At 32.7% G+C, this 144,179-nt stretch overlaps 5 protein-coding genes across 5 annotated transcripts in view; all 5 read left to right on the top strand.

The window, feature by feature from the left end:
• The first annotated feature begins 11,349 nt into the window (after positions 1-11,349).
• Positions 11,350-13,862, top strand: LOC132750955 (uncharacterized). The gene is made up of 3 exons (XM_060741050.1): positions 11,350-12,481; positions 12,699-12,809; positions 13,268-13,862. The coding sequence occupies exons 1-3, from the start codon at positions 11,857-11,859 to the stop codon at positions 13,729-13,731; spliced, it is 1,200 nt and encodes a 399-aa protein (XP_060597033.1). The 5' UTR covers positions 11,350-11,856; the 3' UTR covers positions 13,732-13,862.
• Positions 13,863-47,286: 33,424 nt separating this feature from the next.
• LOC132750917 (mucolipin-3-like) lies at positions 47,287-92,589 on the top strand. The gene is made up of 20 exons (XM_060740988.1): positions 47,287-47,383; positions 53,722-53,756; positions 56,116-56,146; positions 56,579-56,662; positions 73,907-74,002; positions 75,669-75,752; positions 77,756-77,851; positions 78,299-78,438; positions 78,993-79,089; positions 82,293-82,387; positions 82,819-82,951; positions 83,929-84,052; positions 85,239-85,329; positions 85,732-85,831; positions 88,332-88,447; positions 89,131-89,295; positions 90,198-90,326; positions 90,855-90,977; positions 91,251-91,469; positions 91,760-92,589. Exons 2-20 carry the CDS (start codon positions 53,727-53,729, stop codon positions 92,015-92,017), a joined length of 2,211 nt encoding a protein of 736 aa, XP_060596971.1. The 5' UTR covers positions 47,287-47,383; positions 53,722-53,726; the 3' UTR covers positions 92,018-92,589.
• A 5,737-nt stretch (positions 92,590-98,326) lies between these two features.
• LOC132750916 (uncharacterized) lies at positions 98,327-104,785 on the top strand. Its single transcript, XM_060740987.1, has 3 exons — positions 98,327-98,406; positions 100,481-100,910; positions 103,110-104,785. Exons 2-3 carry the CDS (start codon positions 100,481-100,483, stop codon positions 104,108-104,110), a joined length of 1,431 nt encoding a protein of 476 aa, XP_060596970.1. The 5' UTR covers positions 98,327-98,406; the 3' UTR covers positions 104,111-104,785.
• A 9,954-nt stretch (positions 104,786-114,739) lies between these two features.
• LOC132750954 (uncharacterized) lies at positions 114,740-116,700 on the top strand. The gene is made up of 2 exons (XM_060741048.1): positions 114,740-115,211; positions 115,838-116,700. The coding sequence occupies exons 1-2, from the start codon at positions 114,935-114,937 to the stop codon at positions 116,698-116,700; spliced, it is 1,140 nt and encodes a 379-aa protein (XP_060597031.1). The 5' UTR covers positions 114,740-114,934.
• A 24,755-nt stretch (positions 116,701-141,455) lies between these two features.
• LOC132750915 (mucolipin-1-like) overlaps positions 141,456-144,179 on the top strand; it is an 8,312-nt gene continuing 5,588 nt past the window's right edge. Inside the window, exons 1-2 of the mRNA XM_060740986.1 lie at positions 141,456-141,631; positions 143,173-143,296. The gene's annotated coding sequence lies outside the window, so the exon portion shown is untranslated. The remainder of the gene's footprint in view (positions 141,632-143,172; positions 143,297-144,179) is intronic.

Below are 144,179 nucleotides of genomic sequence, written 5' to 3'. Positions count from 1 at the left end.
CAGTGCACAAGAACCGCAACTCTGCCTTGCCTTATTTTGAAATATTCCCCTTTGTTTATTTTTACACTTTTAACTTTGCCCAGGACATTACTCTAAAACTATAAGAGGTATCAACATGAAACCTTGTAGGTAGATAGATCTCATTCAGTAAGTGTGCAGTGCACAAGAACCGTAACTCTGCCTTGCCTAATTTTTTAATAATTCCCCTTTGTTTATTTTCACACTTTAAACTTTGTCCAGAACATAACTCTAAAACTATAAGAGGTATCAACATGAAACTTTGTAGGTAGATAGATCTCATTAAGAAGGTTTGCAGTGCACAAGAACTGTTACACTGTCTTGCCTACTATTGGAGTTATTGCCCTTTGTTCATTTTGACACTTTGAACTTTGTCCGGGACATTACTCTAAAATTATAAGAGATATCAACATGAAACTTTGTAATAACATAATCATTGTATGACGTATTCATTATATAAATGTTTTACAAAATGAACTTAACTTAACAGCACCAATACTTATTCTAAAAAGACCGTTCTTTCAGAAAGAGATATTGTGATCAGTCATATTTCTAGTATTTCTAACTTTAAAGTACGTGTTGATGAGAAAGAGCTTAAACTTCCTATCATGTACTGGATTTCAAAATTGCATAAACATCCATATAAAGCTCGCTTTATTGCTAATTCTATATCTTGTACTACCAGTAATTTTTCTATTTTATTGACTTCTTGTCTTACTTCCATCAAGACACATGTAATTAGATACTGTGAAACAGTTTATGAAAATACGGGCAAAAATCTTTTTTGGTCTATTAAAAATTCAACTGAAATTTTAGATAAGTTTAAACTTCATCTGTAAGTACTTACGATTTCTCTACCTTATATACAACATTGCCACATAATATTATAAATGATAAATTAGTATCTTTAATTTAAAAAAAACATTTGCAAGAAAACAGGTCGCGTTTCTTGGTTGCTTTTCAAAGAAGGCTTTCTTTACCAATGTTATCATTAAACAATATACAATCTGGACCTGTGACGAAGTTTGTAAAGCACTTTCTTTTTTTTTATTAGATATATTTTTTGTCAGGTTTGGTAATACAGTTTTCAAACAGGTAATAGGCATTCCAATGGGAACTAATTGTGCCCCCCCCCCCCAATAGCTGATTTATTTCTTTATTGCTATGAGGGGGATTTTATGTTAAGTCTTTCCCCTACTTCAGACGTTATTACATCTTTTTTAGATTTAAATATTTCTATCATTAACAATACTATAGTTACTAAATTCTACGATAAAAAAGATGATTTTGATTTTAATATTGTTAACTACCCACATATAGATGGAGATGTACCTCATGCTACATCATATTGGGTGTATATTTCTCAATTAATTAGATTTGCTAGGGCGTGCAGTCGTGTTGATTTATTTATTACTTACAAACTTCTTAAACAAGGATATCGCTATCATAAATTGCGTAAATATTTTACTAAGTTTTACCATCGTAATTCAGACTTAGTTTTAAAATTTAATAGTAAATTGAAAACTCTTTTACGACAAGGTATTAGCAAACCTGACTTCTATGGAGATGTGGATTACAAACTTCGTAGGATCATGGGTCATAGTAATTTTTCTGCCGTCTTCATTAAACTTATCAAACGGTTTATTAAAAGAGGTTATGACCCAATTATTTTAAGGCATACCGCATGCTTGGTGTTCAACCCTCCCTTTTACAGTACAGTTGGACGCTACGCTTTCCTCTTTTGATTACATCTGACGGACCAAGTGGGAGACTCTATGAAAGCCCTTTGGGACTGAATTGTCTTAATGCTCGTCTTCTGCCTTGCTTCGTCGGGCCCTTGTACGTGATTTTCTTGTTGCTCTGCCTTCCTTTAAGGCATCGAGTACTTTGGTAATGGTCGTTAGGCTGTAACTTTTTCTACATATTTACATAATTTCGTATGTGTTTTATTTATTTCGTCCAAATTAACCTTGACCATTGTTAGAATTTCACTTGGCGGGGATTAATTTTATATACATTTTCGTGTCATTCAGGAACATATTGGGGCTAAGAGTGAGGTTTGGCGCGCCTAAAACCGGTTTAAACTCCCCAGTGGTTTAACTACCACTGACCGTTCCAAGGCGGTACCCCTTTGTGTTCCTTCACGTGTTTTTCTTTTCTGTATTGTTACTTGTTTTTGGATGTTTACATGTTTTGTGATGTCTGTCTTGTTGGATTGTTGTTGACGGTAGGTATTTTCTCTTCCCCCCTCTTCCATTTTTAACCCCCCCACCTTTTCACCCGTACAACCCTTTTCCCTTTAATTCCCTTATGGGCCCGTTTTTGTTTATATTATTTCACATTACATGTCCCACTCCTTTCGCCCTTATGTCCACTCCAGGTTTTTGTTTGGTGCCTTCTGGGTGTCCTGCTTGGGTGTGTTCGGGGGCAGCCTCCTGTGAACGTTGCCTTTGCCTTGTTGATCTTTATTCTTGTTATTTTGTAGATAGATAGGTCTCATTGGATAGAAGTGCAGTGCTTAAGAATCATTACTCTGCCTTGCCTTATTTTGAAGTTATTGCCCTTTGTTTATTTTTACTTTTTGACCTTTGTCCGGGACATAACTTTAAAACTATTAAAGATATCAGCATGAAACTTTGTAGGTAGCTAGATATCATTGGATAGAACTGCAATGTTTAAAGAACCTGAACAAAGCCTGGTAATTTTTGGGGTTATTGCCCTTTGTTCATTTTTACACTTTGAATTTTACCCGGGACACTCTGAACTCTGAAACTATAAGAGATATCATCAGGAAACTTTATAGATAGATAAATCTCATTGAATAGAAGTGCAGTGCAAAAGACATAACTCCGCTTTGCCTCATTTTTGAGTTTTTGCCCTTTGTTCATTTTTTTATACTTTCCTGTGTCCAGAACCTTCTCGGGGAGCATCACCCGGTTCAACCGCTTCTTGTTTACAATGCCTCATTTAAGGGAACATGGTTGGGCTAAAAATGAGGTTTGGTGTCGGTTTAAACTCCCCAGCAATGCCTATGCTATTGACCGTTCCAAGGCGGCACCCCTCTGTGATTCTCAAATGTTTGTCTTTTGTTGTTTCATAGGCTATTGGTGACACTTTTATTTAAGTCCCTTGATGTTTTCTCGCCTACGGTAATTATCTTCCCTTTTGCACCTAGTTTATTTTGCCCCTCCCTTCCCCGAATAAGTCCCCTTTCCCCTGTGCCCTTTTACTTTGTGTGCCTTAAATCTATCAATTATTTGTTTTCTTTTATTTCCTTGTCGGTAACTATTATTTCTCTTTAAGTGTCCTTTATGTGATTATCCTGTTCGTGTCCTGCCTTTTGCCCTGTCCTACTTTTGTTTGGGGTCCATGAGGGCTCCTTACCGCTGTTTCTTGTTGCTAGGTCGTTTGTGATGTTTATAGTTTTATATACAGAAAATGTTTCGTTTAGATGTTTATACCAAATTGATGTTTTATCATAAATAGGTCGTGCTTAATATAGCTACATATGATGGTAAAGAAATTTAATACTACAAAATTACAAGACAACACTTACAAGGGCAAAGTTTAACAATATACAATGGGCTCTTTGTTAAAGACTAGTTATCAATAATTTGTATTTGTAAACGGTAAGCGTATTCTTTTACAAAAAGAGGTATTTCTTATGAAATTAATGTTTCGCCTTCCTGGTTCCATTATACAAAAGTTATTCATATAACACTTAATTATAAATAAGAAAGATCAAAATAATGGAAATACGATAATAAAAAAATAATTTACAGGCTAAACCCGTGAATGTAAACTGAAACAGCCATGGTTAAGCGGCAATGTCAGTCGTCTTTACGTGTCAGTTTACATATTATTTTGAAAAGTGTTAAAGGATTATATTGATTGATAATAAATAGTTTACATTATTCAACTTAGTTGCCTTAAACTTTAACAAATGTTGGGAAATGGCAGTAGGTTTTCGTGTACTACATATTATTGTGTGGTTGTACGAGTGCTGTCAATTTAATTGACTCCATGTGGATTTCCTCCACTAATTATGAATTTACTTCTGCTAATGTTAAATTCGTTATTGGTAAGGCCTTCAATAAGTTATGTACTCTTAAGCAATACTAATAAATTTGAATTATCAATACCTATTTTTTGACGCTTCATTGGTCCTATTCTAAAATATGCGGCGTGTTCGATATTGGAATTTTCATTGACAAAAAAAAGAGATAGAGCGTATAAAATCAAATGTTTGTCGACTTTTTGAGATCAAGAAAGAACTAGCTATAAATCAGTATCCGTTGTATATTTCGTCGGAAACATTTTTAGAACAATAGAACTTAGACATTAGAACTTAGAAATTAGAACTTAGACATTAGAATTTAGTTATTTGAGTCAGTGATTAGAAAAAAATTCGTATTTGAAATAACGTAAAGAAGGAAATGTAACTATTCTCATAGTTCTTTATTCAAGTAACAGTAAACTACAAAACAAGATACAAAATACTTAATTCATTTATCGCTAAGAATATCACAATCTCAACAAGAACTTTTCGATGGCATACCGCCTTGCAGCACTTAAGAAATAGTTAATATTTAAGCTTTATTAAAATTATTTTTTTACGATGAATATCAATGTTATCGTTAGGTCAACATTTTTGGTAAAGCCTATAATTAAAAGGTCAAAAGAATTTCTTACCACTAGGATGGTTATATGTGAATATGAGCAAAATGGTAATTTCACATAAACTTATGTTTAAATTATTATAGTAAAATGTTGCATATTGTTGAATGGAAAATGCAAATATCAATTTCTCATGCTCAAGTTTGTTATTCATGTTTCAAAAGTTTATTCTTATAGATTAAACTCAAACGAAATAGAGTAGAGACATAAAAGACGGATATTCTAAGAATTATTGTAAAGAATAAAGGTTAAAAATACAGTACTTTTGTAATGATTGGCTCCTTACGAAATCTACACGCATCGTCATACCGAAAAAAACTTTCAAAACCTTTAAAATACACACCAAACGAATTATATGAACTAAAATTGAAACAGTCAAATCTTTTCTACATTGAATCAATATAATATAACAAAATGAAATGTCATATTATTTTTTAAATCCTTAAACACATCATATTCATTTTGTAAACCTGTACATTAAAGTAATTTTAAACATAAAAATCTTATCAAAATGAACTTTTCAAACATGTGCATTTTTAAAAAAAAATCCTTTATATAGAAGAAACTCAAAACATAAGCTGATAAGCGACGATGAGTATTCTTCTTTGTATGGTTCATAAAAAAAATGAGTAAAGATAATACAAAAAAATGTAGTTACTTATTTTTAAACGTTTTGTTAAAACTACAAGAAATGGCCCTGTTGATTAAATAAGTTTTTGATTAAGGGGGTCATGTTGACTTAGGTTTGCTTCTGCGTAACATTTTGATAATTTTATGATTGTTTCCATCATAAAAAATAGCTGTCTTCTCTCTCTGAATGATGGGGATTTTTTACCATATTTTTCCGGGCGTGAGGGTGTATCTCAAACATGAATGGACCGAATATCACCGAATATCTTTAAAATAGCTATACAGCAATGAATATTATCATGCTTTAAGTTGACTTCAATTCATTTGCCCCTCACCGCCGTAGGTTCGAATCCCGACAGGGACTTTGGATTTCTTCATGTGAGGAAGCTAACCAGCTATCTTACGGAATGTCGGTGGTTCTACTCAGGTGCCCGTTCGTGCCTGAAATAATGCACGAAAAAAGATAATATCTTTAAAAAGGCAGGTTCAATATAAAATGAATATTGTACGAATGTGGGTTTAATACGACATTTATTCAACAAGTTCAATGTATTCACTATTGAATGTAAACGGTAATAATATTCTATTTTTCGCATACCTAAACCCGGTGAAAAAGACTAACGTTTTTCCTTGATGCGCATATTGTGTAACACTAACATTTACAGCGTCTTTACATTATAAGTCCTCTAGCAGAGTAGATTATTTCTTATGTAATTTGAATATTTTTAAATATATATTAACAACATGCAGGTATTAGAATTTTATCCATTGTTATCTGATGCTCATAACCCTTTAAGTTTAACATTTCTTAAGTTCATTACTTTGCTCAGTTGTTTTGGAAAATTATTTACTTGCATTATGAACACATGTTACAGACTGACAAAATACGTTAAATCAAATGCTCTTTCAAATAATTCTCAGGCTTGTTTTCGTAAAGGTTTTCAACTCTAGAAAATAGGTTCATTCTTAAACATTTGATTCAATGTAATAATACCAGCAAGAAATTATTTTGCTCATTTATCAACCTTAAACAAACTTTTAATACATTGTGGTAAATATGCCTTTTGAAGGAATTGGGTAGTGATAATATAAATGGAAAAAGTTTTAACTTGATTAAAACCATGTTTAATGCTATTAAATCATGCGTTAAATCAATTTTTTACTACATCAAGTTTTCTTTTCCATGTAATATTGATTTAAGACAAGGTATAAATCGTTCGCATTTGAAAATTAGTAACAAAACATACTTTATTTATATGAAGAACATTGTGATACTTGGAAGCTAACCGTTAACAATGTTATAGGAATAATGCCCTAATATCACTTTACATTTAAGAAAACAATAGTTGGAAATAGAGCAAGAATGTAAGAGACATTTATCCACACAAGCAACTTTCGCTTTTGTATAGTCTCATTAAAATCTTCAACTTAGTTAACCTATTGATTTACAGATTTATATGTTAAATAAAACAATCAATCTATTTTTTTTTCGGATCTGAAATATTGTAATCTTAATATAACTGAACGTGTACGAGGGGTGTTCAATATATATGCGGAAAAGTGCTGTCATATATTAGTACTCATGGAAGATTCACGTTCTCTTTGCATGTTGTAAATAAACAAAGAATTAATGTATACACAAAAATTCAACTTTCACCCCTAATGGGCACTATAAGGAACTGTAAAATTGACAACATAGGACAGTTATATGCCTTAAATGTCACCTGTATGCAAAATTTAAACAAAATTTACCGTGTGGTTTATGAGTTATGGACATTTTTCTGGACTAAAACTTTGCCATTAGAAGGGCTTTTTTAGAAATGAGGAAACTCTAAATAATCTATAATATCATCATTATGAAAAATGTTTTCCTATTACTCATTGTTAAGAAACAAATAATAACATTTAGGTAACAAATTAGACAAACAAAATAATTGTTTTTAAACAAAATGTTTTTAGAATGTATAAAAATGTAACCCTACCCAAGCCATTTTTAACACTTATTTGACCATTTCCCTGCGTAAAAAGCCTTATTTAAAATATCCCTAAAATTTTCCACAATGAGGGGCTGTTTTCAAAGTTTGCCTAAGTTTTCTTAAATGTATATTGGTTGGTGTTGCAAAATATAAAATACTTTTATCGTGTATTTTTTATTTTATTAAACTTTGAAAATATGTGGTATCATATTTTCTATTAAATTTGGCATTATTTACTAATAGTAAATAAATGCCTACAAAAATCATATAATTAAAATGAAACACTTTTTTCTTCCATTATGAATCGGAGAGATTAATAAAAAATGTTAAAAAGAAAAAAAAAGCAAGAAAAAAAAAGTTGCCCCTTCTGGGGTTTGAACCCGCGCTCCTCAGTTTCGTGATTCAAGCAAATTTGAATACTCTTCAAAGTGGAGATAGTGCATTATGGGTGTATTACCTTAATTAGAAAACTACATGTATTTCTAAAAGTTATTCCAGATACACCCAGTCAACGCCGTAACGACGCCATGTTCAATGCATATGCTAGTGTTACCCAGAACACCCACCAAGTCCTACTCTAAATAAAGTTTCTGTGAAAGGAACGCACTCATTACAACGGTAGACTCATGACACGAAACTGTTAAAGTAGGAATCGCAATTTATCTCCGAAATTGTAACTTAACCGCGTAAGACAGCTCGTCCACGTCATTGAGGTGTTCTCCTCGCAGAACGTTCTTCAGTGTCGGGAACAGAAAAAATCGCACGATGCAAGGTCGTGACTGTAGGCCGGATGTTCGAGTACTTCGAAGACGAGTTTCCGGATTGTGACCCGTCTTTTAGCCGCACGATGACAGGGTGAGTTGTCGTGATGGAATATCGTCGGCGATTTTCATTCCCCGCTTCTTTCTCAGTGCCCTCATAAAAAAAGAGTCTCAGAACCTGAAAGCATAAAGGAATGCAATCATAAGTAAATTGCTGTTATGATTGATTTTAATAACTAACAAAAATATTAATAATTATTAGGTAATGTATTGCCTTTGGAATGAATATTGAATCTGATCTCATAAATTTATCTATATTAGAATAATACTTCGCTGTCACCGTCTGACCCGGGGGTAACCTATGGCCCAGTACCACGCCGTCGACGTTAGAAAAAGACGACGAACGTCATTTTCTTTGTAAATGGGCCGACTTTACATCTTTATGTTGAAGGCAATCATGTGGTTTTCCACAAAAAAACTGTGATTTCGTTTCAGATTTGTATAATGTCTCTTCAACAGTCACTTTCCGTCGCAAGAAACGTTCACCTTCCCTTCGAAATCGTTTGGAAAACTAAAAACACCACAACCGTTAAAATTTGTGTTTATCCGTCAGCATTTCTCGAATTGATCAGGCACTGCGTCTCATATTTAGCACTTCATGTATAATTCGACCGATACTCCAATCCGATCGTTCGTGTATTATTCAAATTGTAATGCGTCGATCACTGTCGAGATGCTAGCTCCTTAAATTCATTTTTGTAAATTGACGTTACAATATTCGGATGTCAACTGCGCTTGTCGTCATAGATGCTTTGCTGGCCGTCTCGAAATCGTGCGTTCCACTTGTACATTGCCGATTTCTTCCTCACCTGATCACAATTTGCCTTTTTGTAACGTTAGCACCGTGTCTTCCATTTTAACGCATACACACGAACATGGAACAAATTTTATGAAACTGAATAGAACTGTTTACCACCATTAAATGTATTGCTTCATATATTATACAGTTCAAAGGTCAAGGTCACACTAAGAGCTAATTGCATATCTTTAATGCCCACATGTCCATCAAAATATTTTATGACTTGCGACAATGTTGTCCTTGTTTCCTATGTGAAAACTATTATTTTATGTATTTTTTTCTTAATAGTATTATAACATAGTGTATGTTAAGCATTTTAATATAACTACTTGCTGATTATTTCATGTCTTTCTATCTTAATTAACGTTATTTCTCTTTAATGTTATATAACAAAAGATGCAGTCCTGTATTCTCATTCCTTGTTTTGTATATATTTTTGATTTACATTATAACTAAATGTTAGAAACAATTTTGACTTTAACTTTTTAAAAACAATATCTTAAAATCAGATATATTTCGAGCAAGTCACATATACTGTCATAGTGTATTTTATGCATTGTAAATCTATAAGGAGAAGGCCTTTATTAGCTCAGCTTTCGGACCCAATCCTTTTTCAACATATCATGTTTGTATTGTGTACATTATTGTCTGTATATATATTGTGAATTTGTTCAAAATAAACTATGTTTAAACTTAACTTCTTGCTGATTATCGCAAGGGGTTATTGAGTTTTACACATATGTTTAATTGAACTGAATTGGGCATGTTGATTAAACAAGCCTTTGAATAAGGGATAATGTTCAGTTGTGTTTGCTTTTGCTATTTTTAAGACTGTGATCATAAAAATGGCTTTTTATCTCCTTGAATATTGGGGAATTGTTTGCCATTTTTGGGGAAGGGAGGGAGAATGTATAGTCAAAAGGTGGAAATGGGACCGAAAATTGCCAAAACTATGGTTAAAAGACTTAAAATCATATGACACTCTTAAAGGTGCATGCCCCCCAGATGAGCCAAAATAATTTTAAAAAATCAAACTTGGAATTTTTAGAAAAGTAAAAAGATTGAAAAGAAAGATAATAATGAACATATTATTTTGCGATTAATGGCCGATTTTGCAGTAATTTTCACCATGTTCCTACTGCATTACTAACGCAGAAAGGGCTATTTTTGCATATTTTGACCACTTCTTGGTAATTTACATGGGCTGTAAGTGCCGTTTACAATGTGCGTATTACTTTCTTTATCAGCTCCACAATATTTTACTTTTAATACATTTTCGAAATTTTCAGGAATCTGGAGGCGTGCAGCTCTGAGGTCAAAAAGCCTAAAAACATAAAATTTAACATTCTTGCTTAAATCAAGGAATGTACTGAAAATGGGAAAATTGCAAAAGAAAAGAAAGAAATATACTATAAGTGCTATTGAAATTTTTTTTTATCAGGATTTTAAGTGCAGTTTTAGTGAAAAGCGCGCAATGCTTTTCATTATTTAATCCATTTGCACAATAAAAAATATTATTCTATGAAAACGGCGGGATGGAATCGTCTGAAATTTTGCACACAAGTTACTTATGTACACCTTGATCAAATTTTTAATCCCTGTCAAAAAACCTCAGTAGAGTTTTTTTTTTAATATTTGTGAAATAATGAGATACCTATAAAATGGAAGCTTAAGTGGTGATTTTTAGTTTTAAATCAACAATTATGTCGAGTAACTATTTATTCAATTATTTTAGAGGGTCAGTACTTTTAATCAATAACATGTTTTGCTCTTTGCATTGAAACACACATATATATCTGATAGGGTGATAAAGTAAAGTAACTGTTATAACAATCAATCAAAATAAAAGGTCAGAGACTGTCTTTAGACTATTATATATTTAGAAAATTCTTTTAATTTTTTTAATCTATTCATTTTTAGCTCGACTATTCGATAAGAATAAGTAGAGCTATTGTAGTCATCCGAACGTCGGTGTCGGCGTCAGCGTAGCCACTTACATTAAAGTTTTTGTAATACCTCAAATATTTTCAAAGTCCATTGACATATGGCTTTGAAACTTTGCACACTTGTTAATCATCTAGACACCAAACTTTAGATAGGAGGGGGTAACTCTATCAAGCACTTTAACAGAATTATGTCCCTTTTTCGACTTAATATTTAGTTAAAGTTTTTGCAATACCTCAAATATTTTCAAAGTCAATTGACATATGGCTTTGATACTTTGCGCACTTGTTCACCATAATGACCCCAACCTGTAGACAGGAGAAGGTAACTGTATCAAGCATTTTGACAGAATTATGGTTCTTTTTCGACTTAGAATTTATGTTAATGTTTTTGTAATACCTCAAATATTTTCAAAGTCCATTAACATATGGCTTTAAAACTTTTACCACTTGTTCACCATCAATCCCCAACATGTAGACATGAGGAGGTAACTGTATCAAGCATTTTGACAGAATTAAGCCCCTTCTTTGAATTAGAATTTTCGTTAAAGTTTTTGTAATACCTCAAATATTTTCAAAGTCCATTGACATATGGCTTTGAAACAAGTTGAAATATTATACTCTTCTTTGAGAGCATAATAGGACTCTCTGCTAGGCCTTAAACTGTAACATGGTTTGAAAGAAAAAAAATGTCCTTTTGTTAACTAAGAAAATTTTACATTATCAAGTCTTTTTTACTATCAAGCACTAAGAATAGTCGAGCGTTGCTGTCCTAACCGACAGCTCTTGTTAATGTTTTCACTGACTTTATCAATTTCAAATGTCTAAATGTGTGTAATAATGATGCATTTTAAGACCATTTGAGCTTTTAAGTCACAGTCGTATAAAATAAATATCAACTTGGCCGTTATGAATTTAATGTAAAGAGATATAAAAGTCAAATCATAATATGGACATAACATTTCTTTCTTTCTTCAAGAAACAGGTAAAAGATGACAACGACTGACGACGAAAGGCATTGTAGAATTTGCTTAATGTTGATGAATGGAGGCACGAAAATAAGTAAAGCATTATTTGAGAAATGTATGAAAGTTCAGACACCAGAAAACCATATTCCTCATCCTTGGTCCCTAGATGACTTTCTGAGGGCGAATGAGACGAAGATTTTGGGAACTGAAACAGGGAAAGCCAAGAAAAAGATCATTTTTTCTGCGCAAGGTGTAAGTTCACAAGTCGAAGAATGGGACCTATATATGTACTGTTTCTTTCTTATTGAGATAGTTGACGTTGAATGTCGTGTGCGAATGGATATTAAACAACTTCGAAAAATAAGAAATAAAATTTGTCATCTAAATGAGCCAAAAATTGGTATAGAAAAATACAACAGAACAGTTGATAAACTCGGAGTTATTTATGAAAGACTTCTCAAGGAAATTTGTGACGAAGAGCTTACAATTGAAGTGAATAGAATTATTAAGGCATCAAAAGAAGATCCTCTTTCTACCAAGGAAATAATATTTACTTTGCATAAATTTTACAAGACAGATTTAGAAACTAGAGAAATATTGACACAACAAAACGCAGAAACTAGAGAAATATTGACACAACAAAACGCAGGTAAAATACATATGCTTTTATTCATAAACTGTAGCAATGTTTTCTGAGATTATGATACTAATAATGTGTTTATATATTTCCACTTCAGCTATATTTCTTAAACTATGTTTACATATACAATGTACCTTAAGGTTGAAACTGTATAAGACTAAAATAATGATTTTCTTTGTTTAAATGACAAACGTTTGTTTTTATCATTCCAAAAATACAATTTCAGAACTTTCCTGCAATGTCAAAACATTGATGAAAAAAATGGATGATATTGAGAAGAAACAAAATTTGATGTTAAGTCGCGGGTTAGTTGATTGTGAATTCGAGAACTGTACAGGTAAAGTATAAAAATTAGGTGATATATGATATTTGGAAGCCTGTATTATTATCATTAATACCGGGATATTATTATTATTATTATTGTTTTTATTTTTATTAATTGTATTATTATTATCAGTCATTCGTTTTTTATCTTTCATGAATAGTTATTTAGAATATCTGATTGCACTAGAACAAATTGAATAAGCGACATTTGAGGTATAGAAATTTAGTAAAGCAAACAAGTTTTCCGACACGTTTTTCGTAAAAAACATTTTTATATCTCCTTGGTCAAGTGAATAATACAAATAAATCTGAATAATTCATGCTTTTGCGACCCACTTTTCAATTTTCTTCTATACATAAAATGATCAACTGTTTTTTCTCAATTGTTTCAAGATAAAATTTAATTTAGTACATTTGTGTCATAATCAATCTTTTCAACAATATTCATGTAGGCATATTGTTGTATTTTAGAGACCTGTGTGGAGTTGCGAATAAAGAATTGTCCTAGTTGTACGGAAAGATTTATTTCAAATGCCCTTGTTAGCATGTACAAAAAGGAAACTGGTCAGCCGTCAAACGAACAATTATATTTATCTGAAGAAACACGTACTGAAATGATGGCTGCTGTTAAAGACACAGTTGCTTCCTTTGCGTCAAAGAAACGGGCTATAATCGATGTTGAGCAAAACTGTGTCATTTTACTACTAAACTGTTCCACTGTTAATTCATTGCTGTCATTGTTTTATGACTGCATAAACGGGGATCTCAATAAAGAATTTCAAAAATTAGAGTCCGCAGTAAGACAGATAAAAGGACTAGAGGAAGTTTCCCTTGAAGCTGTTTTATACATGGACGAGTTCTATAGGACAATGCACAGAACAGGTATAGTAGTATATAAAAATGACTTGAGGCAAAAATTACAAGACGTTGGATAAGCATCGTCTAGTAAGGATTCCTATTTCCCGAATGTCTTTGATATGTAGGAATTATGATATTTTAATGGTTATACTTTCGAATTCATAGATATATTTCTAGCCAGCGTTTTACAGTTTTGCAAATCTTTAATGCAGACTATAAAATCCCTTAAAAGGACCAAAATAACTTTTGTTTGTTTCACAGTGCTGTAACTGACTTATTATTAAAATATTAGAATATTTTAATTTAAAATAGTACAGAAAAAGTAACGATCATTTCCCATATGTGATAAATATGTCATAAATTTATTACCTGATTAAAATTTTGCATTTAATCAGCGTTTCTAAAAATATCAGGGATTTGAAAATGGTTTCTTTTTCGTTTAAACAGTTTGTTGACAATAACGAATAAAAGTTATGAGTATTTGCGAATTCTTTTCTTCTTTGTGGAAGCTTAATTGTACCTTTAACTACAAAGCTGACATTTAAATGATTAAAATCTATGCAATTTTGTCATGGATTCTAACAACTTTCTGTCCGCAGTGATTAGTTATAAAAAGTTATATAAAGTTATATAAATTATGTATTTCATCGAACCCTTAACGTCACAAATAGTTTAAATATTTAGCATTTAAATGGCCTATTATATAAATACGGATATAAATTGCTAATTTCAAAGATGACTACACGCGTTGTGACCATGGCCTTGGACAGGCTTCAAGAAATTCTAAATTTTTATTAAATAAAGAGCTTCATTCCTCCTTTGATCTCTAAACATTTTATAACCTAGAATTTTGTATTTGGAATAACCCTTAACATAGAATTGCCTCAAACTGCAGTGACTGATCAATGTTTTGTTTTAATTTACCCTCACATTTGAATCTTGGGTACAGTTTATACATGCACATTTTATAAAACTTTAACTATTTATGTTGCTGAGAATCACAGTGCTGTCTACAGTTTAGTTGATAGAATAAAAAATTTTGCTTTTAATTTGTCTTAATTAGCTTCCAAATGACCTACTACTGTATTTTTTAACTATTAAGGAATACTCACAATTGTCTGTATGTTGAACTTTGAAATGACTTGTAAAAAGATCTATATACTTTTATGTGTTATTATAAAAAAGTAAACTTGTCCAAAACTGTGCGATTATTGTTCTGAAATATCAATGTTATCAAATTTCATAAATATGTTTTAAAGATTGATGTATTGTTTTATCTTTGTTTTTGTTATGTGAGTTCTTGATATTTTTAAAATGTTTGTAAATTTAAACGTACTAATAGAAGAAAACGCATTAATCCTTTTACACGGTATTTTTATAATAGCTTCAGCTCTTGATGAGTCTGTTACAAGGGCATATGGTAAACATCTGCAAAATCGTGGTCAAGGACAGACAGAGAATACTTACGGTATAACTGACGTTTGTTTAGTGGAAAGGCTGCTACCTGATTCTGACGACAAAATGCAATCGCAACACGCTGTTCGTTTAACAATAAAAACAGATGCTGATAGGAAAACGCAACTAAGGGACTCGATAAAATCTGGTTCCTTTGACAGCAGTTTTTGTCGTCTGAAAGAAGAAATTTGTAAACATTTCAACTTTACGGATTTTTTAATAGAAGCAAAACTTGTGGAGGAAGAATGTGGTTTATTTGAAGGTAAAATGTCATGGCATTTTAAAGTTTCATGAAAGTGATTTTTTTTAATTTTAGATACTGTCAAATGGTTTCAAATTAAATCTTTATAATCCATTAAGTAAGATAATTTTATTATCTATGTCATTTCATTAATCTAAGCTATCAGTTATTTAGAGACTTCTCACCAAAAAGGAGAAAAAAGCCAACCGAAAAATTAAAGTGATGACTAAAGTTCTTCAAATATTTTCTTGAAGATGATTATATCGTTGAAGACGATCAAAGGATTGAAGATGATCATAGAGTTGAAAAAATTAACAGTGATGAACTCGATCGAATTCTTGACGAAGTCAATACTGTTGAAGACAAACACATCGTCGGAGACTGTAATATCTTTGAAGACGACCATATTGTTGGAGATGATATTTCAGCTAAAGACGATTTATCTGATAACTGTAATGAAAGTAAAGATGAAGACCTTTCATCCAATAAGAGTGAAGTAAATATACGTAATTTGTAATTTGCACAATTTTTTCTTCCATTATTTCATTTACATTTTTACCCATTAAATGTTGTCTCAAAATAAAAAATAACCCGATTAGAAGAAAAATTCTTAAGGATACTATTTCCTAAAACAAAACATCTATAACAAATTACGCACAAATACATTCTTAATTGTTTAAGTGTGTTGAAAATATTTGATAAGATTTGAGTTTATTGTACATATCAAATATGGAATAACTTAATTTTAAGGTGCATTCGTCTCCTTACCTAAGTGATTCAAAATGTAAACAATTTGACGAAACTGGAGTGTCAAATCAAAATTGTTCTTTAAAGAAAGACCCAACTAGTGAAGCTGTTACCCAGCTTGAATATACCACGACAACGGACCAACAAGCAGAGAACAAGATTGAGGAGAATCTATGTGAAATTGGAGAAAATATATTAAAGTACAAACAACTCTCAGAGGTGAATCTGGTATCAAGCTGCATAACCTATAAGCTTAAAATTACTAGCGTGTTCTACTTTTCTTTCATTTATTGTTTCAGTGTCGATTAATACAACAAATTAGGTTATCATCCTGAACGAGAACATAGATATATCAAACATTAAAAAGAGTTTTTAACTATATAAGCACATTTTCCTTAATATACTTTATATATACGAGTTACTTGTGATGTTAAAACACACAGACACACGCACAAGTACACACTCACGCATACACACGCACGCACACACACACACGCGCACGCACACGCACGCACGCGCGCACACGCACACACACACACACACAGGTGAATCGCTGTATGACACCGCATCGCAGATGCAACGGTGACAAAAAAAAAGAAATGAATCAAAGCTTTTGATACAATCGTTTAATCAGCAACCAACTTTTACAAAATATTCTACGTACAGAGTAAAATGAAAACGAGTCCTAACAGACTTTTTCTGCAAATTAAAATACCTCAAACTACAGGAAAAATATAAGTATAACAAATATGACAAAGTGATTACAGTATAGCCCATTCTTCACTCTGTGGTAGGGATATGATTATGTTATGTCTCAATACATTTTTGACAAGTTTAAAGTATAAAAGTAAATGTAATGACGTCTTATAAAATGCATAAGCTTTACACTATTGTATACTACTGTAAAGGGAAGTAATTCAACTTTTATTGGAACAGGAGGAGGAAGTGAGTCATTCCCCTTTGTATCTCCATTCACAACCAAAAGTAAAAGTAGACAGCGAAATTTTCACCCATCCAGTCAGGTAATTAGAAACATGTTTTCTTATTTATTTTCTTGACATATCATTGAAGAGTCAGTACAAATTCATTTAATACACACAATTTAAAATTTATAGTAACATGAGTAAGAAAGTTAAAGTGAAGTGTTTAACTATATCGCCGTAACTGCTCTTATTTTGATTCAATATGCTGCTACTAGTTATAAAAACACTGAAGTATTTATCAAATTCATTACAACAAATAAACCAAATCCTTTTAACAATTCTGTAACAGTGAAATGGTAACTACTTTCAATAATTCAAAAGACAAAATGTAATTCACTTTTAAAAACATATTGAAAAGAAAGTATAATTTTTCATATTCATGAATTTTGTTTAAAACCAAAAAATGAAAATAGAATAACAACATTTTCAATATTTTTTCTATATAAAAGGAACTCCGGTCTGGTTATTTAAGAGTTAACATGCTCATAAATATTAAAAACATTTATGCAAAGATGATTTTTACAAGGCGTGTGTTTTTTTAGAGTTACTAAATATATCATTTGGCTTCTGAATTGTTGACTGTTGTATGATCTTTTTGTTGTATATATATATATATTAACATTGTATTTAATGTCTTCGAAATAAGCTGAAAATACTGTAAATGGTCAAAAGCACACTAGTTGCTGATTTCTAATAAACTGAACTGAAACGAACAAAATACTAGTATGTATTTTACATATTGATTTCACACTTTCTAAACTTAGTTACGCCACGTCAAGACGGATCTTCTGTTCTATCCTGCTCTATGACATGAAGAACAAAAAGTATAAGCCGAATAATTTTGCAAAAGAAACTGTGATGCCTACTTATAAAAGTTACCCTATCCTTACTTTACAGAATGTCCCAATCAACTGACGACAGAATACGAATATCAATTAGGTTATCAGAGGCTTTAGATGATATTGGTGTCAATGAAAGAATGATAATGAATGCAAGACGAAAATTAATGCTGATGGAGACTATGAATAATATCACATGGAAGTCACTTGGATACAATAGAGTTTCTTATTATATAGGGAGTCGATGTGAAGGAACAACCACTTTAGGACTTATGTCAGACATTGACCAGCTATTGTGTATAGGTTATTACAATGTAATACAGTACGTGTCAGAGTGGGAACATGGCAAATTAAACTATGCAATGATACAGGATGAGAACACTACCCCTGGCTATTGTTTTCTAATGCTAATCCAACACGATAAACCTCTCCCTGCCTCTGTCATTCAAAATAAACACCATATTATTGATACGAAAGGAAGAATATTACTTAGGAACTCAATGATTGGTGATATTATTCAATATGAAACACGAAATCAACCAGAAATCGCTATAAAGAACCAACACAAGCAACAACGACACATTTCTACAGACATCATTGCAGCGCTTCCTTGTAAATCATGGCCAAAGTCAGCAGCATCAGGATGGTTAGAGAGCCAAGGTATTGGAAAATGGCCAACACAAATGATTAGAAGTAAGGCAGCTAGTTTAGGGTGTTTGGTTGTTCCAACTGGAAGTAAGGTCAGTCTATACCCTGAATTGGAGTGGAGAATATCTACACCGCTGGCAGAAAGGTGTGTGATGTTTGATTTAAATATAACACAAATAAGGTGCTATGTTTTAATGAAGATGGTTCTTAAAACTTTTTTAAATCCTAAAGGGGAAATAAATATCTCCAGTTTCATTTGTAAAACAGTTTTATTACGTTGTATACAAAACAAAGAACCAGGATTATGGAAAGAGGACAATTTATTCGAATGTTTAAAATACTGCTTGATAGAATTACTCATTTGTGTACAGGAAAATCATCTCCCACATTTTATTATACCTTACAATAATTTGATTGCAGGACAATTTACAATTAAGACAAAATATCAACTTTTAAAAAATATAAGTGATGTTATACAGAATGATGTACAAAGTTTACTTAGCATCGATATTGATAATCTGGGACTAAGACTTCAAGTTAAACTGGGACTTGTAAAGCGGCAATACAATTTATCCTCTTCACTAGATATTTGTGAACAAATTTCTGCTTGTTATTACTTATCATTCTCAATGAATACGAGTAAAACCCATCTTTGTCTTTTAAAAACATTACATAGTAAAGATATTGGAATAATGAAGCAAACTGTAGAGAGGCTTATGACCTACAATAACAATGATAATAAATTAGAACATGCTGCATTCACGTTTCTAGCACCTATACTCTTTTCCACCTATGGATCTGCACTGGCTTCAGCAAGTATAGGTTTAAAACATCAGGTTTCACCTCAAGCATTGGTTTGGCTTCTAAATGGTTTTGAGTCAGACATCTCATCTGGCAGACTGAAATTGGCTTCAGTATTCTACAGTACAGGAGATATGGCGAAAACTGATCTTATTCTGAGACACACAGAAAGTCAGTATTACTCTTATACCGTCGTCCCTATCTGTGGATGCTGGGATCCAATGCATCTACCAAAAGTAACAGCAGGATTCGCGAGGGTATGTAATGAAAACATTTTGGACTGTGTAAAAGTTAATACAGCATTTTGTGTAAGATTTTTACAACAAGAGATCAACTGTGTTCCTTGTGAACTACAATATGAAATGTTCAGATCTACACAAGACGACTTGCAACACAGAAATCAAGATGAAGAGTTTTGGATGGATTTTGCTGTAGTTGATTCTCTAGTTCTCCTATATTTCCTACAATATAAAGTCTACAGGCATCTTCAAAGGTATCAGGATCAACAACAAGCTCTAAGTAAACTTGCACACACCATAGAGACAGATAAAACCCTAAGACATAAAGAAACAGCTCTCAATGTTTTAGGGCAATGTATGGAACAGGAAAACAGACCTAAACAGGCATTTCAATGTTACCTGCTTTCTCTGCAACAAAGAGCAAGAAACAATGTGGCGAAAATTCATATATGCCGCCTTCTCTCTAGTTTGTTAGTTGGCAAGGACACTTGACAAAACACAAACAGCATGAAATGTTTAATTATAATGTAATGCTTACTTGAATTGGACAGGACCTCCTGATAAAACTGGCTTATTTGTTTGTGTACCCTATTTGTTGTATAGTTTCATGATGAAATATACAGGATAATATAACTAGAATAAGACCAATATAACTTGACATGCTAGCTGATAGCAGAATACACTCAGATTAAGATCTATATGACTGCAGGTGCATGCTGATGGGAGAATATATCAAGATAAAAAACATACTATGCTAATCTTTGAGTATAATATTTTAATCAAAGAAATTTGTTAAAACCTATAAAATCCTTACTGAATATGTCTACTTCGAATAAAAAAATGAATTTACTATGTTTTGGAAGTCGCGTTCTCTTTTACAGAACAAGTAAACTTTTTCTTTTCTTAAAAAAAAACTGGAAGTTTTTGTAACGACACTATAAATTCATATTGTGACCACTTGTAGTGTGTAGAGTTTTAAACATGGAATATCCACAATTTTCTATTTAATGAGAGCATGTATCCAGAATGAGATTAATTTGACCTGAGGTATTAGTTGATTGGAAAAAATAACCAGTATGAGATATATATGACTTGAAGTGCTCGCTAATAGTAAAATATAACAAGATTGATATCTTAACGACTGGAGGTGTTAGCTAATATAAAAACATAACCGGATTAAGATCTTTATACTGGATGCCCTATCTGATTGGAGAATATAACCAAAATGAGATCTTAATGTTGATTTATAGATTGTATAGATAAGATTATAACCAGATTGAGATCTGTATGACCTCAGGTGTTAGCTGAGGGGAGAATAAAAACCAGATTAAGAAAAGACTAGAGGTGCTAGCTTGTGGAAAAAAACATGTATAACTAGATTGGAGGTGCCAGGTTTCAGGTTTCATTGAAAACAGAAGGTTATATCATGTTAGTAACTTATTCAACAGATTAATAACATTGACACTTCCTTTCATTGACTTTTTAAAACAGTTGATATTGTATTGTAGAATCTTGCTTAAAATTTTGTATGCTGATTATTAGTAATCATTTAATTGTAAAAAGAATTGCAGACTCGGTTTGATTGAGTCTGTACATGAGGGATAATGAATAAGTGCAAGTGTAAGTTGTTTCCGTTTATATCCCCTTTTGGCTTGTTTCTCTTACTTAATTTGTTAAAGTTATTTCGATTGGTGCTTGGTGCTTTCGGTTTAATTTATAGTTTTATTGGATGGCTTACTATTTTAAGACATACTGCATTGCATGCTTAGTGTTCAACCCTTTTACAGTTTGACACTACGCTTACCTCTTTTGATTACACCCTGAGGGAAACCAAATTTGGGAGCCTAAATAAATGGACAGTTTTTTAAAAGCCTTTTGGGGTCCCGAACTGTCTTAATGTTCTCTTTGCCTTGTTTTTGGTCCGGCCTTTATTTTAAAATTTCCTTGTTTTAAGGGGACATTAAATACTTTTGTTATGGCTTTGGGGTTTTATTTTTATAATGTTTCTACATTGTAAATTTTGGTTTTTTTATTATTTAACCTTTCTAAAACATAAAAAAAACTGTTAGAATATTTTTTTGGCGGAGTTTCATTTTTTTTAAACACTGTTTCGCCCTTTATGGGGGAAAAATAGGGGGGTAAAAAGGTGGGGTTTTGGGGGGCCACATTAAACCGGGTTTTTTTAAACTCCAAGCAAAAACTTTTGGGGAAAACCGTTCCCAAAGGCGGCCCCCCCTTTTAATTTTTCCTGAATGTTATTCTCAAAACGTTTTTTCATCTTTTTTTATGCCCATTTTTGTTTTTGGCCCCTTTTTGGGTTTTTTTCCTCGGTCTTTTGGGTAAGTTAATTTTTTCCCTTTTTGCCCCCCTAATTTTTAATTTCTTTATTTTATCCCCCTCTTCCTCGGATCTTTGCCCCCTTTTCCCCTTTTTGCCCTTTTGACTTTGTGGCCTTAATTAAAATCATTTTTTGGTTTTTCCTTTAATTTCCCTTTATCATTTTCCCAATTTTTTTATCTTTTTTATGCTCCCCGGGGACCCAATTTTTTTATTTCCCCCCCCTTTGTCTTGCTTCCGTCCGTCTTTCCCTGTCAGGTCGTCCCCTTTTCTTGTCCGGGACATAACTTTGAAGAAACAAAACAAAGAATGTATCAAAATGAAACTTTGTAGGTAGAATAAGATTCTATTTGAGTTAAGGTGTGCAGTGCACAAGAAACCGTAACTCTGCCTTGCTTAAATTTTTTGAATTATTCCCCTTTGTTTATTTTTAAACAACTTTGAAACTTTGTCCCCGGGACATAACTTGTAAAAAAGTATAAGAGGTATCCAACATGAAACTTTGTTTAAGGTAGATAGAGTCTCATTGAGTAGGTGCTGCATGTGCACAAGAACCGTAACTCGGCCATTTTTTTTATTTTTTTTTTTTTTGCCTAATTTTTGAATAATCCCCCCTTTGGGTTTATTTTACACTTTGAACTTTGTCCGCGACTTTAAACTCAAAAAAGTATAAAAAGGGGTTTTATAAACATGAAAACTTTGGGGTAATAAAACCCTCATTGATAGGGTGCAGTGCACAAAAACCCCCAACCCCCTTTTCCCCAAATTTTTTTAAATTTAAATTCCCCTTTTTGTTTTTTTTACCTTTGATTTTTGTCCGGGAAATTTAACCCCAAAAAACTAAAATTTTGGGTTTCAAAATGAAACTTGAAAGGGTAGATAGCCCTTTCTTTGAGTAGGGGGTTTTTTTAGTGAAAAGAATTGCCAAATTTTTTGATTGTCCCCCTATTTTTTTTTTTACTTTTTTGAATTTTTGTCCGGGAACATAACTTAAATTTTAAAAGGGGGGGTTTATCAACTAAAAACTTTGAAAGGTAATAGATCCCCATTTGGGGTAGGTTGCAGTGCAAAAAAAACCGAAACCCTGCCTTGTTTAAATTTTTTAAATTTAAATTCCCCTTTTTATTTTTACACTTTGGAAAACTTTGTCCGGGACATAACTGTAAAAAGTATAAGAGGTATCCAACATGAAAGACTTTGTAGGTAGATAGATCTCATTGAGTAGGTGTGCAGTTGCACAAGAACCGTAAACTCTGCCTTGCCTCAATTTTTTTGAATAATCCCCCTTTGTTTACTTTTAACACTTTGAACTTTGTCCGCCGACATAACTCTAAAAAGTATAAAGAGGTAATCAACATGAAACTTTTGTAGGTAGATAGATCTCATTGAGTAGGTGTGCAGTGACAAGAAACCGTAACTCTGCCTTGCCCTAAATTTTTTGAAAATTATTCTCCTTTGTTTATTTTAGTTTAACTACTAAATGTGTAAGAGGTAATCAACATGAAACTTTGTAGGTAGATAGATCTCATTGAGTCAGGTGTGGCAAGTGCACAAAAAACCGTAATCTCTCCTTGCCCTTTTTTTGAAATAATCCCCCTTTGTTTATATTACAACCTTGAACTTTGGCCGGGACATTAACTCTAAAACTTATAAAAACTGGTATTTCAACATTGAAATTTGTAGGTAGAAAGATCTCATTGAGTAGGTGTGCAGGCGCAAGAACCGTAACTCTGCCTTGCCTAATTTTTGAATTGTTCCCCTTTTGTTTATTTTTTACAATTTAAAAACTTTGTCCAGGACATCACTGTAAAAACTATAAAGGTATCAACATGAAACTTTTTGTAAGGTAATATATCTCATTAAGTAGGTTTTGCAGTGCACAAGAACTGTAACAACTGTCTTGCATACTTTTGGGAGGTTAAAATTCCCTTTTTGTTCATTTTGACAATTTTGAAACTTTGTCCGGGGACATTACTCCAAAATTAAATAAGAGATTCAAACATAAAACTTTGTAGATAGATAGGGGTCTCAATTGGGTGGAAGTGCAGTGCTTAAAGAAATCATTACTCTGCCTTGCCTTATTTGAAGTTATTGCCCTTTTGTTTATTTATACTTTTTGAACTTTTGTCAAAATGCTTAAATGCCTTAAAGAGCCTAAACAAAGCCTGGTCTAATTTCTTTGGAGTTATTGCCCTTTGTTCATTTTTGGGCACTTTTAATTTTACCCGGACAATAACCTGATATCATCAGGAAACTTTATAGATAGATAGATCTCATTGAATAGAAGTGCCAGTGCAAAAAAACATAAACTCCGCCTTGCCTAATTTTGGAGTTTTTGCCCTTTGTTCATTTTTTATAACCTTCCTGTGTCCAGAACCTTTTTTTTCCCCCGGGGAAGCAAAAAATCACCCGTTTCAACCGGTTCTTGTTATAATCAGTGATTAGCCTGTCCGTGCTCTGCCTTGTGCCCTGACCTTTTTTGTTCGTGGTCCACCTAGGCTCCTTGCCACTGGATCTTGTTGCTGGGCCGTGTGGGGGTTGCGTTCAGTGAACGCCGCCTTTCCTTATTGATCTTGTTTATCATATTTTGATCAAAAATATTCTCTTAGTTTAGAAGCTGTTATTAACTGTTTGGACCAATTATAGTTATCATTTCTATGACGAACATGTGAGTAAAATAACAGGTGATTTTCTGTATTTCTTGTCTTTGGAGCTTACTTTCATGTCAGTTCTCCACAAAGCTTCAGTGTTTTGACAATATTCTAAAGTTTATAGTTTTGATAATGTTACAAATCGTTTATATATCTATATATATAACTTAGGTTTCGTGGGCTACGTCCTGTGAACACAACTTTGTCTCGTTGGTCTTTGTTACGTTTATTTGATTACTTTGGTAATCAATCACTCAATTTATATGTGTTAGGTTAAAATCTAATTATTTTAATTGATACTGAACTCATATTACAAACATAAAATATCTTTGTGTGAATAAAAAAAACAGGGAATTAATCTGTTAATAAATCTCAGTCTGTTAAAGTTATAAAGTGTTGTGTTATTCTCCATTAATATCACCCCTTTTCTAACCACTGATTTTTTTGGCAAATAGCGATTGGAACTAGAATCTAGTTGAACCTGGCTATAAAGTGGCATATACAGTTAACAATATGATCAGTTTATTGAGACATTTCTGTATTACTTCAGAATCACTTGAGTTCTTGGTTATATTCAATTTTAACTTCAAATATCAAACAGGCACTAATACAATTGATCGGTTTGTATATATTTCCTTATCATGTAATAACATCACATGATTGTAATAATCTGTGTATGGGTATGTAACCTGATTGTACAATCAACGTTCAAATTGAAATTAATATATGACAGCATTCTGAACACTGAATCATGTGAGTGATGTTATCTTTTCTGTTATGTATAATTATTATTTATTCAAATTTGTGTATATTTCCTTAAATATAAATGATATCAAATAAGGTCATCAGCTAGTATCATCAATGCAAGGTGAGGAGCCAGTGCTTTTGTCAAGCGGCTAATGGTAATATTTATAAAAACATTAAATAACTTCATGATAACAAAAACAAATCATTTGTAAACACTTAATCATCATGAAACATACACATTTGATTTTGTATAATATTTGATTTTTGAATGATGAGATAATTGACTAAACTTTAAAAAAAAACACCTCATTTAGAGGAAAAAATTGTTGATTTCAATTCAAACTGGACTTTAACCTTTGTGTTACAAGCCTTATGTGCCAAACATTTATGTATTATTATTTCAAAATCCATCCATGAAAGACTAAGTAATTGACCAAACAAATCCATTTATACAAATTTATATTTTGATAAGGGACATACAAGTGTGACCTTGACTTTATTTGACTAAACTTGTTTATTTCATGTGACACGATGCCATCATGTCCGAAACATTTAATTATGCAAACTTACTTTCTAACAATGACTGAGTAATTGACATGATACAACTATTGATATTCTTTATGGAATGTGTTACACCTGGCATTAGAGACTGTAAAACCTTGCCATGTCTCAAAACACATTATTTCATAAAGTTCTATGGACGTTAGTTTCATAAAACAACATACATGTACTACTTTGGCTACATTATCAGTGTAAATTGTGATGTAAATGTTTGATTTTGTGTCTTAGGATTTTACTTTATAATTGGTTTCTTTTTTTTACTTTTGTTTGTTCTTTTTTTAACAATCTTATTTCGTACAAATCTTTAATAGGATTCTTTTTCTTTAATTGAGCCTTGATTTTAAACTTAATGCGTCTGTATTTTTACCATCCTTCACTGGTTTTAGATTATCATTATTGTTTAATAGGTTTACTTAATTAATATTGTACCTTATGTCATATATATGATAATGTTTTATCAGATTTATGTAAAGCACCACTCTTGAGCATTTATAATGAAAAGAATGCTATAGAAATGTGGTATATAATAATGAATAATAATAATAATATTTTTGGAAAAAATACATTGTGAAGTGTACCCTTGAGCTTTGAGCCGGATACCTGATTCTTGCCATCATTTTCAAACATTTTAAAGTCAAGTTTTTTTTCAAAAATATGTAAAGAGATTGAAATGGATCAAAAGGATACACTTTGAGGAAAAGTGAAAACACCACTTTCTGTCTCATTTAAAATAAAAACATGAATATTGCAGATTTATTTGAGTTTTCTTTCATAAATAACAATACAGTGAACATTAAACTGAATTCAACTTAATAGTAATAATCACATTTTTTCTTTATAAATATCAATTGCTTTCTTGTAACAAGAACCACATGAATTTTTAAAACAACAAAAAATCAATAGCCAGTTTTATTCATATTAAAGCTTGAAATTGGACATGGCTCAAAATTATTGTCTTCATGATATTGCCCCAAGTATTACTAAAATATTGCTTTAATGCATCTAGTTTTACATCTGTGCCTTGTCATGATGATCAAGCCGATTTTAATAGTTTTGAAATCATTAAGTAATTTTGACAAAACTTTTAATTTTAAAAGGGACATAACTCCAAAACTGTGTAACGAATTTGCCTTGTTATGCTGAACAATTATTCCAAGTTTCATTTTTTATATTTTCCAGACTTTGAAAATAATTCAACTGATCAGAAGTAAAAAAGGGGCATATGTCCCTGAAACTGCTCCTTGACATGATTAGCAATGTGATTTAAGGTTGGGTTAAGAAGTTTGAATATTGTTATTGGCTATATAAAGGATTCTTGCACGACTACAAAGATGACGAAAAAGATGACAATGACGCCACAGCGATCACCTATTTTCGAATCAAATCAGCATATAAAATGTCCAGATATATTTAAAAGCAACAGTTGTCTGCCGACAGTGTGTTCGACTTCACTCAGTGCTTGAAAGTAAATCAAGAGCCTATAAATTGTTAAATTCTAAATTAAAAAATATATTTTAAATTTAAGTACGTGTATTGGTTACTGGCCTAATTGTACAATAATCTTTCAAATGTGAGTTTACCAATAACAGCATTCTTCACAATAAGTCTTTTGACTGGTTTCGTCTATTTCCTATTTAAATTTGTTTATTCTTCCTTTTATGAACATGTTGTAGGATTGCATCATCATTGCAATTTCAGAAGCCAGTGATTTTGACATAAGAAGTACAATCGGCTGATGAAGGTATAATTTACTAACTCAATGAAACAATGACTTGCCCATGAAGGGTTCGAACCCATGTGCAGCCAAGAATACTTAACTTATCCAATGTGTTCACCACAAAGCTATGATTTGGTTATTGCTAAGACTGATATTGAGGGTTTTTGCAATCTTTGCAGTGTGAACAAACTTACCTTAGTTGATAGCTATAATCAAAGAATTTGGCATCCTCATTATTTTAATGGACATATCCAAATTCAATGAAGAGTCCATTATATGAATTCAGTGCTGTGCTGTGAGCATTAATTTTTATTTTTCTAAAAAAAATTATTTTGCCCAATTGACAAGTTACCTAAACCATTTTCATTTTTTTGCTTCTGTTGTATTTAGGCAAATAGTACAGTTAAAATGATAAACTGTTTTGTATGGAAGGGAAAATACTATTTTGTTTACATTTTGGTTGTTTCATGACAGATATTTGTACTTCTAGCACCACTTACCCTACTTTCTTCAGTTGACAAGCGTCAAACAAGCAATTAAGCCATTATCTTAAGATTATTTCTTAAGAAGGAAATATATATTTGTTTCTGATGCATAAAATGACTTTAAAACTTACCTGTAGCTTAAATGCAGTGGTTGTGGCACAGATAGAAATAATTCCAGACAAGGTTATTATTCTTGTTTATTTAATTTATTTAGTTTTCAGTGTTACAGTACAGTATTGGTTGTAATATGTTAAATAACTAATTTATAATGTGTACATAATGATTTTAAGCTAACTATCTTTCTGATGTTCATTTAGTTATTTCAGTGTTGCGTTGAACCCTCTATACAATAACATACACAATTAGAACTAGTGGAAACCACCTCTTTTCTAATAAGCAACAAAGAAATTTACAATACAAAAAAACTGGAAACAAAGTGATCCCTAGGAAGCATTAATCTCAACAAAATTACATGAACATTACAGACTCGGTTTGATTAAGGTCTCTCAAATAGAATGGCCTGGAGTCAGACCAATTTTACGAAATAATATGTCTCGGTTGAATCACGTTATCTGACACAGTACATTACCATTGAAAAATCAAATTATAAGATAATGTTTGGTTAAATCGAACAAACAATTACTGAAAACTAATTTTTGCTATATTTCATTTTCAGTTTTAACTTTAAAAAGTAACAGTTTTATAGATTTGCAATGAAGGTCCGAAATTCATAAGCATTTGTATTGTTCAATGACAAAATAGAAAATTAATTTTACATAGAAAATATGTTATTTAATTGTACAAATGTATCATCTAAAAGGTTTATAATATTTCACGGTGTTTTTTACAAATATTTGACGTTTAATTTTGTGCATTTTCAAAATGGTTCAATTTATCTGAAAGTATTCTGAACAAGCATTCTATGTTTTTCAACAGATATTGTTTTTCTAAAATATTTATCCTTTTTGCACAAGTTTAAAGATTTTAAAAGAACATCATGTCGTTAGAATTTCAGTCTTGCTCTTGTATTTAATTTTCGCCCTTTTCTTGAACACTTACATAATTTGTGTATAACAAGTTATATCGAGACATGTTTAATTGTAGCGAGAAGGGTTTACATAGCCCGTTTCCAAACCATTCTATTGGAAAAACCCTGGTTTGATTGAGTCTGTACATTAGGGATAATAAATAAGTGCAACATCCCTCACGCCAAGTTATATTAAACGGAGAAGACTATTATAGAATATGTAAATAAAGAGGCCAGTATGTCAGTCACAAACTAAGGACAACAAGCTGACATGGCAACCCAAGATCAAACAGAATAGTAAAATTAAAACAGTTGATAAAGTGAGTACTAGAAAAACACATACATTGTGTATATTCAATAGTCAACTACAGTTTCTTCTTTTGTAAGATGACAGTAACAATATTTAAAAAGCTGTATTTGTGTATCAAGATATCTTATATACGTACCAGTAATGTGTCAACTGTCAATGATAAAGGTTATTATTAGAAAAGCAAAATCAAGTTTTCAGGTTTTGAAAGGGTATAACGCCTTATCTTATCTATATCATATGAAATATTTTTATAAACTTCGTAAGTAGTAAAATTATGTTGTTCCCATATTATGGCAGATTCTGTGTAGCATTGTAACAAAGAATGGCTTTTGAAATATAACACACATTAATGTGTACGTTAACAGAATCAAATATCCGAAACTAAAAATTATGCTGCCATTTTAAGGCAGCACACGTCCAGAAGATGACAGAAAGAAACTCGTCTTATTATAACTTCAAAATCTCTCTTTAAAAACAATAAATAGTTAAAAGAAATCGAAAGACACCTTACAAATATTCATATTCAAATAGTTTTGCTCTGTACACAGACAGTTTTTTCATCAACGGGCATATACCTTCTTTTATTATACTACGGAATTCTTTATCCAACTTTCTTCTAGAAACTTGTGATGGTACAGGACAATATTGTGACCTGTGATCCGGAACGCACGAAATCCAGAATTGTATCAAACATAGAGGAAAACGAATACGCTGCTTTGGTTTTGATATTTGTCGTAAATTGTGGCACTTAATATGTTAAGATTTCTTTCATACAGGTAATTAAAGAGTATGACAACTCGTTTCATTGAACAACAAGTATGATAATTATTCGCCTCCTACGATTTGATGTATTTTGTTTTTGTTTTTTTTTTGTTAAAACAAAGTTTGATATATTTTAACTTAGATTTTCAAAAATTGGCATGCACTTGTCACACCAGTGGATATTTCTAAATGCTTTTCATGTTTAAAAGTTGCGATCTGCTTAAATCAAAGACAATAGACTGATTTTGCCACTGCTGTCAATGAGCAAGCCTAATTTATTCCAGTCAGCAGCATTTTAACCGTTTGTTTTGACACCTTTTCAGGTACCAGTTAAAATTTTTATTGCCAGTAAATAATGAATATTTATGTGTTGTAAACATGCATTATAATATAAGTATCATAGGACACAAGAAAGTGTATGCAGGTCTGTAGAATGTGATAGTGGGATGTATTTCGAACTCACAAAGGTACATCGGACCGCTAAAAAACTTGGAACTAGAATATCTTCGGGATTTTCTCAGCATCTTCATATAAAGTTGTTATATTTTTATAACTATATATGAATAATGTAAAAGTAATCCGGGTTGAAATATATGGACTGGGGCTTGTTCTTCTCATCTTTATTGGCTAATAATAAACAAATTTTCATTTTGACACAATCCTAAATTTTAAAATTGGTACAGACGCTTTATTACACCCGTTTGTGTATAAGACGGTATTGTTACATACGCAATCGCGGCCCAGGATGGCTGCAGGGCGAGGTTTGTATTGCTTTCTCATATATATTAAGTGATAAATTATGGTAAGTTATTGTATTTTGTAATTTTAAAGTGCTCTAAAAGACGGTCGTTAGTTGCGTGGTTTGGACACAGGTTTGACATTTGTTTATTGATTGACAATACATTATACTGACCAACAAATATTTTTGTTACACGTTTTGTACAATATGGGAAATAAAATGTTAATTACAAAAAAAATAATTAAACAACTTACATTTTAAAATTACCTTTCTAAAGCATGCCAGGAACCGGATGGAAATCTAGCATATGCCTCTTGCATTCCAATGTATAGTACTGATATTATTGTTCTAACGATTATACTAAAATTCAATTCAAAATTCTTATTATGGGATTTAAAGCATTATCTGAAATGTAACTAATCCTAATGGTCTTATAAGTTTAACACTATTATCAAAAAATTAAAATTTTCAACTAGTTACATTTAAGTACTGATATAGGCAGTGTCCTTATAAAAGTAAATCCGAAGTATGGCTATAAGATATATCTGAAGTACCTATATGGATAATTATCCTATGAAGTTTGAATACTGTGGGCCAAATGGAATAAAATGTCATCACTATATATATATATGGTGATGAAAAATGAAATTTTCAAATATACGTTGACATCGAATGAAATCACTTTTCTTACTTTAAAATCCCCCACAACCCTAAGCATTCCTGAACCCAAACAATTTGACTTGAAAAAGATGTTTGATTAAACTTTACCTATTGAAAATTTACTCAAGAATAAACTTGTTGAAGAATGTGAAAAAGGAAAAAAAGATATAAAATATATATTTTGGAGAATATGGAGAGAAGACTACACCATGAGTCTTTCTCTTTGTCTTAAATCAGGAAAAATGAAATATCTTTTGCAAGCAAATATATGAGACGCAGTTTTGATTAAAGATGTTTTACCTAGAGGATGCTGGAGACTCGGTTTGATTTTTGAACGTGTGATAAGCCATGATGGTAATATACGCTCCGTTAAAGTAAAATTAACTTCTGGTAAAGTTTTGAATAGACCATTGACCTTGCTTTACCCACAAGAATGTTCACATCAAGAACAGGATCAAACAAGGCTGGATACGACTATATGTGATAGAAAAACAAATGAAATACTAAGACCAGTACGCCGTGCGGCTATTCGAGCGAAACAGAAGATAACAATCGTTTATTTATGAACATTGTTTTGTGATTTAAATTGACACTTATCAGTAATATATGTATAATATTACAGAATATGTGTTCTTATTTGAAGACGGATGTTCGTATTGATATTTGTTATACGTTAAAATAGTGTTTAAATGCCTTGTATTAAAGCAATATTTAATTACAACATATCTGTTTTAAAATGCATTCATGCAATAATTTTTTATTTTTATCAATTGTTAAGTTTAATTTTACCGCGCTTTGAACAATTTCCCGCGCTTTTGATATGAGGAGCCAAGTATATAACATATACTGGATTATAGACCACGTTGTAAAAAAAGGCGGGAGAGCAGCAAACCTTTTTTTTAAATGATAAACCCATTAGTTACTAATGTAAGAGTCATGTGAATTTCGTGTTGTAGACGGTATAGCAAATTGTATATTTTTTATAATTGCTTACTTTTTCAGTAACCATGGCGTTATACACATGCGATACATGTAACAGCGTGTGTATTTAAAAGAAATTTAAAACGTCACATTATTAAGATATACATAAGAAGAACTAAATTATGGAATTATGGAAATGTCATCAGAAAGGGTGTTCAAAGGAATTCATGAGGAGTTTTTTATCCAGACATATACGGACTGTTCATCTTATAGCTACACATGAAGCCTCTGAACTTGCATTGTTCAGCATGATGAAAATTGACCAAAACCTTACAATCAACTTCTATTATGAAAATATCAGTTCAGAGGAAGAACTGTTTGAAAATGTGCAATGCCATCAAAAGGTATTTGATGAGTGTATTAATCAATTTAACGTGAAAACAAGAGCACCGCTAGGCGGAGCATTATATGCCCGAAAGTGTTTTTTTTTTTTTTAGTAAAGATGAAGCATTTGTAAGACATGGGACTAAAATAAAGTATTACCTCCTTCAAATAACAATCCTCCTTTGAAGTTTCAATATTGTGCGTCCAAATGGAACTTTTAATGTTTATGTCCCAGAAAACTGTTTTCAATTCTAAGGTAATAGTGACCTTGGACCTTTGACCTTGTGACCCCCAAAATCATAAGGGGTCTTTTATCCAATATGGAACAATCATACTATGAAGTTTTTGAATATTGTGGGGCTAAATGGAACTAAAGTTATGCTCAAGAAACTGTTTTCATTTCTAAGTAATAGTGACCTTGACCTTTGACCTTGTGACCCCAAAATCAATAGGGGGTCTTCCACCCAATATGGACAATCATCCTATGAAGTTTGAACACTGTGGGCCAAATAGTTATGCTCCGGAAACTGTTTTCAGTTCTAAGGTAATAGTGACCTTGACCTTTGACCTTGTGACCCCAAAATCAATAGGGGTCTTCTACCCAATATCGTCAATCATCCTATGAAGTTTGAACACTGTGGGCCAAATGGAACTTAAGTTATGCTCCGGAAACTGTTTTCAGTTTTAAGGTCATAGTGACCTTGACCTTTGACCTGTGACCCCAAAATCTACAGGGGTCTTCTACCAAATATGGACAATCATCCTATGAAGTTTGAACACTGTAGGACAAATGGAACTTAAGTTATGCTCCGGAAACTGTTTTCAGTTTTAAGGTCATAGTGACCTTGACCTTTGACCTTGTGACCCCAAAATCAATATGAATCTTCTACCAAATATGGACAATCATCTTATGAAGTTTGAACACTGTGGGCCAAATGGAACTTAAGTTATGCTCCAAAAACTGTTTTCAGTTTTAAGGTCATAGTGACCTTGACCTTTGACCTCATGACCCCAAAATCAATAGGGGTCTTCTACCCAATATGGACAATCATCCTATGAAGTTTGAATATTGTGGGCCAAATGGAACTTAAAGTTATGCTCCGGAAACCAAATTGCTAACGTTTTCAGTTTTAAAGGTCATAGTGACCTTGACCTTTGACCTTATGACCCCAAAATCAATAGGGGCTCTTCTACCCAATATGGACAATCATCCTATTGAAGTTTGAATATTGTGGGCCAAATGGAACTTCAGTTATGCTCCGGAAACCAAATTGCTAACGGACGGACGGACAGACGGACGGACGGACAGATGGACGGACGAAAGGGGGGTTTTAAACAAAATATGTCCCAAAATTTTTTGGGGCATAAAAAAATTAAATGCTGAAGTTTTTCAACTTAAATTTTAAGTTTGTTTGTAACGAAAAAAGCAATTCTTTTCCGGGGTTTTCAGTAAAAGTTTGGGAAAATTTTCCGATGAATTTTATTTAAGTGGGAAAAAAAAGTAAAAAGGTTTAAATTACAAAATGTAAAAAAGTAAAAAATAGTCTTAGGATGAAAGAGGGAATTAAGGGTTTCGAAAGGCAAAACAATTTAGAAATTAATTTTTCAAGAAGTGATGAATATTTGATTTTGATTTAAAGATATAGTATGAGAGAAAAATAAATTAAAATTAAAAAGAAAACAAGGGGCTGGTTAAACCGGGTAAATGCTCCCCGAAAGGGTTTTTAGGCACGGGAAAGGGTTTCCCTTTTTAATTGGGTTCGGGAAATTCACAGACAAAGTTCAAAGTGTAAAAACAACCCAAATGTTGTGCACGACACATTGTCTCAATATGGTGATCATTTCTGTGATATAGTTGTAAAATATGACTTCAAATAACGAAGTTATGGACCGGACACGATTTTGCTGCAAGGTCATGCTGTGACCTTGACCTTAAAGGTACCGACCAAAATGTTGCGCGCGACACATTGTCGTAATATGGTGATGATTTCTGTGAAATAGTTGTAAAATCCGACTTCAAATAAAGTTATGGGCCGGACACAATTTTGCTGCAAGGTCATACTGTGACCTTAACCTTCAAGGTAGCGACCCACATGTTGCGCGCGACACGTCATCTAAATATGATGATCATTTCTGTGAAATAGTTTTAAAATCCGACTTTAAATAACGAAGTTATTGTCCGGCCACTATTTTGCTGCAAGGTCATGCCGTGACCTTGACCTTCATGGAAGCGATCCAAATGTTGCGTACGACACGTTGTCTTAGTATGGTGATCATTTCAAAATCCGACTTCAAATAACGAAGTTATGGGCCGGACACAATTTTGCTGCAAGGTCATGCTGTGACCTTGACCTTCAAGGTAGCGACCAAAATGTTGCGCGAGACCCGTTGTCTCAATATGGTGATCATTTCTGTGAAATAGTTTTAAAATTCGACTTAAAATATCAAAGTAATGGGCCGGACACGAATTCGGGAAGTACGGACGGACATCCCGACGACTATATGCTCCCTCGAAATGTTTCGGGCAGCATAATTACTGATTGTCTAGATGAGGATAAGCAAGTTAGGGAGCCAAGATTTAAGAAGTGATGATGGAAAGAATTGTAATGAAGATGACAGTGATTGTAATGTAGATGAGTATGATGGTGATTGTGACGAATTTGATTGTGATGAAAATGAGTATGATTGTGATGAGGATGATGTTAACTTTAATGGTGATGACGATGAAGATAATAATAACGATGATGACTTTGATTCAATGAGAAGAGGAGAAAAATAGTCAAATAAAGATAACGGTATGAGATATGAAAGTGTCAAGAAGGTCGAAGAAGTAGAAAAAGGTGAATAACGTTATGATGAAAGAGAAAGAGATGATGAACTGATTGATGTTATAACAATAAGCGATGATGAAATGTCGGATCATGATAGCTGAAGTAATTCAAAAAAACTAGTAGAGCTAGCAATCAAGAAGAAAATAGTGATCAACTAAATAGATCCAACGACCAGACAAAGACATTTCAACAAAATATGAAGTGTATTCTGTAGCAGTAAAAAAAAGAATTAACTTTCGGGACGGTGAAGAAATATATAACTTTCCGAAGGTTGACCAAGAGAGAGTATTAAGTTTGTATTTCTGGTGGCCGGAGATTCTTGATTTTCATGTTATTTGTAATTTAAATATATATGACGAAAAACGCCTTATCACGAGAATTATGCTTTTTATTTTGTTTGCTCCTTGCCACGAGATTTGTGCTTTTCACGTCTTTTCTTAGACTCATGGCGGGAATAGAAACTTGTATATAAAGGTTGTACTTGGACTGATAAAAGACTGTTACGAAATACATTAAATAATTGGATTAAGTTTTGTAATACATAAATTTGGAATTAAATTATTTAAATAAAATGTTGAAATATTTTCGGTATTGGAGTTTTTAATTCTTTGGAAATAAGATGTATTCAAATCAAATATCAGTGTGGAATGGGCATTATTATTTAGTTTAATATAAAGGAAATATCAAAGTCAACTACAGACGGTGTCAGCGGCGCCGTCTCCTTAGGTGTGCCAGGAGAATAAATTATCACTATAATCGGATTAACTCCAAATTTAGTATGTATGCTTCCTTCAATGACCCGAAGTTCAGTGCACAATAATCGTTACTCTGCACTTTTTACTTTTTTTAAAGTTTCTGCCCTTTGTTAATGTTCATACCTTATTTTTGTCCGGGCATTTCTCCTAAACTATAAAAGACATGGACTTGAAACTTCAAAAGGTGATAGATCTTGTGAGAAGAAGTGCAGTGCACAAGAACCGGTACTCTGTACTTCCTGATTTTTTAGGTATTACCCTTTGATAATTTTTTAATATTCATTTTTAACCTGGCCATTTCCCCTACACTATAAAGCTATGGACTTGAAAGTTCATAGGATGATAGATCTCAATTAGTAGAAGTACATTGCACAAGAACCGTAACTCTGCATTTCTTTCCTATTTTTTGAGATATTGCTCTTTATTTTCATATTTATATTTGTCCGGGCCATTTCTCCAAAACTATAAAAGCTATTTTTATTTATGATCATATAGCATCCTTATGTAACATTGTTACAATCAGTTCAAATTCTAGGGTTAAAGGTACATGTGCACAGCAAGAGCAGTGCTTATAAATAACCAATATTTAAAAGGACAAAGTGACAACAAAACTGTTTACAAGGCGACGCATCCAATAAAATAATAAAATATGATAAACAAGATCAACAAGGAAAGGCGGCGTTCAACGAACGCAACCCCCATATGACCCAGCAACAAGAACCAGCGGCAAGGAGCCTGGCGGACCCAAAACAAAAACAGGACAGGACAAAACAGAGCACGGACAGGTTAATCACTAAATGATAAATAATTTGTAACTGATTAGGAATTCAAAGAAAACAAATAAATGATAGAATAATAGGCCCACAAGTCGCGGAGGTCTTGTTTGTGAGTAATACATCGTGATATTTCAATGACATTACAGAAGAGTATACAGAGACGGCTTCTTGGGAGTCACATGAAGGCTAGATCAATATGGGGATAGATAAAGGATGGGTTAATCCTAGTGTATTCCGTTATCAAATTACTAAATTGTTATCATCCACTTAATCTCTAGTCTGGAGGCTTGATTGAGAGTGTACTTGTCCGAGGCTTGATTGAGAATGTACTTGTCGATCAACAAAATTGACAGGACCGTTGGAACAGTGTATTTGATAGGCTGATCATTTAACAACCACCCAATGAACATAACAAATAAAAAAATTAGAAAAGTGTAGAAATTTGCACTTTGTTTACATGTGAAAATGTAGTTGCAATATTCCTTGAAACCGAAAGTTACTTGCCAGATTGCGGCAATTTCCAAAAGGTAAGTTGATAGCTGCTCATCACTTTATTAAAAAAATCTGTTAATGAAGCAAAAGTTATTAGAAGTGATTTTAAAATGAAACGCTCTGAAGCAACATTAGACACCAGCTGGGGTTAAATCAGGAAAGAACAAGAATCCGATAAGACATAAGACCGACAGTCTAGATGATACAAAAATGAGTTCCATATTTTCTATGTCAATAAAATTAAATGTATTCAGTTAACCATGGGCTGAATTTAAAGGCACACATTAGTATTATGCGGCAGTACTTAAATGTCAAACTTTCAAGTTGTCCAAAAAGTTGAAATTTTACTAGATGAACAGATTTTCATTGATTGGAATCAGATATGAATTATATCTGCTGTTTGTATTTTGTCTTATTGACGTCCTTCTGTGATTCGTTTCTTATTCTTTTTGTCTTGTGTATTTCAAGAATAAATTTCATGTCAAAACTATAAAATATGTAATATTAGGCTTGGCCCCTAAAAATAACTTGGCCAAATACATCTGTTCTGTATCCTAAACAAACAAACAATTCCTAATGCAGTCATTATTTATAAAAATATTCTTCAATTATTTTAGGTCAGACTCCGAGAGAGGCACTTAAGAAGATATACGTATATATTTCAAGCGACAATGGTCCCTGACTGATGCTGAAAAAATGCAGAGAAAGACTGGTCTCCTCCATTCAAATTCGAATTTCCACAGAGCCAATTCAATCGATCTTTTTAGAGAGCTTGGCTAACAAAGTTTCCAGGCCTCGTGTATATTGCAAATGAAGATTCTATATACCGTGTTATTTCAATGAATCAATCGGAAATGTGATCAGATGGCATCATAACCTTTCAGAAACTAGAATCGCGCTTGGGAGGTTTTCAGTGGCCATTTCAAAGAGCAAAAAAGAAACACGAAATTAATATAAAGCTCATATGGACAGCAACGCACGTGCTTAGTTATTTACAGCCTCTATGATTACAACATGCATGTGACCATGTTGATCGACAATGCCTTGAAGACCAAGGAAGATAAAAACTTCAGAGTTTTACAGTTCATCACTCAAACGTCTTTGTTTTGTGCCCCACAGAATATTGCCTTCTGGACAATCGTGACGATTCAACATATTTACATGAGGACATTTTCAAGCAATTTATCGAACTGTTTAATTTATTCAATTGTTCTTGTTGGGATTTGAACCTCCTTGAAATATGATAAACAAGATCAACAAGGAAAGGCGGCGTTCAATGAACGCAAGAAACCACATTGATATCAATATTTTATCATAAGTAGTATACTACTACTCAATTTATTTCATTTTTCAAACGGCATAAGAGAGGGATTCTTTATGTTTCTGACACCAGTTGTGAAAGGTTGTCTGATGACACTTCATGTGTTAGAAAGCGTAACCTTGGTCAACTATCAGATTAGGAGCCAATACTATGACGGTGCTGGTAAGTAACATGTAGCTTGAAATGTTTTTTTTCATACTTATATCTGCACATAACACAACTATTTCACTGGTTTTGTTAACAATAACAAGGAAATTAAAAACAGTTACTGTTAAAAGTTTTAAAGTTGTAATTTACTTAAAACAATCTCAAATTATGTCTGTTATAACCAGATCAACTACATCCACAGATACATCAGGATTTCTCTTCGCGATAACTTCATTCCAGTTTATCGAAGTATTGGTTGTTGTGACACGGCGTCTCAGTTACATCTACGCTCCCTTCGCAGCTTACTGAATGCACTCACGCTAGTACGAAGTGAGCGTTAGTGAAACATTCGGCCGATGCGCAGGAGAGAAAGTTACATCAAACCTCTCACAGTTTCCTTACAAGATAGAAAAATCTGTAAATAAAGTGATCAACTGTTTTCTAATCTGAATGAAATCAAAGCTATCAACGGCTTTCCTACAGTAAGCCCTGTAATTGTGTTATCTGTTGGTTTTTTATGCATCCTTGTTAATCATAGTTCTTATATCCTATATAATATATATAAACGCATAAAATTATAATTAACCTAACTTATTTCAAATCCACTTTGATTATTATACTTATTATTCACGTATGCTTATGTTCCAGGCAGGGAAGCATAAACAGGCTCAATCAAACCGAGCCTGCAACATTTTCAATTTTGTAGTGATTCTGGTTTACTCTATTTTATTGTCACATCCGTGTTTTTTGTGCGGTTTGGCGGCTGTAAAAAGTCTCCCCGTACATTTAATCAATGATGTTATATTTTCGATCCTTGAAGATCGTTCAACACAATATTATTGTCGTGTAAACATGTTATGTGGTACTTAAGTTTCTTCTTCTTGGCCATTTTGAACTTGGGTGGTTCCAGTATTCCTACTTGAATTGCCTGCTATTTAAATTTGTCTTCTGACGTCTTATCTCTGATATGCAGGCTTCATAACCTCAGACCCCCTTTCAAAATTCCATGTTATTTAGTTCCGCCCATTGTTTTTTCGTTTAGGGCAAAAACAGTTTGGGGTCCGCCTGGGCTCCTTGCCATTGGTTCTTGTTGCTGGGTCATATGGGGGTTGCGTTCATTGAACGCCGCCTTTCCTTGTTGATTTTGTTTATAATATTTTACTTGGGGATCATACGCCGCTTTTGATGGAATGGCAATACTGTTTCACATTGAAGGTTCCATGATAACCGCCGTATGAACACATCTGCGGATGTCTCTAAATTTCACCATTTTCGTGTTAAATGTTGAATTCTGCTTAAGCAGGTGCTAGGGGGCGTAGACGGTAGTTTGCACTTTACAGTACCGTCAATGAACAGGCTCAATCAAACCGAGCCTGCAACATTTTCACTTTTTTGTGTTGGAAGTTCTTTAGGGGTTCTGTTTTACACTTTTTTATTTTGACATTGTCAAAGTTACGACGGTGGTCAAGTTTGTTACTGAGACACTCTATTATGTCCGCACTAACATCAATGACTCAGAGATGGTAACAAGAAGCAGTGTTAAAGGCAGACAATTTAGGGACTGTACCTGTAAAATCTGGAATATGTGGACGACAAACTATTAGAGCAATTACAAAGATCTCTCCCCCACAGGATTACTTCATGAGAAACTTTACAACTGGATTTATTGACACTCTGCTATTGCAGATGAATAAACTTTTTAGTGACTGTCGTTGGACTTGCTTTAATTCCTTCCTATATGTGTGACTATCCCCAGAATCTAAATACCACTAACCTAGACTGGATCAGGAGAGATTTACCTTCAGTACAGTCCCTTCTTGACGCTGCACTTCCTCTATGGCAACAAAATGGGAAGATATTCAGTCTCCACCAGACACAATGCAAAAGCCATTAAAATGTGCCCGAAGCAGCTTTATCACAAAATTCACACAGTCCTTACATTCTCTAGTGTATTACAGGTCACATCCCGTGAAGGTGAAAGGGATGAAAAACGCTCGGCAATCTAATTTATACTCGGGAGCTATACATATACATGCACCATGCATTAACTGGAGTGCAGGTATAAGTTACCCGCACTCCAGAGCATGACCATTTTTGCTGGGGTTTACTTATTGTGACAGCAGAGAAAGTGAAAGTGACAGAAATATCATATTTAGATGCTCGTTCATTGATTACTTTTCTCCGGGGTTTTATATTGTGACAACAGGCAACGTGTTTTTATGTTTGACTGTGTTTCGAAAGAGAAAGAACATCAAAACACTTGGCAATCTGAATAATACTCGGGGGCTACACCCCCTCGTACAAATCAGATAGCCTCGTATATTGATGCTCTTTCTATTACTTAATCATTTATCGTATGTGATATTAAGTATTTTTTTAAATTTTGCTTTGCTTTTATATCAAAGCACAAAATAGAATAACAATCATCACAGAAATCACAGATTCACTCTTCTTGGTACAACTATGGCTTGCAAAGTCTGTAATACAAGCTGAAACTATCTCCAAGACTTTCAAGCACCCATACCATCTCCACAAGCCTTAAACAATCATCTTGGTACCAGCATTGACAGCTGTCTCTGCCGCCGCCATACCACACGATTATCGCTTGTCATCATAAGCTTCACCGCTTATTCCGCATACATCACAAATTAACAACATAGCATCAAAGTGCTCTGCTACATTAACCTACAACAGATCAAAATAATTCTTAATTGACAATAAACTTGTAGATACTGTATATTACTAAAAATCTTTCATCTTTTTTCTGTTAAAAAAGCCAATCAGTTTACGCGTTTGTTTCATCTTTGTTGGGATGAGGGGGCTAAGAAGACAATTTTCAGCACCAAGACACCAAGACAAAGCCTTATGAGTACTGCTCATAATGTTTTTTTTTACCGTCGAGTTTTGATTTCTTTTTTTTACATTTCGTTTTCGTATATGCGCAAAACTTACGCTTTATGAGAATGAATAGTTACGAATCCTATCTTAAAAGGATTTATCATCATGAGAAAATGTAAGTACCGGTATTTGTGACTTTTTAAAAAAAATGCCGCTCATCGGAAAGTCAAAATTCACGTAATGTAAAGCTAGCGTACGGCCAGTTATTTGTTAGCATCCTCCTTTGGATATAGGCTATGAATCCATAACATTAATTTACTCCAGCATAAATGGGATATGTTAAAATAAATGAATATTAAGCGTCCGTCAATTTTGTTTTTTACACCGATATGTATATACTAGTACAGCTGTAGATGGTTGAACGGTTGTCTGCACGTTTGATTTTACGGTGTTGGTGAGCGGTGATGTGGTCAATGGACAATATCTTTTTTCGAAACACATGCTTCCCATTCGGACAAAATGCTTTAGCTCTCGTCATTTCTTTACCGTAAACCCGGTTTCGTCACAATTGAAGATCTGCAAATAAGCAAAACTAATTGTAAGGAAAGAAAAAGCCTTATTATTGTGTGTCTGATGTATAAAACTGTAAGGTGGATGTGTTTTCATTATTGTTCATTTTTAAGACATAAAGTTGTTACGCATATCAATACTTGGCTAGGCTTATTTTAATGCAATATTTCCACAATATTCCTTCAGGAAATTCGAAGTAATTTCCAATGACTTTAACATTTGACATAGCTATGCGGCTCTGTCCAAATTTTCCGGCTTCCTTGGAGAGAGATTCGGCTGTATCGACAACCAGCTATCAGATTGACCCTTTTTCATGTCGTGCGACCTAAAAATAAAGTTTTTAACAGATATAACAGTATCCTAACTGATGCTTTGTTAGTTTTGTATAAAAACAGTATATAACTCAAAATATGTCGAATAAATTTTAAGTGTCATAGTTTGGAATTTTAAGATCATTTATCTACGTTTATTTTAACCAGAAGTATCTTTTTACGAGATAAACAATTTATGTACTGAAGAGGGGAATTAATTTTATGACGATGACCTTATATTATTTTTTTCAATTTAATGCGTCCCAGACTTTTTAATGATGTCAATGATAAACATCTAGTCATGGCTCTTGTCAAGGGAAATCCTTGACTGGTAACATAGATTAGATTATAAACAAGTGATTTCTCCTCATCAGTCAGTTCCGTCCTTGGCCCGGATTTCATACCCTTGTATCTGCCCTTCAACTTGTCAGACAGAGTGGACTTAACCTCTTGAAATTTCTTAGCAGCTTATCTTAATTTTATTGTTTTATGTTTAACAACAGTTGTAAGCATTTTGTACTTGTTGTTCTCCATACTTTTCAATACTGGCATTTCTTTGTTTAAAAAAAACGAAGATATATTGTCCCGACTAAATAAAAATAAACTTATCCTAATATGTAAAATAACGCATTACGGGCCTCAATATTTGCGCTTGCGCAGAATAGATCATTCCCCCACATGACAAGGTCATGAAATAACATACTTAAAAAGGGAATGTAAGTTAACCTCTGATCCCCTTTCAAAATAGTTCCGCCCATTGTTTTCTCGTTTAGGGCAAACGTATTTTGTTCACTTGGGGACCATATGCCGTTTTTTATGGAATGGCACTAAGGTGACACATTGACGGTTCCATGATAACCGCCATATGAACATCTGCGGATGTTTCAAAGTTCCAATTTTACCAGTTTATGTTAATGTTAGATACTGCTTAAGCCGCTGCTAGGGGGTGTGGACGGTATTTTGCATATTCCATTACCGTCCATGAACAGGTGCAATCAAACCGAGCCTGCAACATTTTTAATTTTGTCGTTTTATAAGTTCTTAAGGATTCTTTATTTCTCTCTATTTTAATATAAAATTTAATCAATATTATTTACATGGCAGCGGTTTTGTTGCAATTTACCTTGAAACGGAAAGCATCTGTGCGATTCAGACCAGATGATTTTATAATCGAAAAATAAAAAAAACGCTTATTTGATACGAAGGTAAATGGTTGTCTAGTAAATATGAAGGATCTCAGGAAGGTCACTGGAGCTGTGTTTATGAGTATAGTAGTTTAATTGTAAAAAGAGACAACAAATGCGTTAATATCAGCTTGTTTAAAGATAAAGACACTTTGAATAGAACCCATCTCAACTTTTAGATAAAAACATAATTATCTTCAAGCACAGATATCCTGACATACACATGTTTTGTAAGGCTATCAGATACGGGAGTATTGTGTTACATTTACCTGACTGGGTTGAAATAGAGTAGGGCGGAAAAAAATCCTCATTGCGTATAATTTTTATAGTGTCGATATTTTCATCTCTCATAGGATAGTGATAAACCTGTGACAACTTTGTCTGATAACTTTGAAAATGTGATATAATATGTTATGCGCCCAGATTGTTTCTGTAAGCACATCCTCTGTGAGTATTGTACAAACAGTTTTAGAGATATCAATTAGATAAAATTAAAATTACTTTCCGGTCAAGAACATTGATTATCTCCCCATGAGTGCGTATGTTATTTATGAACGCCTGAAGCCCGTCCTAACGAAAACCGTAAACACCACTGAAATCGATATTATTATGATTTTAACAAGATCACTAATGCTATTTATAAAAGCTGTCGAATTTCGTTTAACGTTATTCTATTTCACACTCTACTGTATAAAAATTAAAAATGAAATAAATGATAAGAAAGGAAATATCATTTCATTATTCAAGAATTATTTTGTCAAATTTTCAACAATATAAACTCACGGGGGAGTTCTTATGATAACTTGTCAGGAGTTCTTGTGATAACTGACACGAAGTTCGTCGGAAAACTTTTGTATAAACAACATAAACACTCGTCAAAAATGGTAATTTTCATCTTTAAAAAGTACGTTTTAGATGCTTAAGTAAACTTTAATGAGTTTAATGATTAAGAATGTCTTACTTATGATATTGTATGCCAAAGGCCATTTTTATCGCCTCTTGCTTAAAATCTAGTAGTTTTGAGTAAAATTTCCAAATTATTTGCCAATTCGCAAGCATTGACCTGTTTATTTCTGGTCTTTATTATAGCCATGTATAATTATCTAAATATAGTGCAAAATTGCAAACGTATAGCCCCGACTATCAAATTTATACCCGATTTTTAAAATGTCCTGAAGTTCTTATGAAAACTCTGAAGATATCTTCCAGTCCAACATTATATCCTCCACATTTATGTGCAAAAGGTGAGCGTTTTATATTTCATAATGAGATATAACCTTTTTAAATAATAAAAACCGCTAAAACGTGCCGTGATTCAGCACAAGAAACACACTGGCAGTAATAAAAGTTATCATATGTATTGTGTTTACACTAGCGCTCGATTAATCCACCCACACGGGGGAGGAACTGTAACACAAAACTACCAGATTGATGAAAAATGGTCTAAGAATTCGTTTTTGACACATAATACAGGATGTAAGGCAAGCTTTATCTTTCAAAGTTAATTATTAAGCATCTTAAACTCACTTTTTAAAGATGTAAATTACCATTTTTGACGAGTGTTTTTGTAGTATATACAAAAGTGTATCGACGAACTCCTTGACAGTAATCACAAGAACTCTGACAAGTCATCATTGGAACCCCATCCCTCGTGTAACAATTTCTCCCCGTTACTCATGTCAGTTTAAAATAAAATCATTTTGGCGCCTTTATGAATTGAATTGAATACTTCATTATGAGGCTTACACATTTCTTACATAAATTTTATCCACTGATATAGATACAACTTGTGGTGTTAGTGTGTGGGAGATATTATTTAAGCATCATCTGTAAAGGAAACATAAAAAAACTGAAAATTATATTAAAATTCAATATTAATGTTGTCTTAAAAAGGCTCTGTGAACTATCTTATCGAAGAAGAAAAAAATAACAGCTGCAAATACATGCAGTCCCTAACCGGTGTTTATTGGCAGGTAATTCAAGTAATATTATATAAATAACACATGGGTTTGTGGGTAACAGTAAAAATATCATCCCGAGGGAAATACTATTACCCGAGGCGTAGCCGAGGGTAACAGTATTTTTACGAGGGATGGTATTTTTACTGTTACTCACAAACCCATGTGTTATTTATTTTATTACCCCGTACAAAAATACTGTGATGATCTGAAATTGTCAATAACTAAACTGTCCTTACCTTTTAAGTTTTAAGTGTACTTTAGGCCTACTTAAGACGTTTTCTTTTTCTTTTATTCTTTAAGCAAGTGATGATATCTACAAGTCATAAACATGCAATAAGCTAGGTTTCATTTAGAAAACAAAACACTTACCCATTTATACGGTTATGATCTGTGAAATCTGATCCTTCTTTTTCCAAAATATTCTACGCATGGTTTTTGACAAAGTGCATTTAGAAAATAACGATGCTATCCTACAGATGTCTGTCCAACAACTCTTTCTGTAAGTTAAACGTTTCACTGGTTAAAATTGTTAAATAATCTTTTGTTGCATGCTTTAATTGTCTGCATGTTCCAGTTTGACACAAAATTATTCACATTACAATTACTTACGTTGAAAACGGATGTTTCCTTTTGACTAATCAACAAAAAAATATTTTATACGCGAAAGGAACTCTAAGGTGCAAGGAACTAAATTTTATGAGAGTAATAGTTACTTCGGCGATGTCCTATCGTCGAAAACAAGAATGAATCGAACCATTTTATTTCATTTTATTTAGAAAATAGACCACCCACGTGACCAGATTTTATACTGTTAAAAAATACTGTTACCTATGTAACAGTACAAAATTCTTAGTCACGTGGTACACTTGCATTAACAGTAAGAATAACTCCCAGAGGCCTACGGGAAAATTAACATTACGAAAAAAGTGAGGGGTAATAAAATATATTTTGTTTCATGGTACTTCTTTTTTTCAAAAATTGTATTTTTAGAGTTTACGTGACATTTATTTGCTTATAAAAAGTTCAGCTTAGTAGAACTTTTTATTTCGTTTGCTAAGATTATATGATTGTAAATGAATGAATTTAGATAGAGAAAGTACTTTAATATTGCAAGTTTTGCTTCAAAAGTATGTCAATAACAAGATAAATCTTATCTTTCTTTGTTCAGATATGATCATGTTTATACTGCGTCAAAATCTTTATTTGAAACATTTAAAAAGGTTTGAACGTTTAGAAATCTGAATAGGATTTGCAGAGCGGATTATAAAAAAAATCATACTGGATTTAATGTAAGTAAGTGTATAAGAAATGTTAGATTAATAATCTGATGTTTTCGTCAGTAAAAGGTGCATGTTAGAAGTCGAAAAATCATGTAGGTTGGAAAGAAAGTAGGTTGATAAGCAACACCTAAATCATTATACATTTTAGGAAAATAAATTTAAGTACTACACTTTTATAACGAAGAACCGTGTATAGATTTTGTAAACTGCTTCTTCTGCTTTTTTCTTAAGTTTCCATTTTTTAATAATATCTTATCGTTGTTTTTGTCCCTCAACGTTTTTTCTCATTTTTAATCACATGGACAAAAAAACCCACCTATAATGAAACTACCGATTACCATTCCTTTGCCAGTTTTATTGATAAAAACTTGTCAGTAATTTGAAAAAAAAAAAAAAAAAAACAACAAAAAACAACAAGATCAGCAACACATTTCTATGATTTTTTTTGATTTTAAGATTTTATGTTTATCACACTGTGCATATATGAAAGACCATCTTCGAAAATATGTACGATGGTATCAGGTTTATTTCAGTAACTTTTAACTTGGCGTAAATCATCTCTTGCATGTAGCTAGATTTTGGAAGGAATTGTAATTTGCTAACTTACATATTGATAGATGAAAATTTTAAATGGCCTGATGCAGAAAAAGGGGAGAGCAGACCTTGAACCTTGAACGAGGTGCACGTTCCTTATTACGCTTTGAATTGAGTCAATGTACACGCGTGTGAAATGTCTGATTCATGGGAAAGTTAGCACTTACTGCATGACGCTTAATAACTGAAATACTATCATCCAGCGGTGCTATATAAAATAATTTAATTCAAAATCATGAATTGATTATTCTATTTGATTAACTCAGTATTGTTTAAGGGGATGTATAGAAAGTAAAAAAAATAATAATAAAGCACACCGCATCAAGTTAACAAATGATTGCACACAAGGCGATTATTCTAAATCTGTAACACAAAGAAATCTGAATTAAATAGTACAAAATGTTTATGTATTAGGCGATTTAAATAAGATATGTTATATCACCTTTGTTTTCGAACGGATTAGCCTACGTGAATACGTGAACAAAGGAGTGATTTTATTATATGTCATCATCAGTGATTAGTTTCCATTTTATTGTTTATCTGCATATTGTTTCATCTCAGTTCATTCCGAAATAAATTCATGAGCAATCGTGCATTCGTTTTTCTACCAGCTGTTCGAATTTTTCTTACTGAAGCGACCACTTTATATTTCAATATCTAACTGACATCCACTGAACACATGGGTGAATTATTTGTACTATATATGATTCATACAAATTTATTAAAATAATTTAGCATTTTTTAAAAAACTTAACGGCATACAAATACTACAGTCATGGCTATTCGTTCGTCCAGACTTTGTCACGCATAAATGATAAAGGTCAATTTGTAGGAGGTAAAGATACAGAGGATAAAATTTACGAATTAATTTACGATTTATCTTATGTCTGGATTTTGTTTTATTTTATCAACCGACTTAATATTATAAGAGATGATTTTTCCTGAACAGCAACACTGTATAGCGTGGTACACGTTTAATTTGTACATTGGGAAGATACGATTATCATTTAAGAAACTCCTTTCAATCAACATTGGCAGTACTTCACTTCAGTGTTGTTTTATTTGTCTGGTCCTTCGGGATCATTGATGCAAACACTATTGAGTGTTGAGAATCAAGTACCGCTCAAGCCTATGAGAGATGTTGCACTTATTCATTATCCCTCATGTACTGACTCAATCAAACCGTGTCTGCAATTTTCATGTTATTTTGATGTGATTGTTGCTTCCTAGGGATTAAGATTTCAATAATGAGAATGAGGTTATCAGACTGCTCACACATGTACTCCATAAAGGAACAGTTCTTAATATCTGGAAAAAAGTGATCTTTCGGAGGCAATAAAATCAGCGAAATTCGGTTTGATCGAGGCTGTACATGAGCGATAATAAAAAAGCAACATTCTTCACGCCCCTAAGCAACGGCTTGAGTGGTACTTAGTCTAGAATCAACGGCCTCGAAGAACATAAAAAATATATGCAATTTTTTTACGGCTGGCTCACGGCATGACACTTGTTATGTCAGACACAGTTGAGGTATGAGGCTTTACCTTCCTTGAATACCTGAACAACACAAAAGTCATTTACATTCGTAATTTATTTCACAAAATCACTTTTTGTAATGTCCGTATCAATTATGCACTAGCGTTTGTCGGTTATTATCGGATTTGGATCGAAGTAAATAATACAACGGTAAGCATATCGCTTGGCGATAACTTGTAGGACTTTCAGTTTGTTGTCCGTTCGAATCAAATGAAAAATACTTTATTGTTTTCTTGCATGATCTTAAGCTTTTTATTATATTTTGCAAAAGTTGATCAATACATTTTATGCATCCGAGTCGCTCATTTATTGAAATTAATGAAATGAAAAGCTATGTATTTATCAATATGATAAAAGTGCTATAAATGAAACACACACTTTATCAACTCGTGTTTTAATATATATTTAAAAAGTCAGTTTATGAAAACTGTAAAATACGGTTTGTCCAAGATTCGAACTTGCAACTAGATGGCCACAATTCCGCGGTTCTTACCACTAGGCCATCGAACAGTATATTTTGTATTAAAGTATCGACATCTCTACTACCATTAAAATTGTAAGCATTATCCATAACACACTACGGAAACTAACAAAAAAAAAACACGAAAATTAATGAGTCTCAGGTCAATATTGCCAAACAATAAATCGCCTTATATTTAAGATAACATCGTTGGGTTTTAGCATACTAATGCTTTAATATTTAGATAAGCTCTTTCTCAAGGGCATTTTAATCTTTGAAAGTTGTACAAAACGAGAAACAAAATTGGTTATCTAATTGTATCCTCTCAAATTAGAGAAGAGTCCTCGATATTGAAGTGCACGTTATATCATTGTACAAACATGTATGCTTTGAACAGGAAATGAACCCTTGCGTTTTGTTAGGATTGATAAAACAGGTACGGATAAAAGTATTCATGCGGGCCGGCATCATACTCTACAGCACCACCACCGGACGCACAGTCTACCGTTCAAGGCGCGGGGCTCGATTTCGACAGACACCCATGTATACGTGCAGAGCCGGCGCACAGAGTGCGTAAAAGAAATGACGGCTTTCTGAGGTCTTTGCTTTACGACGTTCAATACATTGGGAACCTGTTAATATATTATCATAAAACGTAGATTTATGCTGATTTCTTTTTGTTAAGTTTGCCATGATATAAAAAACTTATTAAAAGAGAAAACGGAACCCCTTAAGAACACTTAAAATGTAAATAATAATTTCGTATCGTCATGGAAAAATGAAAACATGTCATGTAATTCCTCCTCTTCAAAGAACATACATTCAGAAAAGCTCACAGCGAATAATTTCCCCTTCTCACCCTCCAAAATTAAGATTTCAAAGTACATAATTTTGTGAGATTGGTAACAAGCGAATAATTTCCCCCTTTTCACCCTCCTAAACTAAGATTTTAAAGTACATAAATTTGTAGAAAACCACGCCGCCTTTGGTAACGAGCGGATAATTTTCCCTAGGTTACAGTGACTTGCTTGAGTACAAATTCATGAGGAATATTCAAGACTGTTATTAAATATTTCGAATATCTATCTTGAATTTGTATCAGGAAGATGAAAATACATTGATATTCCCTCGCTGTGCGTATAATTATATAAATTCCAAATCAAATGCTTGAAAAATGATCCTCACTCAAAGCGAAAGGAAGTGTTGTAACTATTGATATAAAAATTAATAAAGAAAAGTAACCCAACTCTTCTTCGGAAAGTATCAAAGTAATTGTTGTTATTCTATCCATTAACGAGGTGCATGTCTAATGTATGAACCGTATTTTCAACTTAAAAGTTAAAACATAAATATAATGGATTTTTAATATGACATCTAACTGACTAGTGCCCTTCTTGCTAACCTAAATATAGATGTACATCTACACGTAAATCCACAGCGCCAAAGTGGCCCCATTTCTGAAACCACTATATATATTATGCGAAGAACGGCGTATGGTACCATGATAAAGAATGCGCGTGCCCCTTTACTAAATAAAAAACAATGGGCGAAACTTAATAAATAAAATGGAATTTTGAACGGGAACCAATGACATTCAAAAAAATGACTAATGAAAATTGTTCGTATATTCAGTCCTTCTCTGTAAATTTTCAGGAAGTCAAACTGATTGCAAGAAACAAAAACTGAACGTATCATTTTTATTTGTTTGGGACGTCAGACCAAACAAATAATGGTAGCGAAATTTCAGACTCTAATGCTGTTAATTGCAAATGCCGAAAGTAGTCCGCTTTTTTGCAACGGTTACTTTCCTTTATATGTAACACTAAGGCCGAAAAATTCAGGGGAGATCACTGCGTAAATATGGTCACATGACAGGCGCATTAATTTTCAAGCAAAATAAATCCCGAATGGTCGAAGATTTCTAATATTGTTTTATTCTTTATAGATATACATGCTTATAGTAAGCGCCATGATTTTTTACACAAGTGTTGAAAAACAGTTAACGCCGTTTCAAAACCTTATTAAGAATAATATGGTTTTCTTCAGGCCGGAAACAAGTAAAGTCACCGTGGCCTAGGGGTTTGCGCGCTCGCTTAGGAAGTGAGAGGTCTCGAGTTCAATTCCCAGTAAAGCCAACTCATTTTTTTTAATTGTTTAAGTCAAATAAACATTGAATTGAATATCAGTGCTGTAATTGTCTTGCAAATGCAGTGTCTTATAGCCAAGCTACTACAATTAAAACGCTGGAAAGCATTGGTGGCACTATACAAAAAACAAATTGTTTAATAATCTCACAACCTTCACCTTTCTGAAATTCTGAGACCCAAACAAATTCAGCGCCTTCTGTGCTTTGATTTATAGTGTAGTTTTTTTGTATCCCAAAAGTTAAATCTTTCTGCATACCCGTTACTTAACAGCATCCAGAAACAATAGTCATGACTATTCGCTCGTCCAGACCTTTATGAAGTTGAAATTGTGAATTCATGAAGTCGACATTGTGATTTCATGAATCAAGTTGAAATCTTGAATTCATGAAGTTGAAATCTCACACATGTTCTTCTCATGATCCCACAACCCGTTTCTACGACTATGTGCGATCAAACATATAGAAGGGAAACTTAGCCTTTTAAAAAATAATCCTATATTTTATATTTCAAAAATTAGCCCGATCACCTATTTCCCATGAAATTGACTATTTATAAAGATAATAAAAAGCAGTAAAAAGTCGCTAGTGTGCCCAGTGAAGAGACATTTCTTGCCCTAATAGCGGGTTGGTAAGACAGAAAACAAGGAAGGACGTTTAAAGGATTTTATATACACTGTGCATGTATTTTCTGGTCCGATTCAGTTTTCATCGCCGATTACAACACTAGATCTTGATCATTACACGCTTGTGTTTGTTTAAACTATAGAACCAGCTGTGAGATAATATTAATGTTAGCGACAACATAACATGCTTTCCTAAAGATGTCTATTTACTATTTTAACATTCTAATCTAACAATCATAAGATTAAATGTGCAGAAGTATTACTAGTATAAATAAGTAAGTAGGAATTATCGGTATTTTCCGGGCACTTTTTCATTATACCTCATGTACAGACTTGATCAAACCGAGTCTGCAAATTTCATGTTATGTTGCTGTTTTAAATCCGATGGATCACTATTTTCCAGATATTTTTATACAAACTAACATTCACTTTCACCGTAAAGTGGTTGTCGTAAGACTAGGACATCTGTTGTTTACTTCAAGTGTCAAAAGAATTTTGACAATTTACATGCTAAAAATTACAATGAGAAAATGTGCATGCGGTCGGTCTCGGTTTTCATATCGCTGTCCGTGTCCGTAAATACTTTGCAGACCTACTCCTTGAACGATAACTATTACAAATACAAGAAAGTGGTTGCAAGCCGATGTTCTCTTTACAAACTCTTAAATCAACTCACCCTTAGTTTTTGACAAAGATTTCCATGTTAATAAATCACAGTATTGTATTGAGAGCCAGAATGAAAGATTCATTTCTGGTTGTCATATTTTGCTAATGTAGCTGTAAATAATTACATGTATATACAGTGGTTATCACTCATTGTAACAACGATTTTATCATATAGTCGTGTAGTAAGAAAGCTGGTACGATAGTTCTGTTTTACTATTTATCAATAAATTAAATGTTTACACCTGTAGTGTGATTATATATAGGTAACACGAACCATCATGTATGAGTAATTTTTGTCATACATTTTTTTTGCCCATTTCAGATAAAATGGCTGGCAACTTTGAACAATCCATGTCTGTATGTATTTATTTGCATAATTACACCCTTATTTTCATAGTTGTTCATTTCGGGTACTTTACAACATTTGTTTCTTCAATTTTGATTTTACTTAAATTTGATTCCTTGCTCGTGCATCTAAAACATCTAAAACAAATCTTCCGCCAAAGAATTGTTTTCGATCTAAATAACGAATGGCCATAAAACTCAAAATACTTATAAGTTACGGAAACACTGGACTTAACAGTCATGGGTTTGCATTTTACAAGAGAAATTCGAAAATTTTAACAAAGTTATCAATCAAAAGTTTATGGTATAAAACACTTTTATAAGAAATACTAATTCTTTATTTAAATGTCATTAAAGCTCATTTGTTGACTAAATAAGAGTTAACGACAAACCATGTAAAGCTGACTGATGTTTACATGCCGTTTTCAAACCTTTAACATTATTAAGAATCATTATGGACAATATGAGTTGTACATTTAAATAACTAATATTTGCACTTTTGCCCTAATTTAATTCAATTGAGGTCTCTGTGCAGATTTTGAGTTTTATTCCTTAATATGTGAACCTATGTTATGTCGATTTATTGGCAAATGGTGCCTGCTTGTTTTGAAAAATAAATTTGAAAATAATCATTTGCTTTTGTTTAGCACATAACGAACATAAATACGAGCTACGTTCGTCTTTTGTTGTGAAATCAAGAATTTTGTGTGTGCTTATGTCCCATTCAATAGAGAAAATAAGAATCTCTATAGAAAGCCCAACACGGCTAAATTGAAAATGTTGCAGGCTTGGTTTGATTGAGCCTGTTCATGGACGGTAGATCTCCACTGTCAAGGTGCAAATTACCGTCGACGCCCCCTAGCACCGACTTAAGCAGAATTCAATATTAAACATGAACTGGTACAATTTGGAATTTTGAAACATCCGCAGATGTGTTCATATGGCGGTTATCATGGAACCTTCAATGTAACACGTAAGTGCCATTCCATGAAAAGCGGCATATGGTCCTCAAGTACAAAAATGCGTGTGCCCTAAACGAGAAAACAATGGACGGAACTAAATTAATTCGAATTTTGAAAGGGGATCAGAGGTTATGAAGCCTGCATTTCTTTCTTAATAACTCGATTGATCAAAAACATGTCTTTCTTATAATCTATAAACATAGCTACATATTGCTTTATACAGTTTCAGTTTAATTCTGGCCATAAGAATTTGTAAGCAAATGCATTAAACTGGTGATTAAAGCATGTTTGTTACTTTTGTTCCATTGAAGTGGTATGGCGATAGTCTAAGTTTGAGTTGACATTCTTAGATTCATTACATTGTCAGTTTATGTACTCGTTACTAATGGGGCACATTTTTAATGAGTGCAAAGAAGTTGTTCTGGGGTTTCGTCAATTAAGGTAATAACGCCAGAAGTCAAATCAGTAGAAACGTCCATCAGTTTGTCTGTCCTTGCTTACGTTTGTGTTTAAAAAGTATTTACTATAGGAAAAATATGTAGCATCTAATTTGCTTTGATGTTATTCAATGTACAATAGGTTTCTGTAGCTAATATGATTTTATGTGGCTTAAACGAAAAATGTGATAGCCATAAAAACGAAAATGTTGGAATGTCCACCCGTCTGTCTGGTTGCCACATCAATGTCTGCTCAATGTATTGATAACCATAAGATATGCTGTCTGTATATTTTATAGGGAAGATGGTCATGGTCAATATTTAGGCTAATTGTCAAGGTCACAGTCATAAATAGTCTAATGCGGCCAATAGGCATTAGTATGGTGAAACTTTGTAGGACCATTGGCCATGTCCGATAGATGACCCTTTTGAGTTTAAGTTCAAAGGGTCCGGTTTTATGGTCACAGTTTTACGCAGTGTACAATAATGCTCTGATCAATGACTTCAGAAAGAAAAAGCCTACTATATATGTTTGTGAAAGTTGGTAGGGCCATTGCTCATGGTCACTCAATGACGCTTGTAACTTTAATGTCAAGGTCAACGTCAAAGGAACACAGAAGAAGTATAAAGCCCATATCCAAAATAACATGTTTAGTTCTTTTAAATGATGTTTTGAAAATTCTTTGATTCAGAAATACATGTATAATTAGGATTATAGGAAAATATTTATTACAAAATTGGACAAGCAGAAAAAAAGGATAGTTTATGGGTTGTATTGGGGTTGCGTTCATTGAACGCCGCCTTTCCTTGATGATCATGTTTATCATATTTTATATAAAACATGCTTTGAGAATTTTTTATGAATGAAGTTTAGTAGTATTTTATGACTTTTGATCTATTTATGATGAAAGATACAAATTCAACTACGTTTAACACCTACATAAGTCATAGTTTCCTCTTTCTTTTTTTCAGAATTCCATAAAAGAAGTCTCTACAAATAAAGGTAAAGTTAAACAAGAAACAGAGATATTCAAACTATATCTTCAAATTGTTATATTGAAAGTTGCGTCAAGTTCTATTCTTGTAATTTGGACTGTGGCACCAGTTCCGTATCGACAACTTTTTATTTGCCTCATCTTAACAAATGATCGCTATGATGATGATTTTCAATATTTTTATACGTATGCCTCATGATCAGCAGCGGATATGTCACATTGTCCTCTTGTTGCCTCAATAGCTCTTAAGTTTTTGTTTTAAAGGTTTTCATTTTTACCAGTATTTTCAAATAAACAAACGTAAAGGGCAACTAAAATATAATTTATTAAGTCAAAATATCAATGGAAATAATACATTGATATTGTTGTTAAGTATATAAAAAAGATAAAATATATACTCAACTTAACTTTAAACAATGTAGATAAAATTTATTCTGTAGATGAGAAAAGAAATTCTGAAAACAACGCCGATGAAGCTGATGATTCTACACAAGCAGATGGATCAAAACCGTCTAAGCCAAAAGGTAATTGATTTGCATTAGCAAAAATATAACGTCGAAAAATGAAGGTTTAATATTTAATTAAATTGATTTAAGTTAAACATTCAATTTGATGATTTTGTCGATTGGTTTTAGCAACTTGTCCCCATATTCATGCTGATTTTGATGACAATTTTGAAATTTCATTTTAAAGTAAAATATTTTGAAGTAAACAAAAAAAAATTATTACATCGCAAAAGACCACGTAAATTACAAAAGATGTGTGAAGTTGGCGACCCAGCGGCCTGGCGGCGTGAAGTTGGCGGCGTGCAATTAGCGGCCTGGCGGCGTGAAGTTGGCGGCCTAGCGGCCTGGCGGCGTGAAGTTGGCGGCCCAGCGGCCTGACGGCCAAAAATTTAATGTTGTAGAAATGTTATTTTAACACTAAAACGGCATTTAATGAAGTTTCACCTTATCAGAATGAAGTTTTAAAGATAATTATTGTTATTAAAAGGATAATTCAAAAGAAAAAATAACTTTTTTATTTTCTCATTTTTGTGAAGTTGGCGGTCTGGCAGCCCAGCGGCCTGACGGCCAAAAATTTTAATGTTGTAGAAATGTTATTTTAACAATAAAACGTCATTTTATGAAGTTTTAAAGATAACTAGTGTTATTTAAAGGATAATTCAAAAGAAAAAATCACTTTCAGAGAACTTTTTTATTTTGTCATTTTTGTGAAGTTGGCGGCCTGGCAGCCCAGCGGCCTGACGGCCAAAAATGTCAATGTTATAGAAATGTTATTTTAACAATAAAACGTCATTTAATGAAGTTTTAAAGATAACTAATGTTATTTAAAGGATAATTCAAAAGAAAAAATCACTTTCAGAGAACTTTTTTATTTTGTAATTTTTGTGAAGTTGGCGGCCTGGCAGCCCAGCGGCCTGACGGCCAAAAATGTCAATGTTATAGAAATGTTATTTTAACAATAAAACGGCATTTAATGAAGTTTTAAAGATAATTATTTGTTATTTAAAGGATATATCAAAAGAAAAAAAATCATTTTCAGAGAACTTTTTTATTTTGTCATTTTTGTGAAGTTGGCGGCCAAGCGGCCTGGCGGCCTGGTGGCCACAAATTTTAATGTTGTAGAAATGTTATTTTTAACAATAAAACGGCATTTAATGAAGTTTTGAAGATAATTATTGTTATTTAAAGGATATATCAAAAGAAAAAATCACTTTCAGAGAACTTTTTTATTTTCTCATTTTTGTGAAGTTGGCGGCCTGGCAGCCCAGCGGCCTGACGGCCAAAAATTTTAATGTTGTAGAAATGTTATTTTAACAATAAAACGGCATTTAATGAAGTTTTTAAGATAATTAGTGTTATTTAAAGGATATATCAAAAGAAAAAAATCACTTTCAAAGAACTTTTTTATTTTGTCATTTTTGTGAAGTTGGCGGCCTGGCAGCCCAGCGGCCTGACGGCCAAAAATTTTAATGTTGTAGAAATGTTATTTTAACAATAAAACGGCATTTTATGAAGTTTTAAAGACAATTCTTGTTATTTAAAGGATAAATAAAAAGAAAAAATCACTTTGAGATCACTTTTTTTCTTTATTTTATAATTTTTCTGAAGTTTTTGTTATTTAAAAGATATATAAGCAAAGGATCACTTTGAGAGATCTTTTATCATTTTTGTGAAGGTAGCGGCGTAAACTTGTTTTATGTATGGTACGCCTGGGATTCAGGCGTTGATATTTTTTGCTTATTCATTACATACATACGCGTTATTTCATACTTGTTCGTGTTTTTGATAATATCGATCAGCCGAACAGAAGCACATAAGAATGACAGACTGGAACGCAGGCTAATATATGGTGTACAATTTCTGTAACAAATATGAATGGTCCTTTATGAGGTTTTAAAACATTTTTTTTCGGGTCCCATCCAATTTATTATCCCCGTCCCAACCATAAGTATAAGTCAGGTAATCATCCTTTACTGACTTTACAAAATAACTTTTGCTTACACATTTATTAACAATAACTCATGATTATAGCATGGGTTATGGTCATACCCTAAATGATTTGGATGAAACTGAAAGGTTGAATGGTCCGGATTCCGATTGCTAGCACAAGTGTAAATTAGTCGTTATTCGGGTGAAAATGTATTAAATGTTTCCATGTTGTCATTTTAACGCTATTATTTGTTAAAGTTCAATATGTGAACTTGTAATTTTTAAACATTGATTTGTTTTAACATTTGTATATGTTGTATGTTGCTTGTAAATGTATGTAATTGTTTAAATTATTATCATGCATCACATGTTTATAAATATATCGTTCTTACTATTGCTGTAGTTCAACACTTCATTCTTATGGTGTTGTATATACAGATATTCCCAGAATAAATGTACAGTAACTTTGCTTTCTTATTAAAATTATTAAGGTTTTGCACCCATTTTCGATCTGTATCGCATAATAGTTATACCTAATCACCGCATGAATTATGGTAAAAATACATTTTGTTACAATGATGCCAATATTTAGAATAGAATCTTATTTTATAACGGTCATATTATTCTCTAACATATTTTGAAAATAAAAACATAACTTGTACACGAAATAAATATCTTTATAACCATATCATTACTATATTATAGTACTTATTATGCATGTATATTTATAATAAATAAATTAAAGTATTATTATGGCGAGTGGTTAGCGCGTCGGACTAGTCATCTATGTATCGCTCGCCGTGTTGGCACAAAGCCAGTTAGGGGCAAGCCGTTATTTTCTTGAACAAGACACGTAACACTTAATGAATAATAGAATATATCATCCAACTTTCTCCTCATAATCAGAACTCTCCAACCACTATGCTGCTCAGTTGTACGTATCCATCTTCTATATATCAATAAAAATGCAAAGTAAAATAACTGAATAACTTGCACAACCCATTATATCATAATGGTATGACCCGTTAATGTAAACGTTATCGAGTTCGATTTGAACCTTTGTTTACATAAGAGCGAAAAAAAATATGGAAAGCCATGGCTTTCTTATACTGTTCTTTTCCAATTTATTTAACCATTTGGATAATATATAAGTTCACTTCGACTATATATGAATTGAAAACACCTTATTTAACCGGAATCCATCATGTTAATCCACAGTTACAATATATGAAACCGTACCGTCAGTGTATGAAACCGAGTTAGCAATATATAACAAGGGGGAGAATCACGCCGTTCGTTACCCAAACAAACAAGATGGCGGATGCAGCCAAAAAGTAGGTTTTTTCCCTTTTTTCTCTGAAATTCGTGATGTTCTAAAGTAAAAGTACGCATAACAACCTTCTCCACAATTTTCCTGGCACACAGGATTTTATTTCATGATGTTTCGTCCCGTACTTCATCTGAAATGCGCGTCACCAGATTCGAAGCGAGAGAATTTTCCATCGGTTTGATCGTGGTAACGTACGGCTTTTTCTCTCAAATTCACCGTTTCTTTTACATATATGTATGTTAACTGAAACCACTGACTAATATGTCGTCATCTAAGCAGTCATGCCCATTCTGGCTAGATTTACTGCTGTAAATATTAATATCGGGGCATTTTCCGGAAATGATAACGTATGGCGCACAAAATATCAATGATAACGTACGGCGCATTTTACTACTGGGTCCAATCATCTGATAATGAATTATTCTTATGTAGGAAATGATAGATATCTGAAAAAAAGTTGTTCATGACAGAAATAATTAATTGAACAATGCTGTACCATCGGATATAAATATCTTTCTAGCTGGTGGCATAATAGATATCCGTTGTTAATATACCAGTAAAAATACACGTGTATAGTTTGAGAATATTTTTGTATAAAATGCAGAATGGAAAGAAAGCCTTCAATTTCAGGAAACATTTGTGTAGTGTTGTCTTCATATTAAATTTTGCCAGTGTTGTGCGATATTGATGGTCTTATCACCTTAACAGAAAGAAGAAACGCATTCAGCAGAGCAAAAATGTTAAAAAGGAACGGACGGCTTGATATATTTTCTTTTCCAAGAAAAAGTCTTAAATCATTCATAACAAATTTCTGATAAGGAAATCTTTATATTTGAACCCGTCAAACATTTACAAAACGAAAAGTGATTGCGACTAGCTTACAGCCAGATGAAATGAGCCCTGGTCGCTCATTGAAAGAAAAATACTTAACAGAAAATACTGAATGAGTGTAGGTTCTATATTGAATTTATTGAATAAGTTAGAAAATAATGTTATGCGAAAAACTTCAATGAATTTAGTAAATAAGAAATTTTCTGTTTATTTGACGGGCGGTTAATATTGAAACGCTACCATTTAGCGTGACGTTGTGCCACTGTGACGTCAGATATAGTCCAATTAAAGTAAAATTTAACGTCAAACAAATTGCAACACAAGCTTTTTTTACATTTTTAGTTTGTTATACACATCATATAAAACAGGTAAAAATCCTAAATAATTCTAACCATGGCAAACCATTAAAAAAAGCAATTCAAATTTTGCATTTGTTTCTAGTTTTTTTATGGCTCTGCATGTACACCATACACAGAGTTTTATACTGTAACCGGTGTCGAGGTAAACAAAAGTTATGAGGCCGCGCGATTTAAATATATCAAAATTTACACATTTACTACTTGGAGTTGGATTTAGAAGCTGTTGTGCAAAGTATGTATAAATTTTATTATATTTACTTGTTTTTACAACTTTTAGCCTCGTACATGCCCAAATATCAAATACAATGAATGAATTGTAATGGGTTTTCGCGTGTATATAAATCAGCGTTTGTCGTTTAAAACAGTAAAGATTTTGCAATTTTCATGAGATATAAATAATCATTAGCCTATATATTAACATTCCTTTTGATAATAAGATGTTTATTAAGTAGGAAAAATAAAAATAAACACATTTAAGTTTATCCTGGGTAGCTTCAAAATGTAACTACGGAAGCGTGTTCGGGTAAACAATGCACGAAATCTAGAATAAATTGTTATTAATTTTAGAATCATAAATGCATGATATTTATTCACAGATCATTAGTTTTTGGTAAAAATGTCATTGTGTATTCATTTTAATAACATTTGGAAGATAAGAATTGAAAGGTAATACTGAGTGTGATACGAGTATATTATCTTTTTTACATACTAGTGATATATGAGATGTCAGGGGAGTCAAAAACAGATACATAATTTACAATGATTATGTAATTTTAAAATTGTGATTCCAAAAAAGGGAGAAAACTTATTTTACAGTCACAGTAAGCAGTTCAAATTGTTGTTTAGCTCCATGGTTTAGCCACAGACATATATAACATGTTATCTGTGTCTCTGGTTTAACTAAATTGTGCTACAAATATTGATGAGCAGCTATATTCGGATTTAACTGTTGCTTTGCCAATGGTAATAGATCCCCATTTTGAGTGTTAAACTCGTTGTACAATTTTACAAACACATGAGATAAGATAGTTTCAATACAAACGTAATGAATCAGAGATGTTTGTGCTAATATAGATATCTGTATGTCCATCTGTCTTTCTGTTTAAAAACATGTCTATCTGCCTTTCTGTCCGTCTGGCTCTCTGTTTTTTGTCTTTACCAAAAAATAAAATTTGATAGTTGTAAAACTTGATTCTGAGATACTGTTAACATCTGCCTATCTTTAATAGGGTTTGTCTATCTGTTTGTTTTCCTTTCCTTATGCTTTTCGTCCTATATTTATGAAAACTACAGCATATGGTCTGTGAATCATATTGAAAGTATTGGCCTAAACGAACAGATAACTCATTTATATGAAGTGATTGATAAATAGTTCGGGTGCTTTTTTTGATAAGCCAAAAATGAAAGCCCTGTCATACCTACAACCATGTGACCACAGGGGAAATGCCTCCTATTTAATTCTGTTTCTCTCGTCAATAACAGTTACAGATGTAATTTAAATATCTGGTAAAAAAGTGATCCCTCAGATGCATTAAAAAGCAAATTCACATGAAAATTGCAGAGCCGGTTTGATTGAGTCTGTATATGACGGATAATGAAAAAGTGCAACATCCCTCATGCCCCCTAGCACCGGATTGAGCAGTACTAAATTCTCAACACTTTAAAGTGCTGGATTCAATGATCCCGAAAGACCAGAAAAATATAACAATACTGAAGTGAAGTACGGGGCAACTTTTTACGGCTGTCACACAGCACTTCACATCTATAAATACGTATCTGGTAAAATAAGTGATCCCTCGGAAGCCTTAAAAACAGCAAACTTACTGAAAATTACAGGCATGGTTTGATTGAGTCTGTGATCATGAAAGCTGTATTTGACGTTGAACATACGTTTTGCTCTATAGTGCACCCAAATTCATGCATTTCTCTGAAGAGGACTCCACTTTTTGGGTAAAATTTATTTAATAAATAGTATTATTTTTTTAAGACCAGACAATGCTTTTTTTAATTCCATTTTAGATGACTGGATGTAAAGTCGAAATGATAGAGAAGAGTATTGTTATCATGTACGACGAGAAGAGAAAACTGCAAGAGACCATAATATGATTAGAAGTTTAGAAACAAGAAAAAAATGTTGAACGTATATTTATTTAAGACAATAACTGTGTAAGTTGCAGAAAGAACATAAATTTCGTGGCGATGTTGTCAGTAAAGTTGAAACCTTCGACTTTCATGTTTAAATCAAGTCTTTGTGTAAAACAAGACACTTTAAGCGTGAAGTAAGGTCCTAGGAAGAATCAAAGGCGTAAATGGCCTCCTGACAGCTAAAATACGTTACCACCATTGTTGTAACAGTAACAGTCATTTCAAGACGTTCTTTTTATGAAAAGTGCAAACACATGACTTGCAAATCTAGTGAAAAGACCCCCAAAACAGCAGGAGAAGGCTTTTTAACCACTATGCAATACTTTGAAAGTTATTGAAAGGATAACTTTTTTTTAATGTGACTAGGTGTAGTCGAACTAATGAGCATTATGAGAGAGATCACTTAAATATATCTTTATATAATAATAAAGAAAACATAAATAGGTTAAACAAGATGTGATGGCATTCAATTTCAAAGGTGAAATATTTTTTAAAGCAACCTAAATGATACATGATATAAAATTGGCATTTTGAACATATAAAATTCTAATTTTGAACCATTACTAAAGACATAACTACAGCTCATTTTCAGCATTTATTCTTCACTAACTTAAGTGTTGTGCAATATAGATGACCATCCTGGCAATGATAAATGAAGTTATTTCTACTAAATCATGTTAAAAGTGATAGTTTGCATAACATTTATGGGTAATATTTGGATGGATGAGACTTTGGTAACGTACAAATTATGTTAAATGACACAGCAAAAGACTAAATAACGAGTTACTTTCAGAAATTGAGTATATTTATAATAACCAGATGCATTGTTTGTTGTAACTAAGTTTGTTTTCTTTTTTTTTATAAATTATTCAAAAATAGTTTAAAAAAATATGCTAGAATAATGTCAATGTAATTGATGTAACGTATGTTACATTTTGCTTAAGTGATTATGTTTCTTTATTTATATAAGCTTATGTGATATAAATATTACTTGAACCTCTTTTCAATTGTAAATATTAGGTATTTTTAAGATAATGCAATTTGAACGTTTTGCATTATTATTATGAGTGGGTGGGGTAATAATCTTGTGTGTCACAAGTGAATAAATAATAAAAAAAGAGAGCCAAACCTGTTATTATTCATAGCAAATTCTATTTTTATGAACACCAATACATGCTGACTAAAAAACTACCAATCTATAACAGAGAAAGACAAGACAGTCGCCACATATTAAACATATTCCGATATTATATATTACGATTTTTATGCCTGGACAGGTACTCGTAAACTACTTGCCAAAAGTCAAGTTTCCGAAGGTATATTTTTTTAGGGTTTTACTACAAGGTCCATGCATATATATTGATTGCAAAATACTAAAGAAAGCTTGTGTTGCAATTTGTTTGATGTCAAGCTACATATACTCATAACTTTAGTGGCCTATTACAGTTTTTATTTGTTTGGGTCGTCAGACCAAACAAATAATGGTAGCGAAATTTCAGAGTCTAATGTTGTTAATTGCAAATGCCGAAAGTAGTCCACTTTTTTGAAGCGGTTACTTCCCTTTTGTATGTACACTAAAGCCGAAAAATTCAGGGGAGATCACTGCGTAAAGATGGTCAAAGACAGGCGCATCAATTTTCAAGCAAAGTAATTCCCGAATGGTTGAAGATTTCTAATATTGTTTTATTGTATTTTATGATCGAAAATAACTAAATACAAAGCGGACATTCAATCTCTGACACAGAAATTTACGACAAACCTAACAACAAGTAGTTCTCAAAACAGCTTAAAACTAGCGATTTAAAAGAAAGAAATATTTTCTTTTGTTACAAGTATCCAACAAATTACAACGCATTTAAAGTTAAACAATAGCGTTGGCTTATAGAATTGTCAATAAATGCACAATCACAAATTACGCGGATGAATATGATTTTATCAATGAAAATACTATTTATTACCGAATACTACAAAAACCGAGTAGTGGAATATATAAATTCTACATGTCGGACTGTTTGGGCGAGAGGATTTTCGCTAAAATATTTACTTCAATTTTAAATAACAGGTTTACCCTGAACAAAATACCTCGAAATTAATAAGGATTACAAACCCGAAATGCAATGGAAGTTCTAATTTTAGAATGACTTGATATTATTCAGGCATTCTGTGTGTAACTTCGCCGTGGTACAGTGGTAACGCGCTCGCTTCGTGAGTGAGAGGTCTCCAGTTCGAATCCCAGTCGAGAAAACTTTTTTTTTTTGTTAAATTATTTTTTAAGTGTTTTTGTTAAGGAAGTAGCCATGATATGCAAGGATAAAGTGTGGCTGTCGTAAAAAATGAACATAAATGATTTTTTGATGCAACTCTAGTTATGCAGAATTCCGTATGTATCAAACTCTGATGCCTTGCAAAATGAATTATAATACATAAAAATAAACCTATACAGGAAAATGCATGCAGATATACAGTACGATTTAGATTGCAAAGATCAGAAAATACCACAGAACTTGCAGCCCTTTGATTCTTTATAAATATAAATGCTTATAGTAAGCTCCAGGATTATTTACATCTGTGTTAAACAACAGTTAAAGTCGTTACAAGCCCTAATTTAGAATAATATGGTTTTCTTCAGCCCGTTCACATATAAATTCACCGTGGCTGAAGGGTTTGCGGGCTCGCTTAGGAAGCGAGAGGTCTGGAGTTCAAATCCCAGTAAAGGTAACTCATTTTTTTTTTCAAATTGTTGAGGTCAAATAAACATTGGATTGAATATCAGTGTTGCAATTAGTCTTATAGCCAATTTACTACAATTAAAACGCTGAAAAGCATTGGTGGCACTATACATATAATCTCACAACCTGCACCTTTCTTACATTCTGAGACCCAAACAAATTCAGCGCCTTCTGTGCTTTGATTTATTATAGTAGACAGTAGACATTTTGTTTTGTTCCAATAGGCTTTAAAGCCGATGAGGACATAAAACATGCACAATAACGAACAGTTCATATAAACATAATAACAAAAATCAAGAAGTAGTTACATAATGAACATTTTCATATCAAAATTGAGCTTTAAACCACTAACATATAGGTATCTTGTATATACATATACATACACATATATACATGTACATACATAAAAAAACATACATTACATGAACCATTAATGCAAAATTGTTGTATATTAATCGATTTTTAATACATAATCGCCATATGTTTATACACATATCCTTAAAAAATGAAGGTCCATTCGCATCAATTGCGGATTTCCTAATTGTAAATGAAAGGAACGTCATAATTTGATCAAAACAATTACATGCAAGAATTTGCCTGTCATATTCTGGCGTTTTTTTTCCACAAATGCCCCGACAAAAACAATAATTAAAAAAATAAATAAAATTGCAGATATCGGCAATAATAGAGTTACATTGGAATTTGCTTATTAATTTCGAGTGTTTAATATAAAGTTTCAAATCGGATTTGGATTTTGATGTTTTTAACCATGTCGGAAAACCCGTCTGAAACCTTAAGTGCAAGACCGCTCATGCGCTTAGATGACATCATTACCTTTATGAAAGAACGGTTTTAAAAATTATTACGCTACTCTTAAACTAGTGTTTACAAAGTATATGTTAGTGTTCATCCGTGTTGTTCTACAGAAATTAGAAACTTCGACGGGAGCGATAGCGACCGGAGAATATTCTTTTTTTTTGTGTAGAACAGCTACGGATGAATACAAACATACTTAGTGTCAAGCTTTATTTGCCTACATTAATATTAACTTTATTTCGTCACTATACCTGTCCATTTGCACAAACGCGGTTCTTTGAAACACTTTTAAAAATAGAAGGCTGCTATGAACGGACTTTGATATATCATCTATGAAAATTTACACCAAGAATTTTTAAGAAATACAGTGCTTTCATTGGATGACATATAAAGCTGGACACTAATATTATTTATTTCAGTTTCTTAAGTTAGTTCTACACATCCTCTTATGTCTTGTAAACATACCTTTTCTATTATTAAGAAAATGATTTGATCTGAAAAAAATGCGCCGTACGTTATCATTGATATTTTGTGCGCCATATGTTATCATTTCCAGAAAATGCCCCGATATTAATATTTTCAGCAGTTATTTTAGTCAGAATGGGCATGAATGCTTAGATGACAACATATTACAACTTTTTAAAGTCAATGGCTTTAGTTAATATACATACGTATATGTAAACGAAACACTGAATTTGAGAGAAAAAGCCGTACGTTACCACGATCAAACCGATGGAAAATTCTCTCGCTTCGAATCTGGTGACGCGCATTTCAGATGAAGCACGGGACGAAACATCATGAAATAAAATCATGTGTGCCAGGAAAAAGAAGGTTGTTATATGTACTTTTACATTAGAACATCACGAATTTCAGAGAAAAAGGGAAAACCCTACTTGTTGGCTGCATCCGCCATCTTGTTTGTTTGGGTAACGAACGGCGTGATTCTCCCCCGTGATATAAGTTGATTTTCTCAATATATAATTCCAGTTCTTCAATATATGGTACCAAAGTAGCTATGTATGGAATCAGATATCCTTATATGAATCCGAATTATCAATGTATCAATTAATTCTTCAATATATGAATCCAATTTATCAATTTATGAAATCAAAGTAGAAATATTTAAGTTGGTTATCACATTATATGATACGAATTCTTCAATATATTGTACCAAAGTAGCAATACATGGAACAAAATGTCCTGAAATGAAACCGAATTATCAATATATTAATTCATTTTTACAATATATGAAACCAGTTTATTAATGTATGTAACCGAAGTAGCAATATATAAGATGATTATCACATTATATGATACCAGTTCTTCAATATATGATACCAAAGTAGCAATATATGGAACCAGATGTCCTTATATAAAACCGAATTATCAATATATTAAATCGTTTTTACAATATATGAAACCATTTTATCAATGTATTGGACTGAAGTTCCCATATATATGTTGATTTTTACATTATATGGCACCAATTCCTCAATATATTGTCATAGGTTGCTAGTATATGAATCCACTTTTCCAATATATGGAACCAAATGAGCAATGCGTGGAACCAAAATGTCATTATACTGACGGGACTTTTTTAAAGGCTGTATTCTATCCTCGCACCGGTATTACAGTTTCGCGCCAATATTCCTTGTTGAACTGTCAAAAGACCAGCGTGCTTCACTAATGGCAAACTGCACATTTTCTAAATAAGGAAATATTTGAATTTAACGTCACATTCAATTACTTTGGCCTTAAAATGGGCTGGGCAGGCAAAACTTATCGTTATATATGTATGAGGTGTAAGTCATAATTTAAGCTACTGAGTCGTACTGACCATAAACAAGAACATTTAAATAAACATAAGTTTATCTCGACCTTTACCTTTGATCAAAAATGGGCATGGCCAGTAGGACACATCAAGGTTAATCCACTCACAAAGTTGTAAAAATAACCAGTCAAATAATTGATTTCATGAAAAAGTGTATGCCTTTTAATAACAGAACCCAGTGACCTCGGCCTTTGACGTGTTGACTTGAAAATAGGATATTTTGGTTCCATATAATGGAAATCGCTATCATAAAATGTAACATCAGCTTATATACTGCTTCTTTGGTTCCATACATTAATATTATGGTTTCATATATTGTAAAAATAATTCGGTTTCATACAAGGGCATCTGGTTCAATATATGGCTACTTTGGTAGCATATATTGAAGAACTGGTATCATATAAAGTTATAATCAAGTCATATATTGCTACTTTAGTTCCGTACATTGATAAATTTATTTCATAAATTGTAAAAATGAATTAATATATTGAAAATTTGGTTTCATATCAGGACATCTAGTTCCATATATGGCTACTTTGGTACAATATATTGAAGAATTGGTATCATATAATGTGTTACCAACTTATATATTTCTACTTTGGTTTCATAAATTGATACATTGGTTTCATATATTGAAAAATGAATTAATATTTGTGATAACTCGGTTTAATATCAGGATATCTGGTTCCATACATGGCTACTTTGGTACCATATATTGAAGAACTGGAATCATATATGGAGAAAGTCAACTTATATATTGCTAACTCTGTTTCATACACTGACAGTATGGTTTCATATATTGTAGCTGTGGATTAACATAATGGATTCCGGTTAAATTAGAAGGTGTGCTCAATTCATATATAGTCGAAGCGAACTTATAAATTATCCAAATGGTTAAATAAAGTAAAAAAGAACAATATAAGACAGCCATGGCTTTCCATAAAAAAGGTAAGGCAAGCTGATGCCTTATGAATAAAACACAAAGTAAAACGTCAGATTTTTATGTGCCTTGATAGCGCAGTAGGCAGAGCGAACGTTTCAGTGTTATATTCATGGTCGAATCATGGTTATATATATAAGTACTATTACATTTGGCTGTCTTATGTATCTTTTTTTTATTTGCCGGTTTTGTTTCAAATAGTTACAAATGCATCAGATATTTTTTTGGACACGGGTTGATATGCACTTGCGTACAGTTAGAGAAAACGCCACACATCAGGAGAAAGCATTATCAGAAAAGTAAAAATATAATTATAAATATTATGTAATCGTAGTGCGTTTAAATGTTCTTCATACAAAAATAATTTTTGCGAATCGAACCTGCATTGCATTGATATTCAACTAGAAATTTAACTGACAATCTTACCTACTGCGTTGAGTGGACGGTTGGCAAATTGGTAGTTTTTGTTTATTTATATCGTTAAAAGATGATAAATACAATATGTTTTACACCCTTATAGTGGACTTGACCACTGCGTCACTAAATAATTATCTTAAACGTACTCAACACATTTACCTATGTATCTGATATAAATAATAAACACAAAAAAATATTGTTTAAAAATTTTCGTAATATTTGTGGGAAATCACTGACCCGCGAATTGCGTAGCTCATCTACACAAACGCTATCACTTTAATCTTTAAGGTACAAACCGGTTTCAAACAACATTAGAACAGAAAAGGTCCTCTATCGAAAATGATAAAGGGGTTTATAATTTATTATCTCTCAATAATAGATGCTTCTTAATGACGACCTCATTTTGATATAATTTAATTGAATATTCGGCCAAAATAACCAAATAAGTAGAAACATCTTTGTAGACGTTAAACGCCATTTGTCAACCTACTGAATTCCTTATAAACACTTATATTATGACACCTTCCGACTTTAATATTGATGTGTTTTATCATGATAACCTTGCATCACACATAAAATTGGTCAGTAGAATTTCTGCGGACGTACATAATGCTTTTTAATCATAGAAAGTCAGGCGCCTAAGCCCTCGCTTTTCAAAACTAGGTACGTTGTAATGCGCGTAGCAAGTAGATTCACTGATATTTGTGTGTCCAGGTGAGTGAGAAAAAAAATCAACCATTTGGTTAGATAGAGGATAGGGAAATCCCAACGCCAATACGCCAAGGCTCGTTCCCTATGGAAAATGAGAAAATAAAAAAGTTCTCTGAAAGTGTTTTTTTCTTTTTATATATCCTTTAAATAACACTAATTATCTTTAAAACTTCATTAAATGCCGTTTTATTGTTAAAATAACATTTCTACAACATTAAAAGTTTTGGCCGTCAGGCCGCTGGGCTGCCAGGCCGCCAACTTCACAAAAATGAGAAAATAAAAAAGTTCTCTGAAAGTGATTTTTTCTTTTGATATATCCTTTGAATAACACTTATTATCTTTAAAACTTCATTAAATGCCGTTTTAGTGTTAAAATAACATTTCTACAACATTAAAATTTTTGGCCGTCAGGCCGCTGGGCTGCCAGGCCGCCAACTTCACAAAAATGAGAAAATAAAAAAGTTCTCTGAAAGTGATTTTTTTATATATCCTTTAAATAACAATAATTATCTTTTAAACTTCATTAAATGCCGTTTTATTGTTAAAATAACATTTTTACAACATTGACATTTTGGCCGCCAGGCCGCTGGGCCGCCAACTTCACAAAAATGAGAATATAAAAAAGTTCTCTGAAAGTGATTTTGTCTTTTGATATATCCTTTAAATAACAATAATTATCTTTAAAACTTCATTAAATGCCGTTTTTTTGTTAAAATAACATTTCTACAACATTAAAATTTTTGGCCGTCAGGCCGCTGGGCTGCCAGGCCGCCAACTTCACAAAAATGAGAAAATAAAAAAGTTCTCTGAAAGTGATTTTTTCTTTTGATATATCTTTTAAATAAAAATAATTATCTTCAAAACTTCATTTAATGCCGTTTTATTGTTAAAATAACATTTCTACAACATTAAAATTTGTGGCCACCAGGCCGCCAGGCCGCTTGGCCGCCAACTTCACAAAAATGACAAAATAAAAAAGTTCTCTGAAAATGATTTTTTTTCTTTTGATATATCCTATAAATAACAATAATTATCTTTAAAACTTCATTAAATGATGTTTTATTGTTTTATTGTTAAAATAACATTTCTACAACATTGACATTTTTGGCCGTCAGGCCGCTGGGCTGCCAGGTCGCCAACTTCACAAAAATGACAAAATAAAAAAGTTCTCTGAAAGTGATTTTTTCTTTTGAATTATCCTTTAAATAACACTAATTATCTTTAAAATTTCATTAAATGCCGTTTTAGTGTTAAAATAACATTTCTACAACATTAAAATTTTTGGCCGCCAGGCACCTGGGCGCCAATTTCACGCCGCCAGGCCGCTGGGCCGCCAATTTCACGCCGCCAGGCCGCTGGGCCGCCAACCTCACGCCGCCAGGCCGCTGGGCCGCCAACTTCACACATCTAATTACAAATGGAATTTTGAATTATGCAAAAAAAAAATATATATATAAAAAAATAATAAAATAAAGTAAACATCTCTTACTGCGCAGTTTCTCTCCAATAACAAGATGCGATGCATACACTTTCCTTATTTTTTTTATTTTAACATTCCAAAACTTATTATTTTTACAAGGAAAACACAACTTAATACAACCATTTTGAAAAGTGGTGCCGTTAACCGACCAATTAAATATTTATTCTAAATATAATTTTCAGTTTTCATCGCCGATTGCAACATTAGAAACTTCATCACAACACTTTTGTGTTTGTTTAAACTATGGAACCAATGAGATAATGATATCGCCGATACATCCTTAAAAGCTTTCCTAAAGTTTTCTATTTACTTTTGTATCATTCTAATCCAATAATTATAAAATTTAATGTGCAATTTATTACGAAATAAGTAGAAATTATCGGTATTTCGGGGTTTTATTGAAACTTACCTTCACCTGTGCCGTAAAGTGGATGTCGTAAAACAAGGACAACTGTTGTTTACGTCATGTGTCAAATAATTTCAGCAATTTATTGTCCTGGGGTGATAATTTGGTACTAACAGTACTTAGGAAAGTCCATTAAAGGATAAGTCGCCATATTATCTGAGACTGAACGTGTCAACAACTGTATATAGTTTAATTCTGATAAGAAAGTGTACTATCGTAGTGGTTCATTTGGTAAATCATCGTCACCGTAACTTCTAATGATTTGCACTCATAGGTTTGAACCCTGCACTCAGCCATGGTATAATGATGATGTTGTTTTTTCCCCTTTTACTCTGCCTGTCTTTTGTATTATCATTTGAATATATTTTGTTCTTATAAATATCTATCTATTTTTGTTGGTTTCTTTATATCTTTTTGTACCCCTCTTTGTCAATTCTTTTCTTTTAGATTCTCTAATTTTGACAGTTGCAGCAATTCTGTTCCGACAACATTTCATTTCCCTTATATTAATAAATATTGGTTAATATGATAATTATCAGTCTTTTTGTACTTATGCCCCATGTTCAGAAGCTGATATATCACACAATCTGACTTAAGTTCAGATCAACTTATTTCTTTTATGTAGATCGGTACGACGGTATATGTTTCGCCTCCCTTATAATTCGGATTTCCCGAGAAAGCTATTTTAGCCTTGCAATGTAACCGGTTACATAGGCATAAGAAGAAGTATCAAAATACCGTTATACGTGGAAGTTATACAAATTGTTGATTTTTTTAGAAAAAAAATGTTGGAAGTAATTTTTTAACAAAGTACTTGAAAAAAGAGCCAATTTTTTATGGGCAAGATTGTTTTGCCAGTTTACATGTCGGCTATAATGGATAACGCCATGTTTTCTTCGAAATCGTGAATATTAACAACTCAAAATTGGTTTTCCCATGGTTAAAGTTAGCAACCATATCGCTTTCAAAAGTATGAAAGCACGCCAATAATTGGCTGTGTGAATAGTCACCAGAAATAGTTTGGAATATGGTCACGCTCAGATATGAAAGCGGTGCGTAATTTAGAGATGATTTTAATCAGATTGATATATCACATTGTCCTCCTGTTACCGCAATAATTGAATATCTTGTTTTTTAAGAGGTGTTATCTTTACCAATATTAACAATTACACAAAAGTAAACAGCTACTTTAATACAACTTATACAGTGAAAATATCAATGGAAAAATACGTTTATTATATTATCTTTTTAATGATTACATTGTGGTAAAGTATATAACATTTATTAAATCTGTACTCAAATGAAGTTCAAATAATGTATATAAAGTTAACTCTGTAGATGACATTACAAATTCTGAAAACGACGACGGCGAAGCTAATCTTCGTACTCAAGCAGATGGAGAAAATCACGTACCAGCACCGGCTAAACCAATAGGTAATAAATGTGAATTGACGGAAGCAAATGTCGAAAAAGAAAGGTTTAATATCTAATTTAATTGGTCTTCATCATCGTTAATGTTTTTCTCAGTTGGTTTTTACAACATGCCTCCAGATTTCCGCTGATTTAAATGAAAATTCAGAAATTTCAGTTACAAGTAAAATATTGTGAAGTAAATAACATATTGCAAACGGCCACATAAATTACCAAATGGAATTCAGAAATATGCAAAATATCCCTTGCTGCGTTATTTACGCAGTAGAAATGTGATGATAAATACTTTTAAATCAAACATTAATCGCACATTACATGTTAATAACTACTTTAATATTGAATATATTGCTTTTCTTTAATATCATACTTTCCTTACAATCTTAGTACATTTTCCTCATTTTTGATTTTCTTATGTATATATAATTTATATAATGAAATTTAAAACTACAGGCACTTAATTCATTTTAATAGATTATTTAGCTGAATAAGAAATATCGACTGAAGACCTATGATTTCGAATTTATTTGCTAAATAATTAAGAAAAGTGATACGCAGACAAATAAGCAACAATGTGTTATTTTCCAGAAGTCTAGAGCTGTACTTTATCTACTAGAACATATACATATGTAGGCCTAGAGCGTTAAAGATCCTGTATGTTTTGTGATTGATATTGTTACTGTGTTTGTACCACACTTGCAAAAAAATATATATGTTTATAATTATGCAAATTAAACAATTTTCAAACATCGAAGAATTTGTAAAACGTGTACAGCAAATATTTGTGCACATTATATTTAATCAATAAACTACATGCATTCATTTCTTATTGGAAAATTTGACTTAGAATTTATAGAAAATAAATTTCTAATTACCTCCCTTTATTTACATGGAATGTAAAACTGGGTTATATCTTTATAAATAATGCTTATTGGAACATACAATGTTGACAAATCATAATTAGAGCATCATATTTATGAAATAAAACCATGAAAAAATTGTGTTATAAGATCTTTAACAGTGTTTTACTAAATAAAATACGTAAAATAACTCACATTATTGAATAGAACTGCACAGATACGGGTACAAAACATGAGAAATCTCTAAAGATTGAAAGTATTTTTTTTAAATATGCGTCATCCATGTAAAAATAGCTGACAACACTATACCATAACAAGTACAATTGTTGCTGCAATGCAGCAATTGAGAAGGTCAGCGCAAAAGTGCGCTCATTACAGATACCGTACCAAATCATTCTCACGCACAGGTCATGTTCTATTCAGATTAAGTACTATTGTTCAAGATTCCAGATGTTTTGTAAATTTTTTTTTTTTCATAATTATACTTATCGTATGCACTGTCCTTGAGAGTGGGGCCATATATATTTTTTTAAATACTTTTACTGATGCCTATCTGGTAAGGAAATATGCCCCATGATCAGCAGCTGATATGTCACATTGTCCTCTTGTTGCCTTGTAGCTCTTAAGTTTTTGTTTTTAAAGGTTTTATCTTTACCAGTATTTACAAATACATAAAAGTAAAGGGCAACTGAAATATAATTTATAAAATCAAAATATCAATGGAAATAATACATTTATATTGTTGTTAAGTATATAGCAATGATAAAATATATACTCAACTGAACTGAATGTAGATAAAATTTATTTCGTAGATGAAAAAAGAAATTCTGAAAACAACGCCGATGCAGCTGATCTTTCTACACAAGCAGATGGATCAAAACCGTCTAAGCCAAAAGGTAATTGATGTGAATTGGCAAAAATATAACGTCGAAAAAGGAAGGTTTAATATTTAATTAAATTATTTAAGTTCCACATTCAACTTGATGATTTTGTCGATTGGTTTTAACAACATGTCTCCATATTCATGCTGATTATGATGACAATATTGAAATTTCATTTTAAAGTAAACAAAAAAAATTATTACATCGCATAAGACCACGTAAATTACAAAATGGAATTTTGAATTATGCAAAAAAAAATAAATAAAAAATAAATAAAATAAAGTAAACATCCCTTACTGCGCAGTTTCTCTCCAATAACAAGATGCGATGCATACACTTTCCTTATTTTTTTATTTTAACATTTCAAAACTTATTATTTTTACAAGGAAAACACAACCTAATACAACCATTTTGAAAAGTGGTGCCGTTAACCGACCAATTAAATATTTATTATAAACATAATTTTCAGTTTTCATCGCCGATTGCAACATTAGAAACTTCATCACAACACTTTTGTGTTTGTTTAAACTATGGTACCAATGAGATAATAATATCGCCGATACATCTTTAAATACTTTCCTAAAGTTTTCTATTTACTATTGTATCATTCTAATCCAATAATTATAAAATTTAATGTGCAATTTATTACGAAATAAGTAGCAATTATCGGTATTTCGGGGTTTTATACAAACTTACCTTTACCTGTACCGTAAAGTAGATGTCGTAAAACAAAGACCACTGTTGTTAACATCATGTGTCAAATAATTTCAGCAATTTATCGTCCTGGGATGATAATTTGGTACTAACAGTACTTAGGAAAGTCCATTAAAGGATAAGTCGCCATATTATCTGAGACTGAAAGTGTCAACAACTGTGTACAGTTTAATTTTGATAAGAAAGTGTACTATCGTAGTGGCTCATTTGGTAAATCATCGTCACCGTAACTTCTAATGATTTGCACTCATAGGTTTGAACCCTACACTCAGCCATGGTATAATGATGATGTTGTTTTTTTCCCTTTTACTCTGCCTGTCTTTTGTATTATCATTTGAATATATTTTGTTCTTCTAAATATCTATCTATTTTTGTTGGTTTTTTATATCTTTTTGTACCCCTCTTTGTCAATTCTTTTCTTGTAGATACTCTAATTTTGACAGTTGCAGCAATTCTGTTCCGACAACATTTCATTTTCCTTATCTTAATAAATATTGGTTAATATGATAATTATCAGTCTTTTGTACTTATGCCCCATGTTCAGCAGCTGATATATCACAGAATCTGACTAAAGTTCAGATCAACTTATTTCTTTTATGTAGATCTAAGACGACGGTATATGTTTCGCCTCCCTTATAATTCGGATTTCCCGAGAAAGCTATTTTAGCCATGCAATCAAACCGGTTTTTACATAGGCATAAGAAGAAGTATCAAAATACCGTTATACGTGGAGGTTATACAAATTGTTGATTTTTGTTAGAAAAAAAAATGTTGGAAGTAATTTTTTAACAAAGTACTTGAAAAAAAGAGCCAATTTTTTATGGGCAAGATTGTTTTGCCGGTTTACATGTCGGCTATAATGGACAACGCCATGTTTTCTTCGAAATCGTGAATATTACTTACTCAAAATTGGTTTTCCCATGGTTAAAGTTAGCAACCATATCGCTTTCAAAAGTATGAAAGCTCGCCAATGATTGGCTGTGTGAATAGTCACCAGAAATAGTTTGGAATATGGTCACGCTCAGATATGAAAGCGGTGCGTAATTTAGAGCTGATTTTATTCAGATTGATATATCACATTGTCCTCTTGTTACCGCATTAATTCAATATTTTTAAGAGGTGTTATCTTTACCATAACAATAACACAAAAGTAAACAGCTACAACTTAAACAGTGAAAATATCAATGGAAAAAATACGTTTATTATATATCTCTCTGATGATTTCATTGTGGTAAAGTATATAACATTTATTAAATCTGTACTCAATTGAAGTTCAAATAATGTATATAAAGTTATCTCTGTAGATGACATTACAAATTCTGAAAACGACGACGGCGAAGCTAATCTTCGTACTCAAGCAAATGGAGAAAATCACGTACCAGCACCTGCTAAACCAATAGGTAATAAATGTGAATTGACGGAAGTAAATGTCGAAAAAGAAAGGTTTAATATCTAATTAAATTGGTCTTCATCATCGTTGATGTTTTTCTCAGTTGGTTTTTACAACATGCCCCCAGATTTCCGCTGATTTAAATGAAAATTCAGAAATTTCAGTTACAAGTAAAATATTGTGAAGTTAATAACATATTGCAAACGGCCACATAAATTAGCAAATGGAATTCAGAAATATGCAAAATATCCCTTGCTGCGTTATTTACGCAGTAGATATGTGATGATAAATACTTTTAAATCAAACATTAATCGCACATTACATGTTAATAACTACTTTAATATTGAATATATTGCTTTTCTTTCATATCATACTTTCCTTACAATCTTAGTACATTTTCCTCATTTTTGATTTTCTTATGTATATATAATTTATATAATGAAATTAAAAACTACAGGCACTCTCTGGCTAGTGTTCGCCTTAAGATTCTTCTTATTTTCGCCGATAAAATGGAAGAGAGATGGTTGCTGGTTAAGTGCTATCCACCTAGTTTGGTTTGCCATCTTCATCACAAAGACTTGCTACCTAACAATGCTGGTATGTCTAGATTAAAGAATAATTCGGTTGTTTACCGGTCACATTTGAGGATTTAATTACACCTACATGTAACATTATTTGATGACGGCAAAATTGTCCACATATCCACCCATACGTCCGTTTTTGTTTGGATATTGTGTGAAATAGAAAACGAAATTGACGAAATGGCTGCAAAATTTAAAGAACGCAGTGCCATTTATACCAAACCCATAGGCTTATCGTGATTTAATCTAAAATACTATATTTCTCCTTTTGGTATACAGTGAATTTGCAGGTCGAATTATTATATATTACACTGTTGGTTTTAAGAGAAACAATCATATATCTTTAGACGCTTATATGTGTTATTTGAACTATGTATAATTGTAAAAGAGAAACAATGTGATATATTTAAGTATGGTTAAATACACATAACTTTTTCAAAGACAACTGAATGTTCTGTGTAATGATCAAATGATACATGTTTATTTGCGTCTTTTTTCTAGTCAATTAGAAATAAGTAAACCTTTGGAACAAAAAAGGAAAGAATATTTACCAGACTCATTATTTTACAGACTTTTCAAATAGGAAATTGTCGTGAAACTGTGTTCAGTAGCATAGAAGATGGATACATAGCGTTACATCACAACTTATTAAAAAATTGGGATGCAAGTAAGATTTTCTTTCTACTATAACTCGTAAATCTACGATAGCTTGAACAAGTAAACACATTTATGCTGAGATTATTTTTAGTTTAATGTGTTTGTTTTAAATAAGTTTTTTATTTGCTAAAAGTTTTATCGAATATATTGATATGATATATGATAAATACGTAACTGAAGTAAAAGGCTATACACGGAGGGTTCCATGAATCGTGATTAATTTGCATAATTCACAAGACAAAGGGCGTCTAATGGAGATATTAATTTTAATCGATTATTTAGCTGAATAAGAAATGTCGACTGAAGACCTATGATTTTGAATCTTAATACAATATGTAAAGGTCGTCTGTTAATATTCTTAATAATATCAACTTATTTGCTAAATAATTAAGAAAAGTGATACGCAGACCAATAAGCAACAATGTGTTATTTTCCAGAAGTCTAGAGCTGTACTTTATCTACTAGTAAATATACATATGTAGGCTTAGAGCGTTAAAGATCCTGTATGTTTTGTGATTGATATTGTTACTGTGTTTGTACCACACTTGCAAAAAAATATATATGTTTATAATTATGCAAATTAAACAATTTTCAAACATCGAAGAATTTGTAAAATGTGTACAGCAAATATTTGTGCACATTATATTTAATCAATAAACTACATGCACTCATTTCTTATTGGAAAATTTGACTTAGAATTTACAGAAAATAAATTTCTAATTACCTCCCTTTATTTACATGGAATGTAAAACTGGGTTTTATCTTTATAAATAATGCTTATTGGAACATACAATGTTGACAAATCATAATTAGAGCATCATATTTATGAAATAAAACCATGAAAAAATTGTGTTATAAGATCTTTAACAGTGTTTTACTAAATAAAATACGTAAAATAACTCACATTATTGAATAGAACTGCACAGATACGGGTACAAAACATGAGAAATCTCTAAAGATTGAAAGTTTTTTTTTAAATATGCGTCATCCATGTAAAAATAGCTGACAACACTATACCATAACAAGTACAATTGTTGCTGCAATGCAGCAATTGAGGTCAGCGCAAAAGTGCGCTCATTACAGATACCGTACCAAATCATTCTCACGCACAGGTCATGTTCTATTCAGATTAAGTACTATTGAACGTTATTCCAGATGTTTTGTAAATCTTTTTTTTTTTTTTTTTTTTTTTTTTTTCATAATTATACTTATCGTATGCACTGTCCTTGAGAGTGGGGCCATATATATTTTTTTATTTTTTTAAATACTTTTACCGATGCCTATCTGGTAAGGAAAGTAAGGCCAATACAAACAAGACTTACACGGCTTGTAAATGTAATGTGACATGACAGACGTGCAACACTGTTCTGGTTGTGTTACTACTGTAGTCAGTAATATTAGATGATAAAAAATATCAAAGCATGTACATTTTCTTTTTCACATATAATGCTACTCCTTTTCTACAAATAGCAACAACTAATCATGCTTTTCCATATGTAAATAAGCCTAAACAAAACTTCTACCGACTTTATTTTTCAAAATGTCCTTTACAAAATACGCGCAAATGGTATATCATGATGTAACACTTAAAGCATTAATGCAAAGCATTTAATCAAGTGCAAAGCATTTTAATGTTTTTGTTTGGATTTAACCAGAATTTTATATTATAGATAAATGGGCGGACGAAAGACATGGTTCATCATAAACTTTGTTAGGCTTGATAGAGATTAGAATATTTAATGTATTTTTGAAACATACAAAACAGTAGTCAAAATGAACAAAGTCTGTTTTTTATTATTATAATTGTAACAAATAAACAAACAGTAAAAGAAAATAGCAACAAAAGGAACTGATATAGTTATGCATTTTGTTCATGTCAAATTCAAGAAAATGGTTTCTATAAATACCTGGGACTTAAAATACAGTAGTTATATTTCAAGTCCCAAGTCCCAGAAAGGTACTGAAAGTAGAACACACTCTGAAATGAAACAAAATGAAACAAAACTCTTCGTCTTCGTCAAACCCAGCAATGTGTTAACATTCCTAAACACAAAAACCTCATGTTAAAACTGCAGACGAAAGTTTCTATTGTTGAAATGTCATAGTATTCGGCAAATCAACATTCCACTCAAACAACCATAAAAGCGAGTGCCTTCAAATAAAATAGAATCAACTTCTTACTGCAAAAATTCAGGAAATCAAGGTCGGTTAAAATGTTCACGGTAAAAAATGTCAGAAGTGCAATCAGGGCCGTAAGATTGAAGGAGCTATTAATTTACCGGAAAGAACCTACGAAAAAAACAATTTAAAAATGATAATACTATGCTATAACAATTCGTGAATTAATGGCGTACCTTTTTATCAAAAATTTATAAAGAGTGCAATGTATTGCTAAATATGACTGCATTTCATTCCCTGCATATTTACTCAGTTCGTTCTTTATTACCATAGTGCGGCACGTAAGACCGTTTCGTTTAGTTTTAGAGACTCAAAACTATAATTACTTTTATATATAGATTTTCGGACTTTCACCATGTTTAGCTAAGTCATTTATTTATTTATTTCGAATGCATGTGCAGCAATAACATGCATACATAAGCCCCTGTGTACTACAAAAAGTAATAAGTAATTTCCTGTAGAATATACAAATGTAAGAACCAAATTACCGAATTCAAAATAATTTTCCTTTCTTTTACACTGCCTTCCCCGGGGTTGAGGAGTGAAATTTGTTCACGTTCTCATTCATGACATACTGCGAGTCACCGAAGGGGAAACCAATATATAACTTTACATGATAGAAATCGGAAGGAGTTCTTGATTTCGAATTTATTTTTAGCTGTAAATCCAAGGGATTAATTGATTAAAATCGAGTTCATGGACAAGAAAAAAAGGTAATCACAAATAGATCTGTGCCTGTGGGCGCGGATCAATGATGACTCAGGTATTCCTCAATCAACAATTAAAGTATTACGAAATCAGTAAATATCTTCATACGAAAACAATGTAATGAGGAAACGCAAATTTATTAATGAAATATATTTTAAATTCAGAATACCCTAAATACACCGTTTTTGTACAAAATACATCCTTAAAATTCTCTCGGAAGTCATCGCACTGCCAGTTCAGGAGTTGCAGACACTAACCCTAATGCCAATCTTGCCTATCACCATATTTGACTGACAGAACTTTATTAAAATACATTACACGTTTCAGGCTTTGAGACGTTGCCATATCCTCCGTCTATTGGGAAGTTCGCTGTTTATAATCAGAAAGATCTACGAAAGAGGATCAATTATGCCGTCGAAAATGTGTGTAATTAAGTCTGTATCAGAAAAAAGATTACATCACATTCATAAAAAGTCAATTCAGTCTATGCTAATCTTTTTTATAATTTATAAATTCGAAATCGTCAACAGATTGAGAACAAACTGAACGAAAATACATTGTTTTGGTCAAATATTTTACAAACTTTTCTTGAAATTATGTATTCATAATGCTAATTTATTCTTAATTTGTTATCACAACATGAGGACAATAATTGGACTATGTATGAAAGCGTTGAATGGCAGTACCAGTCAACTAAATTATTATACTTCATGTTCTTAATATAACATACACTATCGTTTTGTTATTTCTATTTACAATTTGTAAATGAAAATATTATTTTAATTGAAAAAATTGTCTACGTCGGAGTATAAGATGTTTATATATATGTAAAGTTTGTACATGCATTTTTCAGGTCTTTAACGCTGAAGTTACAACAACTGGATATTTCAAGAAATTTGAGAGTGATTCTATAACGATACGTCTCGTTTATTTTGATCTGGAACTTGATCATGAATTCCATCGTTTTAATAGAATTGTCTCAAACAGTAAGTGAGTTGTTTGATAATGATCTTAATATTAAAGAGAAGGGAAAGGAATTGTTGAGTTTTAAAACCATTCTTATTTACTTTTGTATAAAGATCTATGTTTGCTTTGGTGACCTGTTCATTGTACATGTACTTAAAAAGATTTTCAATACAAAGGGCACAATACTTTCTACATGAAACGGAAGGAATATGTCTCAGTTTTGCAACATGATGCCTAGTTTGCTTACTATGTAATGTGAAAACTCACTTTTCTCCCCAACAACACTTTTAACTTATTAATTGTTACGAGCCAGGCGTAACGAGAAAAGCCAGCAAGAAACTTGTAACAATAACAAATTTATTACAGAAAAATTATTAAAGAAAAATTAAATAACAATTTATGTTTACAAATACCTAAGTACAAATAAAAATGAAATCTCAAATGTCTAGTCTGATCCTGGAATGATCCTTTTTTGAATAGCACAGTTAAATTCAAGTAAAATCCAAGAACACTTTAGAATAAATTCCCACAATAAAATCCACAAGAATAATTAAATCTATTTTAAAATCCAAGCTTCAATAAATTACCTAATATCCAAGTTGATTAATACTCCAAATGTATTGATGACTTAAAAGGTAACTGATGACTTAAAAGATAAAAGAAATGAAAAATATCCCGTAATATATATGTAAACTAGGAACATTCCAGAAAAGTCTATTATGTTATAGAGTAATCATAATCTAGCACTTTCAACAACAAAGAATAATCTGGAAATTTCTATCTAAATATAATGCACGAATCATAATCTAGAATTTTCTATAACAGTTAAGAAACTTCTTGTTGACATGCATGTAGTTAATGTTCTAAAATAGAACAATGATAATATTGGAAATACCAACTGGTCAGATATAAATTATATACATGTAATATGTTGCATACATAACTGCATACATATTACTTCAAATTTGCTTTAAAAAGGTATATTATATTGATTAAGTCCAGAAAAGCTTTGAGCCACACTATGGATTGTCAAAATACCAAGATACCGATGGTCATACAATATATAGCTACAATATAACAGAGGAGCTAGACATGCTCAATATTTCATCTTCTCTTGACAGGTAAACATGTATATTTTTGTTTAATTATGTACCATTTACACATTAAAGGGACTCTTCTAAGTTTTCTTTGACATGATAGGACTTGAAATAAATTTTGAGATTAATGTAGGTCTAGACCAATAACTTGTATTCAAAATTTAAAGACAATTCTCTCACTCTTTTTTTGCCTATTAATTATTCTAATGGTAAACGTTGCCCAAAATTGTAAATCGTGAAACTCTTTCACTCAATCGGGCTAAGAATAGCACAGATATACGTGTTTCAATTCATTTCTAGGTAGTTTTCTTGAATATCTTTTGCTTATATTTTTCTGTATTGAATGTTCCAGCTGATATAAGTTAGAATTTTAAATTTTAAGTTTTGAAGATTTGGACCTCATTGAGGTTCCTTTAAGGTAAAAAGCAAATTGAACTTTTAGCTTATGTCCAAAAGAACGCCATGCATTTCACCTTGCTACAATATACGCTTTGGTAAGCAATTGAGTAATCATCGGAATTTTGGAAACGTTTCGATAACCTTTTTAGAGTCTCCATATTTTTTTAGAATAAGAATCAAAAATAAAGTGAAGGATGGGTTTGGATTTTATTAAATTTGGCATCGAGTAATTGAAGAACAATACAGCTAAGTGACCGAAATGATAAACAGTCCTTTCAAAAACATGTGTTTGGAAGAAAAAACGTGAAAATCTCAAGTGGCTAAATGAAAAACTGATATATTGAGTAAAATGCCATACAAGTGATTGTGAATAAATCTTTATTAGATCTGTTCTATTATTCATTCGATCATCACAGTTAGTTAGCCTTTAACGATGTAAATAAGGATAATGCATTTGTCCCGTTTTTTTTTTTTTTTTTTTTTTGGAATAGTCATATTAAAGCTGAAATGATCTTTTATTTAATATTAATATATAAAAAATGAGTCTCAGTGTACGGACAAGACAAACCTGTTTCTATACTGTCGGAAAAAGGTTATTTGGTTTTGGTTCGATCAGAATACTTTACTTTTAACATTGAACGAAACGGTAAAGCAACTTTCTTAGATAATGCAGTGTTATTTATTGCATTAAAATTTATTTTATAAAATTCTTGGATGCATTGACTTACTCGGAATGTATATATTAATCTTTAATTTACCTGATTGTTAAAAATAAGAATTTCAACATAGTTCTATGTTTGTTTCTCTGCAGAATGTTGTTTTTGAACATTATGTTTTCATTGCACACGCTAAGAGTAAGCAGGTCGTATAACGATTCCAGATGTCAGCATATATACGGAAATGTGAGTAATCTTAGATAATTGCAGATAATTTGTGTGCTGAAAACACAGCAGACAATGAATCAGTGAATGGAACATAAACAAACTTCAGAAAATTCAATCGCATCATTTTGCATACGATATGTGCTCTCTTTTTTTAAAGTTCTGATTTTCATTCACGTTAAGTATATATCTTTTATTGCAATTGTTATTCGAGCAACTCTATGTTATTGGGTTATATTTACTAGTACGATCATTTAACGAGGTTAATTGACAGGTTGTGATTACATTACAAAGTTCTCCCCTTAACTTTATACCAAACATTTGCTGACAAATATAGCTGATTACACATTCTTTAAGTTTATGGGATTTTTTTCTGATTTTTATTTCTGAAATTGTTCAGAAGTATTTTGTTTTTGTTAACAGGTAACATTTGATGATGATAACCACAATGGGCAGGTCACCGTTGATCTCAGCACTAATACTTTGCCAATATCATGTTCTAAAATGAATTTTTCGCTAAAAGGTTAGAAACGGTTTTCCACTTTTATTTCCAGAACATATAAATTAAATGGGATGGCTAAATTGTTTTTTCACGTGTTTGTATTCTATAAATGCAGCTTAGAATGTGAACTCTAATGACAAAACGGAATTCTACTTTCTATGATTGCAAAAGAGATACCTTTTGAATTGTGACAATAATATATTGATCGAAACAACAAGGATCTTGTTTTCACTTGATGTAAATGATAAGTGGTTGGGCTTAATGGATTCCAAAAATGTTTGATGAACAATATATTCTCATGCTGCAATGGTCGTTTCAAATAATAAAGTCAGTCAAAATCCTTTTATCACATCGAAAGGAGTAGTATATATTCTTGCACAGGCTAGAATTGTGACATTTGAAAATAATTTTCTTCATATTAGAGAAAATCCTGACATTAGAACATGCCTTAGTTTGCTATTACCAAAATAGGTTACAGATTTACATCATTTGTATTTATGTATTTTTTAGACCTGTTTATTAAAGTCTCAAATTAACTACCAGTTAAAACACAACATCCGATTTGCAGGATTACATTCTATTACACAATATTCTTAATTCAGTCATAAATGTTGCAGATAATATACTAGGGCTGTTCGCGAACTCCGTGTAAACTGAAATAATTATTGTAACCAAGTCGTTTTATTTAGATGTCCATTCATAACACACTTATGCAATGCCATAATATGATAAACGCGTGTAACGCCGGCCGGAGCAACCATTATTTTAAAGCTTCGCCCGAATTTATAGCGCCTTTAATTTTGCGAATTTTATGCTTAAGTCGTGAAGATATTTTTCGAGAAACATTTTTGACATTAGCTTGAGTCTTGTCGTCATTTCGTCAAAGTTCACTACTGTAATGCTTCCGGTTGCAAAGTTGTCATAAAATTTGTAAATAGCAACATAGCGATACTTCATCCGACGTAGCGTCAAACGACAACGTCGAAGTAAGAGCGTCGCTGAAATTATGCGCGGGTTAAGGCCACATACCAAAAACAGGCAAGGGAAACGGTAAAGTGATTTAAAACGTAAAAATAGTATTTCATTTTTTAGTGGTGCAATGGGTTCCGAAATGGTTTTACTTCAATTTCAACAGAGCCTAAGACTAGCCGACCATCAGTTGTAAGACCGAAAAAATGTGGAAAAAGTAAATATGTCTAAATTAAAAACGCGAGATGAGGTGATTGGAGTTAGGTGATATGTTTTAGACCGCATTGTTACGCTTGATGAAACTTGGTTGTGGCACTACAACCCTGAATCAAAAGTTCAGTCATCCATATGAAAGACCCACAGAGAACACCCCAAAGAACAAGCTAAATTAACAAGAAACGGCGGCAAGCAGATGTTCCTATTCTTCATGGACAGAAAGAGCATGATTCTGCAATACCAGATTCCGGACGAGCAAACCATGAACACACAGTATTATTCAAAGGTAAATTTTAACATTATAATTAAAAACTTTAATATTTACATAAAATGATAAAATATCATTACAATAAGTAATAAATGATATTACACACAGATGTACGGACAAATTATTATTACTGCCAAAACTCAGTATGCTTGCACTTGCGTATTTTAGGTTCTGAAGAGGGTTTCGCAAGTGCATTATGAACGAAACTTCCCGATTTACCATTCGAGAGAGTAATTCTGCATCAAGATAGCGCTTCGTACCATACGGTAAGAGATGCTACGATTGAAATAGACTTACTTGGCTTTGAATTGCTACTATACGCACGTAACTTACAGTCCAGACCTAGCTCACATATACTTCAGACTCTATTTCTGAACTAAAGGCACAGCTACGAGGAATTCGTTTCAAGACTACTTAAATCATTATTGCAACGAAGAGTGGTATTCAGAAACCTTTCAGAAATGGATCCACCGGCATCATATATGCGAGCACATAGGCGGTGACTACATAGAAAAAACTTGACTTTTGACGTTGAGCGCCTCGCCATTGCTCCGGTTGTACTTACATGCATTGTGTTTTATGTAATCCATAGTATTTTCATGTTTTGTAAAATTCATGTGCAGTATTTCACAGTATTTGTAATGAAATAAATTTTCTAGTGATGCATTTTCTTATCTTGATATAGTTTATTTATTTTCTATAAACAACTTTTTACACGGACTTCGCGAACAACCGTCGTATTTCCTTGCTTTGAAATTCATAATAATTCTATTACATTATCTCAATAATTGTATAAGATGGAAACCATTTTTAACAGTGATTATTCATATTACAAAGTCATTATCACAATTACGCTTAGTTTACTTTTGTTCGAATCTATTTTAGTTAGATTGTGTTGGAAGCTAAAAGCTCATTCAAAAAACCTTTCGAATCCGCTTTTGTACTTAACTAATACTTAGCAATTAGTGTAAAGTGTCTTGTCTCTGAAAATGAACCTAATTCTTGTATATGTTTGGAATAAAAATTCAGAGTAAACATGAGTGTTTGGATAACATTTCTGTATTACAGATTCTCCACAATGTAGAGGATACACTGGGCATGATGCCAAATGTGTTAAATACTTGTCAATCATCACTTCGATTGTCGATGGCATAACACTTTCGGGAATAATCATTACATTGATTGTGAGTAAACTGTGCATACAAATTATTTGTTACGCATGATAGTTGCATTGCTGGTAGAGTCCCTTTTTTATTCATATATTGGTATTTTTATAAATCATGTCTGTCAAGCTTAAGATATGAGACGCAATTTTTCCTTAATTTGTACATTGTACTACTATTTTTACGAGTGAGAAGGATCATATATAACATACCGCTCAATTGTCTTTGACCTACAATGTTCAATACTATTGAAAATAATCATATTGAGTTGTTGTTTTGTGTCATTTTAAATATGATAACATATTCTTCAGTGAAATACACATTTGCCTGTGTAACATACCTTCCAACAAATTTGATCCTATTCAATTATCTTTTAGTCAGATATCGCGCATAAAATTTTCCTTTCAATTTTCATCTTTAAAGTTATATCTTTTCTTTTTGAGTAGAGAACATATTTCTACATGAAGGATAATTATCATGATATCTACGGTGAGTCGCGCGAAGAAGATAATCTTTCATGGAGTGAGTATTTATGTAATATAAAATGGTGGTATATTACATCCATTATTGGTGATGTCTTCACATTGATGGGTGTTGTATGGATAGCGTCAACGGTAAGACAAATTTATATAAAACAAAAAAGATTCACACGTTCGTAAATTATTATTAAATTTCAGCTTTAAAGTTATTTCTTTTTTTACCAGATAACATATCGCTACATGAAAAAAAATTACTTTACTATCTACCTTTCGGTTGACGAACGTAATCTTCCATGGAGTGAGTATTTTGGTAATGTAAATTTGTGGTATATTACATCTATTATTGGTGATGCCTTCACATTGGCGGGTGTTACATGGATAGTGTCAACGGTAAGACAAATTTATAAAAAAAAATTCACACGTCAATAAATAATTATCAAATTAATGACCAAAGTATTTCTTAATTAAATTCGTAGTGATGTTTTAGGTTTTAAGCCAGATGCGAAGAGATTTAATTTTAAACGCAAATGGCGATGGTTCCTTTGGTTTGATGTTTAAACGTTGCAACTTTGTAACAAACAAAAAATAATGAAAGACTTAATATTAGTGTAATCTAATCATGATAAGATAATGAACAGTGATAGTTTTGCCAAAGAAATTCTGTTATTTGTAAGCAATACAAGTAGTTTAATCATATTTTTTCACTGTGAAAATGAGAAAGAAAGCTGATAGTTTGGTATTTGATAGAAAAATAGACAATATTGAATGATTGTAAGTTCAATACTGAATTCATATATCGAGATGAATAGAATTGTTTTATTCGAGTCTTTTGCTAAATATTCAACGAGTTTAATAAATACAGAAATTAACTTACACGAATATAATATTTTTTTTATCACATACCCAAAAATAAAGATTTTTTCAAGTTAAAAAGAATCATTTTTCCTTGCCGCGCATATAGTGTAACGCTAAAATTTAGCTCGCCTTTTTTCGGAGCAGCAAAAGCGGAACGGGTATGTGATAAACTAATTGTTAAGATTTCTTCTTTGTTTTTGGAAATATCCTTTTTAGTTTATATATAGACAAATTTGCTAAGAGTATAATTCTATTGTCACTGTCCAGTCCAAAGCAATATCTCTTCTACAGTCTTTAATAATATGTACTTAGGGCTACTTGCAGCAGTCAATGCGGAACAGAAAATCATGCGATAAAAACACTTTTAAATACATACCGGTTTTATGTCCATTATTAGACCTACTTGACTGCTTCTTAACATTTTTGAATACCTAAAGCTCGGCGATGACAGTGATTTCAAACAGCCTTTGAAAGAATGGGACAAGAATGTTGTGTATATTGGCTCAGGATGTTTATTGACATGGTTTTCTATGTTACGATTTATAAAAATTAATCACAAGTTCACGGTAAGTAAATATAGATTATCATAAATCCTCAATTTGAACATTTGTTCCACATAAAAAAGAACAAGTATTAAGAAACAATGGATGTTCCCGTATTCATTTCACTATAGAATTGATATTTAAAGATGACAATTCAATTTTTGCATCCATCTGGTTTGAACTGCTTTAATTTGCGGAAAATATCAATAAAAATTACATGCACATGCATGTTTCTTAAAAGTAAAAATCGACAGCTATTAAGCTAATAACAAAATATTAATAATAATAATAATAATATTAATAATGATGATAATAATAAATGACAATCAATGTTGGTAATAATTGATTAGAAATTAGATTAAAGTTTAAAATACAAAAACAAATACATTCCGTAAATGAAATCTTTGGCTTTTGCTATTTTCTTTAAATTTATATATCAGCAATTATAAGACAAGTTTAAAATGTACTAATCGAAAAAGAATAAACTGTGCTGTGACAAGTTGATGAAGAACGGATTTTTTCTTTAGCGTTTCATTTTGATATTTATTTCAGTTGTTGTTCAAAACACTCAAAAGATCAGCTGTAGATGTCATCTTTTTCTTGACATGTGTAACGATCATCTTTGTGGGTTTTCTGTTTGGTATATATGTTGTACTTGGACCATACAATGTTAAGGTATTTAAACCCCTTCAATACAATTGTTTTACGTAACACCGACACTTTTCAATCTATATGGCTATTACTGGTATTCTCCTATAAATTAAATTATAAACACAAGCCATAATGCTTATTATGTCCAAACGCAAAAAGTTAACATCGAAAAATGTTTACTCTGTCAATGTAATCTCAACCAAGTTATACAGGAAAAATAAAAAAAAATAATATTAAAACTGTCAAGTGATTTAGGCTGATGTATAACCACAATAAGTAAAATTGGCATATTTTCAGTTTGACAAACTTTCTACAACTGCGGAAACATTATTTTCGTTGATAAATGGTGACGAAATGTTTGCGTCGTTTGCATATCTAAAAAAGGAAGAGGCTGGAGACCAACAAAATATATATTTGTTTTCAAGAGTTATCATCTTTGTCTATGTAATCATCTTCACATTGTTTGTATTAAACCTCTTGATAGCATTGTTTAACAGCGCTTACGAAGTCGTTAAGGTAAAGCTATTTATATTTGTATCTTATATTTGAGTTGAATGAGCCATTCTTAAAATGTAATACTTTTCCCCCTACTGATTCAATACCTCTGACAAATCACAATCTAATTATTATGATTACTTCTTTTTCATTAATTGTTACAATGTACTTTTTTAAACATTAAAGCAAACTTATTATCTTATTGTCTCTTAGAAACTCTATTTACCATAATTAGCCTTTAAAAGGTAAGCACATTGTATAACGTTTTTATTTTTAGAGTATCTTAGCTTTAACACGTTTTTCTGTTATAGAAATCGTACGAACAAGAAGAAGAAGAAGACGAAGCGAAAGACATACCAAAGACGCTGGCGTATTTCATGTGTAAAGATTTCGACGAAAATGAGACATTTGGCAGGTATTTCGGTGCCTCGCTTGATGAAAAAAACAGTTTACTTAGCCATAGATGTGTCAAGAATAGTGATTGTACATGTGGAGTTTTCAACACACTGATTCATTTCTTATGCTGCCATATTTTTACAATATGTTGTTGCCATTGTAAAGCAACATAAGAGTAAACAGACCAAATTTATTTCTTCAAGCAGCAAGTATGCTTCTGTTCGCAATATAAGACTTCAATTTCGCATCATAAGGTTAATGTTAATTTTTACAGTTTCAAGAATATGCTTCAAAGCTATTTTGTACAATATAATTAATCTTAGAAGTCTTCCATTTTAGGTTGGAATGATAATTTTTAATTTGTCTGAAATGGCAATGACGAGATATATTCATGAATTCACGCGCCTATGAAAAAACACGCACTCGATTACCAGTGTGTTAGATAAATGCACCGCGTTTGTTTTGAGTCCTGTTAGGTACTTGTGTTCTCTAATGCTAGAAAACTCTCCAGCTTGCTCATGGAATGTCGATGTTCTACCCAGGTGCCCGTTCATAAATGAAATAATGCACGGAGGGGCATCTGACGTCTACCTTAACCAGCAATCTATAAAGTCGCCATATGACACCTACTTTTTTGGTGCAATGTAAAAGCCAACCAAACAAAATAAGTTTGTATAAAAAATAAGAATGAATGATTCCTTTCACCTCAGTGAATATTTACGTAAATAAATCTTATTGTAATTATTATTTTATTATTTATATTTAATCGTTTGCTACGAAAGTTAATTAATTCGAACCACTCTATATTGTGCTCCCTGAAACAAACTTGTACTGGTTTTATGTGAGGCAATAGGTCGTGACATAGATTGCTCGAAACCATGATCCCTACGGTGAAAGACATGTACCTTTATCGCTAGGCTTCCGCCACCGAAAAGGCCGGACAAGATTTTTCTATTTTTAGCTCTGGCGGCCATTTTTGCAGCGAAATTTAACAAAGATGTGCACAAGGGATGGTACTGATCACTCCTGTAAAGTTTGGTTGAAAACCCACCAGTAGTTTGAACTGTGAAGGCTGGACAAGAATAATCTATTTTAGCTCTGACGGCCATTTTGTGCAGCGAAGCAGAACGTACCGGTAAAGTGCATAACTAGGGATGGTACTGATTACTCCTGTAAAGCTTGGTTGAAATCCAACCAGTAGTTTTACCTGTGAAGGGCGAACAAAATATTTCTATTTTTAGCTCTGGCGGCCATTTTGTGCAGCGAAGCGGAATGTGCCGGTAATGTTCACAAGTAGGGATGGTACTGATCACTCCTGTAAAATTTAGATGAAATCCCACCAGTAGTTTGACCTGTGAAGGCTGGACAAGAATAATTTATTTTAGCTCTGACGGCCATTTTGTGCAGCGAAGCAGAATGTACCGGTAAAGTGCACAACTAGGGATGGTACTGATTACTCCTGTAAAGCTTGGTTGAAATCCAACCAGTAGTTTTACCTGTGAAGGGCGAACAAGATTTTTCTATTTTCAGCTCTGGCGGCCATTTTGTGCAGCGAAGCGGAATATGCCGGTAATGTTCACAAGTAGGGATGGTACTGATCACTCCTGTAAAATTTAGATGAAATCCCACCAGTAGTTTGACCTGTGAAGGGCGGTCAAGATTTTTCTATTTTTAGCTCTGGCGGCCATTTTGTGCAGCGAAGCGGAATGTGCCGGTGATGTGCACAACTAGGGATTGTACTGATTACTCCTGTAAAGTTTCGTTGAAATCCCACCAGTAGTTTGACCTGTGAAGCGTGATGCGGACGGACAACGGACGGACGGACGATTGTTCTAGGAGAGTAATAATGTGGCTACTCTATTGTTCTCTCTATTGTTCTTTTTTAGCCACACAAAATAAAATAACCACATAAAAGCATTACGGAATGAATGACATCAAAGAGAAAGAACAGTTACCTATTGTCCCTGTAGCCACATAATTACTGTCCTGTGAGTGCGGACAGACGGACGGACGGAGAGACGGACAGACAGACGGCGAAGCTTCAACCATATGTCTCCCAAAATTTTGGGTGATATAATGGTACAGCGTTCTTTTTTATCTCAAAATAATGAATATTGGCTTTTAAAAAGAAGCTTTCATAAAGCATGACCTTTTGATTTTTATTCTATTATCATTACATTTTGGAGTGTCACACGCTTATCCATTAAAACTGCTAAGGTGGGTTAAGACCAACAGATGAAGAAGTCTTAGATTAGTGTCTAACATTACTTTTGTTTATTTATGATAAGATATGACAGTTTGTTTGTATTTTAATTATGTTTTCCCCTATTTCATGCTATCTTATCGTGTACGGTACATTCTTAACGGACACACGGATGTTTTATAATTGTCAAGTATAACAAAATAGTAACAGAATGAGCTTTCTTATTATAAAAATAAAGTTAATGTTCAAAATCTAAGAATTCTTTTAACATGTTCAATTTAACGTTTTCACGGTTAATAAGTCGCTGTTAAAACGGTTAGCATTTTTGCTTACCTTGACACCCCTAATTACTTTATACTGTAGCAAGAATATTGTCTTATGTTTAGTCGTTCAATCTGCTTAAAAATGCTGTTAACAAAGATAAATTGCCCCGGAGATTGAATTCTTATGACAAATTATTTCATCCTTTACAAAAGAAGAACATCTAACAAAACAATTGTTTTTTCAATACTTGGACAATTTTTAATATCTATAAATATTTTCCTTTTATAAGCATCTATATAATAAACACATGAATAAGAATATATCAATGTTTAAGGTTGATCCAGCGACCCTAAATAAATGATAATGTTGTTACGAGCCAGGCGTAACGAGAAAGAAAAGCCAGCAACAAACTTGTAACTATAACAAATTTATTACAGAAAAATTATTAAAGAAAAATTACATAACAATTTATGTTTACAAATACCTGAAATCCAAATAAAAATATAAATCTCAAATGTCTTGTCTGATCCTGGAATGATCCCTTTTTGAATTGCACAGTTAAATCGAAGTTAAATCCAAGAACACTTTAGAATAAAGACCCACAATAAAATCCACAAGAATAATTTTAACTATTTTTAAATAATCCAGGCTCCAATAAATCACTTAATATCCAAATTGAATAATACTCCAAATATATTGATGACTTAAAAGGTAACTGATGACTTAAAAGATAGAAGTAATGAAAAATGTCCTTTATATATATTAACTAAGAAAATTCCAGAAAAGTATTTTATGTTCTACAGTAATCATAATCTAGCAACTTCAACAATAAAGAACATTTCGGAGGTTTCTATCTAAATATAATGCATGAATCATAATCTAGAATTTTCTACAACAGGTAAGAAACTTCTTGTTGACATGCATGTAGTTAATGTTCTAAAAATAGAACAATGATAATATTGGAAATACCAACTGGTCAGATATAAATAATATACATGTAATATGTTGCATACATGTACATTACAATGTATAATAACAATTTTGTTGATATTCTCATACTAAAATGTCTTGTTTATGCTATAACCACTTAACAATAGTGTGATTATTACCTTTTTAGAATGATATTGATACATTTAGTCGATATTTATGTAGTTATTATTGAAACAATACAATTAAACTGAGAAAAATTTTCTTTAGGTTAAGTGTATGTCGTCTGGGTTATTCTTTAATGTATGCAATGGTTGTTTATACCTGCAAAGGCATAAACCAACACCTTGATAAATTAAATAAATAAATAAAAACAGTTTCTGGCATAAACCAAGATATAAAGAAAGATCTTTATAAAAGCGCACATGCATGAGATGGTTTGCCCCGGAAGTTTGTAAAAACAGAGGCCCGATATGCAATTTATGTCAAAATGAAATATAAGAAATAAATTGGAATAGTAAAGAAATTTGGCCTTTATATCGAACTGTAAAGAAATTTTATACATAGATAACGAGAAAGTTACACATTCAAGATGCATGCAAATACAAGAGGACAAAATGATACATAAAATGATATGAGCAATAAAACGAATATCGACACATGATCTACTTCCCCCTTTTGGGACTGTCGCCTCGACATTCATAAAATATTGAAGTGGAAGAGCTTGAATCAGATATTGCAAGTAGTAAACTTAGACTAAAAAGTAACTAAACTTCTAGGTAATACATAGCTGAAACTAAATACTGATTGAAATCACAATTTGTGAGTAAATATATAATACCTTTGGAATATACCTGAAACTCATGTTTAATAGAAAAACAGTATGCAAATGTGTGTCACGAAAACAAAATTTCAATTTAGCAATATTACTGCACATTGAGAAGGTGCACTCTCCACAATAAATCTTTTATTCTTAAAGCACTGCAAAGTACAATTTAAAAACATTCTTCTTTCGCTTTAAGTCAAGTTTTTAGTTGGGACGTAGTCCCAACTAGTGCACTTACAAACCCGAAATTTCCAACCATACAGGGTAACGCCCACTGCTGTGACGTTTCATCGCCACTCTATATGCTATATTGTATTCTAACATAATTAAGGTAAGCTGAATTCATAGTGATCATCCGACCATGAACGACGCATAACCGCCGCGAGTGAAATATAGTGCTCTGAATTTCTGAAAACTTCGATTTATTGCGAACAGAAGAGGTAACAAGAAATTTATTTTTTGAAAATTATGTGCAATTGAGCTTGAATTACGGTATTAGAAACGTAGCGGATATAATTTGAAAGGTCACATAATTCTATGAATGGGATAGTAAATTAATTGGGTCATAGTGCTTGACCGCTCGCAATATTTTACTTACTCATCCGTACCTTATCATCACTTTTTTTTGTATGATATTCCAGAAATTTTTGAAAAAAACCTTATTTATCGGATAAATTTTGTAGTTTATAATTGCAAAGTGGATTTTAGCCAGAGATATAGATAATCTATTCGTCTCTGAATTAGCCGATAATTAGGATAAATGAATCCGACAACTTCCGGTTTACTTTATGACATACTTCACGAGCATATCAGCCTGTTAAGCCCATAAGGTAAGTTTTAAAGCAAAATATGTTATGAATTTGATGAATAATAATATTAAGTTTATTTATTGATGTCAATTTGTTCCCGAGGACTAAAACTTTCGTAAATAATTTCGAAGTAATTTGGAGATCTCGAGTCTTTCGTCCCCAAGACATTTCGATCGTACTGTAGCCTAGACTGCAAAACCGACAGATTTTACAAATTGATATTACACAGATGTCTGCCTTTACAGGAAAACCGGCATATACGCCTACAATTTGTTGGTCTTGTCACGGCCGTTACGTCTCTACCAAATGGGGCACATTCTTGAATATTTCAGAATAATTTTATTTTGACCTTTATAAATTATTATATATTTAAAGTCTAGCCATTTCATTTTGGGTCATCTTTTTACAATTTGAATAATTATTCTGGAAAAACGAAGTGCGCAAATGATCTAAAGGTTTGTACAAAGATTAGTGGTCTAAACATTCATCAAATGGTACATTTATCTGGAAAAAATATTTCAGTCCCATCATGACAAAATACCTCAATGGAACCCCTTTAAATTGAATTACACTTTTTTTTAAATGTATGGGTAAATTCCATTTTCAGTGGTTGAAATTTGATTTTCCTCTTTTCTGATTAATCACGCTATAGTTTCCCATTTATAAAGCCACAGGTTGTTTTGAAAATTGAAAAAAAAATTCACTGCCACCTTGATAATTGTTAACCTGAAAAATCATCAGGCACTTAAAGGGATTTGAACCCCAGACCTCTTGATTACAAGGCAGACACACAACCATGTCGCGAAAACGTCAACACAACAGCAAGACTGTTTGAAATGATCTATACCTGTTCTCAATACATGGTTGAAGTAATTTATCAGTGTTAATTAGACAATTAACAATTTTTGATACTACTGATATTCACATTTTTTTCACAAATCTACATGTAAAAAATAAATATCATAATAAAATGATAGAACATTTTATATTTTAGTGGTAATACTGTGGGGTAATATAAAGAAATATTATTAATATTTTATTATCATAAATTTTTCAAATTTTATGTCATTACATGATGTACACAATCATATTATAGTGTAAACATATATACATTGTATAGACACATATATACATTGTATATACACACACTAAGAGAGTAGTATTAGATGATTTTGAAAATGAAATCTCTAAATTGATATTTTCAGGGAAATAAAAGATCATTTACTTCAATATTCACATGTAGTTAGAAAAAAGTACAGTATATAAGATTTTATGCCCACATAAAATAATTTATGTCATTTACCCTGCTCTCCTTGCTGTACATAATTTTACCCGTTAAGCGTCGAGGTTTTAGCCTAGTGCAAGATTGTGATAATTCTAAGCCAATCAATATCAAGATCCAAGTCACATGATGCAGATTAACCAATCATTGCATTAGATCAATCACAAAGGAATAATTTTGGCGTGGAAGGTTCCTCGCCATTCTTTACTAAGAAAATGTATCGATTTTTGAAGTTATATACTTGATAAAAGGTGAAATAAATACGTATTAATTTGGACTATTAGTTAATTAATTGATTGGAAGCTAAATTCAGGGGGGCGACCCCGTTTTCATATTCAATTTTGGGGTAGAAAGATGCAATTCATTTTGCGGGCTGAAGACAAAGGAAATTACGTTGTAAAGGAACATGGCTACATCCGCAGTTAAAGTGCAATTGTTTGGTCATTCGTTTGTTCGAAGGCTTCGGGAATTTATCAAAAACGATAGCAATCAACGATATGATTTAAATATCCAAAGAAATCCTTTAGTACAATTTTCGAAGATTTCTTGAGCTACGGTTCCCGTTTTGAGACAGCATCTGGAATTGGTTTCAGATTTCAGCCCAGACATAGTTGTGCTGGTCATTGGAACTAATGACATTTTCAAATCGGATGTTTCTCCAAAAAGTGTTGCTTGTAATATTACAGATTTAGTGGATACCCTTCTATTTATGATTGGCGTTCAGAAAGTTATAGTTCTTCAAGTATTACACAGATGTAACCCGTCGATTCGCTCCAATTATCCTGTTAACGTGGACTGGTATAATGCTCGTGTTGATGAACTTAATTCTCACTTGCTTGAGATGCTGAACCACACCACACATAAGCGATCTTACTTATGGCGGATGAAGGGATTCTGGTCGACAGCCTGTAAACAACGAAACTTTGCTACAGATGGATGCCACCTGTCCAACTCTGGTCAGCTCCGGCTTATTAGTAATATTAGAGCTGCTGTGGTCGCCGCCCTCAAGCGTTCCATTTGCCAGGCATAAGATATGTATCTGTTTATAATTTCTTGTATTTATAAATAGTTGTACAAAAGGTGCCAGGAATAATATTACATAAAGCATTTTGCAATTATTAGTGTTTTAAATCCCAATATATTTCTACAAGATAATTATATGAATTTATAATTGATATCCATGTAACTATATATTTACGTGTTTATGGATATTTCGATTAATCATGACTTAATACATTATAAGTCAGGCATATTTATTTTGGGACGCATATACTTACGAATTAGTTCATAATTATTTCTTATTTGTTTATATCAAAATTATAAATTTTGCACAAAATCTGGTCAAGACAATATTCAGTTTGTTATACATTATTCGATGATACACCATTGACACTGTTATGTTGCTCACATTTTTAACAGTTTACTTTATTGCATTAATTTTGCATATTTTAACTCGAGCTATTAAGTACAGTAGGTGTGATTTAGGGTACAATTTGTGCCCATTCTAAAGATGATTCAAATTTTAGTTCATGTTTTGGTTATTTAGTTTTCAGTTTGATTACATGTCGTGTTTAGTTTACTTACAGTCTATGTATGGTGATTTAGTTTAATGATCACAAATATTCTCATTTACATGGCCTAGCACATACATGTAATCTGTCCGAGAATTAGTTGACATTTCGACACATTGTTTAGTTAACACACATACGTATTATACATGGTTTCGTTTATAGTCCATGTTGGCGTGATTTAGCTTACAGTCCACGCACATTTTCAACACATGGTTTAGTTTTATAGTCCATGTGAGTGTGATTTAGTTTATCAGTTCACACACATACGTATTATACATGGTTTAGTTTACAGTCCATGTGAGTGTGATTTAGTTTATCAGTTCACACACATACGTATTATACATGGTTTAGTTTACAGTCCATGTGAGTGTGATTTAGTTTATCAGTTCACACACATACGTATTATATCATGGTTTAGTTTACAGTCCATGTGAGTGTGATTTAGTTTATCAGTTCACACACATACGTATTATACATGGTTTAGTTTACAGTCCATGTGAGTGTGATTTAGTTTATCAGTTCACACATGTACGTATTATACATGATTTAGTTTATAGTCCATGTCTGCGTGATTTAGTTTACAGTTCATGCACATTTTTCAACACATGGTTTAGTTTACAGTCCATGTGATTGTTTTAGTTTACAGTACACATATATTTACTGTACTGTAGTTAAGTTCACACACATTATTATACATGGTTTAGTTTACATGGTAAAATGTTTCTTTTCTAACAAATAAGTCCGTATTTTTCAGATGAAACCGCCAAGGCGTGGTAAAGCTAAGTCCAAATGTACTTGCTGTTCAGGTAAACAACCCACAAAAAACAAAAAAGTGGCAGAGAAACGTCCAAGGAACAGTTCTAGAAAGCAGGCAAATACCGAGAGTTTACCATTCAACTTAACAACCAGTCTGGTCGAAACTCCCAATAATGATGCGCCTACAACAAATAATTCTCAGACATTTGCTACAAACCTTTCAGTACCGAGTACATCAAGTTCAACAAATCAGTTCATACCACATTTGGTCAACACACAACAGCTGCCTATCCATATGCAAGACACGGACATGTCTGATGATCCATCATCAGATTCCGATCAAGATGAAACAGAAACAGATGCTGGCATTCATGTTTTACCAAGTTTTCAAGAGGCAGTTGCCCAACATTCTCAAAATATTACGTCAGGTAATGGCATTCAGTTTGCTGAGCCCATAAGTACGCCTATAATTAACCAAGTAAGGAAGTCCTTATGTAAGGACATTTGGAAAAACAAATATGTAGACATGGCTACCCTCCACCCTTCCTCTCAAAATTTCCAACCTGTTCAGTACACCCTCCAAATGGATTCGAATTCCCAATTTACGATAAACACAACAAGTCGTACTAGAAAAATTTCCAATATTGAGTCCTGGACGACAGCCTTCATAAGATTCATGGCTGTCTACCTTGTCTAATATCCCTTGGAATCTCAACAATTACTCAAATATATGGAAATTGTAAGGGATCTAGCCCGAAGACGCCCAGGTTTGGCCTTTTTGTATTATGACACTCAGTTTCGGTTGTTACGTGAATCCATTACCATCCCCTGGGACCGTATACATACGGAATTTTGGTTAATGGCGTGTACATCGTTACAACAACCCCAGCAGTCCTTTCGGTCTAATCACCAACCCACACGTAACAACAACTTTAACAGTTCCAGACGGTTTCTCGAAAAAACCTGCTGGAATTTCAACAAACGCTCCCAATGCCACAATCAAAAATGCACTCAACCACACATATGTGGATTTTGCAGGGGTGCCTACGCAGCTTACAACTGTAAATTTACAAGCAAGGAACAAGCCGCAAAAATCTTATCCCAACCAAGTAACTCCTCAAGACCAGCAAAATAGATTACAATTAATCACACCTATCAAAGTCAGTGCCCTCGCCCCTTTCCTACAAAATTATCCGTTAGCACAATATTTAATTAATGGATTTTCAAAAGGTTTTAAACTAGGTTACATTGGTCAATTAAAGGCTTCAACATCACCAAACTTGAAGTCTTGTGAAGAAAATCCAGAAATTGTTCACAAAAAGCTCAAGGTTGAACTGGATACCGGCCGGGTTAAAGGTCCTTTTGATGTTCCACCTCTACCAAATCTACGCATAAGTCCCATAGGCCTTGTTCCGAAGAAGTCCCCAGGTCAATTTAGGTTAATCCATCATCTTAGCTACCCCCGGGGTGATTCAGTAAATGATTTTATCGACCCAAATTTGTCCACAGTTAGCTATTGTACTTTTGACAATGCAGTAACCAAATTACTAGAATTAGGGCCAGGAACATTGTTTAGCAAGACAGATATAGATTCTGCTTTTCGTTTAATTCCCATTCACCCGGATGATCATCATCTACTAGGTTTTAAATTCCAGGGACATTACTATTATGATACTTGTCTTCCAATGGGGGCATCATCATCATGTGCTATTTTTGAACGTTTTAGCTCAAGTCTTGAATATATCTCTAACAATTTATTAAAAATTAGACACATGATACATATTTTGGATGATTTTTTGATACTGGGTCCTCCCCACTCCCCGGACTGTCAGAACGATTTAAACAAATTCCTTGCTTTTTGTTCTGACATAGGAGTTCCTATTAAAGAAGAAAAGACTGAGAACGCCAGAACGGTTATCACCTTTATGGGCCTAGAACTTGATTCTAATAACATGCAAGCTCGTTTACCACAAGACAAGTTGATAAAGCTACAGAGTCAACTTGCATCAATGGCTAAACGCCGCAAAGTCACTTTGAAAGATTTACAATCATTACTAGGTCTTTTAAATTTTTGTTGCCAAGTGGTAGTCCCGGGTAGATGTTTTTTGCGTCGCCTCACAGACTTAACGAAAAAGGTTTCACAATCACACCATAGGATAACGTTAAACAAAGAAAGCCGTAAAGATATTAGGGCATGGCAATTATTTGTCAACCATTTCAACGGTAAAAACCTACTTTTACATAAACGTTGGGTAACGTCCGATACTTTACATTTACACACTGACGCCTCTGGGTCTATTGGATATGGGGCTATATTACAATTGCACTGGTTTTACGGCACCTGGCCAGATGGCTGGTTATCTTACAACATTACCTTTAAAGAACTCCTTCCTATAGTTTTAGCATTAGAAATTTGGGGCTCGCATATAAAAGACCAATGCATAGTCCTGCATACAGACAATAATGCAGTAGTACACATTATAAATAAGCAGACCTGTAAAGTACCTGTCATTATGGCTCTGGTACGTCGTTTAGTTATAGCTAGTATGAAATATAATATCCTGTTAAGAGCGGAACATATTCCAGGCAAATATAATATATTGCCCGACCTTCTTTCTCGTTTACAGATCCAGAAATTTCAAGCTACTGCTCCGTACATGGACAAAACTCCAACATTAGTTCCACAGGACCTTCTCATGCTTCAATAAACAGAGATGTATATCATCTCCTAGATTCTGCATTAGCACCATCTACTAAATGTAGTTATCGAAATGCTTTAACACATTACAGAACTTTCCATGACACGTACTATCCCAATTGCCCACTTCTACCCGTTTCTACAGAACGTCTTGCGCAATTCATAGCTATTTGTCACAAACGGAACCTTAAAGCCTCTACTATCACCTCTTATAATTCTGCTATTGCATATATCCATAAACTTCACAATATGGTCTCCCCTTCCGAGTCTTTTGTTGTAAAGAAAATGTTACATAGTATCAGAAGGCATAAGCAGTTAGACAAACGCCAACCGTTTACAATCTCGAATATAAGAAACATTTTAAAATCACTTTCGGTCATTGTTTCGGATGGTTTCACTCGCATCATTATGCAAGCCATGTTTTTAGTAGCCTTTTTTGGGCTTTTTCGTGTAGGTGAACTAGCTCATTCATTAACTGGTTCTCAAAACGTTATTAGACGAGAGGATTTAGTTTTCAAATATAAACGATCAAATATTTCCTCTATGTCCATCACAATTCGGAACTATAAACACTCCCAAGGCAACATCTCAGTAGTTCCCTTAGCACGCCAAAGTAACAAAAAGTTATGCCCAGTACATGCTCTATTAAAGTATTTACGAATTGCTCCTAATGGTAATGGTCAATTGTTTAGAGATCGTAATGGTCAGCCTATCTCTACTGCTTTCTTTCGATCAATATTACGCTCTTGTGTTATTGCAAATAACATGGACCCAAACTTATATACTGCACACTCATTTCGTATTGGAGGGGCTACTCATGCTTATGAATCAAATATGCCAGCATCGCAAATACAGAAATTAGGTCGATGGAAGTCTACAGCATATCTCAAATACATTCGTTCTACAACTCGCCCAATTCCAAATAATTAAAATATTGACATATCTGTCAGAGCAAGATAACATATTGAATCGTATTTCAGAAATTTCCTTTACATTTTATGATCTGTCGGTTCAAGGCAGCAGATCTTTAGGTAATAAAGATTAGACATATTATTAAAGCTAACTGAATGCCATTACAAATTTCAAATTACTGACAGTTGAAGGCTGCAGTTTTATTCTTTGCTGACGGTGCAAGGCCGCAGTACATTGTATGTTTACTTTGTTCCATAATTTCATTTATGAACGTATTCATTTTCAACTTAGACTTATGTTTTGTTAAATTGGCTTTATGTAAGTTCAATTAATCTGACAGTACAAGGCTGCAGGTTAAATAATTATCATTCACTGATAAATACAAGTTAGACTTACACTGATACAGCAACAATGTATGAATAGATGTAAATAATATGTGTATATATTTGTTACTTAAGGTCTCTAGCTATAGGTCACTTAAATGTTGTCATGTTCAAATGTAATTAAATGTTTTGATATTTTTGTAACAGTTTCATTTATTATCTTGTCATGAATTTATACATGAATTTTATACATTTTTCTGCATGTTTACAATGTACATGTATACCATTTGCTTACACAGAATTTAGTTGCTACTTTACAATAGCATATCAGGTACTATGTTCCTGACAGTTCAAGGCTGCAGGCTACAAATGGAAAGAATTATATAGATATTGTAATGGAATACCTCCCTTACAAATTTTGGACATTTCAAATGACATGACAATTTACGTTATACTTTCAACAGAAATCAACATGTGCATATATAATTCTATAAATCATGAACTGTTCTTACTTAAAATGTATTAACAATGATCAAATAGTGCTACCTTTTTAACAAATGGACTTTATTCCACGAAACACAACGTAAAACTCGAATATCAGCATTGTTGACAGTTCTCTTTTAAGAAGAGTATCACATTAGGATAGATAACTCTCGCCACAAAATGGTCAGATGACCCTTATTAATTTCCTGATGAATATCTAATAATTTGGAACATTTACAGTTACTATAATATATCACAAAGTGAATATCTACAGACATTATTGGAAGATTCAGACGGCGCTTTCTTCTGTCATTTTCCATGTTTAAAAATGGCGGACACAGAACTTTGGAACTACTTATTTGTATTTCAGTCTGGCTTTTTATGAATGTATATTTGTTTACATTTAAACTTTCAGGATTTCTTATTTATTTAAAAATAATTGTAAGCCTGATTTGAGCCGGATGATTTTCTGTCTTTATCATATTTTATTAAGTGAGAACTGTATTTTATCTGCGTAATAGAATACGTCTGCATATATCACTACGCTTGAGTATTTTGGACCGGCTTTTTGTTAATATGTATTTCTAAATGTTATTTCAGATATGTTTATGTGGCTTTTCAATTAAGCCATATATGTGCTACTTATGTCTGTTAGAACTTTTATTGTTATTGCTATATTGTTAAATATTGTTAAAGACTGATCACTGGACCTAGTCTTAAGCCGGGATTTTCATTGCTGGGGCACTCTTTGTAGCGTCCCAAAAGTTTATAAATAGGGGTGACTGTCGTCATTTGGCATCTTCTTCTCAACCGTAACAACTTGAGAAGTACCAAAGCTACAAAGCTTAAATTCTTTGAGCCTTAAGTCGTATTACGTCTGATATATCTATATATATATATATATATCCTGCAACCACTTACTTGCTTACTTATAAGGTATCTACTATATATTAGATAAATAATAACTTACCTTAATTTGCTGGTCGTTAAGCTATCCAGTACTATCGTAAACAACAACAGTTTACTTACAGAAGTCTATTACAAATTCATTTGATGCTGAACCTAATATGAATTATCACGTTATGGCAGACCCTAAAAGATGTATTGGTCTTAGAAATTTCCAACATCCTGTCATACTTTACATTTATTTGTAACTAAATGTTCATAACCGAAGAAGATCCCATTGCATAAGCCTAGGTCCTCTATTGTCGAGTATTGTCAATGCCGGTATTTAATCCATCGAAGAAGAATTGTTAATGCCGCCCGATATTAATCCGTTTATAACGATAGATCTACGTCACAGAGTAGTATTGTCAGCGAATATCATATACATATTTATTGAGATGTACTTGTTATATATGATGTCACATTATTAAATGACGTTTACATGTTAATCGAGTTACTGATGTCTTGTACCAGTTTCCTGTGTTTATACCAATGCAGGACTTACCTATATTTGTACACTCCATCCTAAGTAATAGGTTGTATAAAACCTGGTTATATAAATATCCTGACAAGATGACCAGATACTTACAAAGAATCCCTTGATGAAACTATGATGTCTCTATTACGATCTGAGCCTACCTCTTATGATGTACTGGTATACTACAAAGATGGCTAAGATGTGTTGAAGCTATGTCTGATGTTTAAAACAACAGCTACTTGTAAGTGTATGTAATATGGGGTAGAAGTATTGCCATACACTTACTAGTTAATACAGTGGCCGGTATCCTGATTAATAAGGATTTGGTAACTACCCTAGGGGGGTTGGTCCTTACAATATATAATGTTTAAATTTTTGTCCGAACATGATTTAATTAAACAGCAAAAAATGTGCTGGTATATATGTTTTCATTATAATAGATAGTTATACATGATAAGTAAACTATTATCTGTATCAACCTTTAACGCAGGTCAAGCTCACATCCTAGTCAAGTCTCTCTGGGTGGCGGCGGGGTTTCCCCTTTTTGGCGGTTTTTACCACCCAGTTTGGTCATTTAGATATAAATATTTACATACCATGTTTGTTATTATGTAACATTTGTCATTAATGGCATTTAATAAATGCCATATTTCATTCAACCTATGTGTTGTGTTGTTACCTTAGACCAAACAAGTTCGCCTAGCTAGTTAAATTGCCCTTGACCTGGACAATACATAAATAAGATTTTATGCCAACATAAAATAATTTATGTCATTGACCCCGCTCTCCTTGCTGTACATAATTTTACCCGTTAAGCGTCAGGGTTTTAGCCTAGTGCAAGATTGTGTTAATTCTAAGCCAATCAATATAAAGATCCAAGTCACATGATGCAGATTAACCAATCATTGCATTAGATCAATCACAAAGAAATAATTTTGGCGTGGAAGGTTCCTCGCCATTCTTTACTAAGAAAATCCACCTCCGACTCCACCCTCCTCTTGAATTTTTCTAAGGATATAGATACAATCGTTTCATTTATTGTTTACGAATATAATTAATGCATTTTTATATATGGTTTATGCAAAGATTTGTCAAGCTAGTCATTGTTTACACTTTTGCTTTAATACTTGGGCAACTAATCATGATGTACATTTTTATATATTGTTATGCTAGTCATTGTTCACACTTATTGCTTTCATATGTTTATTATCATAAATACTTGTGAATCTAGTCATAGGTAATATGCTTTTATACATTTATCATTATGTTAATATGCTTTTATGCATTTATCATATGTGGGCGGTTTTTACCACTCAGTTTGGTCATTTAGATATAAATATGTACATACCATGTTTGTTATTATGTAACATTTGTCATTTATGGCATTTAATAAATGCCCTATTTCATTCAGAGGTTTTTACCACCCAGTTTGGTCATTTAGATATAAATATGTACATACCATGTTTGTTATTATGTAACATTTGTCATTTATGGCATTTAATAAATGCCCCTCAGTTTCGGTTGTTACGTGAATCCATTATCATCCCCCTGGGACCGTATACATACGGAATTTTGGTTAAAGGCGTGTACATCGTTACAACAACCCCAGCAGTCCTTTCGGTCTAATCACCAACCCACACGTAACAACAACTTTAACAGTTCCAGACGGTTTCTCGAAAAAACCTGCTGGAATTTCAACAAACGCTCCCAATGCCACAATCAAAAATGCACCCAACCACACATATGTGGATTTTGCAGGGGTGCCCACGCAGCTTACAACTGTAAATTTACAAGCAAGGAACAAGCCGCAAAAGTCTTATCCCAACCAAGTAACTCCTCAAGACCAGCAAAATAGATTACAATTAATCACACCTATCAAAGTCAGTGCCCTCGCCCCTTTCCTACAAAATTATCCGTTAGCACAATATTTAATTAATGGATTTTCAAAAGGTTTTAAACTAGGTTACATTGGTCAATTAAAGGCTTCAACATCACCAAACTTGAAGTCTTGTGAAGAAAATCCAGAAATTGTTCACAAAAAGCTCAAGGTTGAACTGGATACCGGCCGGGTTAAAGGTCCTTTTGATGTTCCACCTCTACCAAATCTACGCATAAGTCCCATAGGCCTTGTTCCGAAGAAGTCCCCAGGTCAATTTAGGTTAATCCATCATCTTAGCTACCCCCGGGGTGATTCAGTAAATGATTTTATCGACCCAAATTTGTCCACAGTTAGCTATTGTACTTTTGACAATGCAGTAACCAAATTACTAGAATTAGGGCCAGGAACATTGTTTAGCAAGACAGATATAGATTCTGCTTTTCGTTTAATTCCCATTCACCCCGGGGAAAATTTTTTTCCCATCTTACTGGGTTTTTTTAAATTTCCCAGGGACATTATTTATTTTTTACTTGTTTTCCCAATGGGGGAAATCTTTCATCAATGTGCTATTTTTGAACGTTTTAGCTCAAGTCTTGAATATATCTCTAACAATTTATTAAAAATTAGACACATGTTACATATTTTGGATGATTTTTTAATACTGGGTCCTCCCCACTCCCAGGTCTATCAGAACGATTTAAACAAATTCCTTGCTTTTTGTTCTGACATCGGTGTTCCTATTAAAGAAGAAAAAAGACTGAGAACGCCAGAACGGTTATCACCTTTATGGGCCTAGAACTTGATTCTAAATAACATGCAAGCTCGTTTACCACAAGACAAGTTGATAAAGCTACAGAGTCAACTTGCATCAATGGCTAAACGCCGCAAAGTCACTTTGAAAGATTTACAATCATTACTAGGTCTTTTAAATTTTTGTTGCCAAGTGGTAGTCCCGGGTAGATGTTTTTTGCGTCGCCTCACAGACTTAACGAAAAAGGTTTCACAATCACCCTTTAGGTTTAAGGGTTAAAAAAGAAACCCGAAAAGATTTTAAAGGGCATGGAAATTTAAATTTGTAAACCCATTTAAATGAAAAAAACCTTTAATTTTTTCCCAAAAAACTTTTGGGTTAACGCCCGTTTAACTTTAAAAATTTCACACTAACCCTTTCTGGGTCCATTGGATTTTTGGGGCTATATTACAATTGCACGGGGTTTAAAAGGGGGAAACCGGGGCCCAAAAATGGTTTTGGTTTCTTCAACTTACCTTTAAAGAACCCCTTTCCCCTATAGTTTTGCATTAGAAATTTTGGGGGCTGAAATTTTAAAAACCAATGGGATGGGTCCTGCATACAAAACAATAATGCAGTAGTACACATTTTTAAAAAAGGGAACCTTTTAAAGTACCTTGTCCTTATGGCTCTGGTACGTCGTTTAGTAATAGCTAGTATGAAATATAATATCCTGTTAAGAGCGGAACATATTCCAGGCAAATATAATATATTGCCCGACCTTCTTTCTCGTTTACAGATCCAGACATTTCAAGCTACTGCTCCGTACATGGACAAAACTCCAACATTAGTTCCACAGGACCTTCTCATGCTTCAATAAACAGAGATGTATATCATCTCCTAGGATTCTGCTTAGCACCAAATCTACTAAAATTGTAGTTATCGAAATCCCCTTTTAAAAACAGCACAGAACTTTCCCCATGACACGTACTATCCCAAAATTGCCCCCATTTCTACCCGTTTCAACAGAACGTCTTGCGCAATTCATTAGATAATTTGGGGTTCACAAACGGAAAACCAAAGCCTCTACTATCCACCTGTCTTATAATTCGGCTATTGCAAGTATATCCATAAACCCTTACAATTTATGGTCTCCCTTCCGAGTTTTTGTTTGTAAAAAAAATGTTACATTAGTATCAGAAGCATAAGGCAGTTAATAGACAAACGCCAACCGTTTTACAATCTCGAATATTAAAAAAACATTTTAAAATAAACTTTCGGTTTCATTTTTTCGGATGGTTTCACTCGCATCATTATGCAAGCCATGTATTTAGTAGCTTTTTTTTTGGGCTTTTTCGTGTAGGTGAACTAGGCTCATTCATTAACTGGTTCTTCAAAAACGTTATTAGACGAGAGGATTTTAGTTTTCAAATATAAACGATCAAATATTTCCTCTATGTCAATCACAATTCGGAACTATAAACACTCCCAAGGCAACATCTTCAGTAGTTCCCTTAGCACGGTACAAAGTAACAAAAAAGTTTATGCCCAGTACATGCTCTATTAAAGTATTTAAGAATTGCTCCTAATGGTAATGGTCAATTGTTTTAGAGATCGTAATGGTCAGCCTATCTCTACTGCTTTCTTTCGATCAAAATCTTACGCTCTTGTGTTATTGCAAATAACATGGACCCAAACTTATATACTGCACACTCATTTCGTATTGGAGGGGCTACTCATGCTTATGAATCAAATATGCCAGCATCGCAAATACAGAAGTTAGGTCGATGGAAGTCTACAGCATATCTCAAATACATTCGTTCTACAACTCGCCCAATTCCAAATAATTAAAATATTGACATATCTGTCAGAGCAAGATAACATATTGAATCGTATTTCAGAAATTTCCTTTACATTTTATGATCTGTCGGTTCAAGGCAGCAGATCTTTAGGTAATAAAGATTAGACATATTATTAAAGTAACTGAATCCATTATAAATTTTTAAAATTTTTGACAGTTCAAAGGGTTTTAGTTTTTTTCTTTGCTTTACGGTGGGGAAGGGGGCCGGGAGTACATTGTTAAAGTTTACTTTGGGTTTTCCCTAATTTTATTTATGAACGTAAATTCATTTTCCAAATTTAGACTTTTTTTGTTAAAATTTTTGGGTTTAAAGTAAGTTCAATTAACCCACAGTAAAGGCTGCAAAGGGTTAAAAAATTATCATTCACTGATTTAAAACAAGTTTTGACTTAACCGATACAGGAAAATATGTATGGGAAAAGATGTAAAAAATATTTTATATATTTTTTCTTAAAAGGGTTTAGCTATAGGTCACTTAAAAGTTGTCATGTTTTAAATGTTTAAATTAAAAGTTTTTTATATTTTTTTAAAGTTTTATTTTTTACTTGTCATGAATTAATACATGAATTTTATACATTTTTCTGCATGTTTACAATGTACATGTATACCATTTGCTTACACAGAATTTAGTTGCTACTTTACAATAGCATATCAGGTACTATAATGTTAATGTTTAACAAAATATAAAATTTCTCTTTCATACCTCTTCTCTATCCAAGATGGCGTCCAATATGGCCGCTGATTTTATGCAAAACTGTAACATAATTTTTATAGTATGATTTGTAGCACACATTATGTTTATTTCGATAAAAAAGTGTTTAAACATGTCAGAAATAATCGAATCTTATGTAAATTATAATGAAAGTAAAATTTCTTAAGTTTATGTCTAAAAACATCTATAAAGATATCAAGAAAAAAATCTCATTTTTTGCATATTTCTATAATTTTGTTTTCTAAATCTATATGAAAAAAAAGTTACATAATGTCTTATTTGTCATTCAATTAAAAATAGGGGTTTGTTGTTAACATGTAAGAAAACCATAAAAACTGTAGGTTTTATATTTTGTCAAAGTTGGTGGGGTAAATTTATCCGATAATTATTAAAGAAAAACAACAAAATTTACACTGGGTAAGTTATTTCTATTTTTTCGCTTTTTCTGTTAATTCGTATGCAATGTTTCCTATTAAAAAGTATTTTTTAGTGAACGAAGGTATTTTTGTCTTTCTTTGGTTTATGCAGAATTTATTTTAGTTTGATAGTGTAGGAAGCTATAAAATATGTGTCTTTCTTTGGGTCAAGTAGGTGAGCTAATCATACATTCATTAGTATAAACTCAGTTATTAAATTTAGTTGCGTGATACTACTTGTTTCAATATCTTGATATTTTTTATTAAGTGTTAATTGTAGAGATATAAAAGAAGACAATGAATCAACAAACTGTTTATAGAATAACATATCTAGACATGGTATTATCAAAAGATACAAAGTAAACTTAAGGCGACTGATACATCATATGATTTATGTGTAGTGAAATAAGTATATCAATAGTATCGCTTGACCCACTTAAAAATGTTTTATGTAACATTTAAGAGGTCTTCTCTACTTGACAATGTTATACCGGTATGTTTAATATCTAAGTTCTAGGCATTGTAGTTCTCCAAAAGAGGACTTCTGATGATGATTTCCTACATTAGTTTTTCAAAACTAAGTGCCCCTCGTGGCAGGCCTTTAAATCATGCCCCTGCAGTCTAAAATGGCTTTCCCTGGTATGTTACTTATGTTTGTATAGACTTAAAACTGTCTTAAAAATCTTCTCCGAAACTAAAGTTCCCAGAGCAGAAAAATTATCATGAAACATCACTTTGTGATACTCTATAAACATTATGAATTATTGACATAGGACCAAATCACTAAGTTTATATAGACTCATAGGAATATAACTATATGACTGAGTCTTCTTGTGTGAAACAGTTCCAAGTACCTAGATATTAGGCATGTTTCCTTTGAAGGGAACCTTTACAAATAGTCCATAAATCATAACTGTATGTGGTGAAAAAAATTGATACTCCTCACATGATCTTATCTTACTTCTGTATTAAAGAGTTATGGCAATTTTTCCTGCAGTGGATCTTAGGTGAGAGGTCTAGGATTGTTGAATAGGGAACAGGAAATTTGAATAATCTTTGACAGACGGTTAGTTTATATTTCAAATCATCTGTAACTATAAGTGGGTCAAGCGTATCTTATTGAAGATTACTGTACGAGTTACACGCGGTTTTACTCAGATTAAGTAACATAAAACACACTTTGATCAATAGAGGGGTTTGTCATTTAGACCAAATGTAGAAAGTTGAAATCAGAGCCGTCATTAAGCACTTCCGTAAGAAAGGAATGTCCCCCAAGGAACTCCATGAAGACTTCATGTATACACTTGGGAAGGAGTCCCCTTCCTTTACCACTGTGAAAAAATGGGCTCCTGCATTTCAGAGGGGCACAGAGAGCATTGGAGATGATGAGCCGCCTGGGCGGCCAAAAGAGGCCACCAACGATGAAACTGCCGAAACTATGCACGATCTGAGCATATGCGATAGAAGGCGAGACCTGCGAAGAATTGCTAGGGAAGTGTTTATAAGCTTTGGTTCAATTCAAGCAATTTTGATTGAAAGTCTATGGCATGTCAAAGGTTTCCGCTAAATGGGTCCCAAGCCAATTGACTGACGACCAGAAAAAGACCAGGCTTGACATTTCAAGATATCTTTTATCTGAATGAACCTTATTTTATCTACCGGATCGTTACTCAGGATGAAACATGGCTCCCTCAATTCGATCCAAAATATAAAAAAGCAAAGCATGCAGTGGATAAAATAGTGTTGACTGATACTGATCCAGATTTATTTTAGTCTTTGTTGAGCGATAAAAAAATATTATTGGATGAAGTGTCGGTTAAGTTAGCTTCGGATGTATTTGATATTGATATGGGTATAAATAACTTTACAGATATTGTATATGATATTTCTTTTAAATTGAATGGTAAAACTTTTAACACTAAAAAGCCTAACAAAGCAATTTAAAAAGTGTAATGGTTCGACAATAGTTGTAAATAGACGAAAACAATTTTATGAATAATAAAAGAATTTTCCATAATAATCCTTATGAAGAAAATAGAACAAAATTTTTGCATAGTAGACGTGTGTTTTGTAATGTTTAAGAGAAAGCAAAGCGTTACTTAAGTAATAGGGAAAATGTTAATTTGTCTTCCGTGATTAAACATAGTCCAAGAAAATTTTGGAAGTATATAAATAAATTTAGAAATAGGGTTTCAACAAATGTATCTTGTGTAAATATTTATGATTTTGTAGACCGTTTTAAGAATATCTCCAACAATCAGCAGCCTTATTACTCTCAGGAAGATAAGCATAATAGAAGACCCAGCTGTTAATTTATAAATTAGATTGCGCATTTATTATGTAGAGGAAGTCTCAAGAACAATGCATTCTATGCCGAAACAAAAGAGCGCTGATTATAGATTATAGTAAAATATTAACAGATTTTTTCATTGATGCAAACACTTTTATTGCACCATGTTGTTGTATTTTTAACAAAATATTTGATACTGGAATTTATCCTAATGCATGATGTAAAGGTATTACTGTTCCGATTCACAAAAATGCGATATCTCTAATCCTTTCAGTTATCGAAGAATCTCCCTTGTAAATACTTGCTAAAATATTTTACTTATTCTTAGAAATAGATTAAACAGATGGTGTGAAGCGCAAACAGTGCTTAATGATTCTCAATACGGTTTTAGAGACAATTAATAAGTCTACAACAGATTTTGTATTTTTACTTCATTCTATTATTAATTGTAAATTGAAAGTAAATTGCACATTTATCGACTTTGAAAAAAAGCTTTCGATACTATTGTTAGAGATAGGTTATGATTAATTACTGGTTCTCCGCGTTACATCGTATAGAGGAGAACCATTGTCTAACTGTAACGGATTACATAAACCGGTTTTGAAGGCTTGAATGTATTCAAGCATACATGTGTATTTTATACACGGGTATAAATACCCGCGGCAGAGTATGAAAATCAGTTCTAGCGATATTTCTCTTACGAGATCACCAGCATTCAGCTAAGCATGGACGATTTAGATAGAGTTGTGGAGGACAAGGTCAAGGCGTCCTTGGAAGAACATAAGGAGGACATGTTGAAGGAAATAGGCAGCCTTTTTGAAAAGATAAGTGGCAATTCTAGTAGCAAATTTTCTAGTATGATGATTAACAGTGAAAAGTTTAAGCGTAAAAGCAATGAGGAACAGTATAAACATAATGCAAAAGTTATGATAAAATTAGAAGACGCCGAGAATGGCTTACAGGATAAGAAATTAGAGGAGTGTAGAGCTAATATAGCAGAAGGTATTTTAAAAATTTAATTTTAAAAAATTTAATTTTAAAACTTCTATTCTTAATTCTCGAATTATGCAAATGTTCGCACGCATATATGTGCCTAAAACGTCATTCTAAATTGAATTTGTTTATCTGTCGGAAAGGTATTACAATTTTTGAATTTTGTGCAGTAAAGTATAGGTGAATGAAATTTATGAAATTTTAACAAGAGTCGTAAATTATACGTGATGTATGTGTGAATACAAGAATAATCTTAGATAAATGAATTATTAATGTTTTCTGAAGAGAATAATTCGGCATATGTTTTGTGAAACATGTAGACGATACTCGAGTTATCGGTCATGTAAATGTGTAGTCATGTTTGCACGGGTTTTTCCGTTATTTAAATGTATCATTGACTGTAAACAGTTTGATATGGTATATTTCTGCTTTATTGGATTTTTAATGAAAGAACGAACGGACAAAAAGTAATCATTTCTTAAGGAAATAATAAACGTTTTATAGATAAAAAATTTGTGTGTGAATATATAGAAATTAAATTCGTCTATAATTATAATTGATAATAGCATGTTTATTGTTTTTAAGATTATAAAATCATATAGTTTTGATAATGTTGAAATTCGCTGTGTTTTCAGCAAAAGAAATGATGGCTCGTCGACAGAAGCTTATAAAACTTGCGGATTCAGCTGAGTTGGGTTGGAGAGTCGTTCAGGAATATGAAGCCAATCCTTTAGCGAGCGACTCAGACGATGAAAAACGTATCTTTAAAGCGGAAGCGAGGGCTTCTAAGAAGTACAAAGCAGAGAAATCCAAGAAAACTAAGTCTGCACGTAACTGGCCATACCGGAAACAACAGCGTATGTTTACAGAGACCAGTCCCGGAAGTCAACAATTGGTAGGCCGTCAAGGGCGTAGACCTGGGCTGTGCTTTGCATGTGGCAAACCGGGGCATTGGCGAGGGGCGCCGGAATGCCCAGAAAGGAATACTAATAATAAGATAAGTAATGATTTATTTACATGCGTAAACAGAGAAAATATTTACGATGGCTGTTGTGATAGTAATTTATCAAACAGCGAAGGTGATGTATTACATATACCATATTTAAATGAGAAATATGTTGAAGAACATAAAATATGTTCACAGTTACGATCTGTAGAAGAGAACGAAGACACAGTTGTTTCACCAGTAGGTAGGTTAAAAAATTGTGTAAATAAATGGAAAGAGGCATCGGATAGTGCATATATTATTCAGGTTGTTGAAAAGGGTTATATGTTACCTTTGAAGGAAGTACCGCCAAGCGTAGTACTTAGAAATAATAGGTCCGCAAGAGATAATATTAAGTTTGTAGAAGAAGAAATAGAGCGTCTTTTAAAAAAGAAAGTAATATCTAGGTCTATGGTTAAACCACACGTAGTAAATCCCTTAACTGTCGCTTATAAAATAACCTCGCTACAATGCACAACATTAATATTGTTTGTTTATTGTAAGTTAGAGTAAGACAGCTTTTGAAAGTTGATATTAGTTGTAAGATGTTAACTATGCTACAGTCGATATACAAGGTATGATAAAAAAGTTTTCGGCCCGATATACCTCCAGCATTACCTACGATACGTCGATACCGATATCTTATTGAAGATCACTGACCGAGTAACAAGCGGTTTTACACAGATTTAGTAACATAAAACATACTTTGATCAGTAGAGGGGTGTGTCATTTAGACCAAATGTAGAAAGCTGAAATCGGGGGAAATACATGAAAACTTCATGGATCACTTGGGAAAGGAGTGAAAGTGTCCTTGATCGTGTGAAGACAAAATATCAACCATTGAACAAGAAAGACTGTCATTACTTTGCCTAATAAGCATAGATAGAGACATACACATAGATGTTGCCTTGTGGTACGTCTCTTTTCCAAGAGGACCCTTGGAAGGATGGCTCTAACGAACACATTTATGGAAAGTTTATAAAGATGAGAAGTGCATTGTGAACCACTTGGTGAAAGACTGAATAGTGCTTTATGTGATAGGAACATCAAGCTCTTAATTAATAAAACTCCAATTTCTTCATCATAATCCTTTAAAATATTTCAATAACAGGTTACAGTGTATGAAATCTTGTATTTCATCAGTGCAGTTTATTACGGGGAGAAAACTCTGGCATGTCATTCTGTTCATATGTATTCCAGTTACCTCCCTTTCCAAGTCGGGTGTTTTCTGAAAGGTTATGTTTTCGAGTTTATTTTAATCGTAAAGTTTAGTTTTAAAACTAATAAACGTTGAATACATGGTTTACATTCTTTGCGAATATTATGTTTATGTTCACGTCATATTCAAAGTTTTGAATGCTTATATTAAAGCAGTAATTTATGATTTTCTCTTTTGCCATCCGAAACACATGGTTGTTTAGGAACAAAATGGCTGCCAAAATTTTGTATATTATGTTATGAAATCTTCATTTCAATCTTCTTAGTTCGTTGACTGACCTTTGTGTATGTATGATTGCAATCTAAAAGTATTGGTAATATACTTAAAATATAATGTAAAACATTATAGACAGGTGCCTGCATCTTTTCACCTGCTTAAAAGTCATGTTTTAGTCACATGACTTCCATGTCATAGGCAAAGTAGTTCAAGTTAATTTACAGATGAATAGATTCTATAATGATTTATTTTGAATATTTTTTCTTCAATGCAAAATAATTTTGAGAAGTGGTTTGTCAAAAGTATACATTATAATTTAGAACGTTCTGTCTATTTAAAATTAAAGTATATATTCAGTATCACACGTCCGACTCCCCGACCAACTTATGGATATACTAAATATATATATTTATATTAAAGGCACATTATACCTCGGACGTTCGTATTTTTTCCTCAGTTTTTTTTAGAAAATGAAATGTCAAACATTTGCTTTATAATGTTTTAGTACTGTGAAATATTAAATAATCTAATGGTGAATTTACTGATGACGAATTATTGTGCTGTGTTCATTTGATATTGATAATGGAGGAAAGATCCATATTTGCATCAATAATAATTTTGACCGATCTTCCATTTGTTTTGTTGTCGATTCCGTTAGTATTGACCAAAATGTATTTACCATATGATTGCAATTTAAAAAAGGTTGGTCTACATTAGGTACATAGGTGTTAAAGTATTGATTAAAACAATAGAAATGTATCATTCGGACATTCTAATTAACAATGTTGATACAGTTCGTGGTGATGAGTCTGGAAAAGATATTTTTCACATAGCAAATCGTGCAAATGTGAGGGTCATAACCAATTTATTATTTTCTTAAGATAAAATAAAAATATTTCATTTGTATATTATAGTCATATTGATTTCTTTTAAATATTTTGTCAAATAATTTAATTGAGAGGTTTCTAATGTTGAAAATGACTGTCGGTGGCATTTTTTGCGTATCAAATTGAGGTTAACGAACTTACTTTAAGCCTAAAACCTGTCTACAAAATTGTTATAGACGTTACACTTCAATGCAGTAACTAATCATTCTAGCCTTTTTTAAATTTATGGATATACCTGTAATACTCAGTTAACATGTCGTTATATTTTGCTTCGAGAAACGTTATTATTCTTACACCTTCAAGTTGTTCAATAAAGTTGACAAAATAAAACAAAAACTCGAATTCGCTCTTGCTAAATCAAATGTGAATTACAGTATGAATTTATCATATTTCGAATAGATAGATATAAGAAGTAACAGACAAAAATTACCGTACGTCTTCTTTGACGACCTTCAGGAACTACTTACAGAAAATATCATACAATTATTGACTAGAGAGCCATTGAATATAATGTGATATTCACCGGTAAATGTCATAAAATACACTCAAGTAATTGTACCGAGTCTTGCGCTGTTGTCATCGGCAGAAGATGAACTGCCTTTGAACTGAAAAGATATTTATAAGATAAATTCGAGCATGTGTAGTAAACATTACATCTATCCAAGGAACACTAATGGCCCCACTACCTACTCCTGTCAGAGTGGCAGATTAACATGCTAAATGCACATTTCATTTCATAATGAATAAGTGTTGATTTAAAACGTATATACATTTTTGGCCAGGTTGCACAGGTGCAAACCCGGATTTTAAAATGGCGAAAGTCGGGCTGCGGGCGGGCTGGGAAAATATTTTCGTTACAGTTTTTCTCAGCAACTACTTATCTCACCCTCTTGATATTTGGCATACAGCATTAACATGTGGTCCCATACCGTGGAATTCGATTTCGAGTCTGTCACTCCTCGCTTTTCTGTTTACCGACTTAGTTAAATTTTCGACATAAATGGTCAGTGGTAGGAAATTTTCGTAACAGTTTTCTCAGCGACAACTTATCACAGCCTCTTGATATTTAATATACAGCATAAACTTGTGATCCCGTACCGTGGAATTCGATTTCAGATATGTCGCTCATCTACTTCCTGTTTACCGACTTAGTTAAATTTTCGACATAAATGGTCAATGGTAGGATTTTTTTGTACAGTTTTCCTAGCATCTACTCATCACAGCCTCTTGATGTTTGGCATACAGCATTAACTAGTTGCCACATATCATGGGATTCGATTATTTCAGGTTTGTCGCTCATTCACTTTCTGTTGACCGACTTAGTTAAATTTTCAACATAAATAGTCAAATGATTAACATTTTTGTAACATCACAGCCATATGATATATATGGAATAAAAATGCAACCCGGCCTTTTCTTTCTTTGACCCATTTTTCTTGTTGCTTAACCAGAAAATAACTTTCGGTGAAAGATAAATCTAAATAAAGAACTTTGATCAACATTAAATAATTATTTTTCCACAGATCCCTCCTCTTCTACAAATGTTGTCTTATATATAAATTTGAATCATGATCATAAAGCTTTGTAACGGCTGAAAAATAATAAGAGGCATTTGCACATTGTTTTGATTACATTTTTTAAAACAACGTCTTTTGTCAAATATTTCTATAAATCAGAAGTGTGTTCAAAAATTCCACTTAAATTGTAAGAAGTAATTATAATTATAATTAAGAAATAAGACCATCTGAAAGTTTACTAATTATTTTCTTTTCTTTATCGGTTTTGATAATATATCATAATTATTAGTTTTATTTTTCCTGTGAGGAAAACCTAAGTTCAAACATAAGTCAAACTTGGAAAGAACTGTTTCTCTGCGACATATGTCAAGCATGATTTCCTCTATTCGTATGACCCTATAATATTATTCTTCATAACGCAGGCTGTAGTATATTTAAGCCCATTCTTATATTTTTCCCATTTTTAAGTTTTCGTCAAATGTTAGTTTGTCACAATCGCTAAAGAAAGCTGAAAAAGAATGTAATGGACTATATAGAAAAAGTCAGACGAAAAAAATGTATGCAAATCTCAGGTTAGAGATATTGTTGACAAAATAAGGCATAGTTCAACTTAATTATTATATGCAATGTGTAAATTTTTTTAGATATATTTTGAATAATTAAGAAAAGGCAATTGATTTTTGCTTTATTGTTTACCTTTTTTAAAAAAGCTTTACGTTTTCTGTAGATAATGGACACATTTTTGAAAGTGCTGAGCGAAAGTAAAGTGAATCAAAAACGATGCGTCTTGTGTTTTCTGTTTGTGTAAATGCCTTGATCTTTTCACAAAAAGGTAAAATAACTAGCGCTGCAGTTTTTGAACACATTGCAATTTGTTTTCAAGTTGTGTCTCCATTTAGTCTTAAGTTTAGCTTGTTGAACTTTCTCGGAGACATTTTGTTATGAGAAATGAAATAGCTCGAGCTATAGTTTGAAAGATAAATCAAAGCAAATTAGGACTTTGTATTGTAGAATGTTATTATATTGGTTAAGATACATGTATAGTGATAACTATAGTTTTGACTTTTCACAACAGTCGTTTCTGAAATAATTGCTTTATTATACTTATTACAGTAAATCAGTATATCAGTTTATGTAGAAAAGGGACAGCGCATGCGTTTGTCATCTTGTTTAAGATAAAGTCACTTTGAAATAGGACCAATTACAAAGTCTCGATAAAACGCATATCTTCATGCACATACGTCCGGACATACATATCTGTTTTTAGGCTATCAGATACGGGTGTATTGTCTTACATTTACCTGACTGGGTTGAAATAGAGTAGGGCGGAAAATGAATAAATTTTTACATTATAAAAATCAAAACTACCCATGAAGTATCATTTTCAAAAGTATGGCAAAAAAACAAGAAAAGTTTTATCTTTTTTGTTCAGATATGATCATGTTTATACTGCGGCAACATCTTTATTTGAAACATTTAAACAGATTTGAACGTTAAGAAATCTGAATAGGAATTGCAGAGCGGGTAATTTATTTATACTGGATTTAATGAAAGTGTGTAAGGAATGCTTGATTAAAGATCAGACGATATCGTTTAATTCTTTAAATCAGTAAAAAGGCGGACAATTGTGAAGGTAGAAAGGCAGGTTGGTAAGTAACACCATAATCATTATACATTTAGGCTATATAAAATAAATTCCCAGATTCTCATCCCCGCCCGCCCGGCAAAAATTGCTCCGCCCGAACGCTTATTTTAAAAAAAATGAAAGAAAGAAAGAAAGAAAAGAGAGAAAAAGTTTTAAGCTAGAACTTTACATTTGTTTACCGTGTACGGATGCCGAAAACTCAAGGTATATAAGTGTATCATCATACGTGCGGCCGAAAGTCCGTCGGTCTCGCTCCTGGCTGAATAAAAATCGGATCATGCGGTGCGAGATAAAATTTCTTACCGTCAATCCTTACCGTCAACAGCTAAAAATAACCTGTTTTGATTGTTGAAACAAAATTTGCTAAAGTACTTTAACGATATTTACCCAAATAAGACCAATTTGGACAAGTCAAATTAACAGCAGTTCATAAACAACATGGTCATTTTTGCCGTAAATTACAAATTTGGAAATTTTGTTTTACAATGCCTTTTAAATTAGCGAATGAATAACAATCTAAAAATAATCATAACATATTTAAAATGATAAAATCAAACAACAACTACAATTGTGAATGGTAAGTATATGCAGGAAACAGACATTTTATCATTTGTCACATATGTTCGCGATGCCGATTTTTATAATAAAAAAAGAAGTCACCAAAAAGAAGTCACCAAAAGGAAGCTTTGTATTGATAAAATGTGTCCAATAACATTTCAAATATAGTTTATGAATCAAATTACTCACGGTATTGTTACATTGGTTTAGAATGAGCAATTTGCCAGTATGTGTTGTACAATGGATATTTTCTTAAGGGAGGGTGTGTGTGGAATTAATTGGGAAGAAACGGCAAAATTGTTTTGTTTCTTCATTGAAAGTCACACTAAGAAAGGCGGTCATTTTGACATTCGGCCAGGTTGTTATAATATTATACTTGAAATGTCAGGGCCTGATATAATAATCTGGACCACAAATACACAAAAGTGTGCCGGTCCTTGTGGCCCGAAAAAAAGAGAGTTTCGCATAGAGTATTCATGGTCAGCGTGCTGCTTGATTTTGACCGTACTCTTAATATAAGATTACTTTTTAATATAATAGGTTAATCTCTGTACTTCCTTTTGTAGCTTAGATGTTATTATTTTTGCGAAGTGATATATAAATAGGATTGTCTTTTTGCGTAGCTTCATTGGTTGAATAATTAATCTTTTACACATTTAACTCTAAAAAAAGCACTATTGATCGACATAGGCATAGAACATCTTTATTCAACTGTTCTATAGAAATAAGATGTCTTATTTTGTAACAATACACGTATATATTGTCTTTTTTGTCCAAACATCAATTTGTTTGATGTCAAAATATGAAAGGTTCAATCAAACAAATCAAACAAATCATAACAATCAAGATATATTATCATGTTGCTTCTATTCTCAATCAGAATCTATGTATTTTACATACACATAATATTAGCACCTAATAGAACGAATTCCCTAAAAAATGACCTCCTAGTGTGTAATTCCAGACCGAGAATGCAAAATAAAAAATAAAATACACCCACCCGCCCCATTGTTTTCCAAAATTTGGATGAGAATCTAGTTATTTATTTTCTATTGACTTGGGAAAATAAATTATAGTAATAGCTATTGTAAAAAAGAAAGTCATGTGTAAATTTTGCTAACTGCTTCTTCTGTTTTGTTGTTTTTTCTTTGGTAAGTTTCCATTTTTTTATTTTATAATATCTTATATAAATTTTACTTTTAATTGTTTGTCTTTTAACGTTTTCTTTCATTTATCACATAAACATAGCATAGTAACAAACAGTATATTTAAAATAACAAGAACAAAGATAAACAAGGCAAAGGCAACGTTCACAGGACGCCTCCCCAGGACACACCCAAGCAGGACACCCAGAAGGCACCAAACAAGTACCTGGAGTGGACACAAGGGCAAAAGGAGCGGGACATGCAATGTGAAATAATATAAACAAAAACAGGCCCATAAGGGAATAAAAGGGAAAAGGGCTGTAGGGTGAAAAGGTGGGGGGGGGGGGGGTAAAAAAGGAAGGGGGGGGGGAAGAGAAAATACCTACCGTCAACGACAATCCAACAAGACAGACATCACAACAAAACATGTAAACATCCAAAAACAAGTAACAATATAGACAAGAAAAACACGTGAAGAAACACAAAGGGGTACCTTGGAACGGTCAGTGGTAGTTAAACCACTGGGGAGTTTAAAGCGGCATTTACACAGTCACGGTTTTAACTTGTCGGGCCCTTGTAGGTGATTTTCTTGTTGCTCTGTCTTCCTTTAGGACATTGAGTACTTTTGTTATGGTCATTTGGTTTACTTTTATATGTTTCTACATGATCATTTTAGTGTTTTACTTATTTAACCTTTTGTAACCATGACAACTTGAATTTCACTTGGCGGGGATTCATTTTATTTACATTGTCTTGTTTATAGGAACATGGTGGGGCTAAGAGCGAGGTTTGGTGCACCATTAACCGGTTTAAACTCCCCAGCAGTCATTATTATGCTGCTGACCGTTCCAAGGCGGCGCCCCACTGTGTTCCTCAGATGTATGTCTATGTTGTTTCATACTGTTTTGGTGACACTTTTGCTTGTGTCCCTTGTTGTTTACTCGTCTACGGTAAGTATCTTCCCCATTGCCTCTAGTTTTTATTTCTTTGATTACCCCCCCCCCTTCCCCTTTGTGGGCCTATTATTATTTTCTTTGAATTCCTAATCAGTTACAAATTATTTATCATTTAATGATTAACCTGTCCGTGCTCTGTCTTTGCCCTGTCCTGTTTTTGTTTGGGGTCCGCCTGGGCTCCTCGCCATTGGTTCTTGTTGCTGGGTCATATGGGGGATGCGTTCATTGAACGCCACCTTTCCTTGTTGATCTTGTTTATCATATTTTGGCCTCCCGGTTTGCCACGGTTCAGTCTATTTGTTTTCGTTGAATTTCTTGTCAGTAACCAATTATTTCCTATTATTCAATATTTTGTTTGTTTTCTTAGAATTTCTTATCAGTTACATATTATTTATCATTTAAGTGTTTGGCCTGTCCGTGCTCTGCCTGGTGCCCTGTCCTGTTTTTTGTTTGGGGTCTGCCTGGGCTCCTTGCCGCTGGTTCTTGCTGCTAGGTCATGTGGGGGTTGCGTTCATTGAACGCCGCCTTTCATGTTGATCTTGTTTATCATATTTTAGTACACGAGATCAACCGTGGTTAACCGGCGTAGGGTCGTACCGATTCCGTGAAGTACCGGGACAAACCTTGGTGAACCATGACAAAACGGGAGATCGCCATGGTTGTATTAAACTGTTTAATACAACCGGGACTCACCGGCACTCACCGGGAAAAAAGCCGAGAACCGTGATCTATGGGTTTGGCACCGGGAAAAGCCGGGAAACCACTGTAGCTATACCGCATCCATACTGTGACAAACCGTAGTAAACCAGGATGTGTCAAAATACGGCAGAGCCCGAGTGATAACAAGATGCCGCCACGATAAAAACAGAAAGAGCTACTGTAACAGTAGATTCAGGGTACATTGCGTTTATTGGCGACAACGCTCCAGTTGGACCCGGTAATGCCCCGAATATTGCCGGCAAGTCCCGGTTTAACAACGGTGTTAGACGGTGGCGTCACGACCTCATGCCGATAACAGACAATTTTAAGAACAGGTATATATACACTTGAAGTGCTACTTTGGATAATTTTGTTAAGTGAAGACGAAGAAGGGCCATTCTCTGCTATTTCTTCTGAGGCGAGCTTTCCTTACTGTCCTTCCCTGAGTCGTTTCCAAAGGTACCTCAACCTCTGTAGGCGTTGTAAGAACAGTTTTTCCAACTTTGTTCCCCTTTCTTTGGGTGGCATCTCGGCTGTCTATTTATCATATGACTGATGTCAACTTGGTCAAGCAGTTTTATTCTCATAAGCATCGGCGCATTACCGGGGCGTCACATTGGCACTTACAGTATATATCCGGTGCTATATCGGGTGCTATATCGGGTGCTGAACCGGGAATACACATGGGCTCTGTAAGATATGTGTAAACTCAATTAGATTTTTCAGAAAAATACAACTGAACACCAAGGTTCACCGGTTTATGACACCGTAGCGATACCGTGGCCATTACCGGGACAGTGTAAATTGGGCTTAAAGGGCAATCATAATGAGCAGTACCAATACACATTCCTTTGCCGTTAGAATTGATAAAACTGGTAAGTAATATGAAAAAAAGAGAAAAAAAAGAACAACACATTTTTATGATCATTAAATGTAAGATTTTATGTTTATCACACTGTGCATATATGAAAGACCATTTTCAAAATATGTACGATGGTATCCGTTTTATTTTCGTAATATTTAAATTGGCAGACATTATCTGTTGTTTTCGGAAGGAATCGTAATTTGCTAATTTGCATATCGATCGGTGAAAATGGTTGCAACTAAATGGTCTAATGCGGAAATATGGGAGAACATCGCTTGAACCTTGGACGAGGTACACGTTCCTTATTAGGCTTTGAAATAAATTATTGTACACTCGTATGAAATATCTGATTCATGGAAAAGTTGGCAGTTACTTGTCGACGCTTAATAACTGAAATACTATCTTAAAGTGGTGCTTTATCAAATTGTTATAATCTAAAATAATCATGGATTTGTATTTTCATTTGATCTACTCTAATATTGTTTAATGCGCTTCAAAAAATATTATCATGACAAAAAACTTTGCATAAAGTTAACAACTAAATGCACACAAGGCTATTATTTTACATCTGTAACACAAAGCAATCTGAATAAATTAGTACAAACTCTTTGTGTATTAAGTGTATTTAAAATACAATATGCTATATCACCTTTGTTTTCGAGTAGAATAGCCTATGTAAATACGTAAATAAAGATGTGATTTTATGATATGATTAGGTTTCCAGTTTTTTGTTTCTTTGCATATTGTTTCTCAATTTTACATCAGTTCATTTCCGAAATTAACTCCTGAGCAACCGTGCATTTGTTTTTCTTCTAGCTTTTCGTTTTTTTCTTACTGAAGCGACCAAATTATATTTTGATATCTAACTGACATACACTGATAAGCGAGTACAGTGTAGCAATACCTGACTTTGACGTCATTTTCGGCATCATTTCTAAGACAAATATCGCTCGATTCGGAAAAGAAAATAGCCGTAAATATTTCATTTCTGTACCAATTTCTTTGGGATATGCACCAGTCTACGGAGAAAAATATAAGTTTTCCACAGAATATTGGATCTTCGTCAGTTTATAAGCCGTTTTATCAAACACTTTGCATAACCTTGGAAGTTGCTTGTATTAGAGCGGGCTTCAGTTGCAAGCTATTTCGTTTTCTGGCGTTATCTGGTCAACGTTATGATTAATAGGTCAGGTTTACATCAACCGGGAGTACGGAAGGCAAAACTCTACATAAATATGGTCATATTTTTATTATGAATTACATAAATCTTACATTTTTCTTCAATTGTCAATTCTGGCACCAGTTCCAAGTCGAAAACAAGGACTACAGTTTAAAGCAGATTTTAGAATCCGTGCAAATGCGAAGCAACATGTCTACCGTTCTATTTCTACAATTTAGTTTTTCATTGTTGATCTTTCACAGAGAGATTGTGACAAAACTGATTGTTCCTTAAAGCAATAACATTTACTTGTATCGCAATAGTGCACGTCAAATCACGTAGATTTAGTCCTGTCGAAAAATAATATTTTGGTTTCGTTTTGAAGATGTTTAAAGTATTGCTCATCTTATCTTATGTAGTAAAATGTGTTTTAATATATTTCACACTGGCGAAATTGATAAGAAATATATGTGCTCTCAGTGAGAGAAAGAGTTAAAATAAAAAAAAAAAACTTTTGTATGCTACGGAAAGGGTTACACTTTAACGTGAGTGTTGTAAAGCTTGAGGTATTTCTTTCAGTCTATTTTTTGTAAAGAGTAACTGACAAACACTGTCACTCGTGAATATGACGAATAGGTTCTTCTGTCCTCAAAAGAGAGACTTTTAAAAGTATATATTTTGTTCTGGAATTGCCGTATTATAAATTTCTATAGAGTTTGATAAACGAAATCACAATTTGAAGTACTATGCACATGTATCGGTATTAAAATCATGAATCTAATTGTCACGCGCATTAACATGACGTTGACATTTTATGCTTATTAAACTATAAGCACTTTCATCATCAGTCAGATTTTGTTCTTTTGTGTAGAACAATTTTAAATATTATTACATATAACTTGGAACTTTGCCGTGTAAACATGATAGTATTGTTACTTAGTTGCATGACTTATGATTCTCTATTTATCAAAAATGCCCAAAATAGCCATGAGTCGCCAATAAAGAACGAGAATGGACGCCATGTTGAGTAAACAAAGTAGAAAATAGTAAACAGATAAATGATTTTACAAACTAACAGCCATCGATCACAGTCAAATTTCTTGAAACAAAACATTCAAAAAGACGGAAATAACAATGATTATCAATAATTATATAAATATTTACATTAACATCTGTAATAGCAACACCGGCAAGATCTATGACTGGAGTCCGTATGACACTGATGCTAACATAAGCTAAGTAAAATTACGATTACATTTGAAGAGTATATTCAATTTTTATCCTTCAACTGTCAAATGACTTACTTCTTTATTTACATATCAGATAATTCACTTATTTGGCATATGCATTATGTTTATCATGTTTTAGATTTTAATATGTGGTCCTTTTTTAAATCTTAAAATGCTACAAAAATCCTGTTGAGGACATCTGCAGGTCATGCCGCGTGTAATAATCCATGCATTTACAGCCAATGACCACATCGATGAGAAATAGTCCTAAATAGCCCTATCGTTAATCAGTTGAAAGAGACATTATTGTTAAAAAATTCTACTCGATTTAAATGTTTTCAAACCATAAATATTCCGTTCCCTTCCTCTCTTTATACAATGTGTATTGGTGAGCTCTCTGATAAAGCTGGGTTGACTGATAAAAATAAACTAAATTTGTCAGATATGCAGTTTATCAACAGAAATAAATGCAATAATCAAATAAATAGTGTTCTTAGTGTTCTTAAGTGAACGAAGTTATATCCAGTTCACGAAAAACGGGTACCGTGGGTATGAAAACAGGATGTAAAAATATTTTTTATCAACGAGTGCCACTGTGTATATATATCATATACTGAAAAAAACATTGCTACAGGTCCTTTACCAAGTATATATATGGTTATACGTATAAATAACTCTTTACAAAACAATAACATTTGACTTTAAAATTGCCTCGTTGAGGCGTAACCACAAATGGAAGTGATCCTGAATGTGCACGTTCATTGGACAGGCTAGCTAAGTCAAACCGAGCCTGCAACATTTTCAATTTTGCCGTTTTGGGGGTTTTAGGGTTTCTGTTCTCTCTCTATTTTGAATATACCACGTTTAGTATTGCTACATGACACTAATAGATTTTTCAAAATCATTCCCGTGAAAGAACAATTATTAAAGAGCAAATAAATTTCTTTACAAATACAGACACTAATTTTACGACTTTTAAAATCACTTATAGCGCAGCGAGTAAAAATCATTTAAATATTCATTTGTGTTTATGTAAATCGTATAGTAAATAAAATGTTTTTCATGGTTAACATAATTATAGAAAGAGAACGGTAGGCATGTTGCTTTGCATTTGCAACGGATTCTAAAATCTGCTTTAAACTGTAGTCCTTTTTTTCGACTTGGAACTGGTGCCAGAATTGACAATTGAAGAAAAAGGCAAGATTTACGCCATAAATAATAAACATATAAACATATTAAGGTAGGATTTTGCTGTCTGTACCCCCGGTTGATGTAAACCTGACCTATTAATCATGGCGTAGACCAAATAATGCCAGAAAACGAAATAGCTTGCAACTGAAGCCCGCTCTAATACAAGCAACTTCCAAGGTTATGCAAAGTGTTTGATAAAACGGCTTATAAACTGACGAAGATCCAATATTCTGTGGAAAGCTTATATTTTCCCCCGTAGACTGGTGCATATCCCAAAGAAATTGGTACAGAAATAAAATATTTACGGCTATTTTCTTTTCCGAATCGAGCAACATTTTTCTTGGAAATGATGCCGAAAATGACGTTAATGTCACGTGGTATTGCTACACTGGAGTAGAAACACATGTGTTAATTATTTGTACAATATATGATTCATAGAAAATAACTAAAATGATTTTGCATTTTTTTAAAAACTTAACGTCATTCAAAAACTACAGTCATGGCTATTCATTCGTCCAGCCTTTCTCACAAATAAATGGTAAAGATTAATTTGTAAGAGGAAATGGTACAGTGGCTAAACAGAGAAATAAATTTACGATCTATCTTAAATCTAGAATTTTGTTTTATTTTATCAAGCAACGTAATAATATTTGAGATGAACTTTTCCTGAATAGCGTGATACACATTTAATTTTTACCTCGGGAAGACACGCTAATCATTTTAGGAACTGCTTTCAATTTTTAGCAAACATAACTTAATATTAGCAAACTTTCTGCTGAGGATCAGACCGCTCACACATGTCCTCCATTTATAAAGAGACAGTGCTAAATTTCTTGAAAAAAAGTGATCTCTCGGTGCAATAAAATCAGCAAAATTCGATGAAAAAGTGCAATATTCTTCACGTCCACTAACACCGGTACCTTGAATCAATCTTGAATCAAAAATCCCGAGAGAACAGAAAAATATAACAACAATGAAGTGAAGTAGGGGCTTCTTTTTTTACGGCTGCGTCACGGCATGACACTTTTAATGTCAGAACAAGTTGGAGTATGAAGCCTTACTTTCCTTGCGTAACTGAAAAACACATGTTCATTTGTAATTCATTTCACAGTATCACTGTTTGTAGTGTATGTATCCATTTCTTCTTATGCACGAGGTTTGTAATATACCAGCATTGGTTGGCAATATTGACTTGAGACATTCGAATATTCAATGACCTTTTGTCTGGTATTATCGGATTCCGATCGAAGTAAATAATACAACGGTAAATGTATAACTTACCAGCATATCGATTGGCGATAAGGTGTAAGACTTTCAGTTTGTTGTCCATTCAAATCAAATAAACATTTATTGTTTTTTTGCATCATCTTTTTATTATATTTTACAAAAGTTGACCAGTATGTTTTATGCATTCGAGCCGCTCATTATACGATTTTACATCATGTATATATTGAAATAAATGAAATGAAAAGATATTTTTAATCAATATGATGAAATTGAATAAAAATGCCAGAACACTAGAAATAAAACACAGTCACACTTTTATATAATTTAAAAATCAGTTTATGAAAACTACAAAATTAGGTTTGTCCAAGATTGGAACTTGCAAAATGGTGGTCACAATTTTGTGGTTCTAGCCACTAGGCAATCGAGCAGTATTTCTTGTTTCTTTACTATCATTAAAATCTTTAGCATAATCATAACACACTACGGAAACTAACGAAATAACTCCTGAAAATTAATGAGTCTCAGGTCAATATTGCTACGATAAAAAGCCTTATATCTAAGATAACATCATGTTGTTATAGCACATTGATGCTTCAATATTGAGATAAAGCACATTGTCACTTTGAAAGGTGAACAAAATGAGAAACAATATCGGTTATCTACGGAGCCCCTATGCGCTTAATAGACTCCCTCTCTAGGTAGTCTTGGACCACTCTAGTCCTATGGGGGCGAGTATTATCGTCCATGAGAATGAACTCATCGCCGACTGCTCCAGCATACAACCTATCCTGGTTGTCTAAGATGTCGTATATGTATCGCTGACTTGTTAATGTGTCTCTCTTTAGCACAATCAGGTCGGTTCGTGCATCCCAGCTGATGCCTCTCAAAACCAAAACTGGCCAACCTCCGTAGCGGTCATGCTCAGCAATATTTGCAGCCTAAAACCGTTCACCTCCTCTTCTCCAGACTCTAAAACGCCTATCTGCAAAACCTAGACTCATCAGTGAACAGAACGTGTCTCCAATGTCACATGGTCCACCGCATTAGCTCTATAGTCCATTCCAAATCGGCCTCGCGATGTCGACGCGTCAAGGGGATTCGTATGCAAGGTCTTCTCGACTTAAATAACCTTCATGCAGATTTCTACGTAACGTCTGCATGGAGACACGGAACCCTGCAACATAAGCAAGGTCATTTCGAAGAGAAGTTGTTGTCGAAAACCTCGCAGGACGTGCCTGAACACCAAAAAAACGACCCTAAGCTGATGTTGCGAGCCAAAGCTTTGGTGATGACGGTGTGGTGTACACCAAGCGCCGCGTCATCTTTGCGGAAGGTGACTCCCTGCTGCACCATCCTTACAGGTCTCCATTACTCTTCTTACATTCTGATTTATTTATGATGAAAAATGCATTAATACACAGGATAAGAAAACAGACTTATCAATATATTGCTGGACGTCGTCTTTTTATTTTATTGTCTTATAGACGAGTGTTCAGGTTAACTGAAGAAATATATTCGGTTAACTTGCCAGGTATTTGAGCTTCAGGTGTATATTCAAAACATTCTTATGGAACTTATATAACATAACCTTTATCTTCCTTATATATACTTTTTGCGATCCCATTAATTTAAAATGATTCTTTTAAATAATGCGTAGCGATGAAAAAACAAATGGAAACGTTTTAAATAAAATCATATCGAAACTGAGAAGTGCAAGTGAAACGTTAATACCATTCCATGATAATTAGCATAATAATGGTACAAAGGTAAAATAATGCGTGTGCCCTTTAGGAGAAAAAGAACAATGGGCGCCACTAATTAAAATGGAATTTTAAACGGGAATCAATAGTTATGAAGCATACATATTACAGGTAAACTACCAAAAGACAAATTTAAAAAGCAGGCAGCATATGCAAAGGGCGATTATATAGTATGCAAATAAAGAAAACTGGAACCCTGCAGCAAGAAAAAGTCAAATAAAAGAAACTAAAAGTACCACAAACACATTAATGCAACCTAAAATGAAGTTTCTATTTTCCGTTTTGGCAAAGTAAGAAAAAGCAGGGAATCGATACAAATGACCCATCTATTGAAATCTTTCTACATATGCGTGATAAAAATCTGAATTTGGTCATTGACAGGCAAAAACAGGAAAATAAAATATCGGTCTGAAAACGAGATGGCTGATCAATCATCTACAGATACAAGTGTAAATCTAGAGGTAAATACATACTCAAAACATTCAATCGATACTTTGCCTTTATTCTAAACGAAATATGTTTAAATACATTATGTTTTTCTTAAACCAAAATAGATATTTAATTATAAACGACGATATTTGAACAAAAAAGTAGCATCAAGTTTATATAAAAACCAATGTAATTGCGGGGCCATTCATTGGCAGTCATGAAGTTGAAACATACGAGTGTTTTGATGTTTGAAGTGGCATTCATATAGTAGCTAAGCATTTTACTTTCGTTTTAATGTTATTTTTTTTAAAGTTACTCTTATAAATTATATTTCATTTAATTGGATGTTGATCCAATATAGACATTTTTATATTTTAGAGCGTATCAACTCAAGGTATGTGTTGTGTTAATTATCCTTTCAATTTTGTCCATCTTTCAATGTGGTCATTATTTTTTTTAAAATACATGTATTATATTATTCAATGTTGATTTGGAATATGTATAAAGATAGAATTAAATTTGTTATGTACATGTAGATCCTCTACTAAAGCAGTATACTTAATAGTTAAAAAATTATATATATATTATATAATTATATATAATATGTAAATTAAATGTATATGTACGTAATGCAATCTTGGCTCTTGAAAATAAGTATGAGTACTTTATTGCTGCAAGACACAAGACTCCGGTTAGTAATACATCATTTGAGAGTTTAATTATGCCAGTTTGAACAAGTTTATATGTCAAAATAATTTATCATTCTGTACTTATTCTTTTCAAACATTGGAACGTTAAATTTGCAAGTTGCAAACATCAGATATATAGCTATATACATTGTACACTTTGATTAAAGCCGAAAATAAGACATATTATATGCTGTTTATACATGTACATAACAGATGATGATCGGCAGAGCATTGGGACGAACAGTTCTTATATCGAGGCAAACAGACAAACAAATGATCAGCAACCTGAAGAAGAGGTTTATATACTTTTTTCTTTTTTTGAAAAGGGTTAAATCAACACATAGTATTGAAACGTGTGTTTCAGAGTGTCTTCTGATATCAACTTGTTCTTTTGGTAACAAAACTGTCAACTGGTATAATATAGATTATTACTTGACGACAAATCACATGAACAGGCTCAATCAAGCCGAGTCTGCAACATTTTCAATTTTGCCTTGTTGGACTTTATTAAAGGGATTCTTTTTTTTGACTTTTTGGCCCCAAAAAAAACTTCCAAAGTTCAAATTTAAAAACCCATGAAACACAAAAAAAAGTTTTAAAAAGTATATAATCAAAAATTATATAATAATAGTAAAAATGCTAGTTTTCTTGCATCAAAAAACGGATCATGTTTAAAACCCATATTCAAGAGCCTTTGGATAAAAAAACCAAAGGTTTTTATTGCTTTATGTTTCATTTCTTCTTTTATTTTTTTAAATTTTTTCCCTTTATTTTGCAAGTTTTAGAGATTTCTCTAGTCTGGGTTTTTTTACACACAAACTTAAGTGATATTAATCCCAAAATACAAGGTTTTTAGGGAAGGGAACAGGTGAAAGCAAAAGAATTTAAAACATTGGCCATTACTTACCTTCGCAAATAGGTAATTACTCACGTTGGCCCGTAAAGATCCACCGGACTTATAAATGTTAAAATAAATAAGTAATAAACTTTAAATGAAAAGTGGAAAATAGTGTCATTTTAATGTTTTGTTTTCCTAATCTCTGCTGTCCCATTTTAAATCATTGCGTAGATCTACTTTCAAGGCTAAATCAAGAAATTTCTTCCGGACCACAATTTACTATGGCCCTTATAAGGATTTATTTTTGCGGTTGTTACAAATTTGTAAAAAATTGTTTAAACTCATTTGAATTTTGCCTGATTCAAGGGAAGGGAAAGTTTATTTCCGTGCACCATCTTGAGAATACTGAACAATGTAACATAGGGAACTATTGGTTAGGTTAATTGTAAATGTTTTTAATTTATCCTATTTGATTTATTGATTAAGCCTTTTTAATTAGTTTTGATTGCCAAACTTCATTACTTAAAATGTATGTCAATAAAATATACATTTCTTTGGAAATGGTCTCATTAAAATTTTGAAAGTTTAACTACATATTACATTACTGGCAAGGGAAAAACCCAAAACCAAGTTTATTTTGCCCCCCCAGCGACATATGTTGGGTTTACTTCGATTATGGTTTCAATATAAGTACAGTTTGTCAAAAATTAGACGTTAAAATGGACAATAAAATTATAAACCAAATTTTAATTGTTAAAATGAGTTGTTTTCAATATAACATTTGGACCAAAAGTCAAATTTTGGAATATGTAAAACTTGCTTTGATCTTTAAGGGGCGAATCAAAAGTGTGTTTTATAACTTTAAATGGCTTGGGCTACTTTGGATGTCATTTAGCTGTCAGAACCAACTGCAAAAATCATTATAAAAATAAAAGCAATGCATTGTTTTAACAGTAGGAATTTCTGTAGTTCCTGCTCTTCTTAGATAACTTAATAAATGTTAAAGTACAGTATTTGAAAAAAAATCACTAATACCGATCTTTTCGTTTTTTCGTTTTACTTATTTTAATCCCAAATAATGTTACAACAGTGTTTACACTATTCGTTTTCCAAACTCATGCTTTTTTGCCCCTGAAATATTTCGGGGGAGCAATAACCGCCGGTTGTCCGTTACGTACAGTCAGCCCGCCGTCCCAGTAAGTACTTTGTCCCAAATTCGTTGGCCCGGCCCCATTGTTTTTTAAAGTCAGAATTTTACAACATTTCAACAGAAATGAATTCAACATATAAGGCGAACGTGTGGGGTCGCACCTTGCAGGTCAACGCACAGCATGACCTTGAAGCAAAATCGTGTCCAAAGCCCATAACTTCGTTATTTGGGAAGTCTTTTTAAACAACTTTTTTCACAGAAAGGACACCATTTTAAACGCCCGTTCGCTCGCAACTTTTGGTCTTACCTGAAGGTCAAGGTCACACAGGGCCCTTGAAGAAAAAATCGGGCCCCATTAATTTTGTTTTTTTGAAAGTCAAATTTTTACAACTTTTTCACAGAAATTATCACAATTTTAAAAAACAGGTTGGCCCAAATTTGGGGTCTACCTTGAACGCAATATCCCCGCATAAACCGGGCAGAAAAAAACAGGGGGGGAAAACCTTTTTATTTGAATTGGGTTTTCAATTTTTCCACAGAAATGACACCATTTTGAGACGACGGGTCGCGCGCAAACTTTTGGTTTCGCCCCTTTAAAGGGCAAGGTCAAAGCAAAATTTAAGAAAAAAATTTGTCCCCGGGCCCAAACTTCGAATTTGAAGTGGGTTTTTACAAAAACTATTTTCACCAAAATGATCAACATAGAGACGAACGTGTTGCACCAAGTCCGGAAAAATAGATCAAGAAGTAGAATTATCAATGCAAAGAACAGTTACCTCTAACATTGCTTACGTTTGAAAGTAATCAACACTTTGGAACTTTATCTTGGGGACATACTTCTGAAAACTACAAAAAGATATACTTTCTGCGTCAAAACCCTAGTCTGGGGCAACACCCGGGTTCAACCGCCTCTTTGTTTCACTTAGTGAGCAAAACAATACCGAAAAAGATCAAATTTGCCCTAATTATTTAAAAATAGGCCAAAACCTTGAAGTTTGTTTGTTTAAATATAATACTAGTTATTAAAGGTAAATTTTGCATAAAACAAGATAATACAAAATTTGCATTAACGTGTAGGTGGGTGTAACCGTTTCTTTTCAATGGAAGTTTTACAGGCTGAATCAACAAGACAACAAGGTTAGTGGCTTTAATATAGTGATGTTTACGCATACTGTAGCTGTAGATTTCTTTTAAAATTTAATGGATTGTATTTAGTGCTTCTTCAAAGCTTTTGGAGATATTTACAATATAACATATATCGTAATGAAAAATGTCTGGTGTACCCTGCTTATTGTCACGAGACAAACAAACACCTCATTTGTTAAAGTGAATTTCAGATCAATTTTCCGACATAGTTGGTTATACTATTTCGACTGTGTGTGTATTCACCAATAAAATGGACAGAAAATGGATGCAAGTTGAGTACCTGGCATTGTCTTTGGTTTGTTATTCACGGATTCAAACTTGGCTTTCTCACAGTATTCGTAAGTTTAATTACTATCACTGAATGGAGTTTTCCAGTTTTTTAAGCAGTGATAAATTTAGCATTGCATTTTTTTTTCATTGCTTGGGCAGCTGCTCACAAACGGTATCAAAATCAAACCATGTGGCAACATTTTCAGTTTTGCTTTTTTTTTTTTTTTAACTTTGGCGTTCGTAACGGATTCTTTTTTTTTCTCTTTCATATTCTGTTTTAAGCCTTCATTACCGGTATTTCCTTATTCGCTATACTCAAACGAAAATAAATTAATCATCCCATAATAAAGATAACTGAAGGAGAAGAGAACAACAAATGTATAAATGCACATTTCAAATTTGTTATCTGCTTTGCCGTAGATATACATTGCTATTAAACTTTCTATGAAACAACACCAAAGTCGTGTAAACATGACAATAACATCTAAACGTTTCATAACTCGGTGTAATCTAAAATGTCTTTCCTGACAATATTCTCATATCTTTATTACGTACATCAACAGGGGAAAAACACACATTTGGGAACGTTTTCCCCTTTTGTCATGGCGCGGTCGGCTGCGAAACCCTACTTCTTCAGGGGGGGGGGGGCGAAGAAAGGAAAAACCAAAATCCAAGAACGGCCCATTTCCGTAAGTTTTTCTGACAAAATTTAATAAAAGACCCCAAAAAAACCCACGGGAACAAAATCAGTTCAATAAAAAAAAAAATCGCTTTTTTTTATTTTCCTTAAAGCCCCTTTTATGTATAAAAATTAAAAACCCAAAAATATTAACCCCTTTCCATAAAAAAAGTTAGCCCCAATTTTTCAAAAAATGCCAAATATAAAAGCCCTTTTAAAAAAGAAAAAAAAATTGGAAAAAGGGCAGAAAATTTAAATGTATCGCATTTCTTTAAACTAAAAAATCCTCCCCAAAAAAAGAACATCTTATTTTGGAACCCAAATCTTGAAAAATTTTTAATTTTTAAATTAGCTACAAATTTCAAAATGTAACCAAAAACGTAAAAACTTGACTGAATTAAACTAAAATGGCATCTTAAATAAATTACCTTTTTCATTTAAACCATTACTGATTTAAGAAATATAATCTAATTTTAAACCTTTGCTCGAAAAAAAAGTTTGGTCTTTATTAGAATTTAATGCCAATTTTGTTTTACCGTTTCCATTCAACGATCTAATTAAATCGAGCATGAAACCAAGGGGAAAAATCATTGTTTCTTTACAGAAAACTTACTTTGTATAAGCCAACTGGGTTTTGTACTTTCCGGGAGGGTTACCAGACTTAAATTAAACGGTATGTAGGCAATGCAAGAAAACCTCGAATGGATATCCACATTTAACGACTTTATTATATACACTGAAAAATAATCGTGGGCGTTCATATTCAAATTGATTTTCAAACAGTAAAACTTCGATTAATCTACTAGTAGGATAAATATATCAAACAGCGACTATGCATTATATCACAAAAGCTATCTATGACATTAACTAACAGGTTTAAAAGGTTCTCTTTTTGTTGCAAAGACATCGAGGCAAAATATTTCCGCTCCATATGAATACAAAAAGCAGGGGGATAATTTTTACAATTCAGTTATTATGAATCAAAGTTGAGGCCCAGTTGTTCAACAAATACAGGTATGAAATGAAGATGAATTTACAAGTTTTAAAAGAACACGATCAAATTTAAGGTATTTCCTCTCGCGTGAAATTCCAGGTATAAATGTTTAGAACAAACATGACTTAATATATGTTACAACACACAATGAACAAAAATCTAATAATTTTATAAGCTGCTTCCTGAAATGATTGTTTGCATATTTTTATCAAGTATATTCTTACAGTTAGACGTACAAGTACTACAATATTGAAATGGTTAGATACTTGTTTGCGGGCACAGAACCAAGGGGTCACAATATTGTCACTGATTAGATATAAACTCACAAAAGGCATACTGCAATTGAATATTGCATACCAATTTTTTAGTATTAAAATCACTTGTGTTATAATAATACAAAGCAACTGTTATCTTTGATTTTATATAAAAAAAATCATTTTTGACATGTCTTAATGATATTTATTTACATTTGATCACTGTTTTAGTATCTGGTACAGTACACCTTCGATTATTTCAGCTCAAACTTATGTATTATTATATATGACTGTGTTGACATTATTAGAGATTTGTGTTGATTCCTTAAATGAATGTTTGGTTTCGTGAAAAATTGCTTTTAAAATCGTACCTTTCTTATATATTTACAGTTTCAATTTATAAGTTGCTGTTTAAAGTTATGAAATTGCTATGTTTATTGTGATTCTTTTCTCTTTTGCCAAAAATGAAATAAAATAGATAAAAAAATTACTCAATATTGTCAAACGCGAACTTCCATTGTTTCAATTTACGATTATTTGTGTTTACAAAGACAATAAACATTGGAAATTGCCGTGAAACATTTGCTACAACTGTGAATGAAGAATATACAACTTTACAGCACTCATTGCTTAAAGACTGGGACACGAGTAAGCAATAACTTGCTTTTTGGTACAACAAAATTTTTGAACATTTAAATAATTGTAATGGTTTGGTATCTCATGTTCAAACAGTCTAATAAATTGATATATTTTATAAATTTGAATTTATAAACACATTAATTATCATAATCGAACAATATATTATTTGATACAGTGTCACTATTTGTAAATTTAAAACAAATATATTAATGATGACTTTGACATCAGGAGATAGAAAAGTTGATGTCATTTATTCTTCTAGGTTTCCAGACTTTGCCATATCTTCAAGCTAACGGACCATTTGCTTCTTATACCATTGACGATCTTAAAAGTAGAATTGATTATACTGTTTCACAGGAAAGTTGTTTTAGAAATTAAAAAAAAGAAGAGGTTTTAGCATTACAATCTTAATCAAAATCCTTATTATTATTGATAGAGTATTAAAGCATTATTTCAGGCACAATCGGACACGTGATTAAAACCACCGACGTTCGTAACCAGCTGGATAGCTTCCACAAATGAAAGAATTCAAGGTCCCTGTCGGAATTCGAACCAACAACGATGAAGGCCAAGTGGTTGGAAGTCAACGACCTTAAATACTCGGTCACGGACTGCATCATGTAATTTTTTGACTTGTTCAATAATGTCAGTATCGAATCTACACTCATTCAATGTCATCTATTTATCAAATACGATAGGTAATTCATACTTATGTGAATGCTTTTTAATTTGTTTTAAATAACGGTATTCTATAATTTTGTATTTGATTGTAACACATTTTCAATTTGTGATCCATGGGTTTACAAAATCATTCTACATCGCATTAGACATCTCTCAAGTGTCTTACTCTGATAGATGTCCCCCTGTCCTGATTCAAGACATTTTATATATTTCGCTTTTGTAATTGGTGTTTAAAGATAAACTGGATTCCAAAGTCCATTGGTGCTTGGCATCTATTACTCGTACTTGATCTTACGTTCTTTAAAGAATTGTTTTGTCATGGTAGCGTTTAATTAGAGGCACTTTCGAGATGGGGCACAATTTCTTTTTCACAACCAGGAAACAAACGTGTAACGTCTCTTTTTCATAAATGGCTCTAACAAATTAATTTTCAAAGAGCCTCCATTTACTTCTTGATAATGTTCAACAGTGCGTTACCGTAGTAACCAACTACCGCCCATACCATAAACCCAGGTACAAAAGAATCCGTCTTAATGAACTTAAGTGTTTGCCTCTATCGTTTTCAAACAAGCATTCTACTATAGCTACCACCTTTATATCAAAGTGACACAGTTTATTCATTCCCCACTATTTAAGCGGAAATACAAACGCCAAGAACGGACACGCTTCAAATTTAACTTACGAACCCTGCATTTTTTCTTAGTTGCATACATATCGTTTTATAAATGGTGCAATTTACTATTGACTGAGATACCCCCAATTTGTTTGCTATCTGTCTTTGGATTGGAAGATCAGCCGATCTGATCATACAGCGAATCCTCATGATGACGTCGTCTTTAGCAGCAGTGCATTGTTTTGTCCCTTTATAAAGGATTAATTTGTCACGTTATTACCAGTCTTACTTCATTAAAATCTTTTGAATGTATAGGACTATTTATTGTCCAAATAGAATAAATATGTCCAATTCCTTTGAGTTCTTGCATTATTTTCTGTTTTTCTGTGCGTATTTGTTTCCTCACGAAGTCTAACATGTTGCCTTCAACTCAATCACTTATTCTACGTCTTGTCATTTTGTAACTAAAACCAATATACATTGTATATTGTACACGGTTATATACTTGGTAAAACAATCTGTAAAGACTAAATAAATGTGCATTAATATTGGTTTCAAAAGTGCTCAGGTAAATGTGAATCACCTCTCGTAAAAACTAAGTATTACCTCTTGCAATTTCAAATTTCAATTCAAAAGTATGTTTATGTTTTTTTTTTCAGATTTACAATATCGAAGCAAAGGCAAACGGAGATTATGAAAGATTACCTGGTGGAAATGTTTCTATAATCATTTATTATTACAATATTGTAACCGCTCATAATGGAGCAGACGAAACGGTTGATTTTGAAGGTAATAGCAATTATTATGCCTCCATTTTAAATTATTTGAGATTGTAACTTTCCTTACCTCACTATACATCTAAATTGTAAATTCACATGTAGTTTATGTAGTGTTTTCTTGGTTATGAGAAGTGTTGTTAATATATTATGAAAGTATAATGTACCTGGTCATTTATCAGAGTGTGCCTATGTCTTCCCAGCTGTATAGTAGATATATATCATACAATTAACAGTACACGTACACTATGGTTCAAGATGTATTGGAATATCGTTTAGAATTTGTACAATTTAAAACTTTAAAATAAATCCATCTAGATCGCGAAATAACCTTTGAAATTAGCGGCATGGCCGAGTGGTTAACGCATCGAACCTATCTAAGGTTGCTGGGTTCAAATCCGTCAGGGACAAGCCGTTGTTTCCTTGAGTAATTGCTTAGTACTGGTTGGTTTCAGGAACGGATTCAGTTTGTTTCAATAGGATTATAGCTTCCAACTCAATCGTATAAACTAGATTACCTTACATATGAGCGTAGACAACAATTGACGTAAAAAGGACTATTGCGCCTGTCAGATACGTATATATCTGAGGCCAGTTTCTAAAAGCTTTGTTTAATTTAACCGTCCGTTTAATCCATTAACGCACAGTTAAATTTAATCGTTTTGCTCAAATTTAAGACCCACTGTAACAGCCACTTTCACAGCTACATCCGTCGACGCTTAAACCTCTGTTAAAATCTAAAACAAGGATCAAAGATGACTGCTATTATGCTAGTTTCTGTAAGAAGAAAACGTCAGTTTTGCTTTACCTCGCATTAACATGAAATGACCGACACTGAAATGATGCACCGGTACAGGTTTAGTACTAAAGGCGCTAATTATACTTAAACATTCTTGAAAATGACCTTAAGAGGAGGACATTAGATTAAAATGACTAATTATCAATTTTTACTTCGAGATCTGTAAATACAGGTGCTTCCGTCAGTTGAACAAGGGGTGGCCTAATGGTTAAGGTGTCTTCCTCTCAATCCAGAGATCAATGGTTCGAGCCCTACTCGGGTTACGACCATGTTTCTCCATAAGACACAGGTACTGGTTGGTTCCAGGAAGCGGACTCGAAAGTGATTAATATAAGTTGCAAGAACTTGTTTCGCAATCGAGCATAAATAAATATGTTTAAACCAAACATATTTCCCAATCAAAAAATAAGGAGTGCATTTGTAATAAGGTCACACATTAAAATGTAGTTCAACTCTTAATAAAAATCCACCACCCAAAACCTCGAACGTTCCCATTTAACTGTGATTCCAAGCATTTTCAAAATGCTTATTATTATACACCGTTTAAATTGAAAACTAGGAACTATTTCTATCAGAAGCTTCACGCGAGTGGTTATATCTGACAACTCGTTTTATTTTGGCATTGAGTAATTCTGATGTGTTGTCAGTTATTCCAGCATTTTGCCTACCTGACCCAATTTCCGTAAAAATTAGCTGTCCCTCCCCAAAGCTAATAAAAACTATCATTTCAAAAGTTATTCTTAAACATATTACAGGAATACAAAGATTTGAGCCAAACTTTGGATTATCAACTTTTACAAACAAAGATAACTTAACAGAATATAAGTATGATGTTACCAAAGAGTTGGTAAAAAGAAATCTGTCATCTATTCTTCAAAGGTAACCTTATTTTTCCAAAATATTTCTCTATACACTGCCACTTTACTCGTTAACATTTTTACTCACAACAGTCATTTACAGAATGATTTTCATTTGTTTTCTCTCAAGTGCGTTTGACTTTGAATAACCGTATTTTTGACTGCATTCATATGGAAGTTACAAATTAATTGAATAGTTGTCATTTAATATTATGTACAGGTAGATTAACGACTTGAAAACACTTTTTCACATAATAATTTTAGTCAAAGTTGAAATTACCATTCGTGACGAAAACTACATCCAAACAATAAAATATTTTAAAGAACCATTAGATTTTAAAGAACCATTCATTTAACGTACACAGTGCTAAAAAATATCCCTCAGTGTTTCGCCTCCGGAATACCATAATTTTTGCTTTCGGATCATGTACTGTAAGATCTAAACGATCACAGTAAGATTTAAGAGTGTCCACCTTCTATTTTCGTTGCAAATATAATCTTATCGTCAGCATTTTACTATAATATAATGTATTTATATCTGGGCCACTATCGGGTTTCGAACCATGTTCTATAAAAAGTGACCACAGTATTAAGTACATTTCTCCTTGCTTGAAGGAGAAACACATTTTTCTATAAAGTTTACATGTATTACTGACTGCAGTGTCAAATTGGCATTTATAATGTTCATTCATTGCTTTAACAATGAATGACATTTTCCCAGATATTCCTTGCTTAAACAGTTTTAAATTAACACATAATCCTTTTCTATATACACTATCAAACCTTTACTCATATCAATAAAATAGTGTACAACTACAAATGTTGCTGCAATGCAGCAATTGAGAAGCTCAGCGCAAAAATGCGCTCATGACGGACCACCTTGCCAAATATTTCCTGCTCATAGG

The sequence above is a fragment of the Ruditapes philippinarum genome, unplaced genomic scaffold, assembly GCF_026571515.1.
Source record: "Ruditapes philippinarum isolate M1 unplaced genomic scaffold, ASM2657151v2 ctg795_1_1_1_1, whole genome shotgun sequence".
Classification (NCBI taxonomy): domain Eukaryota; kingdom Metazoa; phylum Mollusca; class Bivalvia; order Venerida; family Veneridae; genus Ruditapes; species Ruditapes philippinarum.
This window is presented reverse-complemented; position numbering and strand designations above follow the sequence as displayed.

Coding starts and splice junctions, on each gene's coding strand:
- LOC132750917 (XM_060740988.1), top strand. CDS start 53,727: ATGGCTGGCAACTTTGAACAATCCATGTCT. Junction 78,439..78,992: donor CTTGCTACCTAACAATGCTG/GTATGTCTAGAT, acceptor ATTATTTTACAG/ACTTTTCAAATAGGAAATTG. Junction 89,296..90,197: donor TTACATGGATAGTGTCAACG/GTAAGACAAATT, acceptor GAATACCTAAAG/CTCGGCGATGACAGTGATTT.
- LOC132750955 (XM_060741050.1), top strand. CDS start 11,857: ATGACAACGACTGACGACGAAAGGCATTGTAGAATTTGCTTAATGTTG. Junction 12,482..12,698: donor ATTGACACAACAAAACGCAG/GTAAAATACATA, acceptor ATACAATTTCAG/AACTTTCCTGCAATGTCAAA. Junction 12,810..13,267: donor TGAATTCGAGAACTGTACAG/GTAAAGTATAAA, acceptor GTTGTATTTTAG/AGACCTGTGTGGAGTTGCGA.
- LOC132750954 (XM_060741048.1), top strand. CDS start 114,935: ATGGACGATTTAGATAGAGTTGTGGAGGACAAGGTCAAGGCGTCCTTG. Junction 115,212..115,837: donor TAGAGCTAATATAGCAGAAG/GTATTTTAAAAA, acceptor CTGTGTTTTCAG/CAAAAGAAATGATGGCTCGT.
- LOC132750916 (XM_060740987.1), top strand. CDS start 100,481: ATGAAACCGCCAAGGCGTGGTAAAGCTAAGTCCAAATGTACTTGCTGT. Junction 100,911..103,109: donor TTCTCAAAATATTACGTCAG/GTAATGGCATTC, acceptor TCTCGTTTACAG/ATCCAGAAATTTCAAGCTAC.